This window comes from Panthera tigris, chromosome F2 (assembly GCF_018350195.1).
Source record: "Panthera tigris isolate Pti1 chromosome F2, P.tigris_Pti1_mat1.1, whole genome shotgun sequence".
Lineage (NCBI taxonomy): Eukaryota > Metazoa > Chordata > Mammalia > Carnivora > Felidae > Panthera > Panthera tigris.
Window position 1 is genome coordinate 82,074,651 of NC_056676.1, and position 100,939 is coordinate 82,175,589.

At 59.8% G+C, this 100,939-nt stretch overlaps 5 protein-coding genes and 2 long non-coding RNA genes across 13 annotated transcripts; 3 read left to right on the forward strand and 4 right to left on the reverse strand.

Annotated features, from left to right (window-relative positions):
- Nucleotides 1–17,696: 17,696 nt before the first annotated feature.
- Nucleotides 17,697–29,529, reverse strand: PARP10 (poly(ADP-ribose) polymerase family member 10). Its single transcript, XM_042972901.1, is given in 15 exon segments — nt 17,697–17,921; nt 18,057–18,245; nt 18,334–18,395; nt 18,510–18,708; nt 20,551–20,691; nt 20,841–20,997; nt 22,460–22,601; nt 23,432–23,626; nt 24,362–24,487; nt 24,490–24,757; nt 24,960–25,137; nt 25,139–25,284; nt 25,398–26,011; nt 26,707–27,816; nt 28,670–29,529. Coding segments are annotated over 14 exon segments (2,730 nt in total). The 5' UTR covers nt 26,795–27,816; nt 28,670–29,529.
- On the forward strand, nt 22,857–33,229 carry GRINA (glutamate ionotropic receptor NMDA type subunit associated protein 1). 2 transcript variants are annotated; one of them, XM_042973079.1, is made up of 7 exons: nt 22,857–22,878; nt 30,872–31,229; nt 31,314–31,426; nt 31,495–31,695; nt 31,811–31,939; nt 32,265–32,408; nt 32,508–33,229. In XM_042973079.1, the coding sequence occupies exons 2-7, from the start codon at nt 30,896–30,898 to the stop codon at nt 32,655–32,657; spliced, it is 1,071 nt and encodes a 356-aa protein (XP_042829013.1). In that variant the 5' UTR covers nt 22,857–22,878; nt 30,872–30,895; the 3' UTR covers nt 32,658–33,229. The 2 variants fall into 2 exon arrangements, with proteins under 2 accessions (XP_042829013.1, XP_042829012.1); XM_042973078.1 differs by lacking the exon at nt 22,857–22,878 and adding an exon at nt 29,735–29,893.
- A 13,584-nt stretch (nt 33,230–46,813) lies between these two features.
- SPATC1 (spermatogenesis and centriole associated 1) lies at nt 46,814–73,998 on the forward strand. The gene is made up of 9 exons (XM_042972678.1): nt 46,814–48,175; nt 48,563–48,773; nt 49,648–49,857; nt 50,719–50,816; nt 51,042–51,380; nt 65,280–66,008; nt 66,123–66,623; nt 66,741–66,880; nt 73,594–73,998. The coding sequence occupies exons 3-9, from the start codon at nt 49,769–49,771 to the stop codon at nt 73,921–73,923; spliced, it is 2,226 nt and encodes a 741-aa protein (XP_042828612.1). The 5' UTR covers nt 46,814–48,175; nt 48,563–48,773; nt 49,648–49,768; the 3' UTR covers nt 73,924–73,998.
- On the reverse strand, nt 52,772–56,491 carry LOC122234853. Its single transcript, XR_006212786.1, has 2 exons — nt 55,847–56,491; nt 52,772–54,968 (listed from the first exon to the last, which is right to left on the reverse strand). It is a non-coding gene; the product is annotated as an uncharacterized LOC122234853 (long non-coding RNA).
- Nucleotides 70,499–76,200, reverse strand: LOC122234852. 5 transcript variants are annotated; one of them, XR_006212783.1, is made up of 6 exons: nt 75,605–76,200; nt 73,722–74,592; nt 72,825–72,940; nt 71,589–71,644; nt 70,800–71,045; nt 70,499–70,655 (listed from the first exon to the last, which is right to left on the reverse strand). It is a non-coding gene; the product is annotated as an uncharacterized LOC122234852 (long non-coding RNA). The 5 variants fall into 5 exon arrangements; XR_006212784.1 differs by having other exon boundaries at nt 73,722–74,696; XR_006212782.1 differs by having other exon boundaries at nt 73,722–74,331; nt 74,499–76,200.
- LOC122234851 (sphingomyelin phosphodiesterase 5-like) lies at nt 76,103–78,762 on the forward strand. The gene is made up of 7 exons (XM_042972679.1): nt 76,103–77,152; nt 77,248–77,320; nt 77,479–77,619; nt 77,704–77,793; nt 77,884–77,947; nt 78,026–78,161; nt 78,234–78,762. The coding sequence occupies exons 1-7, from the start codon at nt 76,325–76,327 to the stop codon at nt 78,324–78,326; spliced, it is 1,425 nt and encodes a 474-aa protein (XP_042828613.1). The 5' UTR covers nt 76,103–76,324; the 3' UTR covers nt 78,327–78,762.
- OPLAH (5-oxoprolinase, ATP-hydrolysing) lies at nt 78,375–91,639 on the reverse strand. Of its 2 annotated transcripts, none has more exons than XM_042972676.1 (27): nt 91,327–91,639; nt 87,517–87,740; nt 87,248–87,439; nt 86,635–86,734; nt 86,435–86,558; nt 86,156–86,351; nt 85,912–86,077; nt 85,661–85,799; nt 85,499–85,566; nt 85,075–85,340; nt 84,826–84,938; nt 84,569–84,739; nt 84,244–84,381; nt 84,019–84,157; nt 83,786–83,898; nt 83,406–83,557; nt 82,589–82,749; nt 82,404–82,505; nt 82,147–82,321; nt 80,428–80,612; nt 80,156–80,302; nt 79,927–80,061; nt 79,638–79,787; nt 79,389–79,546; nt 79,130–79,290; nt 78,838–78,935; nt 78,375–78,582 (listed from the first exon to the last, which is right to left on the reverse strand). In XM_042972676.1, the coding sequence occupies exons 1-27, from the start codon at nt 91,559–91,561 to the stop codon at nt 78,436–78,438; spliced, it is 4,155 nt and encodes a 1,384-aa protein (XP_042828610.1). In that variant the 5' UTR covers nt 91,562–91,639; the 3' UTR covers nt 78,375–78,435. The 2 variants fall into 2 exon arrangements, with proteins under 2 accessions (XP_042828610.1, XP_042828611.1); XM_042972677.1 differs by lacking the exon at nt 91,327–91,639 and adding an exon at nt 88,251–88,312.
- Nucleotides 91,640–100,939: the final 9,300 nt, after the last annotated feature.

Sequence of the window (100,939 nt, forward strand, 5' to 3'; positions counted from 1 at the left end):
TAGGGGGTGCAGCGCCACACCAGAAGCCGGTCAGGGGCCCAAGTCAAAGGGGGACCAACAGCAGGGTCCAGGAGCTGCCCGGTGGGGCCTTGGAGCCGGATCCGGCCACACCCATCAGTCACTTCCAGGCTCCCACAGCTGAGGACCCAGCCGTGGATGTCCTGTGCCTCCCCGCATTCTTCCACGCCGTGCTGCCCCGACCCGCACCCAGCCACTCTCTCCCCTTCCCCCAAGCCGACACACCCATTCCCACCAAGCGCAGCTAACCCGGGAACTGATTATAAATAGGGCCAACAGGGCGGGGGTGGGGGATCCCGAGGTGGGAGGCGCCCGTGGGCAGGCGGCCAACTGGCAACGGGTGGGGGCGGGTTTATGGGGCGGTTGCCATGGCACCGCAGAGCCGGGTCCAAACAGCACCGCCCCCCCCCCACTCATGCACACATATACATTCACACATACATGCACACGCACACTCATTAGACACACACACGCGTGCGCCCAGTCTTGGCGGACGCGGCGGTGGAAACTGAAGACGCAGCCAACCGTCCGGTCCGCACGGCCCCGCCCGCCAGCTCACTGCGGCGCCCTCCCCCCTCCCCCCGCCATCCGCCAGTCCCCTGCAGCCAGCCGGGCAGGAAGCCGGCCAGCCCACACGGCGACGGGCTCCGGGAGGACGCACCGCTAGCGCGGCGGTGGACACGTCCACGCCCCTTCAGCCCAGGGGCGCCTGCGGGCCCTCGCGGCCACCCGGGCTGGGGCTTCGAGAACCAGCGGCAGCTGTGGTTCGGGACAGCAGTCCCCCAGCGCTCCCCCAGACCTGTGTGCGAAGAGCTCGTCCACTCTCCTGACCTGTCCCTCGGCCCTGCCCCCCAGACCTCCTGCTCTCCCCTGCCCGCCCATAGCCCCTCACTCACCTCCTGCTCTCCCCCCATGCCTACCCCATGTCACCTTCCTGGTTTGATTTCCCGACCTCATCCCCCCAAATCCCCAAGCCGCTCCCCAAGCCAACCCATGCCCCCCCTCCCAAAATGATTCCAAGCCACCCCAAGGCCTCCCAAGCACTTGGACCTAAGGTCTCTCCTCCTACACGGGCCTGCACGAGGTGCCAGCCACGTGGGGCTCCGCAGAAAGGGGGCGGGGCATGGTAGGGAATCCCCCTCCCTCCCAGCAGCCCGGGCGCCCCCAGCGGCCGAGGGGAGCAGCAGGTAGGAGCCTGGAGCAAGATGTTCGCGGCAGCTTCCGCTCCCCCCCGCCCCCCCGCTCGCCCCTCTCCGCGCCTGGGTGGGGGCGCCCCCCACAAAGTCCCAGGGCTGGAAGGATGCCCCCTTTCTGCCCCGCCCCCACCCTGCAGAACCGCAGCCGCAGCGGCTGATTCGGCGCCGGGAGGGCCAGCGCGGGTAGGCAGGGCGGCCTCCTCCCCTCGCACTCCGGGCCCTCCAGGTTTCCAGGGCAACCAGTCGGAGCCCTCCGGCAGCCCCCGGCCCCCCCACCCCGGAACAAAGAGCCGCAGTGTGGACTTGCCCGGGGCCAGCCCGCCTGGCGCCTCCCCGCAGTGATACCCACTGCCCTGGCCTGTCCCCTCGGACGCTGGGCTTGCAGGGCGGCAGCGGGGCGGGGGCTCCGCAGAGTCCGGGAGGAAAAGGGGCGGGCCCGCAGCGAAAGCCAGAGCTCACCTCCGACCCGCCCCCGCCGCTGCAGCAGCCCGCCCCGCCCCCCGACGCTCGCTGCAGGGCCGCAGGACTGCGACAAGAGTAGCCCCCGGCCGACCCCCGGCGGACCCCGACCAGCTGGAGCCCTGGCGGTGCACGGGCCTGGGGGCTCCTGCGGCCCCAGCTCCCTATCCCCAAGGCTACTCCAGGGGCAGCAGACCTTGACCGCGGCCCTGCGCGGGGCTGCACGCAGCTGGAGGTCACTGCCTGGTCCTCGCCCCCTGGCTCGGGCCCCGGCCCCGGCCCGCACCTTTGAGGGAGCTGATCTCCTGCTGGATGGCTCTCGAGGGGTCCATGTCTCCGTCGGGACTGAGGGCGGCGCGGCTGCCGCCACGCAGAGTCCAGCCCCGCAACGCACTGCCCCGGCCAGAGCCGCAGCCTGGGGGAGGAGCCGAGAGGCCCGGGGCGGGGCTTGCCAGTCAGGGGCGGGGCTTGGGCTGATCGATGCGCTTGGCACGGCAGCCCTGGCGCAAGCCCCCGCGGCGCGCCGCCCCCACCCTCCAGCCCCCACCTCGTGCGGCCAGACCCCGCTAACTCCAGCCAGACTGCCGGGCCCTAGGTGCGCTCCGACGGCCCACCCCCGGCCACCGCACAGTCCCTCACAGTGCCCTCCGGCTCGTTCGTGCATGGCCACTCACTCCTTGCAGGAGATACCCACAGGTCTGAGCCGCCCCGCGACCTCCTGGACCAGCACCCTGGTTGCGGCGGGTAGGCGGATCCCACCAGGGCAGGAGCCGGAGGCCTGCCGGCAGTGGTACCCCAGGACCCTAAATCAGCCCCTTCACCACCTTTCACGCCGCAGCGGCTCTGCCTCTGCCCACCCACCCCCCTCTCCCCGGGAGGCCAAGCCCTCCCCCCCACCCCATTCTCCTCTGGGCCACCTCGCTCAGTCCTATGACTCAAGATGTTCTCTCCACTCTGACTGCTAGGGTTTCATGTCCAGCAGGACTCCACACTGCACCCCAGCCTCCAGCTCTCCACTCAGCAGATCCCAATCAAGCTTGTCTTGGGATGCCCTCGTCCCCCCAGCTCCAGGTGCACCTCGATCCACCGTCCACAGTGCAGGCCACCCCCCTGGGGCTACTGTGCAAGCGCACGTCCCTGCATGGCCAGCCCCACAGGTCCTGGGGCTCTACCTTCCAGCCTGTCCACCACTGCCACCATCAGTCCAGGCCCCAGCACATCTCCCGGCTCCCCCCACCCCTACTGTCGCTGTCGCTGCTGAGGGGGTCAGTCTCCTAAGCCACAGCAGAAGACTGTCACTGCCAGCCTCTGGGGCAGAATGCGGGCATTGGCACTGGCAGGGTGGGGCCAGGGTGGAGTCTATATCGTCGCACCTCACAAAGCCATAAAGCGGGAGCCGTGCCCACACCTAAGATGTCAGCCCCAGGTGCACCCTGCCTTCCCACGCTGGTCGTGTCCTGTTGCCACAAGATGTGGCCAGCCTGCCTCAGTCTCCTTCCAGGCCGGGCCACCTCCTCCAAGCAGCCACCCTTATTGGCCTCAGGCCCGCTCGTCAGGTCAACCAGAGGAGTGTCCCAGACCTTTCACTGGTCCCCTCACATGGGGCTGCCCACCTGTAAGTGGCCACTGCAGTCCCCTGCGCTACGTGCAACTGGGGGCTCCCAGGAAAGTGGCGGCAGCCGGAAAATCCAGTGAAGAGGTGTCTTCAGCCTGCTGCTGCTGAATGTGCCTTAAACAGCAGCCGCAGTGTGGCCTCCCAAGTGGGGAGCAGCCACGCGGACCCTGGAAAGGCTCCACGGGACACACTGGGCCTGTTCTTTGGTCCCTTCTCAGAGCAGGCTTCCCAGAGGAAGGGGCAGTGACGTCAGAGCCAAAAGACAGGCTGCCTCTAGCAAGCAAAGGAAGACAGACCACTCATGCAAAGGCCCAGAGAAAGAGGAGAAGAGTCCGGTCAGCCCCAAAGACTAGAGACGGCCAGAGCAGGGAGAAAGGGGCTGGAAACAGCTGTCAGTGGGTTTCACCAAGCTAGGGAGGTCCCTCAAACTACCTTGGACAAGGGCCCCGGGGGCAAGAGATATGGGCAGTGAGGAGGAAAGGGCGCAGGTTATCCAGGTCCCGTGGGAGAGACGGGAAGGTTCTGGCCCCCCCTACATCCTCAGCCTTTACCGACCTCACTGCCCAGGAGCTCATCTCCAGGTCCTCAACAGGGCAGATGGCCTGACCCAGCAGCATGGCTCTCTCATGCCCAACTAGGGCCCTAGCAGGTCACCAGGGCCACAGACTCTCACCCCAAGCGAGGCCAAACCCTCTTGAAGCTTTCTGCAAATTCCAGGAGGCAGCACACGCCCTCGGGGTCCCTGGGACCTGAGCTGAGCCCTAACACCACAACCAGGTGCTCCCTCCTTCCCAGCACCCCCATCTCGAACAGAGCCCTCCTCACAAGTCGCGGAAGACGCTGACAGGCTGAGTCATGGGCCAGGGCCAAGGAAGGACCCTTGCCCCTGCCCCCACGCAACCTCATCTCCCATCTGGATAGTCCCACTGCTCCCAAGACCCCACCCGCCCTCAGCCTGGCACTCCTCCCTATGGTTCCCCAGTTTCAAACCTGCCCCCCACCGCCCCACGGCAGCCTGCGCTGCTGGGGCCCACAGCAGGGGATCCGGGCAGTCCCACACAGGTCCGCTTAGGGTCTCCGACAATCACCCGGCGAAGGCCTGGCCCAGTGAAACCCCACAGACTGTGCCCTGCAAGTGTGAGCACGGGGGCCGTCTCGCCCCACAGCCATGGCCCAGAGTCTGCCTACACCTCGGGAAGCTTCGGGCCGGGGCAGGAGCCAAACGTCCCGCCTGGGAAGCCGCCCCTTGCAGGATGATGACAGCAGGAAGCCAGCCAGGCCAGCCGCTCTGGGAGGCCCCGGGGAAGTCTAGGCCCACTGCAGCAGCAGGCTGGGTGCCCGCCAGGGCTCCCGGACACCCTGGCGAAGGCTTTCACCTTGGGCCCCGTCCAGCTGTCTCCGTGCAGCCCCGCTCAAGAACAGCATGGTTACCAGGCATCTGCCAGAGACTGCTGCGGGATGCCGGCTCCCACCCCCACGTCCCCCGCTCTGTCATTCTGCCCTCAAATATCTTCCAACGCCGTCCTCGTTCCCACCCCCAGCGCCTCCACCGCTGCACAGGGCCTGGTGAGCACCTCTCTCACCTCCTGGTGGCCCACGCTGTCCCACTTCCAGGACTCTGCCAGGTCCCTCCACAATCCTGCTGCCCACCCCCACCACCACCACCTGGGCACCTGGGCGGCTCAGTTGGTTAAGCGTCTGACTTTGGCCCAGGTCATGATCTCACGGCTGGTGGGTTCGAGCCCCGCGTCGGGCTCTGCTGACAGCTCGGAGCCCGGAGCCTGCTTTGGATTCTGTGTCTCCCTCTCTCTCTCTCTCTACCCCACTCTCACTCTGTCTCTGTCTCTCAAAAATGAATAAAAAACATTAAAAAAATTTTTTTTAATGTAATAGAAAAAAACCCTTCATTAGCAATGCTAGCTATAAACCCCTCTAGAATGAGACAAAAATCAGAACTGAAGTGCAGAAGGGCCCCCCAGGCATAAAAACTGGGGCCCACGAAGCGGGGACTCATGCTCCCCCAGCTCACCCCTGCATTCATGCTAACTCCAGCTCTCATCAGCCCTCCCGCTGGGACAGCCACCTCAGCCCCTCACTCACGGAGCAGCAAGGTTCCTGGTCTGCCTGAAGCCCTACGGTGGCTGCTGGGTGGGGGGAGGGAGGGGCTCTACCGTGGGTGCCGTGGGTGCCGTGGGTGCCGGGCAGGGAGAGGAGGGAGTCCCCAGGGACTGCAGCAGACTCAAGTGCAGGACCCAGCAAACATCTCAGAAACCCCTTAACCGCTGTGTGAGAACAGAAAACGCCCACCTGCCTCCAGCAGGGCAAGCACGTGAGAAGACTTCCTAGCTTGTCCCCTCCCACCCGCACGCAGCCTGGGAGTCACCGTTGCTGGCTTCCTGTTTATTCCTCTCCAGTTTCTTTATGGAAAATCAAGCAAATACAAGCACGATTCTTGATTTTTCTCCTTTTAACACAAAAAGTGACACCTCCCGTGTCCTGTCGGACCCTCGATTTTCCATCAGTCCCCCCACCCCACCCCCGGAGGCCTGTCACCCGGGAGGCCCCTCGGGAGCATGGTTCCCAGCGGTGCTTGATCTGATCAGATTGGATGGGATGTGCACCGTCACTGGCTTGGCTCCCACAGCTTCACCAATACAATCCAGAAATCCAAGTTTTTGGATTTTTGCCAATCTGATAGGTAAAAACCGGTATCTTGGTGCAGGCAAGCCTTACATTTTACACACCACTGACCCAGAAATTCTATTTCAAACGAATGTCACAGATACACCCGACAACCCAGCTCCAAAGCCACTCCTTGCAGCGAAAAGCAAAAAATTAAAACAACTGAAAAACCAAAAATAACCCGAATGTTCTCTTAGAGGGCATTAGTTTAAATAGGATGTGGTTACCACACAAAGGAATATTATGTTACGTGATATCATATTGTAAATAAATGTTATAGAAAGATGTTCCTGTTGTGACATTAAGTAGAAGAGAAGTTACATGTGTCTAAAAATACTCTATAATACCAAATTATAAAATTATAAACTAAACCGTACTACAAAATGCTATGCATGTTTGTTTGTTTGTTTTTTTAAACAACAAGCACGAAATAAAGAGATGTGAAAGTTTTACGATACATCAACCAACACTGGAGGGACACTTGGGGGGAGGGCTTGGAGTGGCGACCCCGAGAAAGGATCTTTTCACGTCTGAACCCCTGGTGCCTACAACCGACTGTGACCTTATTTGGAAATTGGGTCTTTGCAGATGTTACTAAGTGAAGGGTCTCAAGATGAGATCACCCTGGATCACGTGGGTGGGCCCTCAACCCAGTGGCAGGCGTCCTTAAGAGAGACAGAAGAGACCCTAGGAGGAAAAGCCACAGAAACCAGGCAATGCCAGCAGCCACCAGAAGCTGGAAGAGGTGAGGAAGTCCTCTAGAGCCTCCCAAGAAAGTGTGGCCAACACGCTGACTTTGGACTTCTAACCTCCAGAACAGAGTCGATACATTTCTGGTTCTTAGACCACGTGTTTGTGGCGATTTGCTACGGCAGACACAGGAGACCGGTCAAGGTTTTGTTACGGGGCACGGTGAGCAACACCTAAGAGTGTGGACGAGGCTTCGGAATCGGGCAGTGGGCTGAAGAACATGCCGGAAAAAGCCCGGGCTGCGGTGAACCGCTGGTGGAAACCCAGGTGCTGGAGGCGATGCTGGTGGGGACTCAGAAGGAGGAGAGGGACGCGCACTGGAAAGCGGACCAAGGAGACCCCTATGGAACAGCGGCAGGAAACGCGACTGGACGCTGTCCTGCTGCTAGGTGGAGGCCGAACTTGCGAGTGGTGAACTTGGACCTTTAGCCGAGGAGATTCCCGGGGGAAGCGGGAGGGGTGACCCACCTCCTCTTGCAGCGCATGGGAAAGATCAGAAAGATAGAGAGGAAAGACACAAGTTGTGGAAGGGGCTGTTACGCAAAAAGGGAACCGGCACTGATGACCCAGGAAGGTCACAACCTGTTCAGGTGGCAGAACGTGTACCTGGTGGGAAGGCGGGCCCTGGAGAGAGTGCCAAGGCCGCGACCACACAGCCCCCTGCCGACCAGCTTAGACGTCTGGCCCCCTGGTCCAGTCAACCGTCTCTGCAGAAGCCGGGAACGGAGAGGGGTCACCCAGAAAAGTCCCGTGGAGAACCCTCTTGTCCGGAGCCACGGATCCCCGTGACACACAAGGTCTGTGAGAATGTTGTAGGAGCAGAAACACCACCAGCTGGGACGGAAGGGGGCAGAGGCAGGATGCGAGGACGGGAGGTGGTTAGCATTCTCATGTGCTCACAGGTTAGCTCATGGGCTGCCCCGCAAGGACAAGGAGTAGGGGACCCCAGAGCAGAGGCCAGGGGCGGAGGCCGGACAGCAGAGCATCAAGCCAGAGAGGAGTTTTCTCAGGAATTTGCCCTGTGGGTTCAAACTTGCTGGGGACTGGTCAGCCCTCTATCCCTTTCTATTTCCCCCCTTTCGGAATGGGGGTGTCTATTCTATGCCAGTCCCACCACCGTCTTCTGGAAGCGTTAAGACTGGCTGGCTAGTTTCACAAATCCACAGACAGACAGGAGTTTTGCCCCAGGGACCATATCCAGACCCTCACCGATATCGGATCAGAGGAATGCAGCCTGTACGTGACAGACGTGGATTTAGGGGGGCGGGGGGCACTGGTTTCAATGGTGGTCCCCAAAACACATGTCTGCCTCCAAATCCCTAGAGCCCACGAATGTTATCTTACTTGGAAAAGGGGGGTCTTTGCGGTTATAATTAAGGATCTTGAAATAAGATCGTCCTGGATTGCTCAGGGAGGCCCCAAGTGCAAGGACACGTATGCTCACAAGAGGCAGAGGAAGGACACAGGGGGAGGCCACGTGGAAGACGGAGGCAGGTACTGGACAGAGGCCATCACAAGCCAGGGCACGCCAGCGGCCACCAGGGTCTGCCCCAGAGCCTCCGAGGGAGCACGGCCCTGCCGATACCTGGATTCTGGACCTGTGGCCTCCAAAGGGTGAGAGAGTAAAGTTCTGTTGTTTCGGGCCACCGGCCACCGGATGCTGGCAACTTACTCCAGCAGCCACAGGAACCTACCACAGGGCCGTCTGTCCTCGTCAGCAGGCGCGAGTTGCTAAGGAGACAACAGCAAAGCCCACCCACGTCCCTCAGGGCCACCTTGGTGCCTATTCTATAAGCTTTCCCTGCCGCCTTTCGCCTAAGAAGGAAGGGGGAAAGGATACGTTTCAAAAGTTCAAAATACACACTCACTTGAAAAACCAAAGAACGGAAAAAAGACATAAGAGACACCTCTTTCTGGTTTCCCACAGCTGCCTCACACCTGCAGTCCTGCACCCCGCACCCTCCGGGGGGTCTCCCCTAACCCCACCGTCCCGGCCACCAGCCCGTCTGAACCCAGACCCCAGACCAGCTACCGCAGACACCTTCTAGAGTCTTCCTTTCCTGCAGAATTGGTTCCGGATCTGTCCCCGGCCCTGGAGCCACAGCGGGCAGCAGAGCGTCCCCCCCATCCTGTCCTTGGCCCCACAACCCCTCTGCCTCACGACGGCAGTAAAGGTCCCTGCCGAGAGCTGACCACCTGGACAGGACAACCCTTCTGCAGCTAAGCCAGGCCCCAAGCCGTCCTGGTGCAGAAGAGGGGAGGAGAGGAGAGAGAGCAGGCCCCACAGCCTCCTGTTCCGCATCTTCTGAGTGGGCACCTTCCTCCCTGCTCACCCCACATGGCCCTCAATGGCAAGGGGTGATCACATTCAGCCCCACACGTGCGGACGGGCCCAGCACCCCACGGTGCCCACGACGCCGAAGGCCACAGATGCCCCTCCGGGCCGAGGCCTCCCCTGCCCCAGGGACCTCAGGCCAGTGCTCCGCCTGCCTCCTCTCTGTCCTGGAGGACGTCCTCCCTCCCACACCGCTTACAGCCCCACACGACCCTTCTTACCCCTCGGCACCTCCAGCCCGATGACATCCCCAAACGGATCTCACCAAGGCCCCCAGTGTCCCTTATCATCAAGTGTCGGGCACTCTTTGGGCCTCATCCTGCTTGAGACCCCTCGCCCAGGCAGCCTTCTCCTGGTTTGTCACCCCTTCCCCGGGGCCCCCAGTATAAGGCTCTGCCCCTGCCCCAGCCCCCGGCTCTGCTTGTCCAGCTGCCCCTGAGCTCGGAGCATGGGCCTCTTCTCCTCCTTGTGGGGGCCCCGGGGTGCTGTCCCCAGCCTGGCCTCCGCCTCCCAGGGTCCCCGCGTGCTCACTCACCTGCAGCCCGGACGCCCTCGTCCACGCTCCCGTTGTCCCGCCCTCTGGACCTCCGCCCACCAGCACCCCGCCTGCCGCCACCTCAGCACCTCCGCGCCTCTCCTCAGCCACTTGTCTGGGGGCACCCAGGAGTCACCATGCCACCAGGACCCCCACAGGGCTCCGGCTGGGGGCCCGCCTTTCCCTCCCCTCCGTCCCCTCACTTTTAAGCCACGCTTGTCACATAACACAGGTGCAGCAGGACACAGACCTGGCCCTCAGAAAGCTGTCTGGTGGGAAAGGAGATATTTAAAGTCCTCTTTGTCACCCACCAACCCAAGTCCGGACCCTGAGCGTGACACCCCAAGGCTCCAGCCCACCTCTCAGCCCAAAGCAAATGCCGACGGATTCAAGACGTTTCATTAGAAAGCAAAAACAGGGGGCTCCTGGGTGGCTCAGTCGGTTAAGCGGCCGACTTTGGCTCAGGTCATGATCTCGTGGTCCGTGAGCTCGAGCCCCACGTCGGGCTCTGTGCTGACAGCTCAGAGCCCGGAGCCTGTTTCAGATTCTGTGTCTCCCTCTCTCTGACACTCCCCCGTTCATGCTCTGTCTCTCTCTGTCTCAAAAATAAATAAATGTTAAAAAATAATTTTTTTAAATAAAAAAATTAAAAAAAAAGAAAACAAAAACAAGCATCAGAACTGGAAGAAACTCTCAACAAATGTTTATGGTTTGTTTGGTTTTTATTTTTTAGAGAGACAGAGCACAAGCAGGGGAGAGGTGCAGAGGGAGAGACAGAAGCCCAAGAAGGCTCCACGCTCAGGGCAGAGCCCGACATGGGGTCGATCCCACGACCCCGGGATCAGGACCTGAGCCAAATCAAGAGTTGGACTCTCAATCAATTGAGCCACCCAGAAACCCTCAGCAAATAGATACTTTTTAATGTTTATTTATCTTTGAGAGAGAGAAAGAGACAGAGTGTGTGTGTGTGGGGGGGGGGGGTGGGCGAGAGAGAGGGAGACACAGAATCGGAAGCAGGCTCCAGGCTCCGAGCTGTCAGCACAGGGCCCGACGCGGGGCTCGAACCCACGAACTGTGAGATCATGACCTGAGCCGAAGTCGGATGCTTAACCGACTGAGCTGCCCAGGCGCCCCAAGACTGGTGAGTTTTTAAAGCTGATACGGCTAAAGATACCACAGACAGGATTAAGTAACAATCAACTAAAAATGGGCATGGTGTGAGCTGTCAGGACAGCAACTGGGGGCACCAGGGGGACTTTTAAGAGGCTAACAAGTTGTTTTGTCATGTGCGTGCTGGTCACAAGGCAACTTTGAAATTTAAGTAAGCTTTGTGTGTAAAATTTGCTCGCTTTTCTGTAGGAATGTTACACTTCAATAAAAAGTTTACTTTAAAAACATAACAAACTGGTGAAAAGATTGAAATGTTTAAAAAAACAACGAAGTTAATATTCATAATGTGCGAACAGCTTTTATAATTCAAAAAGAAACATAAGATCTTACAGAGAAACGAACGATGCTCTTTTTTTCTTTTTTAAACCCTGGATCCCTACCTGCCTCCCTCCTAGATCTGAACAACGGTTTTGAATAGGTGAATAGGTGACTCGTAAAAGAAAAAAAGTGAAAATAGCCAGTAACTAGGAAACAAAACTCACTTTATTTAAGAATCAGAGAATGCAAATTAAAACAGTTAGGGGGCGCCTGGGTGGCTCAGTTGGATAAGCAGCCAACTTGGGCTCAGGTCATGATCTCGCGGTCAGTGAGTTCAAGCCCCGCGTCGGGCTCTGTGCTGACAGCTCAGAGTCTGGAGCCTGTTTCAGATTCTGTGTCTCCCTCTCTCTGACCCTCCCCCATTCATGCTCTCTCTCTGTCTCAAAAATAAATAAACGTTAAAAAAAATTTTTTTTTAAATAAATAAAACAGTTAGGATTTTCTCATCAATCAACTGGCAAGGAATCGGAGGACTAGTTTGTCTTATATCCTGCATTCACCTATGTCAGAGGGCAATCCAGAAATATGATTTTTAACGATGAGCCCAAATGTCCATGTAAAGGGACCCGGTAAATAAACTGTGGTATTTCCATGTAATGGAATATTTAGTATCCATTACGTTTTTTTAAAAGGGGGGTGGGGCGTTGGGATGGCTCAGTTGGTTAAACCTCCCACTCTTGATTTTGGCTTAGGTTGTCACGTCACGGTTGTTGAGATCGAGCCCCGAGTAGGACTCCTTCACTGAGCACAGAGCCTGCTTGGGATTGTCTCTCCCCCCACCCCCTGCCCATCCCTCACTCACTCTTGCCTGTGTGCTCTCTCTCTCTTGCTCTCTGTCACTCTCTCTCTCTCAAAAATAAACACTAAAAAAAGCAAGCAAGCAAGCAAGCAAGCAAGCATGAGGGGCCAAGACCATTCAATGGGAAAAGAGCAATCTTTTCAACAAATGGTGCTGGGACAACTGGAATCCACATGTAAAAGAACAAGGTTGGATCTTCACATCATGCCATACTCAAAAATTAATTCAAAACAGATCAAAGACCTAAATGTAAGGGCTAAAATGATAAAAATCTTGAAAGAAAACATAGGCATAAATCTTCATGACTTGGGAATACGCAAGAATTTCTTAGAAATGATACCAAAAACACAAGCGCTAAGAAAAAAATAGGTTAACTAGACTTGCCAGAATTAAAAACTTTTGTGCTTCAAAGGACAAGCACAGGAAAGTCAAAAGATAACCCATAGAATCACACAATTTTGCAAATCATCTATCTGGGAAGGGACATGTATGTAGAATACATAAAGAACACTTACAACTGAACAGTAAAAAGATAAAAATCCAATTTAAAAATGGACAAAGGATCTGGATAGACACGTCTCAAAAGAAGGGACACAAATCACCACTAAGCACATGAGAAGGGGCTCAACATTATTAGCCACCGGAAAATGTAAATCCCAACCACAACAAGATATCACTTCCACCCGCTAGGATCGAATGTCTATAATCTGAGAGGCAGATAATAGTAAGTGTTGGCGAGGACGTGAAGAAATTGGAGACCTCACACGCCGCTCAGGGGGACGCAGAAGGGTACAGCTGGGTGGAAAACAGTCTGGCAGCCCTTTTACCAGTTAAACATAGAATGACCACATGAGGAGCGCCTGGGTGGCTTGGTCGGTTAAGCGTCCGACTTCGGCTCAGGTCATGATCTCACGGTCCGTGAGTTCGAGCCCCGCGTCGGGCTCTGTGCTGACAGCTCAGAGCCTGGAGCCTGTTTCAGATTCTGTGTCTCCCTCTCTCTCTGCTCCTCCCCTGTTCATGCTCTGTCTCTCTCTGTCTCAAAAATAAATAAACGTTAAAAAAAAAATTAAAAAAAAAAAAGAATGACCACATGACCCAGCAAACTCACTCCTTGAGACCTACCCAAGGCAGGTGAAAGCATAGGCGTGCACCAACACTTGCACACAAGCGTTCAGGACAGCATCACTCATAATAACCGACGGTGGAAACAACCCAAACGTCCACCGACTGATGCACAGACAAACAAGGTCTGAGGGGTCCACGCCATTCGGTATTACTCCGCCGAAAAAGGAATGAAGTCCCGTGACATGCTACGACAGAGGCGAACCTTGAAAACATGAGGCTAAGTAAAAGAAGCCAGGTGCAAAATGGTTTGATTCCATTTATATGAAATGGCCAACAGAGGCCAATCCATAGATACGGCAGGTGGAGCAGGGTTTGCCAGGGGCTGAGGTGTGAATGTAAGTGTTCTGGAATTGACTATAGTGGTGGTTCCATGAGCCTATTAACACGCTACAAACCATTGATCTCTCTCTCTCTCTCTCTCTCTCTCTCTCTCTCTCTCACACACACACACACACACACACACACACACACACACAGTGAGACTGGGGCCAGACATGTGACTTTAACTGTTTCTCTGTGTACTTCCATAGTGCTTGCTTGTTTTCTTTTCTTTTCTTTCTTTTTCTTTCTTTTCTTTTTCTTTCTTTCTTTTCTTTCTTTCTTGTTTTCTTTTCTTTCTTTACTTTTGACAGTGAACACAGACCAAAAGTGCTCTCCAAAGCCCAAATAACTGCTAGCCTCCGCTCCCTCCAGCTGAGCTCTGGCCACCAAAGATGCCACCCCATGCTATCACCCCCTCACCCATCGAGCACCCTGCAAATGCTGGCTGAGGGCCCGGGGCTGGTGCCAGGGACACACATAACCCAGCTCAGAGTCCAGGACCGGAAAAGGTGAGACATGTGAGGAAGGTGCCGGGCATGACGGCAGCCCTGCCAGGGAGCTGGGGAAGCCCCTCCAGCTGAGTCTTAAGAAAGCAGAAGACAGGCGTTGGGCACGTGCCCCGTGGACACGATGACCCCCCCTCCCAGTGACCTTCCAGAGCCACCTTTTCCAACCCCCCGCCTGGAGGCCCTGCCGCCATACTACCCTACGCTCTCCACGCCCTGCCCCTCCCGGGACCGTCACAGCAGCTTTGTCGACACCCCAAGGCACCCCAAGCGCCACCCACGCTTGGACCCACGCTGACTCTGTTACCGCCCTGCCCCCAGCCTGATGGGACAAGCCTGAAGTCTCCACCCTGGCTACCCGGGCCCTCCTGGCTAGCCCCACTCCCCACTCCCTGCCCTGACCCCATGGCCCCCAACCCCCCCCCCCGCACACGCCACTACTGGGGGACTTGGGCCGCTCCTTTACAAACACCCTTACCCCAATCACCTGACCCACCTGGATTCTCCTGCACCCCAAACCCTTCCCACACCCAGCCTCTGAACTGCGGCAGGCCAGGCTGTGGGGAGCTGGGGGTCGGGACCCCTCCACACAGCCCCTCAGCACAGAAAGCTCTCCCATAGGGCCCCCAGAGCTTTCTGGCCACGGGCCCAGCCACTCCTGCCCCACATGGAATCTGCCTCGGACAGAAGGCAGGGAGGATGGGGAGGGGCGAGGGCTCAGGCGGACAGGAAATTGAGAATGTTCTGGGAGGGGCAGTGACCATGCAGGGTCACTGCCGGGGATTTCCAGGGAGAGAGCCCAGGAATGAGTGACACGTCCAGGGTAGCGCCTGGGGTGTTGTGGGACTGGGGAGGGAGACTATCCCTGGGGGGAGGGGCTGAGTGGCCACACTCTGGAGGGGCAGATGGGGAAGGAGCAGGGCAGGGGTGGAGCTGGGGAGTGAGTGCCAGCTTGGGGTAGAAATCGGGAGGCAGAAAGAAGCCAGAGCCCTCCGTGGGCCCAGCAGGGACCAGGAGTGCCCGGGCAGGGCTGGGTGGCAGTCCCCCAGGCAGAGACAGCTGGTGCTGTGCCAAGCCCCAGGAGAGGAGGGCTCTGGCCCCCGCCCCACCCACACGTTGGCTGACATCAGGCGCCATGCCTTCCTTCCCTCACTGGGGGAAGCCCTCCACCTCCAGGGACAGGATGGGCCTCAGTCCTCCGTGGTCCAAGGGGCTCACAATGGTCAGGCCTGCGGCCATGGCCCAGCCACCTCTGGCTTCCTCTAGGCTGCTCCTGGCCTTGGCGGTGGCCCTGGCCTGGCCACAGGCATCCCCCCCTCCCTCACCCAGAGGGGCTAAGGAGTCACAGGGGTGCCTCGTATGACGCAGAAGTTCTCCTGACTCCCAGACCTGCACGGATGCCCCCCCCCCGCCCCGCCTTGCTACCCTACTTTAGCAGTGCTCAGCCGCCAGAGCCACACGCGCCCAGGGAACTGCCCCATGGCACTGGCAGGTCTGCTTCGGGAAGGTGCCCCTGCGCCCACAGGCAACAGCCAGGCGAGAGTTGCCCTCTGCCCTCTTCACCTCTGTCCACCACATCCAGGATGCGGACACAGACTGAGACAGCCCAGTGTGTCTGACACCAAGCCTGGAGTCCAGGGAGCACGGGCGCTGAGATGGGACCCCCAGGGATCTGTCAGCGCTCACTCCACCCCAGGGAGCAGAGGGAACACGGCCACTCAGCCCAGGATGCCGCAGACTGATGCCTGGGACAGGCTCTGGAACCGCACGCACCTCTGCGACCTGATCATATCAAGGAAGGTTCTGGAACGGGCCACTATTTATTCTGTGTAGGCATCCTCACTGGAGTGTCCAGTTCATGAACAGTCTGTCCCAGGGTATGCCAGAGAGCTGTGGCCCACGCGGGCAGCTGCTTCCTTGCCCGGGACCTATCCAGGGGGACCCCCACCCCAGCCCAAGGCTAGGCCAGCTGTGGAAGGTGAGAGCAGCGGCCGGCCGGCCCTCTGGGTAACTACCCCCCTCCCTCAGGAGCCCCCTGTCACAGGATCACCTCTACCAGCACCAGGCAGACTAGCTGGAGAACCACACAGCACATCCACCTTGCCAGAGATCAAGCAAAGGCCGTGAGGGGAGGGTGGCCGGGCAGGGGTGAGCCCTAGGCCCTGTGAGACCTCTCTCCCTGCCTGGGTGAGGGCACTGGGTAGAGAGCGAGGCCCTAGCAGGACCTCTCTCCCTGAGCTGCCCTTGGGGTCAGAGCCAGCAAAACCAGCCACGTGGAGCTGGAAACAGCTCTGGTCAGCTCTGCCCACGGCCCCCACCTCGACCCTCTCCAGCCGCTCACTCTCAGGGCCCTAAGCCTCTGTGGGCCAGGAGCCAGGGCCACGTTGGTGCCTGCTAGAGCCCAGCGACCCAGGCAGCTGACGGCAGTGAGGCCCTGGGCAGGTCCAGAGACCCCGGGGAGGCGGGAGGGGGAGGGGGAGGGGTTCTGTCAAAGCCACAGAGCCAGTTTCTCTGAGGAGGAAGAGAGGGTTGCTCTGTCTTCCCCAGCCCCCAGCTGCCCCCCGCCCCAGGGGACCGAGAAGGGCTGTGAGGAGCTCCTTGCCAGGGGAGGGTGTCAGCCTAGGTGCTGGCCAGTTTGGGGAGGTGAGGAGAGGCCACAAGTATGTGACCCACTGCCAGGTGTAGCCGCCGCCCCCACCCCACGCGGGGGCGGCGCCCTGCCGAGGGGCAGCGGACAGCTCAGCCTGGCCCCACGTGTCTGCTGGCCTCAGACCGGGGACACTGGACACCGGCCCCGCGAGCCCCGGCCCCGGGCGCGGCCCACCCCACCGCCGCACCGCGAGATGCCCTATTAAGGGCATGACGGCGGGGGCTCCGCCGGGCGCCGCAGCCCGCGGGTGTCGGGCGGGCCGGGCTCCGGCTGGGCGGCGATCGGACCGGCGGCCGCGGACAAGGGGTCAGAGGCCGGAGGACCCGCCGGGGCCCCGGCCGGACAGCAGGTCGCCCGCGGGGCGCGCGGGGCCCTACCTTTGTACTTCTCCCGCACCTCCTCGTAGGCCTGGATGAAGTCCAGCTCGTCGGGCGGCGGGCCGGGCGGCAGCCGGGCGGCCATCCCCGGGCGCGGGACGCGGCGGCGCAGAGCGGCCTCCAGCCCCGGCGGCCACTGTCCCCGCGGCCGCGCGCCGCTCAAAGGGGCGGCCCCGCCCCGCCCCCGCACCCAGGATGCCCCACGGGCGGGGCGGGGCCGGGCGAGGGGCCCTGGGGCCGGGGCCGCGCCGGGCAGGCTCGGGGCCGCGGGGCCACGCGCGTCCCGGGGCGCACGCCCCTCCCCGCCCCCGGCCGGGTCCCAGGCCCCGCGGCCCCTCCCCGCCGGCGACCTCACCTGGCCGCCCCCCCCCCCCCTGGCGCGCCGCTCCCCTCCGCCCTCCCGCCGCGAGGCTGAGGACTCGGTGTCTTCGAGGTAAAAAGAGCCCCCAGGACGAAACATGTAAGTATGAAAAGGCTGAAATAGGCGATTTGCGGAGGAAAGAAAACAAAACGTTTGGTAAAAACAGAAGACAAATTCTTTCCCGCCCCTGAAATGGGCACAGACCCGGTCGCCCCGGGGGACAACGGTCCGGGTGGGGCGCCCCTGGCAGTACTGCACCCCAGCCTTCAGGGCTGCTACCCCGTGACCAGAATCGGTCATGGAATCCGTCCTAGCACAAAGGTCGTGCGCGAGGGTCGCGCCCTGCGGCCCTGACCGCAGCACAGCTCCTGGCAGGGACTGCTGAAGTCCCCCCCTCCCCCAGGGCAGGGGCTGACCCCGAGGAAGGTCCAGGCCTGAGAAGGACATCCACGATTTGCTCTCCAGTGGGTAAAAATCCTTCAAATCCGTATGTGACGCTTGAAGCCTGGCGGGTCCTGCGCCCGCACCCACTGTCCTGGGGCATCTCCCTGACCTCTGGCCTGTGTCTCCACCCACAACCCCTCACGGCCCCCAGTCCCGTCCTTGCCCCACAGCTGGCCTTCCAGGCCTGTCCCCACCGGCCTTAGGGTGCCCTCCGGGCCTCCTGCAGGGGCCAGCCGTCCCGTCCAGGTGCCCTCATCATTCTGTCCGCAGAGAGGAAGGGGGTCAGAACTGCAGCCACTGTCGGGGAGACCCTCAGCTGGCTCCTCCCTCTCCCAGCACATCCTGCCTGATGGCTGCCAGCCCTGGGTCACCCACTCCCCAGCCGTCCGCCCCACACTCTCAGGGGCCTCGACTGGGCCTTTCCCACCCGCCTGCCCGAGCAGCAGCTGCTGGAGGGCGAGGCAGGACCCCGAATCCCCCCGGAGGGCTGCAACGCTAGCCAACCGGGCGGCCCCTCCTCTCCCGCTCCTGTGTGCTTCCACGCACCGCCAGCGGTAGCAGACCAAGGGGCCCGGAAGATGGCTCTGCCCGCAGGAGCCCAAGAAGGTGTCAGGGCATCCGGGCCCTGGCTCCTTGCGAGGCCAATGATGGCACCCCTGCCGCGGTCGCCACCTCAGGCCCCCTGCAGCTGACAAGAGGGTGCCAGCAGGTGGCGCTGTGCTGCCTGCGATCACCTGCCACAGACCGGGGCCCTCGGACCAGCTCGCCCTCTCTCAGCGCCCGCAGACAGCTTAGTCAAAAGCCAGGGTTAATGTCCGAATCGGACAGACGAGGCCGCTCGGCGTTACCTGCAATGCGGATGACTGCCCGCTCAGCAGGGTCCAAGACACTCCCATTGCCCCCGGAGCCACCTCCACCTCGCCGGGTCCTCTGCGTTTTCCCCAGGTTCCAGGGCAGTGTGTCCCCGGGGCTGGGCGAGCTGCTGCTGCCTCCGCTGGCATCCTCGGCCACTGCCCGCACCTCGTGGTCCTCGGCCGACATGGCCTCCTGGAGAGGGAGCGGGAGGGGTCACCCTCTGTGTTTAGGCGGATACCGCACACTAACCAGCCGCTCCGTTAACCTAGACATTGACCGCACCCTTTCCACCCTCACTCCCCTTGTCCCGCTTCACCCACATACTGACCACCCCCCTCACACCTCCTCGTCCCGCTTCACCTACATACTGACCGCCCCCCTCATCCCAGACATTGACAACTCTGCTCCCACCCACAACTGGCCTCCGTCCGACCAGCTCACCTCTGGGACACCCACACAAAGACACCCCTCCTCCAACACTGACCTCACTCCCTTGTCTCTCACCAGGACACGGGCACCTACACACTGTCACCCAGGGGCTCATCCCACCACTCAGACACTAGCGTCCACTGGCTCCCACCCGAACCGGGACGTCCCCTCTACACCTCCGATCAGCAGGCAAGCCGGACCATCAGGACCGCACTCCCTTCCCTCTGCCAGCCGTCAGGGAAGGACCCCGGCCCCGGCCCCTGGTCGCTGGCGCTGTGCCTCCAAGCTCCGAGCCTCAGCCTCCAGCACCCCCGTCGTCCTTCCCCGCCCCCAGCCCCGTGCAGTCCCACCTCGGTCTCCGCAGTGAAAGCCTATAAATATCTGGAGCCGCAGCGGCGTGGGCCGCAGGAGCCCGGCCTCCCCTCCGGCAGCCCGCCCAGCGCCTCATGCACGCCCGCACCGCCGGCTGCCGGAGCACACGCACACCCACGCGTGCCCGCGGCTCTGCTCCCGGTCCCCGGAGCGCTGGCGTGCGGGAGGTGAATGGGGCTCTGTCCCGGAGGGTGGAGTGCAGCGGGGGCACAATGTGGGCTCTGTGCCTCCGCCCTTGGGCTCGGGGCTGGGGAGGAGGCAGCGGGCACCGAGCTGGGGGCCACCCGCCCCGCCCCCCACAGGCTGCTCTCCGGCACCTCTGCCGCTCCCCCCACCCCACCCCGCCGACCCGGCACCCCGCTGCCGGCCGCGCCTCCCCGGCAGCCTTTCCTGCCCACACTCGGGGCACCGCCCGTCCAGTTCCGCAGTCTGGGGCGCGCAGAGGTGGTGTCGTCCCGAGGGAGGATGGGCCGCGACGCAGCCCCAGTTCCGCGACGCCTTGCTCCCGCAGAGCACCCCCCCCCCCAATCCCACCCCGCAGCTCCCGCACCCTGCGCGCCTCTCCATCCCGGCCCCGGTCCTACGTGCCTGGTGGCTCAGCTCGGCTAGGCTCGGCCGCCGCAGCCCGACTGCTGGGCCAGGAGAGCCGCGGAGGCTGTGCGGGCGGGGCGAGCCCGGAGCCCCGCCCCGGTCCCTGCCGAGCGCCGCCCGTGCGGTGGCAGCGCCCGAGCGCGCTCGGGGCCGGGGCCTCACCGAGGCTGGGACGCGCGTCCGGCTCGGAGGGCAGCGCCGGAGCAGCGCTCGCCCCTCCCGCCAGGCGCAGCCCTCCCCGTGCGTACTGGGCGGGCCGGTCGGCAAGGAGACGTTGTTGGAGAGCGTGCGTGACACTAAGGCGACGTGGGGTCGCAGGGGTGCGCGCCGGGTCGCGCCTTGGCCCGTCGCCCAGGGCCGCCTCGAAGGAGCCACGGACGCTGCCCCTCGGCCCTCGCCTCCAGCCGCGCCGAGGTCCCTCGCCCCTCAAGCGGGGGGCGGGGGTGACCGGGAGCTCCCGAAGGCCCCGCCGCCTGGTTTCACAAACACGTTTATTCAAACAACGGAGTTGCGTTCGGGCTAGGTCGGGCCGGGGTGGGCGGTGTCGAGCTGGCCCACCCTCCTCCCGGGCTCTGCTGACCCCTGGCGGCTGGGCCGGCCCCAAGCGGGGACACAGCCCTGGCCCTCCGTGCCGGCACCCACCTGTCCACGCACAGCAGCCGGAGGCAGGGGCGCCCCCAGGGGCAGCGGAGGCAGCCGAGAGGCCAGCAGGGCTGTGCGCCGCGGGGAGCCGGGCGCCAGGGACTGCTGGGCCGAGCGAGGACCGGGTCTAGGGTTAGGTGGCTGGAGAGTGGCCCAAGAGCCCAGACGGGTCCCCTGGGGGAGCCTGGTGTGAAAGGTGACCAAGATCCCGGGCCGGTGGAGGCAGCCCAGGAGCAAGTGCCAGGGGCCCGCAGAGGGGGCACCCGCAGGCCTCAACGGCCTGTCGTCACCTGCCAGCACCAGTGCCCGAATACCACCTTGTGGCCGTCAGCGTTGGGGGGCCAGTAGCCGTCCTGAAGCGACAGGGAGGGGCACCCTGCTCCCCTGCCCAAAGAGCGTGCCTGTGAGAGGAGGGGGGGACAGCTGAGGGCCAGGGTCGCCAGGCATCAGCAGGGCCCGCGTCCCCGCTGCCCGGTCTCACCGTTGAGGCTGCAGTAGCTACAGCCTGAGCACAGATGTCAGCTCAAGGACTGCCCACGCCATGTGACAGGTACAGGACCTGCTCAACCGGCCGCCTCTCACAGACCGCCGCAGCGGGTGCCACACACGCTCCACCTGCTGGGAAGCCAGTCAGGGCCAGGCTCTCCGGAGAGCCTCCTGCCCTACGTGCTGGGCCACCGCAACAAAAGTTGAGAAATCAAGAGCCTTCTCTTGGTGGAGCCAGGGTCTAGGGAGACCTATCATGCTGTGTCCAGCTGCGGAGGCCAGGCAGACATTGGCTGCCCGGGTGGGGCCCCGAGGCCTGCGGGTGGGCAAACCCAAGCACCCACCAGAACTCCCCGCATCCAGCACCCGCATCCAGGCCCCCTGCAGAGAAAAGCTAGGCTAGGCGCCCACTGCTCACAGGATTTCCCTTGAAACACCGAGGCCTGTCCTGGACCCCTCGGCACTGGGAAGACCGCTGTCCGCCGTGGGGGGCCAGTTCAGGGGCCCAGACAGAGCTTCTGAAGAAATTCTGACTCACCTCTTCAGGGGGGTGCAAAGGAATATCACATCCGTGAAATAAGACTGACTTCTGTGAAAAGGAAATAGTCTGAAAACATGGAGAATGGAACGTCTGAGTTGAGTCCAGGGGGGAGACCGGGTGACCAGATCAGGAGGTGGAGTCAGGGGGCGTGACTCGGAGCCAGCGGTGGGGGCCCCGTGGGGACAGGGCGGCCCGCACAGGGGTCTAAGGCCTGCACAACCGGGCCTCTGCGAGAAAACGGGGCACAGGTGGCGGCCAGCAAGTGAGGGCATGCGGGGAGGAGTTTCCCTATGCTGAAGGCGGCGTCTGCCGATGGAGAGGATCCACGAAGGGCCGAGAAAGACACATCCCCGGCACCTACCTGCTGGGGAACCTTCAACTTTTTTTTTTTTTTTTTTGCAAGTCACACTTTGTCTTTTTTTTTTATGTTTATTTATTTTAGAGAGAGACAGAGTGCTAGTGGGGGAGGGGCAGAGAGAGAGAGAGAGAGAGAGAGAATCCGAAGGAGGCTCCAGGATCTGAGCTGTCAACACAGAGCCCGACGCGGGGCTCGATCTCACGAACCGTGAGATCATGACCTGAGCCAAAGTCGGACGCTTAACCGACTGAGTCACCCAGGCGCCCTGACTTTCAAAGCAAAAGAAAATTTCGCCAGTCTCCAGACACACACACACCCAAAGTCTACATGCAAACGGGACAAAAATCTTGGGAAAAAATCCACATGCTCGTCACAAAACTGCTTGATGCTAAGAGACCACAAGTGGATTTTTATTTAGCTTTCCAAACGACAAACTGTTTAAGAGCAAAGAAAAAGAGTGCTGTCTTTCAAAGATCTGAGGGAAAACACACTTTGGCCCTGAATGCCGTAGCCAGCGACGCTACAGACGGTGGGAGGAAACAAGCAGTTTTGGGTACACGAGAACTCGCGGCACATACTCAGCTTCACAGGAAGGTCTCGAACACCTGGCAACTGTCATTGGGGGGGGGGGAGTTATTCCAATATCAACTGATAGATGCAAATGACCTGTAATGGTAAAAGGCAAAATAGATTTAAGAGCCCAGGATATTTACTACCCACCCAAGGAGTTACCTCTACTAAGCAGGTGAAGAATCTGCAGGAAGGGAACAAGGGGGTGCCAGGCACCACCCAGCAGCCGAGCACAACCCAGAAAACAGGAAGAAAGTAAAAAAAAAAAAAAAAAAAAAAAGTGCCACGAGTCCTTGAGCCCTAGAGTATTCTTTCGTGCAACACAGCTGTAACAACTAGGATTTCAGTTCCCTGTTGCCTCTGCGGTTTAACGGTGAGTATTTTTTCATTATCGCTGTATGTCCATCACCGTACGGCCCAAACACGGAGCCTCGTGATAGCTGTAGACAGAAGATGACGTCGGTCGGCCTTGGTGACATGATGAAAGTAACGTACCTGACCAGATTGTGATGGCAGAGGCAAGGGGAGGCCCAGGAGGGGAAGGAAGCCCACTGTCCTCGTCCTCCGTGGAGGAAGTTCGAGTGTGCCGTGTAAAGTCACAGAGGCGCTCCCTGGCGGAGTCATGTGCGTGTGAGGAACTGAGCCCACAGAGGAGTAAGGGGTGAGGGCAGCGGGGCCTCCGCTTTTAGAGTGCTAAGTCCAGACCTGGCGGGAAAGCACTTCCCCCAGTTACAGTGCTCACCTGCAGGAGAGCGGTGGGGCCGGCGGTGGCGCGTGTCTGGGCCAGGTCGGGGGAAGGCCACAGCTTTGTGCCTCAGCGACGAGCCGGGCTCCACAGTCCCCTCCCGCGTGCCTGTCTGCGGGCCGTGAGCGCTCGCCCTGCCCTCCTTCCTAAGTGGCCAGCTCATCTTCAGACCTGCCCTCACCTTGCGGCCGCCCTTCGTCCTGCTGCTTGTCAGCTCGGGGTGCTGGTTCCCCACCGGTGGCTCCCGGTCTTTGAGGCACACCCATGCTCAGAGTTTCCACATCTAGGCAAGTAAAAATACTGCAGCGAGCCCTGTTTTTGCTGGGGCAGACGCTGTGGCAGGCAGAAGATCCCAGAACGGCACCGGGCACGTTGTCTGTGAAACGAGCAATCCTCACGGTAGCCGCGAGATGGCGTCACCACCCCATGCTTCAGACCAGGAACCCGGCTGGGAGAGGCCTGCCGGAATCGGCAAAATGGGTCCCCGGGCTCAGGCCTGTCAGATCCTGCCCCACCCCCCCCAGACTGTGAAAACCTTCTGGACAGGAACCAGGGCTCGGGAGCCCCATGCTGCCTCGTCCCCCAACCCCGACACAGGCAAGAGTGTCAGCCCGCAGGCTTTGCCAGGCTAAAGTGGTGGCCACGACCCAGGAGGTCACGAGGCCGGCCAGACGGAGCGTGGACCTGACCAGTCGATGCGCACCCTGCCATGAGCAGCATCCAGGGGGTCAGGGAAGACACTCCAGCCCGTCCAAGGGCCCCTTCAGCCTCTGCTGTGGCGCTGACGCCCGGAGAGGAAGGGGTTCCGGGCCACGGCTAGAGCACTGGACCCTGATGGCCGGCCCACCCCACCCTCCCCCATCCGGGGCACAGCCTCACGGCGGGGGGGGCACGAAGCTGCCAAGAGGAAGGCCAAACCCTGACTGCAGGCCAGCCCGCGGCGCCGTGTCCCAATACCATGGAGGACGGCGCGGTCACCGTCAAGGGCAGTACTCACACCACGGCACCGCTCCAGACGGGGTCTAGCTCTGCAGGCGACATGCCCCCCAGGACCCCGCCATCTCCTCCCGGAGGCATACCTCTAACGCCCCTAGTGCTCCCTCCGGCTTACCCCCATCCTGCTCAAAGGCCACACGCGCCACCAGCCAGGCCTGGCCACCAGTGCCCCCCACCTGGGAGCCCATCTTCTGCCTCCAACACAGGGGATCCAGCAAGGAGAGGGCCAGGGCTCACTGCGGCACACAGCGTCCTCCTGCTGGGCCGCCCGGCCTTGAAGCTCCAGGGACCGCTCGCGGCCAGCACGTCTCCGCTTGCAGCCGCCCAGGCCCCTCCCGGCCCTGGGTGCAGACTCCCCCTCAGGCTTCTCTGTCCCCGGCTCTGGAGGCGGCCAGCCCTCCCCATCGGGGTCCTCCAGGGTGGCCGTCGGCCCTCGGACCTCCTCTGGGTCAGTGGCCAAGCCCAGCCAGGGTGCGGCTGCAGGAAAGGATAATTCAAGTGAAAGGTGGAGAGAACGTTACGGGCGCAGGGCCACAAAATGGGTGCGGGTGTAGGGCAAGGTGGATGGTGAGGTCAACAAAGGGCCGTGGGATGTGCTGGGGTCCCCAGTGTCATGCTCCCCCAGTCACTGCCTGTACTGTCTGGGGCCACAGGGTGTGGGAGTGGCCAGAGAGGGCCTGGAAACTGGGTCCACCTTTCAGGAGGGAATGTCAGGGCCCAAAGGCACCCACCCCGCCCAGGCCCCTGAGCAAGAGTGGGGGAGACACCTGGGGCTGTGATGAGGGACAGGGGAGGGGCAGGGTGGCCTCCGTCTCTACCTCTTCAGGGTCTGTGTCCAGGGCAGCCCTGGCCAGATGCTCTGTCCCAAAGACACATTGGAACTGAGCCTCCGGCCTGGAAGCGCTGATCTGGGTCTGGGCCACCCAGGAGCCTGGCCCTGCTCTGGGCCTTCAGGCTCAGCACGTGACAGACAATGCCCCCTAGCGGACTTTGCAGAAACTACTCCGCCACCTGGCATGGGGCTAGGGCTCCCCAGAGCTGTAGGACCATGGTAGGAGGGGAGCGGTTTGCAGGCTCAGGGCACCAGAAAGGTATCCACAGCCTCCAGTGGGAGGAGAGCCAAAGGCGAGGAATGCTCCTGGGACACTCACCCAAAAGCCCATCAGATCTGGTCCTCCCACCGGGAAGACAGCAACATGTCCCAGGTCGGCAAGAAGGTCCTCGTGGTCAAGTTGTATGAAAGGCATCGTTCCTGGCTCCAGGGACAGCGCCATACCCACCGGGTGGCCCCGCAGTGGCCCCGCAGGCCCCAGGCTCACCCACCCCACATGCTCCAGAGACCCTGGGGCAATCTCCATGGGGCCCGCTGGGCCTGGAGACCCCACAGACCCCGGGCTCATCAGCCCTGCCTCCTCTGAAGAGCCCACTGGCCCCAGGCTCACCAGCCCCCATGTCCCAGTGACCCCACGAGCCCTAAGCTGACTGGCCCAGCCTTTCCAAGAGACCCTATAGGACCTGTCTGCAGAAAGGCTCCTTCCTACCTGTGCTGGTGCCTCCTCAGAGCCCAGGGTCACCGTCCCTGCACCCTTCAGTGCCCTTGCTGGCCCTCCAGCCTCCAGGACAGCATGCTCAGTGGCCCCAGGCTCCAACTCGACCGGGCAGTCCCCTCCACTGGTGTCCTTGGCAAAATTCTCAGGCTCATGGGGGAGGAGGCTCAGCTCTGATTCTTGCAGCCGGTGGTCCTGGTGTAGAACCGCTTGTGCCACTTGGGGGAAAGGCGAGGACAGAGGGCCATCGCAGTGTGAGGGATAGGGAGGGGTAGGCCACTCAGTCTACCTAGCCCCACTCCCCCTGCCAGTGCTGGAAGGAGACAGTGGTGTCCAGGAGCCCAGGCTGGCTGTGAAGGCCCTCCAGGGGCCCCTGCCACCGCAACACACACTTTCCAGGTACAGCTCCAGCAGCAGCAGGAGTGGGGAGGATGCCCCCTCACACACACGCAGCTCAGGCCTGGGGCACCCAGGCCAGGGACAGACACCTCAGCCCCCTAAGGCCTGGGGCCGGGCCAGGGCCTGTTCCCCCAGGACGCGGACCTCTATGGGGGAGGGTGCAAGTCGGCTCAGAGCATCTCCCCAACAGGCACCCCCGCCCCAGTCCTGCCTCTCACCCCCACCCCCCCAGAAGGGCAGGGGCAGTTGGGCCAGGACCCGGTCTGGTCCGGGGCTGTCCAGGGCATGGCGGGAATGCTCTGGGTGCCCCGTGGCACGCAGCAGGGTCTGGCTCTGCGGCTCCAGGCGCTGGGGTGCACAGCAGAGGGCAAGGGAACACGGCGGCACCATGGAGCATGCGCCCCTCCTAGGCCCGACCCTCGCTGCATCCTCGCTGGGGCGGAGAGGGGCGTCGGGCCGGCAGCCCGCAGCCGGCAGAGGGCGCTCAGGCTGCCCCTTCCACCCGCCCCCTCACCTGCCGGCTCCTGAAAAGTGCCAACGCCCCCTCGGCCGGGTCTCCGCCAGCTCCGCACAGGGGTCCCCCCGTCCCCCACCCCCAGCATCGGCTTCTCTAAGCAGAGCACGAGCGCCTCGTCCGCGATATCAGGGGGCAGCCCGCGGAGCTCCGCTGCTACCCGCCACCCTTCCCCCCCACACAACCCCTTCCCTGTGACCACCCCACAGGGTGGGGGGACCCCACCCCCGTCCCCGCATCCCTGGGGCCCGACCGGCGGGAAGGGTAGTGGCGCCACAGTCCCACCCTGCCCCTTCCAGCCCCTTCCAGGACCCTGGGCAGCATTGTCTGACGTGCCCCCGCCCCCTATCACGTCGTGTGTTTGAAGCGGGGATCTCACGCTCCCCAGCCCCCGAGCTGCCCCAGCCCCTGCCTTCAGACGGGACTCCTGGGTCTGCTCTGCAGGCAGAAGGCCTGGGGCAGGAAAACAAAAGTGAAACTGCAGGAGAGAAGGGAGAGGGGGCTGGGGACCACCTCCCAGGTGTTTCTCTTCCTCCAGGCAGGCCCCTCCTGTAGGACCCTTCCCCCCAGCTCCTGTGCCTGCAAAGAGCCCCTGGCTGACCGGGAGGTGGGGCCAGGTCTGACCCCTCAGCTCAGCCCACTAGCCCCGTCTGTCCCAACGCAGCTCACAGGCTGGTGGGGCGTGGGGAGTGGCCCCTGGGGGTCCTCTACTCCCACTGGCCTCTCCCTGTGAACCTCAAAATGGCCAATCGCTCTCCCTACTCAGTGCCACCGGGGGTCTTGAGTCATTGCCTCCCACTCAGGGACCTCAAGCTCGGTGTCACTTTCCCCTTGGGTGGCCAGGCCTGCTCCTGGCTGAGCCTGGCTGGCACCTCTCTCCAGAAATCTTCGCAGACCCCACTGCTCGGCCCTCACACCTAGCAGGTGACTAGGCCTCACGCCTCAGGAGCGAAGGCGAGCGGCTCCTGTCCTCGGCCTGCAAGTCCTCTGCCCCTCCCAGCACAGCCACGCTCTGCGTCCTCTGCTCGCCTTCCTGTGGCTCTCCCGTCTGTGCACCCACCGGTCCTCCCATCCGACTCCATCACTGCCCTCGTCGTCATCCTGGCTAACCTAGAAGGGGCAGGCACTTTGCTGACACGGCTGGCTGCAGGGGAAATGGAGGGACAGACAGGGCCCAAGGCAGGGCCGGGCCTCACCCAGGCCGCACCCTTAGATCCACACCCACTCTTGCCCCCACCCCCACCCCCGGCCCATCTGCTTTCGGCCTCTCAGAGTCGTTCCTCTGACTGCTCTCCATCTCCTACCTCCCGTCTACCCCTCAGCACCTGCTACTCCCCCAGGGGGCTGAGGACCTGCCCAGCCTGCACCTCAAGTTGCACACCGAGCGTCCCTGGCCTGTGCCTCCATCGTCGCTTCCCCAGATCCCTGCCCTAACCTCTTAATCTCCCTCTGCCACTCCTGCACACCCCACTATCCATCCCCGACAGAGAGGGCAGGGTGAGCCTCGTAAAGCGGTACAACAGCTGCCACAGCTTGAGTCACTCGCAGTAAAAGCCAAAGTCCAGGCTCTGCCTGACCAGGCCCCAGTGCCCTCTCTGTCCCCATCCCCCATCCTCTTCTTCCAAGGCAGCAGATCACTCCTACCTCAACACCCATGCACAGGCCCTACCCTCTGTCTGCATGGGCCTCTCCCACCCGACCCCCACCCCCATGACTCCCCTACCCTACCCTTATTGTTAGATTTAACCTGAACCTAAAGTCTCTAAGGACCTCTGACTTGCGTAGGCCCCATCCAAGGCCCTGACGTCAACTTCATATTTGTCATTTTTTAATTCTTTTTCTCAGATTGGGCCCCTCAAATTGTAGGAGCTTCTGGTTCTACAGAACCTGAACCTATCCCTGCCTGCTCTATATTTTTTCTTCTCGTAGAACTCATCACCTCCTAACGTACCACGTAACCTACCTAGTATACGAGTCCCTGACGAAGAGGGTCTGCCACTGGCAGCAACGTACTGGGGTAGCTCAGATCATTACGCTTTCAGGAATTCTTGTGAACAAGCTGTTAAACCGGTGGTAGCTTGGAATCGACTGTGATGGGTGTGTTTGTAACATTAGCACGTGCAGAAGTTTGAGATCAGGGCTTCCCCTGCTAGCTGCGGGTCTCAAACTGAACCAACACACTATGCGTACAGGAGAGAACATCTTCCGGGCCGTTGCGGGTCTGGGAGAGGCCAACCGTGGCACAGGAAGGTCCCCAGGCACTGCTGCAGAAATTGTCCATGGCTGTGGCAGTCAGCACATCGTCAAGAGGACCGCTGAAGCTAAGGGAAGACGCTGACTTGGCCTCCAGTCCTGGCAATGAAGCAGGGCTAAGAATGCCACCTTTACAACCTAAAGACGTGATGAAGACAGGAAGGATAAAGGCCCAGGACCCCGCTGGAAATAGTACTCAATGGTTGCTAGAGAGGATGGAGCAGTTAAGCCATCAGGCCTCTGGGTTTGGGATAGACTCGGATGAAAGGGCAAGGGAAAAGAGAAAGCGATGTTTTACGACCGAGGAGGCATAGAGAGTCCTTGGCAGACTCTGCATATGCCAGATTTAGGAAGCCATTTCCCAACTCCCTGAGCCGAATCGGCCAGACCAGGCCTTTGTCTGTAGGGTCTCAGCCCTCACGGCCCAAGCCTACCCTTAGGCGGGACGCAGGGCGCAGGCCTGGGGCCCGGAAAGGAGCCAGTGAGGCGGCCACAGTGGGTAGGATCCAACCGGGAAAAGCCCGGCCCTCCCTGCAGAGCGCCGCCCGCAGCCGGGTTCCACCGCCCCCAGGCCCCGCCCCGGCCTCAGGCCCCGCCCTGTCGCGAGGCCCCGAAGCACCTCCCGAGCCGCAGGCCCCGCCCCGCGCGCCCGGCCCCGCCCCGTCACAAAGCCCGGCGATCTTCCAAGCCGCAGGCCCCGCCCCGTCACAAGGCCCCGCAGCGTCTCCGGGCCGCAGGCTCCGCCCCGCACCCTCGGCCCCACCCCCGGCCCCGCCCCGTCACAAGGCCCCGCAGCGTCTCCCGAGTCGCAGGCGCAGGCCCAGCCGAGCCGGCCGCCGAGCGGGTGCTGGTGTGGGTGCGGGCGCAGCCGCCATCGACCGCGCGGTCGCGCACCGGACACCGTGCGCACCGTTCCGGAGGCGCCCCGCGAGTGGTGAGTCCCTGGCCCGAGCGCGGCAGCGTGGCTACCCTCTCGGCCGCCGGGCCGGCCGCCCCCGCGCGGGCCCTGCGCAGCCGAGCGGCGCCGCCGAGGGTCAGTCGGTAGGTCCCGCCGGGGCGCACGGCCCGCTCGGGCCGGGCGCGGCGGCGGCGGCGGCGGCGGGCGGCAGGGGGCGGGGGCGGCAGCGACGGGACCCCGCGTCCCGAGCGCACCCCCACCCCCGACCGGGCCGCCGGGCCCACCCGCCCTGGGTGCGGGCTCCGAGGCCGCCGCCCCCACCCGCCTCGCCGTCTCGCCTGCTTTGTTCCCCCGCACGCCCTCTGGTCGCTTCCATCCCCCACACACCCCCGCACCCCGCTGTTCCTGGCGTACCCTCCTGGCAGGCACCCCGGCAAGCGGATCCGGGCCTGCTGCCCCCACCTGGGGAGCGAGGGACGGTCGGGCCTGCCTTTGGACAAGGGTCAGGGCTCTCGCTGCTCACAGATGGCCTGGGGATTTCCTGGGATAGAAATAGCCGCCGGCTCTGGCCCCTTAAAGCTGCTTAAGGGGCGGGTTGCGAAGGGGAGGGTCCGGGCACACCCCCACACGTCCCTGACCGCGCCCCCAGCCCCGACCCGGGCTGAGCTCTGACCCAGGAGACGCGAGCAGCGGTGATAGACCTCCTCCAGTTGCTTCTAAGAAACAACCGAAGCCAAAAATCCCGAAGCTGACGAAGTCATCATTTTATCTGTCCCCTCCTCCACTTTTGGGGTCGTCTCAGAGCGGCCCCTTGTGAGGCCCCGCGCCCAGCTGCCCAGTCCCCACTGGCTCTCCAGATCCTTCTGCTCAGGCTGGGCTGCCAGTGCCCCTGGGGGCAAAAGTCATGAGTGCCCCCCTTTGTGTCCTGGTTCCCTGCAGCAGGTGGGGCGGGGCGGCGGTGGCTGGTTCCGGGGACTTGTCACCGCAGGGCTGACTTCTCTCTCTCTCCTCTAGGGGGAGACCACAGAACCTGAGGCCATGCCCCATGAAAAGAGTTTCTTGGTGTCTGGGGACAGCTATCCTCCCCCCAATCCTGGATATCCTGGGGGACCCCAGCCCTCCATGCCTCCCTACCCGGGGGCCCCTTACCCACAGCCCCCTTTCCAGCCTTCCCCGTATGGCCAGCCAGGGTATCCCCAGGGCCCCAGCCCCTACCCTCAAGGGGGCTACCCTCAGGGCCCCTACCCCCAAGGAGGCTACCCTCAGGGCCCCTACCCTCAAGGGGGCTACCCGCAGGGGCCATATCCGCAGAGCCCCTTTCCCCCCAACCCCTACGGACAACCACAGGCCTTCCCGGCACAGGACCCTGGCTGTGAGTAGTGGGGCGGAAGCAGGGGGGAGGCAGGGGCTCTAGGTGCCCTCCAGTGGCACTGACCCAGCCCATCCTGGTCCTCAGCACCTCAGCGTGGAAACTATCATGAAGAGGGTCCCCCGTCCTACTACGACAACCAGGACTTTCCTGCCACCAACTGGGATGACAAGAGCATCCGCCAGGCCTTCATCCGGAAGGTGGGCAGAAGAGGCCGGGGAGGGCGGGGGCCGCGCTGGGCGGGGCTCTGAGCTGGCTCCCTCCCCAGGTGTTCCTGGTGCTGACCCTGCAGCTGTCCGTGACGCTGTCCACTGTGGCCGTGTTCACCTTTGTCGGGGAGGTGAAGGGCTTCGTCCGGGAGAACGTGTGGACGTACTATGTGTCCTATGCAGTCTTCTTCGTCTCCCTCATCGTCCTCAGCTGCTGCGGAGACTTCCGGCGGAAGCACCCCTGGAACCTGGTTGCACTGGTAACCCCGCCCCTGCCCCGCCCCCACGTTCTGGGGGGGTGGGGCTCCCGCCACAGGAAGATGGGGGTGGGGGGCTGGAAGCGGCTCCCCAACCCAAGGCTCCCTCTCCCCACAGTCCATCCTGACCGTCAGCCTGTCCTACATGGTGGGGATGATCGCCAGCTTCTACAACACTGAGGCGGTCATCATGGCCGTGGGCATCACGACAACCGTCTGCTTCACGGTGGTCATCTTCTCCATGCAGGTGAGGGGCCCCCGAAGGCGGGGCTGCGGAGGGCCCAGAGGCCTCCCAGGGGCCCGGCACCCAGAGCCTCGCCCCCCACCCCACCCCGGCCCGCAGACCCGCTACTTCACCTCGTGCATGGGCGTCATGCATGGGCGTGCCCCCAGAGCCCCCCCCTCCCCCCTGCCCGCAGACGCTCTACGACTTCCCCTCGTGCATGGGCCGCGTGCATGGGCGTGCCCCCAGAGCCCCCTCTCCCCCCTGCCCGCAGACCCGCTACTTCACCTCGTGCATGGGCGTCGTGCATGGGCGTGCCCCCAGAGCCCCCTCTCCCCCCTGCCCGCAGACCCGCTACGACTTCACCTCGTGCATGGGTGTGCTCCTGGTGAGCATGGTGGTGCTGGTCATCTTTGCCATCCTCTGCATTTTCATCCGGAACCGCATCCTGGAGATCGTGTACGCCTCGCTGGGCGCCCTGCTCTTCACCTGCGTGAGTCGAGGCGGTGGGGGCCCTCCGGGAGGGGGGGCTGGGGGGGGTGCGCAGCGTGCCGGCCTGTCCCTCAACAGCACCCGTTGCCGTCGCCTGCAGTTCCTGGCAGTGGACACCCAGCTGCTGCTGGGGAACAAGCAGCTGTCCCTGAGCCCGGAGGAGTACGTGTTTGCCGCCCTGAACCTGTACACGGACATCATCAACATCTTCCTGTACATCCTCACCATCATCGGCCGCGCCAAGGAGTAGCCCGCGCCCGGGCCCCGCTCAGGTGGCCTGGATGGCCTGGACCCTGCCCCTGGTGTGGCAGTGCCATCATACCTCCCCTCTCTCTCTCTGGGCACCGCCTGGGAGTGAGGGGCCCCCCCTCCGACCCTCCTGTGTGTATACTGCAGATACTTCTGTCTGGACCCGCCGTGGCCAGCATGGCCCCTTCTAGCCCTCCGGCCCGCCACAGGGCAGCGGGGCCAGGTCTCCATGCCTCCTCCTGCCCACTCACTGTTGCATGAGCCCTGTCTGCCAGCCCACCCCAGGGTCTGGGGGCGACACCAGGTCCCAGGGGAGAGGGGTGAAGCCAGGAGGTGCGGGTGCACGTCTCCCCTCCGGTTCCAGCCCCCCCCCCCAATGCCTGGCATAGAGAACCCTCTCCCTCCCCTCCCCTCCCCCGCCCCGGAGCGCTGCCCTCTGGGGGCCTGAGGGCTGAGGATCTTGTCCCTGTGCTGAGCCCTGAGGGCAGAGAGATTGAGAGTATTTCAGGGGAGGAGGGCGCCTTCCTCTCGTCTTGCTGTCTTTAAAATTCCAATAAACGGGACCTTCTGCTCTCTGCCTTCCCGTCACTGGCACGGCCGCTTCTGTGGGTGGCAGAAGCTCTCAGCATCACCAGGTAGAGGGAGGAGCAGGTTGGCCTGCTGGGAGGGGAGGTCAAGGACAGAACAGCAGGTCAAGGACAGAACAGGCCTAAGACTCGGACGGGAAACCGGAGGCCTCTTGAGGTTAAGCATGGGGCCGGGGGATGGTGACTTTGCCCTGCCCTCCTGGGAACTGCACAACAGATGAAGGGCTTGCGAGACCCTTACCATCCTGCCCTGGGCCCGGGAGCAGCACAGGCCACTGACAGAGCAGGCCCATGGTGCCCCTCACAGTCCGGCTCTGCCAGGCCCCAGCGTGCCCACCAGTGCCTAGGCCTGCCTCAGTCAGAGGCCGTGCACCTCCCCATGCCGTCCCCGTGAGACACCTGCAGCCTGGAGCCCCTGGCAGAAAGCTGGACAAAGACTAGGGGCTTGGCCAGTGGGGTCCCTCGGCCTGCCTCTTGCACCTTCCTCTGGCCTTGCCTCAGTCCCAGCTTGTTCTGGATACCCCACCCCCACTCTTGCTCCCTCACTTCCGGGCCCTCACCCACCCTAGCTCCAGGCTGCGCATCCAGAGGCCAGCCAGCTGTCCCCGTCCTCACGCCCCAAAAGAGGGGCTCCTGCACGGCCCAGGGCCCAGCTCCCTCAGAGGAGCCCCCTGCCCTGAGATCACCACGGCCTTCCCCCTGCAGGGCCCTCCCATCCAGCCTGGCTTGAGAACCCTCTCCTGGGACCCCTCCGCCCGCCAGCCCCCCGCCCATTAACCCAATCCTTTAACCGGCCCAGCAGCCCAGCGTCTGTGAAGGGACTCCCGCACTGCAAGGTGTCTACAGGCACCTCGACTGGGGCCTGAACCGAGTACGTTCTCCCCGCCAACCTGCTGCTGTGTCGTCGTTGCCAATGGTCTCCACCCCGGCCACCCAGGCCAGAGCCACAGCTGCCCTCTGTCCTCTCCCTACTCACCTTCCCCTGCCAGGGAAGGCCTCCCCATGGAGGTGTTACCTGTGGGCTCACATCCACCAGCCCTCTGCCGGCCAGGTGTATTTCCAAAACCCCGATCGTACACCTGCCTGCTTGAAACCCTCTGATGGTCGCCAGTGGGATGAAGTGCCCCTCCTTGCCCAGCACACAGGCCCTGCCATCTGCCCGCTGGCTGCCCAGCTGGCCTCCCCCGTCCCCTCGCCGCTCAACCCCCAGGCCTGACCTTGCACAGCCTAAGCCCCAGGCAGGCCCCGCTTCCCCGGGGCAAGGCTGTGCACCACGGGGCCCCTCCTGGAGTCCACGGTGGCTTCGTGTGACACCGTGCTCCTCCGTCACTCTGCCAGGCAGGCAGCACGGCTCCCCTCTGTCGCCTCCCCTCGGCTGCAGGCTCCTTGAGCAGGTGCCCCGCCCTACCCGGGCCTCTAAGCATGCAGGAACCCTCTCAGTGCTCGCTCACAGACCCATCAGGGATTCGTGCCCAGGAAGAAACACAGGGTGCTCACGTGGTGAAGGAGAATATCGGTTGAGGTGAACGAAAGTCCGGAATAAGGGCCAAGCGTAACATTCAGGGACAGTGTTTTCTCAAGGAGCTGGAGGAGCACACGCCCGGCTCCCCCAGGACGGCCAGGGTTTGGAGGTGCGGGGCAGGGGCCGGACGAGGGCCAGCAGCAAGTCCCTGCTTCCTTACGCCCTCCCCACGTCACCCAGAAGGGCCAACCCCCCTCATAGGTCCTTTCTAGCACCACTCCTGTGACCCCGCGGCTCCCTGGGGTCTGAGGTCCCCTCGCCGCACTGAGCCATAAGCTGGGCCTGTGCACGTGCAGCCGTGTCCAGTGAGCTTCCACCCAAGGGCACGGTCATGGCCAACTATACTAAGGCCAAAGAAGGCTAATTTATTCTCCAACCGAAATGTCTATTTACGCAGGTCAGCGTTAAATCCATTCTCGTTCCAGAGATGAACGGACACAAAGTGCGCACCTCCATCACGCTCCTCGCCGAGCAACACGGCCAGTGGCCGTGCAGAGCCTCGCGGAGAGGCCGGCATAGGACCCCAGCTCTCTAACGCCCGGGGCCAGCACCCGGTGCAGGCCCAGGCACGGCACAGGCGTCAGCCTTAGGATGAATGCATGAACTTTACGTGGCGCTGGCTGCCCCAGGACCAGGGACGGAGACGGACTTGGCTTTCAGGACTTTGGCTCAGCTGCAGCGTCAGTGGGAAGGCTTTTCAGGAGGGCGGACGGCAAAACTGAAAGCCCGGGAGAGCGCACTGAGGCACATCTGGGACGGCCGCATGGAAGAAAGGGGGGAGCGTGCAGAGTCACGGGGGGTCAGGGCCAGGTGCGGACAACCGAGGAAAGGAGGCTCCGGAGTCTGGAGTCTACCCTGCGGGCAGCGAGGAAGCACTTCCTCCAGTGAAGGGGCCGGCAGCGGTTTGAGTGGAGGCAGGACGATGAGTGCGGGCCCGCGGGGAAGGCGCAGGGCGGGGGCGGAGGAGGCACTGAGGGGAGGCCCGGCCGAGAAGCTTGGCCTCTTCCGCCTGCAAAACATTCTGTCTCTTGACTGTTTTCGCTCGGTCTCAGGCGTGTGGGGCCCTGGAGACCTTCTAGCGTGTCCAAAATGCAGATCCCTCTCCCTACAACTTCTCAGCTCCCGTCTGCAGCACTGAAGGCGCCTCTTCCCCCAGGGGTCTTCACCCCTCCGACCCACTTTGCGACACCATCCACATCCTCCGAAATGGCAACCTCCACGCCCTTAGGTTCTCGTGTGGCAATGCCTCCTTCCAGTCTGTGCCCTCTGTGCTCCTTCATCCCGCCCTGGCCTGCGTTCCTGTGGCCCGGCCAGCTCCCGGTCCGGGGAGGACTCTAGCATGGGCTCAAAATCCTCTCCACCCTGGGGCGTCTGGGTGGCTCAGTCGGTTACGTGTCCGACTTTGGCTCAGGTCATGATCTCGTGGTTCGTGGGTTCGAGCCCTGCATCGGGCTCTGTGCTGGCAGCTCGGAGCCTGGAGCCTGCTTCGGATTCTGTCTCTCTCTCTCTCTCTCATAAATAAACATTAAAAAAAAATTAAAAAAAATCCTCTCTACCCCCATTGCTGTCAGGACCCTGTGGCATTTCTCCTATCTCCACCCTTCTCCCGAGTCGAGGCCACAACCCCGCCCGTCTTTAGCACTGCAGACCGTGATAAGCCCCCTTACATGCCTTCAAGGGACTTCCAGTCCAGATCTGGGGTCTCAACTCCCACTCTTAACACACAGGACTACTGGATAAAATACTTTTATAGTTTTAAGTACACATTGCTGAACAGCAATGCAAGAAACAAATGTGAGGAGAGACCACCTCAGCTGTGAGGGAAGAGTTACAGCCACGGGACTTGGAGAGGTCGTGCTAAAAAAAATAAGACTTAGCATCCAGGACCCACGAGGGAAAGAGGCTTGGTGAGACCCCAGGCTTTTGACTGAAAGCCTGGAGGGTTCCAGCTGGGGGACTAAAGCACAGACCCTTAACCAGAACCACACCCAGGCTGGATTCAGCTCTGTCCCTAGTGGTTGAAAGTAATCAGCTCCATTCTGTCTGCCTGGTAAGGAGATGACATCATCCGGAGCCTCTACAGGGTTTTTTTTTTTTTGTTTTTTTTTTTAACACACAAAGGCTGTCATTTAATTAAAAATTACTAGGCGTTTCAAAAGACCACATGACTATTTTTCCAAGAGGAAAAATAAGATACAGGAATAGACCTGGGGGTGACTCAAAGATTGGAGGTAGCAAAAAAAGGGGAGCTTTAAAATAAAGATGATTAATACGTTAAGAAAAATTGGAGGGGGCAGTAGAGAAACATGGATGAGAATATGGAGAATTCCCCGAGAGAGTTGGAATCTATGCAAAGAATCAAACTGAATGGAGGACTACAATTAGGTGAAACTAAAAATTCAACAGCTGCATTTAAGAACAGATTAGACAAGTCAGAAGAAAGGATTACTGAGCCCAGAGGTCAATAGAAGACATCCCAACTCACAAAGAGAGAGAAGGGACGGCCAGAGAAAACGTAGACATGTGCTTCCGGTATGGGGCAGGAGGCTGCAAGGTAGGTGCGGTTCTGGAAGGAAAAGAGAGAGCGGAAGAGGGGCGTCTGAAGAGATAATGCCTGAAAAACTTCCAAAACCAGTAATCCATCAACCTGCAATCTACCAAAACTGACACAAAAGCGTTATGCTGACCTCGTAAAGTTCCCCAGGTTTTGTTATGAGCCCATGATCATGCGCTGAAATGCGTCTTTCCAAAACTCACACGTTGAAGTCTAAGCCCGAGCGCTCGCTGTGTGTTCTTGTCTGGAAATTCCGTCACAGCAGGTGTAATGAGTTAGGACAAGGTCACACCGGAGTAAGGTGGGCCCCTAATCCAGTGTGTTTGCCGCCCTTATGAAAAGGGGAAACTTGGGCACAGGTGCCTTCTCCTTCTCTGGCCCCTGCCTGAGAGGAGCTGTCACGGTGTCTGCCCATCTGCCACAAGTGACAGCGGGACTGCCCCAGCTTCCTGACTGGGAGACACAGGCAGACGCTCAGTGCCGAACCCCAGAATCTGAAGGCCGAAACCCCTTGTGCTACAGGACTGTGAGCGTGGGGCCAGGGCCGATGGCCAAGGTGTCCTGGTGCTCGGGAGGCAGAGATCTAGCCAGCGGGGCCGTCCACCTCTCGCGTGCAGCCCACTGTCACAAGAATCCCGGGCCACCTCAGCAGCGGCTGGCACACAATCTACAAGTGTCACTCTGATTTGTGGTGGATGCCACCCCAGGGCCACCGCCACCCCAGAGCCGTCTCCACTCTGTGCAGCCAGAGGCCTGTGATGGTAAAGAGTTCCTGGCACCCCTACCCAAAACGATAAAGATGTCAGGTGACTTTTCTCAAAAACAAAAACAAAAACATCATACTGAAGGCTCTAGCAAGTACGATAAGGCAAGAAAAAAGGGCACGTTTATTCATTGCAGCATGACCATGTAAACAGGAAATCCTCTGAAATCTACCAACAAGACGACTAGAACCAACAAATGAGTTTGACGAGATCATAGTACACAAGGTCAACAATTAAAGTGTCACGCGGGGCTCCTGGGGGGCTCAGTCAGTGAAGCGTCTGACTCTTGATTTCGGCTGAGGTCAGGATCTCGCGGTTCGTGGGCTCTGTGCTGACAGTGTGGAGCCTGCTTGGGATTCTCTCTCTCCCTCTGTCTCTGCCTCTCTAAATCAATTAATTCAAAGTCATATACGTATTAGGACCACAAGTCAAGGGAGGCATGTGGCCTCCAGAACCAGCAAAGAGCAAGGAAACAAATTCTCCCGAGATCCTCTGAAAACAAACACGGTGCTACCTACACCTGGTTTTTAACCCATCGAGACTTATCAGACTTCTCGTCTACGGAACCGTAAGATAGTAAAGGTGTGTCGTATAAATAAATTCTCATATTGCTCAAAACATTATGTAATTGTTCACTGCTATGAACGTGAAATTTTAAAACTCTATATACGTACGTATTAACTATATATACATTTAAAAAAACCATCAAGTGCTTAGGGACTATGGCAGAGGCTCCCTAAGACCACGCTCAGGTTTGGTGATTCGCTAGGACTCACAGGACTTAGCGTCTACTCCAACTCACCATTAGGATTTATTAAAGAGAAGTAATACAAAGCAAAATCAGCAAGGAAAAGAACTCATGTGGCAAAATCTGAAGGAAATCAAGTGCAAGCTTTCAAGGGTCTCCTCCCTGTTCACAAGATGAACCCAATTCCTTGACCAAGGAGCTGTGATCACATGTGTGAAATGTTGTCGATCAAGGATGCTCACTGCAGACTCAGCGCCCAAGGTTTTTCTAGGGGCTGATCACATAGGCACCCTCTGCCCGTGTTCTGTAGCAACCCCCAGACTCTCAGAAGGAAACCAGACGCTCAGCAGAAGCCATGTCGTTTGAACGAACGGCTTAGGCAGAGTTCCTTCAGCCCATCAGTTCTGGGAATTGTGGGAATCCTCCTGAAATCAAGCTGCTAGATGAGAACCAAGGGCCAGCCTTGCAGAAAGACCTTTCTCAGGGGAGTGGTCTCAGGCCTTTTCTACACAGTAATACATTTAAAAAGATACGTGCAATCCACGTCCACTGAACACGACAAACATTTCTGAGAGGTATTTTTAACGACCTAAACAGAGAAATTTACATTCATAGATCAGAAGACTTAGGGTGTTAAAAGGTCAATTCTCTACAAATTGATATAGAAATCCAACACAATCAGGGGCGCCTGAGTGGCTCAGTCGGTTAAGCGTCCGACTTCAGCTCAGGTCACGATCTCGCGGTCCGCGAGTTCGAGCCCCGCGTCTGGCTCTGGGCTGATGGCTCGGAGCCTGGAGCTTGCTTCCGATTCTGTGTCTCCCTCTCTCTCTCTGCCCCTCCCCCGTTCATGCTGTGTCTCTCTCTGTCTCAAAAATAAATAAACTTTAAAAAAAAAGAAAAAAAAAAGAAATCCAACACAATCAAAATCCCAGGAGGTTTTATTGTAGAAATTGACAAACGTCTTAAGAGTTAAACGGAAATGCAAAAGATGCAGAAAAGTCAAAACAATTTTGAAAAAAGAACAAAGTTGGAGAAGCTATACCACCTGGTTTCGTGACTTACTGTGAAGTGACAATAATCATGAGGAGGACACGGGTGAGTGGAACAGAATAGAGGATCCAGAAAGAGACGTACACGTATTTTTTTAAACAAATGGTTCCATCTGATGGAACCAGCAGACGCCAGTAGGAAGGAATCTCAATCCTTACCTTACATCACACACAAAACTTAACTTGAAATGGATCGTAGACCCAAATATAAAAGCTAAATTTATATATTAAAAAAACCCTTCTAGATGAAAACACAGGTGAATCTCTTCACGACCCTAGAATAAGCAAATTTCTTAGATAAGACGCAAAAAGCATGAACCACTAAAAAAATCTTTGCTAAAAGCTTTTACTCTCCAAAAGACACTGCTGAGGAGGGGCACTGGGCGGCTCAGTCAGATAAACGTCCGACTTCGGCTCAGGTCATGATCTCGTGGTTCGTGGGTTCAAGCCCCGCGTCAGGCTCTGTGCCGACAGCTCAGGGCCTGGATCCTGCTTCGGATTCTGTGTCTCCCTCTCTCTCTGCCCCTCCCCTGCTCACGCTCTGTCTCTCTGTGTCTCTCAAAAATGAACAAATGTTAAAAAAAAATTGTAAAAGACACTGCTGAGGAAATGAAAAGACAAGCCACAACTTGGGAGAAAATATGTGCAATGCACGTGTTTGACAGAGGTTTATATCTAGACCACACAGGTGCTTCTGCAATTTCAGAATCAGAAGGCACGCAACCTAATTTTCAAAAATGGTCAAAAGACTTTAGGAACCTCATAAAAGAAGATACACAAAGGGCCAACAAACACACGCAAATATTTTCAACATCGTTAGGCATCAAGGAAATGCAAGTTAAGCCACAACGAGATACCGGTCCACACCGACCAGTACAGCGAAAACAGAAAGATTTACAATAACAAACATCGGCAACACGGAACAACGAGGGCTGTCACGTGCTGGTGGCAGAAACGTGGAAGGTACGACCACTTTGGAAAACAATTTGGCAGTTTCTTACCACGCTAAACAGCTATTTACCATACGATCTCGCAACGTCGCTCCTAGATTTTTATCCAAAGATGTATACACAAATGTTCATGGTGGGCTTCATCCATGAGAGCCAAACATGGAAATGACTGAAATGTCCATCAAAGGTGAGTGGATAAATTGTGACACAGTCATGTGATGAAATGCCACCGAGCCATAAAGAGCAGTGAGCCAGTAATGCCAACACAGCCCCGTGAGTGGATCTCAAGATCAGAACGCTGAGCAAGAGACGCCAGACGCCAAAAATTACGCACTGTCTGATTAAAAGACCGTTAGGGGGGCGCCTGGGTGGCTCAGTCGGTTGAGCGCCGACTTCGGCTCAGGTCACGATCTCGCGGTCCGTGATTTTGAGCCCCGCGTCGGGCCCCTGTGCTGACAGCTCAGAGCCTGGAGCCTGTTTCAGATTCTGTGTCTCCCTCTCTCTGACCCTCCCCCATTCATGCTCTGTCTCTCTCTGTCTCAAAAATAAATAAACATTAAAAAAAAAATTTTTTTTTTTTAAATTTTTTTTTTTTTCAACGTTTTTTATTTATTTTTGGGACAGAGAGAGACAGAGCATGAACGGGGGAGGGGCAGAGAGAGAGGGAGACACAGAATCGGAAACAGGCTCCAGGCTCCGAGCCATCAGTCCAGAGCCTGACGCGGGGCTCGAACTCACGGACCGCGAGATCGTGACCTGGCTGAAGTCGGACGCTTAACCGACTGCGCCACCCAGGCGCCCCAAAAAAAAAAATTTTTTTAATTAAAAAAAAAAAATAGGAACGTGGGGGCTCCTAGGTGGCTTAAGTCGGTTGAGCGTCCAACTCTCGGTCTTGGCTCAAGTCACGGTCCCAGGGTCACGGGATCGATCCCCCCCTTAAGATTCTCTCTCTCTCTCCCCCTGCCCCTCACTCGCCTGTTCTCTCCCTCTGTCTCTCAAATTAAAATATGAACGTGAAAAAAATAAAAAATAAAATGTGAATGTGGGCAAAAGATGAACAAAACTCCTCTTCTGCTTGACAATGTGACCTTCGGTGAACTCCCCGTGCACCCCCGGTAATCAGGTAAAGCTAGAAGGTTGGCGGTTTGACTCGCAGCACTGCTTATGGTAACGCTTTGCCCTACTGGTAAGCGGCCCGTGGGCCGGCAGCAAGTGGAGAGGAAGCAGCAATGGCCGAGGGAAGCCGTACTCTGAGCCCCCTGGGGGACAGTGGCTCCTGAATCAGGACCCCAGAAGCTCCGTCCGTGCAAGGGCCCAAGGCCCGACGACTGCCGTGAGGCGCAAGCTTTGGAGGCCAGGGCGGCTCTCGCCCTGCCCAACGTGGACCTCACCTCCTTGAGCGTGAGTTGGCACCTGTGGGTCCACGGAGGTGGACCTGTCGGCTCCGTGACCCCGTCAGAAAAAGAAGACGCGGCTGCGGTGCTGGCCGAGCTCCATTTCCTGCCCTGTGAGCAGCCGGATGCCAAGGGAGACCCCTGGTTACCTTGTGGCCGGGGCTGGGTATCCCGCAGACTGAGACCCCTTGGGGGACACTGCGACGGCTGTTTCACAGAAGAGCGACCACAAATGGCCACAACACGCACAGTGGCAGGTCCAACCTCATAAATCATCAGGGGAAGGCAAGCAATGGCGGGCACAGCGTATGCGCTCAACAGACACCCGCACGACCGAGGCCGCGACCACGACGAGATGCCAGTTAATGTCCACTCAGTCAGAAAAAAATGCACAAGCCCGGCAATGTCAGGCGTTGGAGAAGTCACGCAGCACCAGGAATCACTTTGTACGTTGGCGAGCAAGTCAGTCAGTAAGCCAATTTGGCATTATCTTGTCAGGTGGAAAACTTGCATTTCTGCCACCCGGAAATCTGCACGTGTGCCCAGGATAAACGTTTGCACGTGTTCGTCTGCAGACACGTGGGAACGTTCGCCGTGTCACCGTTTACACTAGCAGACCCCTGTAAGCGGCTAGACGTCTGCCGACGAGGTTACGGGCGTGTAAATCGTGGCGCGTGCACAGAATACCGGTTCCCCTGACCTTGTTCTCTGACCACAAGGCAGTGCAATTAGAAAATTAACCATAAGGGGACACCCCGTCGTCTGGGCAGAGTGCCCAGCGCAGCACAGGAGGGCACTGATATCCCAAGTCCTTGTGACGGCAGGAAAACCACCCCCCCACCCCCGCCCATGCTTCCGAATGCAGAGCCCCTGGTGAGAACCACAGCCGTCCGCCCTCGGGATGAAGTCACATTCTGATGTGACCTCAGGCCCCACGTGACATGCCTGTGCGGCCACCGCCCTCGCCTCCCACTCGCCCCCACCGTGCACGCGTCGGCCGCACCTGCTTCTGTGCGTTGGATGGTCCCCACCTCATCTTCCTTCAACCCGGGCGGCTCCTCCTTACGGATTAGATGTGAGAACCCGTCCCCCTGGAGCGCTCCCCTGACCCCCACCATCCGGGGCTTCACGCCCTTTGCCTCCGCTCCTCCAGCAGAACCCCTGCCCCCCGTGTGGCGGTTGCCCGTCCGCTGGCAGGTGCGTCCGACCTCACGTGACTCTCTAGTGGCCGCGGCACAACCACTGCTACCCCGATGCCTCGCGTGAGATGCGGCACCCGACCGGCGCTCGACGAATCTAGCCCTTGTGGAACTGCCTTGAGCGTTAGAGAGCGTGCCGCGTTCCTGGACTCCAGTGTGGAGGGGAAGGTGGGACGGGGACAGCCCTCGGAGGGTCTGGGACGCCGAGAAAATGAAGTAGCCCCGCCAGAGGTGATTCACCCGCCGATGCCGGTCTTCCGGGATCCGCCTCTTTCGCCCTGTACGAGGGCACGGGGCGGTTTTCTTCCCGTGCCCCCACCCACCCCACCCCCGTTCAACTCACGGTGCTTCGTGCCCCCACCCACCCCACCCCCGTTCAACTCACGGTGCTTTGGTCCTGCTTGAAGCCCACGTGGCCTCCCACCTGAACCCGGCAAGAGCCTCTCGAGCATCGGCCTCCCCACTTACAGTCTTGAACCGGACACACAGGTGAGGACCTCACTCCGGCTTAAAGGCCCCCCAAAAGCTACCGTTGCCTGTACGAATCTCAGCTGTGGCCCCTGCAGCCACAGTCCTACTGGGCCGGCGGGAGTCACGCCCTCCCTGGGCGCCCAGCCCCCTCGTCAGGCGTCTCACCTGCCCTCCTGGGCGCCCCGCTGCCAAGGTGTTGCATCCACACGACTCCTGAAACAGAATGCTACGGGCACCAGTGACAGTCACAACAAAGTTTATTACAATGAGAGGCAAGGCCGACCGATCGGGACCAACACTCTTGATAAGACTTTAGACTTAAGACTTTAAGACTTTCTGCCTCTAAGTTGCAGCCAGTGGATCTCCTTGACCCTGCCTCTGATGCTCTTTTCTTTGAACTTTTGCTTCCTTAATTGGTGAAGCCTAATTTACAAGAGTATCAGGCGTAATTTATAAGAGTAAAGCAAGGCTGTTATCTCTTAACCTTCAATGTCAACACAAAGCTGTTATTTTTCAAGCTAAGCATTAGCCCTACACTACAATTTAACCCTTACAAAGGCTGGCCGCTTTGTCCCCTGAAGACACCGAACTCGGGGCAGAAGCTCTCGTTTATTTTGTGTCCCCAGTTCTTCACATAAGAGCTGCTCGGCAGAAGGTGGTCGGCCCGAGGACCAGCCAGGAGGAGGCCCGGGGCACTGGGGGGGACCTACACTTGCTCCCGCCAGTGTCTGGCTTCCTCCTGGATGTGCCCTAACAGCATCTCTAGCGTCGTCCGTCTCCCCTCGGCCCTCTGTCCACCCGCCCCTCCAATGCTCCCCTTGGAAGGTCCCGATCGCGGAGCCTCAGGCCCCCTCCCCTCCTGTCGGTCCTGCCCACCCCCTTCCCACCCTGGCCGCCTCCTCTCACCCCTGCGGGCACGGCCCCCCAGGATTTCAACCTTCCCCAGGCGCCTCCTGCCTGCAGGCTCCCAAAGCAAGGCCCACTGAGGCTCCCCGTTATTAGCGCCAGCTGCAGATGACAGGCCCTGCACAAGGACTCTACCTTGGGGGCACTCCCCTCCCAGCCCTGGGCTCAAATCCACACCTCTTCCCCCTCCCCCCGCCCCGCCCAAGGCTCCAGTTGTCTTTCCTCCCCCAGGGTGCAGGCCTGCCCCACACTCCTTCTTAGTCCCCTCTGACAGGCCTTGCCCACCCTGTCCTGAGGCCGTCCCAGGGCGCGGTGGCCCGACGTCCTCCCTGTGGCCCCTCACGGACCTCAGCACTGCCCGCCGGCTTGCCCCACTCCCCTCACCACCTCCACCTCAATCGGCTCCCACAGGCAAACAGCAGCTGCTGCCTCTAGAGCACTTCCTAGGCCCTCACACGCCTGGTGTGGCACAGGCTCCAAACCACCCTGCCCTGCCCCCTGCCTACACCCCTGCGCTCCCACCGCAGCCTCCCTCGCTGACGGCGCCTCCTCGTCCCTGCCCACACCGTCCAGTCCCACAGTTCTCTCCCCGTCCCTCCGTGTGCTGTGCTGCTTCCTGCCTCAGGACCTTTGCTCTGCTTCCTCATCCCCCGCCCTCGGCGGCAACACCGCCTCCGAGGCCCTACGGCCCGCCCTGCCCATCTTTCCCCATCACCCCATTCCCCTGCACGACCCTCGCCCTCAGTGCCGGGCACCCCTCCAGTCTCGCCCACACCGTGTGCCTAGGGCTTCGAGCGCATGTGCACGCAGCTGGGACGCGTCGGACGCGGCTGCGAACGGACAGAGAAACAGCCCGGCCGGGGGTGGGGAGGGGGGGGGTGGCCGGAGCCAGACCACAGGGGACGAATCAATCAGTGGTCTGGCGCGGTCACCGGCCGCCCCCAGTCCCCACCCTCAGCGACAGGGGGCAGAAGCCCAGGAAAGACGGTGCCCCGGCGCACGAGTGCCGACGGCGAGGACACACAGACACCCCCACGACCGACCGGGGTGTTTACTGGAAGGCCCGCCCGCGGTGGGGGCGCGGGGGCGGGGCCTGCCGGTTATCGGGAAACCAGCTGGGAAGTTGCGACAGGCGGTCGGGCGTGGCCCGGCGGGTGTCTGGCACGCGTCTACGCGGCCAGGTCTGCTCGGCTGGGTGCAGCATTTGCTTTCCACTTCCACCTAACGTTTCTCGTGGGCAAAATGCACGCCAACGAACGGGACCGGCCGCGTGTACGGGCCGCACGGACACGATGCACGTTTGCAATAAGCACTGAAGCAAAACCCTCCGTGTTTGTGTCGGGTTCGCTCTGAGGACGAGACACCCCCACTCCCCTGCGGCCGGAAACGTGTAGCGCGCTATTCCCCAAACTGAGACTCAGGGACCCAGACAGGCTGAAGGGGGGGTGGGGGCCCTAGGGCCCCCGTCTGAGGGACATGGGCCTCAGGCTCCTTCCTCCGGCAGCACTGGGGCGTGGGGACCCCGAGCCTCCGAAGCCCGTAATCGGGGCCAGGTGTCGGGCGCCACGTGCAAGCCTGACCTCGCAGTGACCTTCACATAGCATCCAACCGGAAGACAAACTGGAGGGTGGGTGCCATCAGCCCAGCCTGCGGTGACCGCACATTCCCACGGCCACCGGCCCGCAGAGGGCGAGCTGGGCCTAAAACCAGGCCCTCTGTGGCTCACCACTTCCCTCTGTGCTCTTGGAGGTTCCTGATAAGAATTCCTTCGGAAAGGTCCGTTGCCAGTGTGCTAAGTGAGGGCTGGGCAAAGGCCGACTCCTCATCCCTCGCCCCCGCCGCCCCCACCAGGAGCGGGCGGGCCCTGGCTGTGGGGCCGGCAGAGGCACCACTCAGGCCGGGTCCCGGAGCAGGGGAGGCTCACGTGGCGCGTTGAGTGCACACAGCCCACAGGAGGCGGGTGAGGGGTGGGGAAGCTCTGGGGGAGGGGCCTAAAGCCCGCGGGGCGCCGTGGGGGGTGCAGGCGGTGGAGGTGCCCCCGACGAGGGCTGGCGGAGAGGCTGAACTTCTGGAGGCCGAGAGGGTGGGGGACGCAGCAGAGACAGGCGGGGCCCGGGCTCTGGCCGCCTGAGGGTTCGTGAGAGAAAGTGCCGGTGGTGGACTCAGTGACACGATACAGGCTGCTGCACCTTGGGGCTCACCGGGGTCTCGGAAGGGCAGTAGGGGGAAGAGAGGCATCGTTACCCCATTGGACAGAGGAAGGAGGAGAGGCGCAGGGAGGAGACACGGTGAAGCGGGAGGCAGAGCCTGCAAGAGGGGGGCGGCTCGCAAGCCGAGGTCTGAAGAAGGAGGAGGAATCGAGGAGGGTCAGGGCTGCGGGGGAGGCGGCTGGGAGGCCCACCCCTGGAGCCCAGGGCCCGGAACCCCGCCGCCCGCCTGCAGCGGCCCCGGCCCTGGGCGCCCCTAGCCTGCAGGCCGCCCGGGCTCTCCCCTCCTGGTGCCTTCCGAACAAAGCTTTGTAGCTAACGAGCTCCAGAGACCGACAGAGGCCTCCTGGTCTCCGCTGGCCCCTCGGCCCTTCCGGAGGAGCGACCGAATGGACCCGTGGGGTTGGTGACCAAGTGACACTCACAGAAGAAGACGCTGCCTCTAGCCAAGGCCTGGAGAGATCTTCCCCTGAGGCACCCTTTCCCAGCTCCGGCTGGTCGGGCCCTGCCCGGATGAGCGGGGCCATCGCAGTCCTAAGGGGACAACGTCAGGAGGGGACAACCGGTCCCTCAGAGACCTAGGGGCACATCCTCAGACACTCAGCAGGCCAGTTAGCGCCTGCCTTGTTTCTTCTGCCAGCATATCTTCTCCAGCTTCATGGGGAGAATGCTTCTAGGAAAAACAAAATTTAAGGGTTGAATAAAAACTGTATTCACACATTTGCTGAGCACCTACCATGTGCCGGGGCCTGTGCTGGACTCTAGAATGCAGACAGAGTGGAGACCGTACGCCGGGGCCTTTGTCCTCTCCTGGGACACCACCCTGGGTCTTCTCTCTGAATAGAACCGAGGTCCAGTGGGGGGTCAGAAAGACCCCCTCCCCTGGCAGCTGTGGGAGACACACACACACACACACACACACACACACACACACACACACGCTGCCTGAGTAGGGGTGAGGCTGGAGGCAGGAAGAGCAGGTCAAAGAGCAGGCTCCAAGACCTGCACCAAGCCCCAGCCCCAACCGCTGGGAAAGGTGGGAAGACCCGACTGGCCGTGGGGATCCGGGCGCCCCGGGAAGGTCTGGACCAGGCACCGGACATGGAGGGCTGTGCACCGGTGTCCCCACCTGGAGGCGGGAGACTGTTACAACACTGCCCGGCACACGGTAAGCACCCAAACCGAGCTGGGCACCGCCCTTTCGTTGTCTGAAGTGAAGGAGAGGGAAAGGGAGGGAGGAGTCGCGGCTGGCATCCAGGAGGGCACTGCACTCGAGTGCCAGCTGGATCTGTGGGAGCACAGACCGGGCAGATTCCTCCCAGGAGCTCCTTGTGGGCCACAGGGTGGGACCCCAAGGCTGTAAGGGGCACAGCAGGCAGCACGGAAATGATCACCCAGCCAGGATTGCTAGGACGCTAGGGCCACGGGCAGCACGGTTCCTTCCCTGGGACCGCCTCCCACAAGCCAAGAACGGCACGCCGTAGCCCGCCCGTGTGGATGGAGGTAGGAGGGGGTGTGGACGGAGGGCTCCGGGTTAAAGGTCCCTGTTCTGCAGCAACTTTTTGCCTCGAGAAGATGGCTTTTACAAGGAAACTGACAAAGAGTCCCAAGCCAAGAAGGGAGCAAAGATCCCCTGAGGCCTCGCCAAGCTGCTGTGCTGAGCGGAATCTCAGGAGGCAAATTTGAATGGGGACAAACTGTGCAAAGCCAGTGACCTGAGACCAGCAGTGGAGACGCCTGACTCAGCACCAGTGGGGACACTGGAGGTATGTGTGAAGTGAATTCCTAATGCGCCGTGAGGGATGCAGAGCAAACCCCGCGTGAAGCCGGGAAGCCGGGAAGCCGGGAGCTTCCTGCCAGTCCTTCGGGGAGAGTCAGGGAGAAGGCGGGGAGGGCCGCCCACTCCCTCTGGCTCCCGTCACGCCATCCAAGTTGCTGTGGGTAAAGCTTTGGCCGAAGTCCTCGCTCTTTGCGGACTTTTGCTACTTAGTCCCAAACTCAAGCCCGCTAGGTTTGGGCACAGAAGGACAGTTGTACACAGGACAGAACAACGACAAGATAAGCAAACTGGAAGGAAGGGAGATAAGAGTGGAGGGACAGAGACCAGGGAGGGGCCTGGGCTGTCCGCACGGGACGGGCCGCCGGCCGCGGCGCGGTGCCCGGAGACCCGGTGGGGGGGCCGCGGTCTGCCCTGTCCCCAGGCTGCACGATGGGAAGGGGAAGGATAATAGAACAATTCCGGTGTTATTTTAGCTCCAGGTGTACAATATAGTGATTCACTAAACCCCCAATTTCTAACACAATGCCCGCCACACAGTAGGTGCTCAATATACCGTTTTCGGAGGGAAAAAGCACTGTGTAAAGGGAAGTAGCAGTCGGATTCCTCAGATGTTAAGAGCTTTAAGGAATGGGCTCGTGCAGTTGTGGGGACTGGCAAGTCCCAAATCCGTAGAGGAGGCCAGCAGGCCGGAAACTCGGGCAGCCGTGTGAGAGAGCAGCGAGGCAGGAATCCTTCCTCCCTGGAAAACCTGGGCTCCTGAGGTTTTCTGCTCCTGAGGCCTTCAGCTGCTTAGATGAGGTCCTACCCACATCAAATCGACTGATTGTAGACGCCAGTCACTTTACAAGATATTTTCACAGCAATATCTACACCAGTGTTCGACCAAACACCTGGGCACCGTAGCTCAGCCCCACTGACCCGTCGACGGAACCACCCCAGCTGCGTCAGCCCAAGGAGAGGCCAACGGCCAGGCAAGACTGGATGGTAGAAGGCGAGGGGGAAAGCCACGAGAAGCTCACTTCCCCACACTGTGAACAGCAGAGCGGTGACGGCACCCCTCCCCCCACCAGGTGAAAGGGGCCACAGTGACGCAGCCGCGATGACTGTCCAGGGTGTGGGAGGAGGGTGGGGGCAGGCCCCCACTGTGAGGCCCAGGTAGAATGCTCAACTCAGGCTGACTCCGAACCGGTCCTCACCCCCACCTCCGGCTTAGACCTGGGCCTCACTGCCCTCTCCGCCTGGGTGGACACCCCAGGACACCGCCTCACTTGACTCCCAAGGTCAGACCCCCCAAGATTTCTGAGCAGACAGTTCTTAAAAAGGGAGCACGGGGGCGCCTGGGTGGCTCAGTCGGTTGAGCGTCCGACTTCGGCTCAGGTCACGATCTCACGGTCTGTGGGTTCGAGCCCCGCGTCGGGCTCTGTGCTGACAGCCCGGAGCCTGCTTCGGATTCTGTGTCTCCCTCTCTCTCTGACCCTCCCCCGTTCATGCTCTGTCTCTCTCTGTCTCAAAAATAAATAAACATTAAAAAAAATTAAAAAAAAAAAGAAAGGGAACATGACGGGGACTCCCAGGTCTGAATTCCTGAAACCCGACGACCTGCCGAAGGACACAGTCTTGGGTCTTGAACTCACGTGGGTGCCGTGGGGGGAAGGGTGGGGCCCCGAGTCACCAGAAGCGGAGACTCCAAGCTATAGGGAGCCAGGAGCGTGGACAAGGGAGCCCCCGGGCCAGCAGTCAGAGACAGGCTTTGAGCACCTGGGTTGGAAGAAAGTATGGCCACTGTCCAGGGGCCCAAGGTAGAATGTCCTGGAGAGAGGCCAACAGGCTAGCTCCAGGTGTGCCCAGCGTCCCAAGGAAAGGGTACCCTAGCCAGGAAGACGGGTGATGAGTTTCCATTCCACAGAAGATCACTGGTTACCCACCTGCAGTGCACCTAGGCCCTCTGCTGGGTGCTGGGGAGCTACAGCACGCCCACGTCACCGTAAAGTGAGCCCAACAGCACCAGCAGCCAAGTGCACAGAGCCAGGTAAGCGCTGTGATGGAGGCGCGGCTGCAGGGAAGCCTGGAGGGCAGAGATGAGCTCTCTGGGGTGACAGGACGCTTGAGGGAGCAGGCCCCTGCAGACACAGGAGGGGTCAGTGCATCCCAGCCGAGGCAGGACCTGTGCACAGGCCTGGAGCACGGAGGGCTGAGCCTGGCAGAGCAGAGAGGGCCGGGAGCGGGGCACAGCCTCTGACCTCACAATACCCAGGGCCCACTGGGCCAGCCTTGCCTCTGGCAAACCCTGGTGCCCTCCTCCCGCCCGGGCGAGGCCCGCGGCCCTGGGCAGTCTCCAGGTGCAGAGCCCCGACTCGGGCTGCACCCATCCCGTTGCCCCGGGGCATGTCTCTACTCGCCAATTATGAGGGGCTCCGGCATCAGATCGAGAGGCTGGTGAGGGAGAATGAGGAGCTAAAGAAGCTGGTGCGGCTCATTCGGGAGAATCACGAGCTCAAGTCGGCGATCAAGACGCAGGCGGGCGGCCTGGGCATCAGCGGCTTCAGCACCGGGTTCGGCCAGATGGCGGCCACTCCTCAACACCAGGGAAACTGTAAGAGACTGGGGCGGGGAGGGGGTCTCTGGGAGTCCTGGAGACAGGGCATGGATAGTAACGAGCGGGTGGGACGGTGGCCCCACCAGGGGAGGACACGGGACCATCGGGACGGAGGGCAGAGCTGGGCACCAATTCCTGCACCCTGATGGGAGGAGGCCCCGCTCACCCCCCTCCTCTAGGCTGACCGTCCAAGCAGCCCCAAAGGCTGCGAGTTTCCCAGCTGTGGGATCCAAATGTGCCGCGCTCCTGGGTCTAGTGTGTCGCTTGCCCTCCTTCCCCCGCCCCCCTCCCCCCGAGCACCCCCCAGGGCCCTCCGCCTAGAGATGGCCACTGACAGACAGCCCAGATCCAGGAGCCAGGGACAGAAACCAGGACCGAAGCTGAGGTCTGGGAGTCATTAGCGTGTGGCAGAGCCCTGGGGCTGGAGAAGATGTAGGGTGAGACGGAAGAGGCAAAGCACCAGCGGGCATTTGCAGAAAAAGTGGTGATCGGCAGGCAGGCAGGCTGGGGCCTCGGGAGCAGGGACTGAGCCAGGAGGGGGCTGGGAGGCCACGCGGCTGAGTGTGGTGATAGGGGCAGGGAGGGGCTGGGGACAGAAAGCTGTGGGCAGAAACTGGCTGGCACTGAAGATAACGGAGGGGGAATTTCTGGGGGTGGCAAGGCCCCAGGGTGAGGCGATAGGAGTCGGTGGCTGGCAGTGTGCTGTGAAGGTTACACAGGGCGAGCCGGCGATAAAACCCTGCGGTGGTCACACCGCAGCCGTCCCCTCCCGACAAGGTCCTCCCTGTGCCAGAGAAGGCCCTGCGCCCCGCCCTCCCGCTGGCCCCTTCGTCCCCAGTCGGGCCCAGAATGGCCTTCCTCCCCGAGAGGAGGACTCTGCCCATCCTGGGGCCCCTGCAGCTCGGCCGTGGGCCACAACACTCAGCTGCTCCGGGAAGGTCACAGGTGGCTTCCTAAGTGCCACATCCTTCTAAACCTCTGCATGCAATTTGGGACCGATGACCCCCCTCTTTCTGGGTTTACCCTCGGCAGCATCACCCACCCCCTGCTCCAGGCCAGCCCGGGCCCCGCGCTCCACCGCCAGCCAGCCCAGCTCGGGCCCCCATCCTCCACGGGGCTGGAGGCCCCTGCAGACAGTCGTGCAGGCCCAGCAACTCCCTGGCACTCGGCTCACTCCCAACCACACGTTTCTGATTGAGAACTTGGCCTTTCCACTGGGATGCTAAACCCTCCCATGTCTGTGCTCCTGCCCTGAGGGTCCCACGCCAGGCCCTTACTCTTGGAAGCTGCCTCCCTCTGGTCCCCACACACCGGCTTCCCTGCTCTTGAACCACACTGTTCATCCGCGCGGCCTTCACCCCCTCACTGGCCACAAGAGCACAGGCCTCTCCTCGGAAAGGCTTTATTGTAACGACCGAGACAATGCGTCGTCGGCAAAAATAAAGACGCGGGGAGATACAAAATAAAAGAAATCTCAAAGCTTCACAAAAAAGTAAGTCTTCTCCTTTTGGGCTTGATTCTTAACAGAATCCTTGGGCCACGTTGGTTCTTCCCCCTCCTGAGGGGCCCAGCTTAGGGGGTTAGGAAAGGCTTTCCGGAGGGGGTGAGCCCACGGTGGTGGGAAGGCATTAGCGGGCGAGCAGCAGCTCCTGCAAACGCCGGGACCAGGGGGCAGCAGGGACGCGGGACCCGTCAGTGAGGCTGACGCCCAGGCTGTGTGTGGGTGAGCGTACTGGGTGCGTGTGTGGGGGGGGGGGGCGGCTAAGTGTGTTTGTACTGTGTGAGAATCGTGTGATTGTATCTGTGAGTGTCCTGTGAGTGTCCATGTGGTTGTATCTGTGTGTGTGAAGTCCGTGTGGTTGTATCCGTGACTGTGTGGGGTGTTATCAGGGCCAGTGACACTGAGCAGTACTGCTAAAGAGGTCAGCAGAGGTCAGATCAGCGGGGACACAGGCCGGTTCCTAAGGGCAGAGAGCAGGGCCGGGTGGTTGTGGCGGAGTGAGCGAGCTCCTGCTGCGGAAGGGTCCCTCCAGCTGCTGTGGGGACGGGATTCGGAGGAGACGAGAGAGCGAGGCCGGGCCGGCTGACGCTGAGGCCCTTGCAGCCCTGCGGGTGGCAGACCGCGGCCCGAACTAGGGGCGGAGAGAAACTGACTCAAGCTAACTGCTTGGATGAGCAGGACGGACAAGGGAGTCCAGAAGGTGTCTCTGTTCGGGCAGAGGTGGTGGGGTGCCTGGCAGCGTGACCTCCTGAGACTGCAGAACTCTCCGTCCCCGCGCCCAGCCAAGGAGGATCCCTGTGGTGGCCTCGGAGGAACTTTCTCTTTCTCAGGCCACTTCCTGCTTCTGCCTGCTCCTTGTGACTCACCTTCCTCGTGGAGTCAGGCTTTTACTCTTGATTTCCTCTTGTGAACTCAACCTCCAGTTCCTCTTTCCGGGCTCGCCCTTGCACTCTGGGTACGCTCAGGCCCGCGGTGCGGGGCTCAGGCCCATCCCCGCGGGAGAGGCAGCCCGGGCTGTGCCTGCGCTCGAGCGGCGCAGGGCTACCCCCGGCTGGGAGGACACCTGCGTGGAGCCACCAGGCAGCAGCGGCGACACAGTCCTGAAGCTCCGGCAGACGTCAGGGCTGGAGGGAGAAGGTTCAGGAGTATTGACCACTGAAGCCGCAGGAGGGATGAGGCCACCTGAGAGGGGCGAGCACAGCCAGTGCATGAGAGAAGCGGGGAGACGAGGGAAACCTCCGAGTGTGATGTCACAGAAGCCAAGGCACAGCTTCGAGGGGGCAGAGCGTCAACAGAATAAAGGCTGAAGAGTCCAGGGCCTCTGCTGACCTGGTGTGAACGAGCTCGGTTAGACTTGACCTCCACCACAGGTGCTAGCGGCCCAGGCTGTGAGGTGAAGAGTGAGGAGTGACGGAGAAAACGGCACAGTAGGCGGCTGACGCTCCGTTCCCGAAGCGCGGCTGGAGGCTGGCAGGAGCTGCTCGGACGCAGCCAGGCTCCTCAAGATGGCCGAGACCTGACCTTGTCCCTCTGCGGCGGGAAGGAGCCAGGAGAGGCGCTGGGAGGTGCCCCTACGGAGGGGAGGGAGGGCAGGAGGCTGAGGAAACCAGAACCATGGCTTCCATTCTCCCTGGAAAAATGACACCGTGGGAGCCGAAGATGAGGAAGGTGTGACACCGTGGACGCGGCGGGAGCTGAGAGCGGGACTGGGGGGGCCCGTCTGGCTGTGCAGGGAGCTCGGATGGTGCCACCCGCCTTGGACCCCTTGGACCCGTTGGACCGTAACCAACTTGCTCAGCAGCGTTTGTTTGGGGCTCTGGAGGCGGGGGAGGCGGCAGGGACGCAGGCAGGCGGAGCAAGGACGGGTTTGGGCACCTCACAGAGGGAAACGGAGGCCAGCTGAGCTGTGGGACGCGGAGGCAACGAAGACGCCCGTGTGCTGGAGATCCAGAGAGGCTCCAAGCCAGGGGCCAAGTGTTCTGAGCGGGGCAGAAGGCACTCCTGCACGCTCAGTGTGGGTAACCAGAGCAGGTGGAAGGAACTTCACAGGGAAAAACAGGTGCCACGAGGTTCAGGCCTTGGCCCTGGAAGCATGGCAGGTGGGAGGTGGAGTCAGGATGGGATTTGGGCTCCAGGAGCCCTGCCCTGGGATGTCCCAGCAGATGGAAGACGGATGGGAAATCAGGGCTGTTGGAGTAGGGAGGAAATGAGGGCCAAACTGAGTGCACAAGGGACCACAACAGTGGCTGTCAGGACAAGTCAGCTGGGGGGGCAGAGCTCCACTGCTCTTTGTGCCGGGACCTCCCCCACCCGGACTCCTTCTCTACCCAGGCCCACTCTGTTCCCAGCCCCTGCTGCCCTCTGTCTATCCTTTGGGAGCTTCAGGCAGGTGGAAGTTTTCTGCCGCGGGGTGCGGCCTACTTCCTTTTTACCACCCCTGCTCCCCACCACCTCCCCCACCCCTTTGCTGCCCGCAAACCAGGGGCTTCCCTCCCCTCCAAGTCTGTCCATCCTCTCCGGGCCTTCTCCATACTCCCCACCTCCCCAGGACCCATCCCTCCTGCATCAGAATCCCAGCCACCCTCCTCAATTTTCTCACACCCCTCAGGATCAGGATCACCTCCCCCTCAGGACCATGTTCTCCGGGATACAAACTCCCACCTGTCTCCTAACCCTACCCTGACACCCCCCCCCCCCACCTCCCATCCCAGGATCTGACTCTAAGCACCCTAGGCCTATCCTCCCAGGACCCACCCCCCCGGGGACCGTCCTCCTCTTAGGATCCGTCCTCCTCCTGGACACCCCTACCGGCCATTGAGACACATGCCCCCACCAGGCCCCCAGGACTAGACCCCCACTCAGGGCCAGCCCTCTCTCCCAGGCCCTGTCATCATCCCCTTTGGCTCTTTCCCCCCTTCCTGTCGCCCCAGCACTCTTGGAACCCTCAGCTAAAGCCACTGACCACTCTCCCCTCTGTGGCCCAGCTTCCCTCTCCATTTTCCGGGTCAAACACTGCAGCTGTGGTGCTCTGGCCCCGCCTCCACGCAGATCCTCCTCCCAGTGCTCTGGACCCGCCTCGTGTCGGCCCCGCCCAGGGCCCTGGCCCCGCCTCGTGACGGCCCCGCCCCATGAGGGCTCCGCCCAGTGTTCTGGCTCCACCTCACGACGGCTCCGCCCCTTTCGGGTCCTGCCCGGTGAGGGCCGGCCCAGTGCTCTAGCCCCGCCTCGTGACGGCCCCGCCCAGTGCTCTGGCCCCGCCTCGTGACGGCCCCGCCCCATGAGGGCCCTCGGGCATCGCCTCCTGATGGCCCCGTGAAGATCTCGCTCCTGTGAGGGCCTGCCCGGTGCTCTGAACCCCAGTGAGGTCCCCGTCCCCTGCCGTGGGAGAACCCGGTTTTTGTGGAGACCGGCGGCTGCCTCCCTCAGGGGGGCGAGGTGGAGGCCAGAGGACCCTGGGCGGGATGCCAGGCCAGGGTCTACCCCCGGGCCTTGCTGACCTGGGGACCCCAATGGGGCCTCGGAGGGAAGCGAGGGACTGCCTTAGAGGAGCAGGTTGGGGGGATCAGAGTTCGGTCAAGCAACTAATTTATTTAAAAAATTTTTTGAGTTGGGGCGCCTGGGTGGCTCAGTTGGCTAAGCGGCTGACTTCGGCTCAGGTCACGATCTCGCGGTCCGCGAGTTCGAGCCCCGCGTCGGGCTCTGGGCTGATGGCTCAGAGCCTGGAGCCTGCTTCCGATTCTGTGTCTCCCTCTCTCTCTGCCCCTCCCCATTCATGCTCTGTCTCTCTCTGTCCCAAAAATAAATAAACGTTAAAAAAAATTTAAAAAAAAAAAATTTTTTTTTTGAGTTTATTTACTTTTGAGAAAGAAAGACAGTTTTTTGGGGGGGTGGGGCACAGAGAGAATCTCCAGCAGACTCCTCACTTTAAGGCAGAGCCCAACTCAGGGCTCAAGCCCGTGAACTGTGAGGTCATGACCTGAGCTGAAATCAAGAGCCCAAAGCTTAAGGGACTGAGCCACCCAGGTGTCCCAGTTAAGCACTTTAAAACGTTGTAAGCTGCATTTGCAAATCTAAGACATTTGCTTATCGTTTTAACATTAATCTTCCGATGTAACGAGCAAACCTTCTTAGACCCTAGGTAATTCTTACGTATAAAATAAACTATAAACACAGTGAATCTAAAACTCTTTGAGGCTCTAATACTGTACCTAAGCCTAGGAAGATTTCAACTTGCAAATCTAAATCAATTAAATACAAATTAGGAAAAGATTAAAACAATCACAAGTACATTTTGCATCAGAATGCGAAGCTACGGGACCGAAATCTAAGTTTTTATGTAGATTCCAGGCAGCCCCTGCTGTGCGATCCGAGCGCCAGGTGTACGCCACGTGATCAACCCTCCCACGCACCACCTGGTGCTCATCCCCACCTGCGACCCTTCACCCCCCACCCCTCCCCTCCCGCAGCGGTGGGTTCTCTGTACTGAAGAGTCTGTTTCTTGGTTTGCCTCTGTCCCTTGTTTTTTGACGCTTTCATCTTTTCGTTTCTTAAATTCCATATGTGAGTGAAATCTTTCTCTGATTTATTTCGCTGACACTAATACCCTCTAGCTCCATCCGCGTCCTTGCAAACGGCAAGATTTCCTTCCTCTTCGTGGCTGAGTAATGTTCCCTTGTGTATTTACATCTTTTTTCCTCAGATCCAGGATTAGGGTTTGGTTTAGGGCCACAATAAGGGGTAGGGTGGGTGGTTGTTTGTTTGTTTGTTTGTTGTTTCAGGGCCAGGGTGAGGGTGTGGGCCTGTTTTCCTGCAGTTTAGAGACCTCTCCAGAGAATAAAACCGCAGACTTCTGTGGGGGTGAGAATAAACAAGGCAGTCATCCACCAAGCTGCGGTGAAGAGGGGATTTGTTGCTCTCTAAGTGGATATTCTATCGGTCCTTCTCTTTTTAGCTCTATCTCCACACCCATCTTCAGAAATACTATACATTCTTTTTTGTTGTTGGTTTTGATTTGCACTCCCGTCAGTTAACACGGCGGGTCGGATCAGCTTCAGGTGTAGGATATAACGACTCAGCACCTCCATACGCTGCCCAGTGCACCCAGAGCACCCAGTGCTGATCCCAAGTGCACTGCTTCACCCATCCCCCACCCCTCTGGTTGCCAGCAATATAACAACTTTTTTGAGATACAATTCACATACCACACAATTTACCCACTTAAAAGTGTGTGATCCAGCAGATGTTTGTATACTCAAGGTGTACACAAAGCACCACAATTTGAGAACGCTTCCGTCAGCCCAAGAAGAAACCTGTCAGCTAGCTGCTACCGCCTACCCCTTCACACCTCTCAGCAACCATTTATCTACTTTCTGTTGTTCTGAATTTGCCTATTCTGGATTTTTTTTTTAAGTTTTTTTAATGTTTATTTATTTTTGAGACAGAGAGAGACAGAGCATGAGTGGGGGAGGGGCAGAGACAGGGGGAGACACAGAATCCAAAGCAGGCTCCAGGCTCTGAGCTGTCAGCACAGAGCCCGACGCGGGGCTCGAACCCACAGACCGCGAGATCATGACCTGAGCCGAAGTCGGCCGCCCAACCGACTGAGCCACCCAGGCACCCCATGGATTATTATTATTTTTTTTTAAGTAGGCTTCACGCCCAGCGTGGAGCCCAGAGTGGGCCTTGAACTCGTGACCCTGAGATCAAGACCTGAGCGGAGATCAAGAGTTGGGCGCTTAACCAACTGAGCCGCCCAGGTGCCCCACTGGATATTTCTTATAAATGAATCACACATATGTGGCTTTTGGGTCAGGTTTCTCTCACTGAGCATAATGTTTTCAAGGTTTATCCATGTTGTGGCATAAATCAGTACTTTCCGTTGGGATTGCGTTTTTTTTGTTGTTTCAGGGATGAATAATATTAATGGCTACACAACATTTTGTTTATTCGTCAGTTGATGGACTTTTGGATTGTTTCCTCTTTTGGGGTACCATGGATCACACTGCTGGAAACATCCATATATGAGTTTTTGTGTGGATTTATGTTTCCATTTCTCTGGGGTATATATCTAAGAGTAGAATTGCTCGGTCATATGGTAACTCTATGTTTAACTGTTCGAGAAACTGCCAGATCGTCTCCCAAAGTGGCTGCACTATTTTTCATTCGCACCAGCAATGTATGAGCGTTCCAATTTCTCTATATCCTTGCCAATACTTATTATCTGATTTTTTAATTATAGCCATCCTAGAGTGTGAAGTGGTTTTGATTTGCATTTCCCTGGTGCATAATAATGCTGAACATCTTTTCTGTGCTTATTGGCCATTTGTATATCATCTTTGAGAAATGTCTGTTCATGTCCTTTGCCCGTTTTTAAGTTGGGCCATTTATCTTTTTATTACTGAGTTGTAAGAGTTCTTTCTAAACCCAAGTCCCTTACCACATATGTGACCTGCAAGTATTTTCTCCCATTCCGTGGTTGCCTTTCTTACCTTCTCGAAGGTGTCTTTTGAAGCAGAAGCTTTTAATTTGGATGACGTCCATCTCATCTATTGTTTCTTTCGTTGCTCACGCTTTTGGGATCACCTCTAAGACTCCATGGCCAAATCCAAGGTCATGGAAATTTACCCCATGTCTTCTTTTTTTTTTTAAGTGTATTTATTTTGTTTTGAGAGAGGGAGAGAGCACGGGTGGGGGAGGGTCAGAGAGAGAGGAAAGAGCGAGAATCCCAAGCAGGCTCCCCACTGAGAGTGCAGAAACCAATGTGGGGCTCGAACCCACAAACCACGAGGTCGTGACCTGAAGTTGGATGTTCAACCAGCTGAGCCGCCCAAGCACTCCTGCCCCTGTGTTTCCTTCTAAGAATTTTACAGTTTTAGCTCTTACAGTGAAGCCTTGATCCATTTAACTTTTGTATATGATAGGAGGTAAGCGTCCAACTTCATTTTTCACACGTGGATTCCAGTTGTCCCAGCCCCATTTTTTGAAAAGATTAGTCTTTCCCTATTGAATTGTTTTGGCCTCTTCATCAAAAACGAGACCACAGATACATGGGTTTATTTCTGGACTCCCTATTCTATTCCATTTATCTATATGTCCTTCCTTATGCCAGAGTCACAGAATCTTGATTACTGTAGTAAGTTTTGAAATCTGAAACTGAGTCCTCAACTAACTTGCTTCCTTCCTTCCTTCCTTCACTTCTTTCTTCTCTCTCTGTTTTTTTTTTTTTTTTGTTTTGTTTTTTTTTTTAAGGTAGTGTAAGAGAGTGAAGTGCAGGCTAAGCAGTGATTGTAACAATGAGTTCTCTTTTTTAAAATGTGGCTTTGGCCGTTCTGGGTCCCTCGCAATTCCTTGTGAATTTAAGGTTCAGCTCGGCAGTCTCTACAAAGAAGTCAGTTTGCATCCTGACAGAGATTGCACTGAATCTGCAGATAAACATGGAGAGTACTGCTAGCAACAATATTAATATTGTTACTTCCAATATAAATTAATATAAATTGGCTTCCAATTTGTGAACGTGGGGCGTTTTTCTGTTTATTTAGATCTTCTTTAATTTCTTTCAAAAATGTTTGTAGTTTGGGGTGTCTGGGGGCTCAGTCATTTAAGCGTCCTACTTCACCTCAGGTCACGATCTCACAGTTCATGGGTTCAAACCCCGCATCGGGCTCTGTGCTGACAGCTCGGAGCCTGGAGCCCGCTTCCGATTCTGTGTCTCCCTCTCTCTCTGCCCCTCCCCTACTTGTGCTCTCTCTCTCTCAAAAAAACAATAAATTTTTTTTAAAAATGTAGTTTTCAGACAATATGCTTTGCATTTCTTTTTTTTTCCTTTATTCATTTTTGAGAAACAGACAGAGTGCGAGTGGCGGGGGGGGGGGGGGGGCAGAGAGAGAGGGAGATACAGAATCCGAAGCAGGCTCCGGGCTCTGAGCTGTCAGCACAGAGCCCGACTCAGGGCTCGAACCCACAGACTGTGAGATCATGACCTGAGCCGAAGTCAGACGCTTAACCGACTGAGCCACCCAGGGGCCCTACATTTCTTTTGTTAAATTTATTTCTAAATATTTTATTCTTTTGATGCTGTTTTTTACTTTTGAAATATTCATTGTCAATGTTTGGAAATACAGTTGACTTTGTAGACCCTGATGAATCTGGCACTCTCTGTATCCTGAGGACCACACAGCCCTTGTTCAGATAGTGACATGCTATCTGATTGAATTTTGGATCTTGTATGGCTCTCTCAGTGGCCACAGTTTCTATGGTCATTCTACGGACACTTCCTTCTGTGGTCAGATTAAGCTCTCGGTGGTTGAAGGCACAGACAGATCTCAGTTCCTATCCTGACCAATTTCTTTTTCATCACCAAGTTTCATCTCCACTCGCATACACATCATTTTCTTCTTCTTTATGGAACACTTGCTGTGGCCCATGCACTGTTCTAGGAGGAGGGACACAGTGGCCCACAGACCCACCCCTGCCCTTACGAGGCGTCCGTTGCAATGGGGGGAGACGGGTCAAACCGTAAGTCAGTGTAGAGCATCCACAGCCTCTCAGGAGGAAATAGCGCAGGAGAAGGGAACGGGACGGCTGGGGTGAGGGGACTGGTGATTTCGGGTGGAGGACCTCACCGAGGAGGTCACGAATGACGAATGGCGAATGACGGCATGGGTGGAGCGCGGGGCCGCCACGCAGCGGGCAGAGCGCTCCAGGCCGAGGGAGCAGTCAGCGCACAGACGGAGGCCTGCGTGTGCCCGGAGCGCTCACGGAGCAGAAAGGAGCCCCAGGGGCAGAAGCAGAGTGTGCAAGGAGTGTGCAAGGGGGAGACGGGGAGAACTGAGGTCAGAGAGGTGACGGGCCAGATCATGGAGGGCCCCGAATGATCTAGCACTAAAAACAAGATGGTGAGCTGACGGGCACTTTAACTGGTACACACTGGCAGACGTTGGAGGGGGAAAGCTGGCATCAGGAGACCAGCCGGGAGGTTCCTGCGACGGTCTGGCCGGGCACCATCGGTATGGACCAGGGCGAGGCCGTGCAGGGGTGCACGTGCACGTCTCAGGGCCCACGAGCAGGTGCGGCAAGCAGGCCGGAGGCGGGGCGTGCCTGATGACGAGTGTTGGGGCTGACTGCACCGTCTGGGGTCCAGCCTGAGGAGCCAGCGGGGCATGGAGCCGGTCCCCGGTGCCCACGACACACGGGCGCGCCGAGGACGAGCAGACTCGGGGAGCCTGAGGCGCCCCCGGGAAGGCAGATGAGGCGGGGCCGGCAGCACCTGGAGGAAACCAGGTCGCCGGGAGCCTGATGCCAAACCAAGACGGGGTTTCACGGAGGAGGAGCGCTCCGCTGTGTGAGCACCACCCACGAGGACGGTGGGGCCTGAAAACCGGCGGCGGGTTCTGCAGTGTGGGGCCGCCGCTGCCCTCAGTGAGTGTCCGGGTGGAAGGAGGGAGAAAGCCTGGCCGGAGAGGGTGTAGGAGGAAGAGGAGAAAATGGAGGGAGATGACGAGTGGGGACGTCTTAGAGGGACACGGAGGAGAGACGTGGGGGGCCAGCCACGTGGGAACCTGGTCCCCAGGTCTGGGGGGGGCCTGGTTGCTCTGGGGGGGGCACCACCGGACGCTCCTGCGGTTCTCGACTGTGCGGCTCCTCTCCCACATCATCCGGACCCTCAGAGGAGACAGCCCAGCAGGACAGACGCCCCGGGTCCCACCTTCGTCCCTACTTCCTCCCGCCGTCCTCGGCTCCTTGAGGCCCTCCCCTAACCTGCGCCCCGCTGCCCTTCCCTTTCGGGCTCTTCCTCCCCACGGCTCCTTCTCTTTGGCCCACACTTTCATTGTCTCTTTGATCCTAAAGCAAAAATCTCCAAAAAGCCAAAACCAGAAATCATGAAAGAACCAACCGACTGGTTGACTTGATCGTGCAATTTTAATGTATTCGTTTGGAAAACACAAGCAACAAAACTCGACACAAAAGTAAAGTGACCGGACCTTTTGCCACACGGTCCCTGGGCAGACGTCTGGGCAACGGCCCAGGGACTTCCGGGGGGAATGCCACAATGTTTCTGAGGGGTCTTAAAGAAGGTAGATTTAGCAGTGTGCATTAAGGACCTCTAGGATGTCTACTTTCAGGGCGAAGAATCGATAAGAAGGACTTTTGTAGTATAACCTCAGCATCACTCACCGTCAGGGAAGTGCCCAGACCACAAGGAGCCATCGCCTCACACCTGTCCGAACGAAATCAACGACACCAGAAGCCACAGGCCTGGGCGAGGATGTGGAGGAAGCGGAATCCTTTCGCCCTGCTGGTGGGAATGCAAACTGGTGCAGCCGCTCTGGAGATCGGCATGGGGGGGGGGGTCCTCAAAACGCTGAAAACAGAGCTACTCTTCAATCCAGCAATTGCACTACCAGGTATTTACCCAAAGGATACGAAAATACAGATTCGGTGCCCCAGTGTTTGTGACAGCACTTTCAACAATAGCCAAGTTATGGAAAGAGCCCAAGTGTCCGTCGACTGATGAATGGATAAAGAAGACGTGTATATACACACGACGGGCTATTACTCGGCCATGAACAGAACGAAATCTCGCCACTTGCAATAACATGGACGAAGCTAGAGAGTATTGTTCTAAGCAAGATAAGTCTGTCAGAGAAAGACGATGTGATTTCACTCACATGTGGCATTTAAGAAACAGACCAAACGAGCAAATGGGGGGGAAGAAAGAGAGAGAGAAACAGGCAAAGCGAGAAACAGACTCTGAACTCCAGAGAACACACTGCAGGTCACCAGAGGGGAGGGGAGTGGGGGGCGGGTGAGCTAGGTGTGGTGGGGGTGAGCTAGGTGGGGGGGGGGGTGGGCAAACTGGGTGGTGGGGGGCAGGTGAGCTAGTGGGGGGGGGATGAAGGGGTGCACTTGTGATGTATGGAAGGGACGGTTTTCTATGTTATTTTCCAAAATCTAATATTACACTGTTTGTTAAGTGACTGGAATTGAAATTGAAAACTTAATAAAAAAAAGATTTAGGTAGTAGAATTAGTTGTCATTGGGAAAAGTGAAGTCAATTTGATGCCCATCAGTCGAGGAGGCTCCACGTGGTGGCAGGTGGGGGAGCTGGGAACCGCAGCGGCCACGAGCAGCGTCCTGAGAAGGGTGCTGCTGGAAGGCCGCGTGGGGGCCCGGCCGGACGACAAGTGGGCGGAAGGACACGGGCGACAGAGAAGGCCCAGGAGCAAAGAACGGCGTTGACGGTTTTAAGTGATTGAAGGAGAATCAAGGGAATACTATTTCTGGACATGCGGAAAGTACCCAACACTCAAACATCAGCGTCTCTGAATAAAGTTTTATTGGTACAGACCCACCGTATTAGTTTCCGTGACGTCTGGGGCCACGCTGGTACCACAGCCCCCAAGGTGATCGGTCACAAGAGAGACGGGACGCAAAACTGGCCGTATTCACCACCAGCCCTTAATAGACAAGGTCCGTCTACCCCTGATCTAGAAACTCACGGAGAGAGTCTTCAAGGCAACACGGAGCTTTTCATCACGCCTAACGGCAGGATGACAGGACTACGACGGTTTCTAATCTTTCTTTGGGCTTTTCCGTAGCTCCATTCTTTCTCTGTAGTGAGCGAGCGCGTGACGCCTAACGACAACCGCCTAACTGGCAGTTTTCACACTGCGCCCTCCCCCAGCTTCCGTGCCCCCAGGGGTCTTCTCCCCCAAAACGGTGGTCATTCAAGGGCTCGCTCCTCAGGAACCCAAGGGAAATGGGCTGTCTGCCCCCCGCCCCCCGCCCAGGGATCCAGGAGTATGAAGCAGCCGTGTCTGGGCCAGCCCGCCCTCTTGAACCTGCATTCGCTATTCCCGGGGACACTGCGGGCAGGCAGGGACGAGCCACCATCGGTGCCGCTGAGGCTCTGTGCCTGTCCCAGCTCTGGCCTCCCTGAGGGTCCCACACCTGGTGCAGCTCTGCTGTCCCCACAAGGACAGTGGTCAGGAGGCCCGGGGCCCACTGCTCCCCACCAGGGAATGGATGGGTCCACTTGGCCACCTGGGGGACCACCGCCAGGAGACCCTCCTCAGTGAGGGGTCAGTAGCTCGGTGCAGTGGGCACATGGAGGGCTGGGCAGCTGTGGAAGGTCCCTGTGACTTGGCGGGGGGGCAGGTGTGCAGAGAAGTGAGCCCAGGGGGACAAGGCTGCCTCAGAGGACGGAGAAGAAGAGGGCCAGACCCTCCGGTGGGATCTGCCGAGTCGCCCCACAGACCCCGTCAGCGGGGGAGGGTCATTGTCCGGCCACCCAAGAGACAGGTGCAGAGCTGGTCAGCTGGTGAGAGGCAGGCAAGCACCCGGGCCCTCCCCCACTGGGCCTGCCGGGGTCTCAGTGCTTTCTCTGTGTCCCCCAGGTGTCTTCCTGCCCCCGTCCCCGGCAGCAGCACACGAGCCCGTCCTGGAAGAAGTGGGCGTTGTGGCTCTGGCACCCCTGGCCGACATGCTAAACAGCCCGCAGCCCGGCCCCACGGCAGGCCCCATCGTGAGCCCCCTGACGGGCCCCCTCAGCACCTTGCTGCCCAGTCCAGGGCCCATGTCACAGAGCGGCCTGTTCTCCAGCATCCTGACCGGCCCCCTGACTCCGAGCAGCCCCCTGGCCAGGCCCCTGGCAGTGGCCCCAGGAGGCACACTGGGCAGCTCCATGGGCACGGTCTCCACCGGCCCTCTGACTCCGAGCAGCACCCTGGCCGGCCTCATGGCAGTGTCCCCAAGAGGCACACTGGGAAGCTCCATGGGCCTGCCCTCCACCGGCCCCCCGACTCCGAGCAGCCCCCTGGCCGGGCCCCTGGCAGTGGCCCCAGGAGGCATACTGGGCAGCTCCATGGGCACGGCCTCCACCGGCCCCCTGACCCCAAGCAGCCCCCTGATGGCACCGACGACAGGCACAGTGGCCATCTCTCTGAGCAGCCCTCTGCTCACCTCCACAGCGGCCCCTCTAGGTGTTTCTCAGAACCTTGTGGCCAACCCCGTGAGCAATCTGGTGCTGCCGGGGGCGCAGAGGGTGCGGCTGACAGAGCCGTTCCGAGGATGCCCATCTGGACCCCATCCCTCCGCTGGAGCAGGGCCTGCCGGCACCACCAAAGGTACCCGGTGCAGGGGGAGGGACAGGAGGGCACCCCCAGCCCCCGCCAGGCCGGTCCTGGGTCCTGACTTGCTCTGACCCTCCTTCTCTCCTCTCTGCCCCACAACGTCACTAGTCCCAATGTCCGCTGAGCACCCACAGCCGACCCAGGACCTGGAGCCTCTCGGCGTGACATTTGTGGGCGTGCCCTTGCACACCTCTACCCCCATGGAGACCAAGGGCGCAGCTGGCCCCGGGACGGCCTTCTCCTTCAGCACCTCGGACGCCCGGGCCCAGCCCGGTGCCCCCCAGGGACAAGCAGTTCCTGCCCCTGCCCCTGTCGCCCCTACTGCCGCCCCCCAAGCTACCACCGACTACGCCTCCCCCGGCACCACCCACGTTGCCCAGTGCCCACCCCCGTCCCCCACGCGGGCACACCACCCCCCCACCCAGCCCTCATCCACCCCCCACTCCCCTCCTCGAAATCCCCATTCCCCACCTCGAACCTCGTCCTCCCCGGCGTCAGTCAACGACCCCCGGGGTCCACGCGGCACACAAACATCTCGGAAAAGCATGGTGGAGTTGGAACGGAAGCTGGCCCACCGGAAGATCAGCAAGTTTCCGGACAGCCCCCGAGGTCTGTGACACAACTGCAGCAGCGCCAGTTGTTCGGGGTCTCCCCCGCTGCCCCCGTGGCCCTCCCCGGCCCCGGCCTGGGCCGCGGACCACTCCCTCCACCCCCTGTTGTCCTCAGAGTCGAGGCAGCTGGCCTGGGAGCGGCTGGTGGGGGAGATCGCCTTCCAGCTGGACCGCAGGATCCTGTCCAGTATCTTCCCCGAGCGCGTGCGCCTGTACGGCTTCACCGTCTCCAACATCCCAGAGAAGATCATCCAGGTGCCCGGTGCCCGGTTCCCCCTCACCACCAGAGGCCCTGTCCCTGTCACCCGTTAGGGTTGGGGGGGGGGTGCGGGCCTTGGAGGAGCCGCTGGGGGGCCCTGCGCGCCAGCCTGGCCAAGCCCATCAGAGTCCACGGGCACCCTGTGGTGGAGGAGGCGTGGCGTCCAGCCCCAGTGGCCAAAAGGTGTCCAGGGCGCCTGGCAGCAGGAGCCTGTGGGCCTAGCCACGTGGCCTCCCCAGGGGACAGTGCAGGGCAGGGTCCTGAGCACGGTCACGTCTGCACTGCCCCCCTTTGCCACTGCAGTGGCTTCCAGATGGCCAGCCTTCATTCCCAGGGGCCCTCCCCCCACTAACAGAGCTGATGCCTACCCCTCCCACCTCCCCACCGCTGCTGGTGCCCTCTAGGGTCACTGAGGTGGCACAGGGTAGACAGGTCCCAGAACCTCCGAGCAGCTGGTGGCCTCATGACCAGGGACCTCAGGCTCGGGCTCATTCCAGTACATTCTTAGCACGCCATCCACTGAGCCTGCGTCCTGTGAGGGACACGGCACACAGGGCTTCTCTGGGCACGCCTACCTTGCCACCGAGTGCGGGAAGCTTGGTGTTCAGCCCCAGTGGCCAAAAGGCGTCCAGGGCACTGGGAGCCTTGGAAGACACTGGGAGGAGAGCCGTCACGGGTTGTGGGCTGTGCCTGGCTGGATGCCCAGAGGAGGCTGTCCAGAACGATCGATCGCCTGTGCCTCCTCTCCCACCAGCGTGCCAACTCTGGCTGGGCCCCCACGCCGGGGGACGGGAGAGGCGAGCCTTTGGGGATTTCCTTGGGAAATAGGCCTCTGTTCCTGGCCACCTTCTCTCCAGCGTTTTTATCTGTAGACTATAGACCTGGTGTGTGATCGGCAGGAATAGCTCAGGGCTACCGTGGGCTCATCTGAGTCCCGGTTTGAGCTCGCCTTTTCCTTTGGTCAGTGTGTCCTTTGGTTCGGTTTTTAATTTTAATGTGGTCAGAATGATCTACCTTTCCCTTTGTTTGTACTTTTCATGACTCCCTTAAAGCTAGAGCGGTAGAGGGCTGGGACCAGCCCTGAATCCATCCCGCTACCCCCCCCCCCCCCAGCCCCATGTGTGTGGGCTCTCCAGCCGCCGCTCTGACTGTCCCCAGCCCATGCTGTCCTCCTTGGTGCATTGACAGAGCCCGGCACCTCTCTTCTTCCAGATTGTTTCAGCTCCTCTGGGCCTCTCGCTCAGTGTGAATTTTAGGAGCACCCGTCAAGCTCCAGGAAAAACCTCATTCAAGTATTTGGTTTTGCATCACTTCCCAGATTGAACAGGGGGACGTTTCACGTCTTTACGGCGTCGGTTGTTCTGATACCCCTGCCATTTCTGCTGCCCATGTCAGTGGGGCCCACCGTGGTCACGTTTGGTCTGAGGGTCCTTGATGCACAGCCAGGACCCCCGCCGCCAAGGCTGGGTCTCAAGTGCAGATTGGCCATGGCTATTTAGAAACTGGCAAACAACACGGGCGTAAGCACAATATTTACGTCTCTACAATGTTGCAGCTGATATCCAGGTGGCGAAGACGACATTGGATTACAATGTCTGGTTTAAAGTGTGGTAGGGCTTTCCCGCTGTTTGAAACCCACCTTTAGACGGAAGGTGATAAAGACATATCACCGCTGACACGGGACTCTGCCATGAGTCCGCTGTGCGAGCCCTCTGGTCCCCGCCCCTCTCCACTTGGCGGGAGCCAGTAGTTCTGCCCAGGACTCCACAGTCACAGCACCAGCCGGTAACTCCTAGAGGAGAGGCAGGAAGATGAGGGCGGGATGTACCGAAGGCACTTTTCTCCGGCGTCTGAGGAAGTCAAGGAGCTCGGTGCCCCCTGGGCCAGTGCTTGTGGGGGAGGGGCTGTGGCTGGCACCAAACACTCATTCCGTCCCCAGTCCCAGAGCCATTGGCCCCATTCACCTTCCGTCAGCAATGACCAGTGCTGCCAGGGTCCTACACTTGTGCCCAAGCTCCCGAGAAGCGCCCTGCCGAGCCCACCCGCACAGACGTTGTCTTCGGGGTCTGACACCCCCCCAGCTGGCCCGCCGCAGGGTGACCATGTCTGGTTCCACCCGAGGAGCACGAACGCTCTCAAGGCCATCCATCCTGCCTGCTGGCCTGGCCCGTTTGTTGATTCCTATCAGGATCCAATTCCGCTTTGCCTAGACTTTTAGTTCCTTTCCTGAAAACATCTTGTTTTTCTGCGCGTTGAACCCCAGTGTTGGTCGTTGTCAGAATCCCTAAATTCTATCCAGACCCACCACCCCTGGTCAAACCTGGTGTCCGAACCTGGCTCGTTTGCTTCGCGAATGCTGGATAGTTTGACGACTGACAAGTTTCAATAGAGCCCCGTTGCCGAACGAGGACTTGTTGACTGTTTTCAATGAATCTGGTCATCTTTTTTATAAGTTCACAGTCAGCTGTGCCGTCTTTTAAACTCAACTAAAAGTTGTTCCGACCTGTCACCTCTTCTCCCCAGCTGCAAACATCTTCTGCTCCAGGTGGGGGTGGGGTGCTCTGAGTACCTCCCTTTCAGCTTGCAATCACAGCAGACCTGAGCCCAGCACCCGTGTGAGGGTCACGGAGGCACCTCATGGCTGTGTCCAGCTGGGTCCTGGGCCCCCTAGTGCCCTCTGGAGCCCCACGCACTGGCCTGCTGACAACAGTTGTGGTGTTTGCACAATGGTTTGTTTCCAGTTACCATGCCAAACTCTTGTTCTGGTTCTAATAGCCTGTATATCATCTTGGCTTTTCTATGTAGACGGTCATATTGTACAGTGTTTACAAGAAGTAGATAATACAGCAACCTCATCCTGTTTCTGGCTTGACTGCAAACACACACGTCAAGTCTGCCCATTAAGTACAATGTGTGTCCAGGCTTTTTGCCGAATCTTCTTCAGTCACAGTTCTTGGTTGCAGATAACAGAATCAACACTAGCTGATGTAAACAGAAAGAGGTTTATTGTACATGTTTAGGTGAGGACACAAGACTGGGCACAGAAGTTGGTATGGCTGCCCCTGAAGAACCAGGGTCATAGCCACTGCACTCTCGGGGACCCCTGCTCCTCCTGGGCACCACTGTCTCCCGGCATCCGCATCCGCCTGCAAGTTCCACTCACGGGCCCTGCTGGGCAGAAGCCCAGGTCGCAGAGGTCCCTAAGCCACAGGCGAGTCTGGAAAAGGCTTTCAGCTTCCGAAAAGCACTAGAAACACTAGGACGGAAGCCTGATGAGGCAGCTTCAGCACCTGCCACATCAGGTTAAGTTTTTCCTCTTCCTCATTCATTGACACCTTTGGGGGGGTTTCTTAATCATGAATACTTTTATGAATGTATTTTCTGCCTTTCATTGAAAAGATCACACGAGTTTTCCCTCCCTCCCTTTTACCATTTCGGAAGGACACATGAGAAGGTATGCTGATCATAAACCGCACTGTATCCTGGTGTTTTTGTTTTTGAGAGAGGGGGAGAAAGAGGGCGCGCGATCAGGTGTGGGAGGGGCAGCGGGGGTGGGTGGGGGGGACACAGAATCCAAAACAGGATCCAGGCTCTGAGCTAACGTGGGGCTTGAACTCATGAGCCGTGAGATCATGACCTGAGCCGAAGTCCCACGCTTAACCAGCTGAGCCCCCCAGGCGCCCCACCCTCGTGTTTTTAACGCCTCCAGATGCCGTTTGCGGTTATTTACGACTTCTGCAGCTTCGCTACTTATCTCGCGAACACGCCGAGCTGCCGTGACAGAAAGAAGGGGCGTCAGGAAGCCGCGTGTCCCTGTCCCCGTGGGGCCGCGGCCGCTGCCCACCCCCTGGCGCGCGTCTGGGCCCCGGGTCCGGGACTCCGCCCAGGGGGCGGGGCTGACGGTCCCAGTCTCACCCCATTGGCCCGGTCTCGGTGACGTCAGGCCTTGCTGCCGTCGCGGACGCGGGGTCGCAGGCGGGAGTTTCCCTCCGCAGGGGAAGGCGGGGCTTCGGTGCGCTCGCGGGGTTTTCTTGCTGATCCTCTGTTGATCCTTAGGATTCTGTTTCCTCGGATCAGCTCTTTCTTTCCTTCTGCTTCCTTTTGGTTTGCTTTATTCCTCCTTCTTGGGCTGAGCACTTAAGTCATTTTATTTTACACAGCCTGTGTTTGGGAATACGTGTGGGGCAAGGCAGTTCGCTCTATATTTAACCAGTGGTGCAGCAGGTGGACCCGCCCGGCCCGGTGGCCTCCCACCCACGGGCGGGGGCTTCTCAGGTGTAAGGATTTCACAAACTGCTTTGGATTTTCTCTCTAACCCAAGAGTCAGGATGCACGCTCCAGTCTCCGCCCTCTGAGGGACGTGCGGCCGCCTCTTGAGCGTTGCTTTCTAACGGGAACAAGGGCTGAACCTTTGCCGCCGTTTCCCTTAGCACTGAACACGTGGTCGGCGTCCTTTCCAGAATGGAAAGACTGGGTGGTGAACACATGTGCTCAGTTTCTTGCAGGTGCGTGCGTATTTGGTAGCACCTGTTCTCTCCTCCACATCTGGTCCAGCACCAGATCCTCTGCTGAGTCTCCCTCTAAAGATGTTTCCCATGTATACGCCTGCGTCTACATTCACCTAGGCCCTGGACTAAACTGCTGGCACCTTACTATCCTTCCCCTCCATCTCTTCACTCCTATTATGGAGCATTCAGTGCATACCAAGTTTATATCAGACGGTCTCTGCGCTCCAGGAGCTCGCCCACTCGTGGGGAGGCCTTCAATAAATAAGAAAAGCCATAAATATGTATGCTGCAGGTCCAGGGGGTGACACATGCTACGGGGGGCAGGAGAGTTGAGGCTGGGAGCTAGGCACTGAGATGGCTTTGCTGCCTCCTCCCCGCCTGTATATACCCTGGCCTCATCCTGGCCAACCATGTCACCCCTCCTCCATTCCTTTGAAACACAATTCTGCTCAACGTGAGAGCCCACTGATGTGTCCCCTGGAGCTGGGACCGCCTCAAGGGGGTGCACACCGGTACAGATGCTGTGCTCAGCACCCCCTAGAGACATTTCCTTTACTCTTCAAAGCAGCTGTCAGGTGGTTTGCTTGCCTCCGTGTCAGAGCAGAGGAGGCTCAGACCCAGTGTGGGGACAGAAGCGGTCCCTGAACCCGGCCCTCCCTGTGGGCCCCTCTCCTTGCTCTGTGCTCTGCCTCCTGGTACCTTCCAAGCCATGCATGCTGTTCCTTGTCCTGGAAGTTTCTTTCCTCCTGAGATCCTCGTCCCTCAGACCTCAGCCCAGCACCCTCTCCCCACCAGAGTCCCCTCCCCACGGCAACACTCACAGTAGCGTCCCTCTCCTTGGTGCTGTCATCACCATAAACTCAGAGGGCTTTGCTCACACTTGAATCCCATCACCTGGTATGGTGCCCTGCACAGGGGAGGGCTGCGAATTATCTGCAGGACAGAGCCCTCCCCCTCTCTTGCTTCGGTGCCCGCTGCTGCCTCGGTTCTGTGGAGTGCTTGTCCTGCTTGTCCCCCCTCACTTGCCTCACCTGTGCTCCACTCTCAAGAGGTCACCTCCTCGGGCAGCCACAGCCTTGCGTCTCAGTGTAAGTGTGCCCACACTGCTCTTCCCCATCCAGTACCCTGGCAGGGTGGGCGCAGGGTGCCCACCCCTGACTTCTGCTCCTGTCTGTAGCTCCACGCGCCGCGTCTGGCACACAGCAGGAGCTCAGCCACAGCCCCGGAGTGAGCATATAATGGGTTCTGATGTCCTCGGGGGCTGAGGCTTAAAGCTACCCACTCACTGTGCTCTGAGCCGTCCAGCGGCCCCACTTGTCACCCACAGATGGTGGCTGAACTCCTGCAGCCTGCCTGACGGCACAGGAGCAGGTGAAAGGAGGGAGAAGGCTCAGGGGCCGGGAGGAGCCTAGAGGCAGGGAGATGAGCTTACTCTAGTGACCGTGCAGCGGGGGTGCTGAGCACAGGGCTCCAGGTACGTCTGCCAGTGGTCAGGCGTCACTTTGGCTGAGCCGAACCAGGAGTCCAGTGCTCTATTCACAAGACCACCTGGGGAGGAAAGGACAGGGGACATTCTCGGAGAAAGTGACGCCTCAGCAGCTCGTTCTAGCAGGTTAGGAACCAGCAGGTGGGCATCCAGGAACGGTTGGAAGGGGATGAGCAGGGCCAGAGTGGGGACCTTGCAGGTCAGGCCTGGCCCCAAGAGGTGGGACGTGTAGGAGGGCCTCAGGCAAGAGACCCCATCTACTTCAGACCTGACATTCTGTGGGCCTGGGGGCAGCTGCACGTGTGACAGAGATGTAATGTGCAGGGCTCGGTGAAAATGAACATACAGGGCTCTCTGTTCAAAACCTATAAAGAACTCCAAGATGGCTACGGCAGGACATTAAGCTGAGTGTGGCCCTTCTGAGCCGGCGCCCTGAGTGAATGTCCAGGTCACGTGCCCGAGAGGCAACGGCAGGAGTGGGGAGGAGGGGCCGCTCTCCTGGCGAGATGCCGCGGGATGCAGTCACTGCCCGGTTGGAAGGCACAGGCAGTAAAGAAGCGGGTGGAGACCCACCGGGTTGCTGCCAGTCCCCAGACCTCTCTCCCAGGGCCTCCAGGACACCTCCCTCCAGCACATCGCCACAGCCGCACCTGCCCCTCTCTTGCCTTTGTGGCGGTGGGAGCAGGAGGGGCCCTGACGGCCGCTCTCCCCTCAGGCCTCCCTGAACCCCAGCGACCACAAGCTGGATGAAGAGCTGTGCCAGACACTCACGCAGCGCTACGTAAGCATCATGAACCGGCTGCAGAGCCTGGGCTACGACGGGCGGGTGCACCCGGCGCTCACCGAGCAGCTGGTGAACGCCTACGGGATCCTGCGTGAGAGGCCAGAGCTGGCCGCGTCCGAGGGCGGCTCCTACACCGTGGACTTCCTGCAGCGCGTGCTGGTGGAGACCGTGCACCCCAGCATGCTCACCGACGCCCTGCTGCTGCTCTCCTGCCTCAACCAGCTGGCGCATGACGACGGCAAGCCTATGTTCATCTGGTGATGCCGGCTCCTGCCAGCCAGGCCCGCTCTGGCCCGCTCCCCGGTGCCAGGCCATTAAAGCTTCCCACACACGCTAGCCGCTGGGCCCCAGGCCAGAACTCCTGGGGGTGCTGCCTCCGCCGGGGTGGCCCACCAGCACCTCCTCCCCCCGCACCCCTTCAATCCTGCTTGCCCTGGGGCTCCAGGCCCACCCCGGGGTCCTTGGAGAGAGCCCCAAGACCAAAGCTGGGCAGCTGTCTGCTGAGGAGGGTGGTGTTCAAAGGTCCCCAGCTGCCGCCGGCCTGCGGGTGAGAGCAGCAGGGGCCCCTGAGACTCGGAGGGGGAAGAGCAGGAAGCAAGGAGGAGCCGACCTGGCAGGGAAGGGCCGTGGCTGTGCCAGCAGCATTCGCGCTGTACAGAGAGCTAAAGCCTGGGTGCAGAGTGGAAGGCAGAAGACAAGGATGTGGACGTGGGGACCCTTCCCTCTGTCCTAGGCCAGGAAGAGGGCGGCGGGAGAGGGGGCAGGGAGGGCTCCTGGAGCCTCACTAAGGGCAAGAGGACATTAGATGGACGGGACCCCGGAGAAAGTAGACTCACCCAAATCCTAGCGAGGGGCAGCCCAGGGAGATGTGGCCGATTCCTAAGGCTCCACAGGGTTCCGAGCCTCAGAGCTGGAGCCGGCAGAACCCACCTGCGGCAGGGGCAGGGGCAGAGCGCAGGCAGAATGGGAAAGCCCAAGGGAGCAGCAGAGGCCGGGGCGTGTAAAATGGGACTCCACCAGGGGTAACCTGCAGACTAAGGGGAGGGGCCTGTGGATAGTGCAGGAAACTGAGGACTGGAGGCCAGGATGGGGGTCCTTGCCAGGGTGTGCATGAGAGATGGGCAGTGGGGTAAAGCCCACAGAGTGGCCTCTGGCCCACGAGAGGTAAAGGAGAGGACCTGCCCGAGGAAGGGAAGGAGGCTGGAGCTGCGATAGGAGGCAAAGGGTGGGCTGAGGAGGTGGGAGTGAGGACCCCAGGCGAGGAGGCTCCTGGAACACCGGTGCTTGCCAGCCAGAGCGCTCTGAGGGAACAGAAGAGTCCCAGGGTTCAACCAGAGGCATCATATCAGCAACCAGCAAGGAAGGCAGGGAGGGAGAGCATTGTGGGGTGTGCTAGGGCCTTCTGGCCCGGGAGCTCCCTGCGCTCTCCACTCCCAGGCCTGCTACTTCAGGGGACCCAGCCAGACCCCCGCGGAAAGGCAGGGAAGGACTCCACATAGAGCGGTGTGAGATCTAGAGACGGAAATCTCCTAGTTCTGTCTGCCGACAAGGCCTAGCGGCAAGACACAACTGTCGCGGTGAACACGCCCAGCACCAGATCTTGGTTTCTAAAGGGGATCAGGGATTCCTGGAGAATTGGGGGTGGGGGTGGGGGGCAGAAGTCCCTCCTCCTCCCTGGCAGCAGTCGTGAATGGCTGCCCAGATCCAAACTCCTGGGCAATTTAAGACCCAACCAGGAGAGCGGTGGGCTGTGGTTCACGGCTCAAATGATTCAGATGCGGGCTCAAGCAGGGCCCGGCAGCACCTGACAGAGAGCGGGGCAGCAGGGTCCTGGGAACCAAGGAAGCAGGTACGAGAGGGCCCCCGGATGGGGAGCTGATTTCCATGTGGCTCACGTGTCCTGAGGTTGCGGCGGCGCAAATCCGCACCAACGGCCCCTCACCTCCCGATTGGAAGCTCCTCGGGGTAGGGTCACGGAGCGGTCTGTCACCACGGGGGACAGGCCTCTTAGGGCAGCTCTGCGGGGCTCTCACTGGGTGGCAGATTAGGGCGTTCTGAGTCCGTCCCTCCTCTGGAGCTGTGTCTCTGAACTCAGTTGCGGCACACCTGGACCCCGGGAGGCGGGTGGGGCTGGGGTAGACCCCGAAGTCAGGGCCGCTGGAGGGCGCCGGCAATTCCGCGCGGACTTGCGGGCCGGCGGAGGGAGCTGGACGCAGCACGCACCGCACTGCCTCCACCGGCGCTGCGCCCGCCTGCACTAAACAGGGTCGCTCTCCATTTGCTGTAGGCTGCACCCCAATCCCCGCTCGCGTCGGGCAGGTCTGGGGGCTCTCCCGGTGGCGCACAGGGGAGGGCGGGGCAGAGTGGGGCGAGGAGGATCTGGGGGCGGGGCTGCGAAGCCAGGGTCTCTTTCGCTTTCCCTTTTGTTCCCTCCAACGGCCGCCCAGACTCCGCGCGGGAGAGGAGAGCGCGGCTTCCCGGGCGCGCCGGTTGCCGCCTGCGCCCGCGCCCCAGCGATCCCGGGGCACAGCACCTACGCCGTTCCGCGCACAGGTGGCGCCACGTAACCTTGACCCCCGTGACACCCCCGCAGCTCCCGCGGACGCACGCTGGCAGCGACTGGGTCGCAGGGGCGCCGCGAGGCGGAGGAGTCCCGCACATCATGCAGACCCTTCCGGACTGGCCCCCAGCGTCCGGTGCCCCACGGCCCTCTCCCTTCCCGCACCCGGGACTGCACGCCCTCCACCGCCTGGCTCGAGCCCTGCTCTTCCCGGCTTACTGGGCCCTGGACCGGCTGCTGGGCTGCTGCGCGCCGACCGCGCGCCCGAGCGGCCTGCGGCGGCTGAAAGCCGCTGCGGAAGCTGGGGCCGCGCTGCTGCTGCTGCTGCTGGTCGGCCTGCCCCTGGCCCTGCTCGGGCTGCCGCTCTGGCTGCTCCTGCAGACCTGGCGCCGCCCCTTCTGCTACCAGCCCCCGCCGCAGTGCTGGGAGCCCCCGGCGCCCTGGCGCCCCCCGGCCGAGCCCGCGCGCTGCTTCAGCTTCCTCAGCGCCAACGTGTGCCTGCTCCCCGACGGGCTGGCGCGCTTCAGCAACTTGAAGCACAGCCAGCGGCGGGCCGAGGCTGTGGGCGCCGCGCTGCTCGCCGGCCTGCGGCCCTCGCGCTATGGGGCCACTGGCAGCAGTCCGCCGGGGCCGGGGGCGCCCTGCGGAGTGCTGACAGCCGAGGTGCCGGCAGGTCTGGAATTCGTGTGCCTGCAGGAGGTGTTCGACCTGCGCTCGGCGCACCGCCTCGTGAGCCGCCTAGCGCCCAGTCTGGGCCCGGTGCTGCACGACGTGGGCTCGTGTGGCCTGCAGCCCGGGCCGCACCTCAAGCTGCTCGGCAGCGGGCTGCTGCTGGCCTCGCGCTACCCGCTGCTGCGCGCCGCCTTCCGGTCCTTCCCCCACGCACGTCGCGAGGACGCGCTGGCCTCCAAGGGACTGCTTTCCGCACAGGTACCTGCCCAACCGCCGCGGCGCCTCCTGGCGGGGAGAGGGCTGGCGTGGGCTCGAACTGGCGACGGTTGCTGGGGCCCTCCGTGGTGTTGCAGGCGCAGGTGGGCATCCTGGACGGGCGCCGCGTCGTGGGCTTCCTGCACTGCACGCACTTGCATGCGCCGAGTGGTGAGCCCGAGGACGGGATCGTCGGCGCGTGGGCAGGCCGTCTGGCCTCTCCGCGCCCCCGACCGTTGGTTCACTGCCCGCGGCACCGCGAGCCCCGGGGAGGGTGGGGGGGGGCGGGGAGCGCGGCCCCGCTGAGCCTTCCGTTCCCGCCCTCGCAGAGGACGGGCCCTTGCGCTGTAAACAGCTGACGCTACTACTGGACTGGATCGAGCAGTTTGAAGCCGAGAGCCGCGAGAGTGGCGAGGCCGTGGCCTTCAGCGTGCTCCTGGGCGACCTAAACTTCGACAACTGCTCCTCAGGTGAGGGCAGGCTGCGGCGGGGCGGGGGCGGGGCGGCCTGGCCTCGCCCCGCCCCGCCCACCACGCGCTGGCCTCGCCCCGCAGACCACGCGCAGGAGCAGGAGCACCAGCTCTTCAGCCACTTCCGGGACCCCTGCCGGCTGGGCACGCGCCGGGATCAGCCCTGGGCTCTGGGTACGGGGGCAACCGGGTGGGGAGCCGACCTGGGTGCGGTTCGAGGCCCGCGGCTGCCGCTGACACCGCCCTCCGCCCGCCCCCCCCCAGGCACAATACTGAGCACCTCCACCCTCCGCCACTCGGTGGCCTGCTCCCCGGAGATGTTAAGGAGGTGAGTGGCGACCTGGGGGGTCAGACGCCGCCCAGAACGCTGGGGAGGCCTGGTCTTAGTGACACCGCCCCTCCTCAGGGCCCTGGAGCAGGAGGAAGGGCGCCGCCGCTACCTGGCGGGCCCTCTGGGCGGAGGCCGCCGGGCTGAGCCCTGGCGGGGCCGGCGCCTGGACTACATCATGTACCGGGGAGCGGTCGGAGGCCCGCTGAGCCCAGTAAGTGCCAGAATTCAGGGCGCTGGGCCGGCTGCAGCTAGGGCGACTCCTCAGTCTGACTCCCGCCCCCAGGAGGTGGAACAGGTGACGTTCAGCACGGCCCTGGCGGGGCTCACAGACCACCTGGCCGTGGGACTTCGCCTCCGAGTTTCCGTGCCCTCCTGACGCAGGCTCGCAGGCGACAGTTGGAAAGACGGACGCGGACGCAGAGCGTGAGCCTGGCCGGCTGCCGCGGGAACGCGGTGACTTCGCTGTTTATTGTGGGGGCCCTCCCTCACACCGCCTCCTGGGCTCTGCGGTACTCGTAGACGCTGCCGCGCTCAGAGAAGGCTGGGGGCTGCGGGGGCGACCCCGGCGGTGGGGCGGGGTCCTCCGGGTCCCCGTAGCCGCCCCCGCCTGGTGTGTGGAGGCAGAACACGTCCTGTGGAGCAGAGGGACAGGCTCACTGCGGGCATGGACGCCCCCAACCCTGCCTCTCGCTGCAGTCCCATCCCCACCGGGGCAGCGCATTCATGGCGGCCGGCCTGGCCCACGGAGGCCCAGGGCGCGCCCTCTCTCCTTCGGAAACCAAATTAAATTCAGACGCTGGTTATTTTTGCAACTCTGCTCACCCTCTGTGGAAAGGGGGCCGCTGGAGGGCGGGCGGGAATGAGGAAGGACAGATGTCAACCCTTACCCCGGGGAACACGGGCACCGACGTCTTTCCGCCCAGATTCACCGTCCGGCCGTCCTTGCGAATCAGCAGGTTTAGGCCCCGGGCTCCGGGCTCGCCCCCTTCGGGAAGAGGCAAAGTGAGGCTGGCCCGGAAGGCAAGGAAGGGAGGGGCAGAGGCGGCGGGCGGGCAGAGGGAAGGACTCCGTGCAAGAGGCAAGGAAGGGAGAGAGGAGGAGGGCGGGCAGAGGGGAGGACACCGTGCAGGAGTGGGTGGGTGGGGTGGGAGTCGGGGATCCAGGGACGCTGCCGCTCACCGTGGAGGCCGTATGGCCGGAAGGCGCGACGCTCGGTCAGCACGGACAGCAGCGCCTCCTCGCGGAAGAGCAGCTCGCGGACGACGCCGTCGCCGCCTCGGAAGCGCCCGCGGCCCCCGGACCCCTGCCTCAGCTCGAAGCGGCGCAGGATGACTGGGTACCTGCGCGGGCCAGGGGGTTCAGAACGGTCCACCCGGGCTCGGGCTCCTGCTCCCCGCCCCGGCCCCGGCCCCGCCCCGGCCGCGCCCGCACCACTCACCTGCTCTCCAGGATCTCGGGGTCGGTGATGCGCGTGTTGGTCATGTGGCTGTGCACGCCGCTGCGCCCGTGCCAGCCGGGGCCCGCGCCCGCGCCGCCCGCCACCGTCTCGTAGTAGCCCATGTGGGCGTTGCCCAGGGTCACGTTGTTCATGCAGCCCTGGCAGGGGCGAACGGCATTTGCGCTAGGCTGGAGGCATCCGAGACCCTCCCCGCCCGCGGCCCCAAGCGTGCCCCCCCACCCGCCATACCTGGGAGGCGGCGCAGGCCCCAAAGGCCCCCAGGATGACGTCCACCACGCGCTGCGACGTGAGCACGTTGCCACCCACCACGGCCGCTTCGGGGGACGGATCCAGAATGCAGCCTCTGGGAATCACGACGCGCACTGGCGCCAGGCAGCCCTGAGGTGGGGGACGGGGGAGGGCAGCTCTCAGGGCGATTGGGAAATAAACGTCGCCCTACCCCCGCACTCCTAGACCAGTCCGGTGTTGGGCCGACCCGCCCCCAGGCTCGCTCAGGGACACCGCACGCGCCGCGCACCTGGTTGAGCGGGATGTCGCGGCCCACCAGGCACCGCAGGCAGTAGATGAGGGCGGACAGCGTGATGGCCCGCGGAGCGTTGAGGTTGCCGAACACCTCAGGCCCCGTGCCGCTGAAGTCAAACACTGCGCTGCCCTGCCCACGGGGTGGGGGTGGGGGGGAGAGGTGGGTCAGCAGCAGCCCCGCGGCCACGCGTCGGGTGCCCACGGCCCCGTTGCTGCGGCCTGACCTGACTCAGGTTGATCTGCACGCGGAGCCGGATGGGGGAACCATCGTCCATGTGGTCCTCTGCTGACACCTCCAGGGGCAGGCCTCGGGCCTGCCGGGAGGTTCCGAAGGCCCGCAGCATATCTCGCACAGCCAGCTCCGCGTTCGCCTGGCAGACAGGACGTTCAGCGGCAGCCACGCTGCCTTCCAGGTGGCCGGGGGCTGCCCACCTCCCCGCCTGGCCGCCAGGGGGCAGGTACAGAGCTGCCCCCTGCTCCTGCGCCCTAGGCCCACCTGAATGTGGCCCATGTAGGCCTGCACCACATCCAGGCCGTACTGCCCGATGAGCTCTCCCACCAGCTGGATGCCCTTCTGGTTGGCGGCCACCTGGGCGCGGAGGTCTGACAGGTTGTCGTGCAAGTTCCTCGTGCCGCTGCAGCCGGGAATCTTGCCTGGGGCCTGCAGGGCCTCAGTTACCGCTGCACGGATGGGGTCACCGCTGAGCCACCCTCCACCCGGTCGGATGGGGGGCTGCGCTGCCCAGTGCCCTGATCCGTACCTACTCCTCCTCTGCTGGGCACTATGGGGAGTTCCCCATGTTGGCCCTTCCCTGGCCCCCCACAACCCTGCTGACACCCACCCCCGGCACCCCCAAAGCCACAGCCTCCTGCCATCTGCTCAACCTTCTTCCCAAAGCCCAGCCCCCCAGGGCACCCTAGGCTTTTCCTGTGACCTCACAGGAACTGGAGGTGCCTGAGGAGAAGCAGGGGGGTCCTCTTACCTTTAACTCCTTCTGCCCCACTCCCTCCTGCCTTTTCTGGGCTTCCCTCCCCACTCCCAGGAGAAGAAACACTTCCCCTCACCCGCCCCAACTCATACTGCCCTCAGTCCGATGGCCCTCACTGGCCCCCTCTCAACCACTTTGCAAGAGCATCAGCTAGCTCTCTGGGTCTCCTGCCCCACCTCCAAACAAATTTGAACCAGACCTCCGCCCCCTGGCGAGCCCCAGAGACCCAGGCAAGGACTCTCTCCCTAACCTAGGTTACAGTATTCTCTGAGGCTCCCTGGCCACTGCATCTTCTGTCACGTGCCTGCACATATCCCTCCCATGATCCCTGCCCCCTGCCCTCTGCCCCCACCACACACACTGACCAAGGGAATGACCAGGCCTGGGTCACTCTCTTTGTGTCCTCCACCCACGGCAGCCTGTGGCTCTGTCACCACCCCCCACCCCCGCCCATGCTGCCTCCTCTCACTCCCAGATGCCTGCCTGGGCTCCTAGACACCTGCAGCCTCAGACCAGCTCTGTTTTCACTGCCCCTGTCCCTGGGCTTCTGTCCCAACTTCACTGCTCTGTGCCGACTCAGTGACACAGCCTCCCTCCACCTTCCGGCTGTCTGAACTTGACCTCTCATCCTCATCCCTAGATCCCATCAAATACCAACCTTGATCTCCAAAACAGGTGTCCCTACCTACCCCCACTTCTGCCCTGCTTGAGGGTCAGTATCACTCAGCACAGCTGCAGCCGCCCCCTACCCCACTCCCCACTCCAAGCCTTCAACCCCCCATCTACTCTGCACATGGGCTGGGGGCTTTCATGGTGTAGGGCAGACCGGTGCAGGCCCAGGAAAGTTCTCCGCGAGTCTGCAGGCCCTGGCCCCCGTCCTCACTGCTCTGTAGCCCACAGACCCAGTGCAAACACAAGGCAGACACCACCGTGAGCAGCTGCTGACCTTGAAACAGCCCCTCTCCCTCCTGTGCCCAGTCCTGTGACTGTCCTGGCCAGCTCCCCACCCCCAAAACCATTGAGCCTTCCTGGGCCCAGAAGGAGTTCACCTCAGTGCCTCCGATCACCTCTGAAAGATGATCTGCTACCACTCCGGGGTCGCTACCCGGCTCCCCCAGCCTCAAGGCAGGCCTCCGCCACTCACTCGCTGCCACAGCGCCCCAATCGGCCTGGTCCACTGAGCCCTCCCCCGACCTCGAGGTCACTCCAAGCCCACTCCCACTCACCCTCCTCTTGGAAGACTCCTCCCTGGACGAGTTTGAAAGACAGAAAGACGGCGCCCTCCTGCTGCAGTGTGGTGGAGTGGGGAGGCATGGAGCCTGGCGTGATGCCCCCAATGTCCGCATGGTGCCCACGGCTTGCCACGTAGAACACAGGCCGAGTCTGACCCGGCCAAAACACCTGGGGGTGGAGAGCGACAGTGAGCTGTGCTAGCAGCCCGCGCCACCCCCACCCCCGGAGACACCCAGGCTGCGGCCTTCACCGGGGTGATGACGGTCAGGTCTGGCAGGTGGCTGCCCCCAGCGCTCGGGTGGTTGCTCAGCAGCACGTCACCAGGGTGGAGGTCGGCCCCCAGGTGCTGGATCTGAGACCAGAAGACACTTGTGGAGGCGGCAGGGGCGGAGGCGAGGGGTGGGGTCAGGGAGGCCGAGAGGTGGGCCGCCGAACCTGGAACTGTACGGTCTCCTGCATGGCGCCCAGGTGCACGGGGATGTGGGGGGCGTTGGATACCAGCCCCCCATCGGGCCCGAAGAGGGCACAGGAGAAGTCCAGACGCTCCTTGATGTTGGTGGAGATGGCTGTGCGCTGCAGGATGCGGCCCATCTGCTCTGGGGGCACAGAATGAGCGGGCACCCGCTGGCCCCGCCCCGCCCGCGGCACGGCCCCGCCCCGCCCGCGGCACGGCCCCGCCCCGCCCGCCCACCGGCGCGGCACACCCCTAGAGGAAAAAGAGGCAGGACTGCTGCCTTCAAGGCCTCTGACACCCAGACCCAGGACCCGAAGGCGGTGGTGGCCCGGCGGACACAGCCAGACTGCAGGCGGGCCCCGTGTGTTGCCTGTGTGAGAGGTGCCCCCCCTTCCTCTCCATCCCTGTTCAGGGCCTCACCAAGAACCCGGTACCCCACCTCAACTCTCCACCTTGCCTAGCACAGCAAGAAATCGGTGCTGAGGCACAGGATTCGGGGCGAGCAAGCCCCAGCCGACCCCACGTAGAAGGGCTCACCGGGAAGAGCCTCTTTCCGTCCACAGACAGGATGGCGATCTCAGGCCCCATGACTGCTGGCGGGAGTTAGGTGCTCCCACTGCCCAAGGCCGGCTGGTGCGGCGGGGCTGGCCGTCCCAGGGCGGCCCTGTCGCCAGCGGGGACTCCACTTCTGCCCCTTCCCTGGGTCACACTTTGTCTCCCTCTGCACGGCCTGCCAGCCACGTGCCTGCACTACCTCTGCCCAGGGAGCAGGGCCATGGGGACCCGGCAGCCACTCACCAGCAATGCTCATGAAGCGGTGAGAGAAGATGGACAGGTGGATGGGGTCAAGCTGGGCGCCCACCAGGCTCGGGACTTCAGCCCCCACAGAGATGCGGATGTCCCCGGTATCAGTCACCTCTGCCTGGCAGCCTGGCTCCACCAGGATGGTGCTGAAGGCAGGGGCACAAGAGGCTGGGGGCGCCGAGCCAGACCCCCCCCCCCCGTCCCAAATAGGGACCCCACATCCCCAGGCTGGGGGACACCCAACCATAATGGGACCCAGAGTCCTTTCTGTTCCTGTAGCCTCGGGCCAGAGAGTCCCTGACAGGGCCCCTGAGCTCACCAGGCCCCGGCAACTGTACCCACCATGGCCCCACCCTGGCCAGGCTTCAGCCCACCTGTTGCTGTCGATGATGAGGCAGGGCCCCTGAAGCTTGTGCCCATAGGCCAGCTCTCCCAGCAGGTACACAGGGGTCTCCTGGTAGCCCCCCTCAAAGTAGCACTGGGTCACCTGAGGAGGGTGTGGGATGAGTGAGGTTCCTAGGTGCAGCCCCTCCCTGCCCCTCCCCCTCCACACCCGTCCCCTTGTCCCTGCAGGTGCGGGTGGGCAGGCCAAGGCAGAGCCACCCACCTTGTCTATGCGGGGAGGCCCGGTCTGAGCTCTGGGAACATCCTCGAGGCGAAGGCCGCTGCGACCAGTGCCCCTCACACGCACGTCGTCCACCACCACCGGCCGCTCAGGGATGACGAAGCCAAACTCTCTCATGTACCTGCACGTCCGCCGGCCCCGAGAAAACGATCAGGGCCAGGCCGGTAGGCCACCCGCCAGGGCTCCCGGGAGGCAGAGCTCGCATACCTCTCCACAAAGGCGGCCCCAAAGTCGCCAGCACGGGGCGAGCGGGCAGTGGCCGGGTGCTGGTGGGCAGACACCATGAGGGCGCAGTCTGTGCCCTGGTAGCGCAGATGCAGGAAGCCCTCGGTGCTGACCTGGGACCTGCAGCAGCGGGGCGGGCGGGCCACTCGCACACGGTGCCCCGGGGACTCCCGTCCCGCGTCCGCCAGCCCTCCCGGACCGCGCCACCTGGCACATCGGGCAGGAAAGCCAACCAGGGGGTGGCTGGGATGCTGCCAGCCCTCTGCCTGGCCCAGCTCCCCCCTCCACTGCCCCCGGTGAGCCCCACCTGGGAAAGCCCTGGGCCCGCAGGGCGTCCACACACTGCTCCTCCAGGCGGCTCAGCCTCTGGTCCAGCTGCACAAAGGTCTCAGGCGCGTAGGGCAAGGAACACGGCTCCTGTGCCTCGTGCACCACGTCCGCCAGGGCCAGCCCCAGCGCTGACAGCAGCCCGCTGTGCCTACGTAGACGGGGGCCTCGGCTATGTGGGGGTGCCTCCCAAAGCCAGCCCCCCACCCCCGACAGGCGCACCACTCCCAGACGTACCTGTGAATGTGCACAGTGTCCATGCCCAGGGCCCGGGCGATGGCGCACGCGTGCTGCCCGCCGGCTCCCCCAAAGCAAGCCAGCACGTGGGCCGAGGGGTCGTGGCCTCTTGCCTGGGAAGCCAGAGGGGGTCGGTGGCGCGCCCTGCCCTGTCTGGCCCCCCACCCCTCACCCTGATGGGGTTGCCTGAGTGGGAGGTGAGGGGGTGGGGGGCAGGGCAGGCGAAGGCGAGGGCGAAGGCGGGCATACCTGCGTGAGTGCGCGGATGGGCCGGCACATGGCCTCGTTGGCCACACGCACGAACCCCATGGCTACCTCCTCCAGGCTCAGCGGGGAGGCCGGGCAAGGCCCGTTGGTCAGGAAGCTGTTGACCTCAGCGGCCACAGCCTCCAGGGCCTTTCGGGAGGCCTCAGAGGACAGTGGCTGGTCCTCTCCCGGCCCGAAAATGCAGGGGAAGGAGGCAGGCAGTAGGCGACCCAGAACCAGATTAGCATCCGTCACTGTCACGGGGCCCCCTGGGAGGTGTGCAGGGTGTGGGGGTTGGGGGCTGGAGATGGGGTCCAGGACTGGGCAGCAGGGTCAGGGCTGAAGGGCGGTGGGGTGGGGGTGGGGGGGCGGAGGTAGGCCTGGGCAGCGTGGGAAGGGGCCTGGCGGGGCAGGTACCAGCTCTTACCTTTGCGGTAGCAGGCGGGGCCAGGATGGGCTCCTGCAGACTCAGGGCCCACCACAAAGAGGCCGGACCTTTGGGGCAGGGAGGACGGGACTTAGAGGTGGGTTGGGAGGCAGGGCTGGGGCGGGGGACAGGGGAGTGCCCAACCCAGGTGCAGGGGCTGACCTGAAGAAGAGGCGGGAGCCCCCACCAGCTGCCACTGTGTTGATGTCCAGCTGAGGGGCCTGGAGGGTGACACCAGCCGTGCTGGCCTCAAAGACATGCTCAAACTCCCCAGCGTAGCGGCTCACGTCGGTGGATGTGCCTGGAGGAGAGAGAGGTGGGAGGAGTCACCGCACAGACCCGTCGCCCAGCATTGCTCAGCCCCGGGGCCGCGGTAGAGACTCCTCCTGACCCCACCCTTCCGGCCTCCGTACCTCCCATGTCAAAGCCGATGACGGGCTGGCCGCCTTCCACCCGGTAGGTGGTGGCTGAGTAGCCAACCACACCCCCAGCAGGGCCAGAGAGCACAGCCCGGGAGCCGCTGAAGGACTCCATGGGCGCCAGGCCACCATCGGAGCGCATGAACAGCACCTGCACGTCCTGTGGGAGAGCGGCAGCCAGTAAGGGGCCGGGCAGGCAGGGGTGGGGCGGGCGGAGCAGGCCGGCAGGGGGCCTCACCTTGAGCTGGCCCTGGAAGCCACGGCGGAAACCCTGCACGTAACGCTGGATGGTGGGGGTAAGGTAGGCGTCGGCACAGGCCGTGTGCCCCCGAGGCACGATGCGCACCATGGGCATGGTGTCCGAGGACAGTGACACGTGGGTGAAGCCCAGCTCCCGGGCCAGTGCGCCCACCTGCTGCTCATGCTGGGCCCACCTGTAATGACGACCCCACGGCGCTCCGCCTCTTGCCCACGGCCTCCAGCCCACCGCCCAGAGCCCCGGCCAAGCCACGCTCACGTGTAGGAGTGCATGAGCACCACGGCCAGGCTGCGGACGCCTCGGGACAGGAGTCCCTCCAGCTTCCCACGCAGAGCCCCAAGGTCCACAGGCTGCTGCACCTCCAGCAGGTCCCCCGTGCGGCCTGCCAGGAGGCCCGTTACCATCCGTCAAAGGCCCACCCTGCTGCCCCCGTGGCCCCAGCCCTGAGGCACCCGCACCTTTGACAGGTGTCCCTGCACCTGGCTCCCCGCGATACAGCACCACACGCTCGTCCACCTCCAGCACCTCTTCGTACAGCACCTCAGGCATGGGCACAGCCTGGGGACAGGCAGAGGCTCAGAGGACACCCAGGCCCGAGGGTCCTTGCTGGGGTCCTGCGCTGGTGGGGCAGTGCGGGCGAGGGGATGTGTCCCGGCAGTCCAGTCCATAGGCCCAGGAGACACAGACGGGGCCAGCCCCAGCAAGGCCTCCCAAGGAGTGGCTCTCTGCCCCCAGGCACCTGAGTGCAGCCAACTGCCACCCCCCGCAAGGGCAGCTCCCTGGAGGAGCCCAGCAGTAGGGGTGAGGGTAGGGGGGTGGGAGAGTGGGGGTGGCTCCTACCCCTCACCCCGAACAGTATAGTGACAGACAGGAACAAGACATTGTGACCACTCTGAGGGCTTGGGGGACAGAGTGCCTGCTAGGAGTGTCTGGAACCTTCTCTCCGCCTATAAGCTGCTAGCCTGGGGCCAACACTGACCCTTCCAAGGGCTGCCCTCCCGAGGGGCCACGGCATCCCTGGGAAACCATGAGCTGCACGACGCAGCCACCAGCTGGAGTGGGTGCGCTCACCAGGTCAAAGAGGTCCTCTCGGGCCTGGGTGCCCACGTGCAGCAGGTCTCGGAAGCCACGTGTCACCAGCAGCGCCACCCGCTCCCCCCGCCGCTCCAGCAACGCGTTGGTGGCCACCGTGGTGCCCATGCGGATGCTGGCAATGCGGCTGGTGTCCAGCGGCTGGTCCCGCGGCAACAGCACGCCTCCTTCCTGGGAACCACAGGGTCAGTGTCAGGCCCCGGTCCCAGGTCCCTCCCCAGCCCGCCCCTCTGCCCTGCCCTGGCCACCTGCTCCAGGATGCGGCGGATGCCCTCAGTAGGGGCGTCTGCATAGTTGGCGGGGTCCTCTGAGAGCAGCTTCAAGACCCTCACTTGCCCCCCGGGGCACTGGGCAAAGACATCTGTGAAGGTGCCTCCACGGTCGATGGCGAAATGGAAACGCCCCTCGGGGCTGCCCATGGTGACAGGGCTGGAGTCCAGCACTGACTCTTCAGCCGGCAGTCCTGGGAGAACTGGACGGACACAGCAGATCAGGCGACAGGCCCGGGGGGTCACCCGCGGCTTGGTAGCCTTGGGCAGAGCCGGGCTGAGGAGAGCAAGGGGTGGGGGGGCGGTCGGAGGAGGCGCCCTGGGCCGAGCCCGGGGCTGCAGGCCGAGCTCAGAGCGCCGCCTGAGGCGCGGCCGCAGCCGGGCAGGTGGGGACGCCACACCTAACGCTCCTCGTTACCCGGTTCTCAGGGCCCCGGCTTGCGGCGCAAATCCCCGGACCCGCCAGAGGCGGAGGCGCCCCGGAGAGCCCACGGGCTGGTGGGTCTGGGCTCCTTTAGCACGAGGAGGCACGGGGGCTGGGGGCAGGTGACTTCCCCAGTCGCTCGACCTTGGGGCCCAGGCCGAGTGGGACAGGGGGCACGGGGCGGGGCCTGCGCCAGGGAGGCGGCAGGGCCCGCGATCGGGGCGGGGAGCGGGGCGGGGGGGGGGGCGGGGAGAAGCGGGGCGCTGGAGGGTCCGGGTGCGGGGCCCACCTGGCACGTCGGCTCCGAGGCGCTCGCGGTCCGCTCGGGCCGCGCTCCCTCCCGGCCCTGCCCGCCGCACCCCCCCTCCCCCCGCCCGGAAGCGGGGCCCGCCCCCCGCCCGACCGGTCCCACCGCGCACGGCCCTCCGGGTTGCGTCAGGCTCGGCTCGCCGGGAGCCGCCTCCCTCCTCCGCCGGGAGCCACGCCGGGGGACCGCGGGGCGCGGGGCCGAGCTGGGCCAGGGGCGGCTCCGTGCTGGCGCGTCCCCGGCCGCCGGCCACCTCGGTTCAGCCGGCCACTTGAGGTGCCCCGGGGAAGGCGGAGCAGGCCACCCTCCAAAGAAGTAAGAGCCCAGACGAGCTCGGACTGCACCCTGGCGCGGGGCAGTCACGCCGTGAGGGACGGGGCTGGGGAGGGGGGTCGTGGAGGGGCCTCGGGCAAGGGCCCCTCCGCAGCCGTTAACCCCGCTGCTGCCCGCCCAGGGCCAGCCTTGCCACAGCCCAGGCTGGGCGCCCCGGGACCCTCACAACATCAGGGCTGATGTCCCCAGAAGCCGTGGCCGGTGCCCTGACGATGAGACAAAGCGTGCCCCACCCTGGCCTGTCTCCCCCACGGGCAGAAAGTGTCCAGGCTTGGAGTGGACACCAACCGTGCAGGGCCTGGAGCAGGCCGTTTAGAGCTCCCAGGGGGCAATAGTGGGGATGGGGCGAGGGAGGAGACCCAAGCAGAGGGAACAGCGGGTGAAGGGGGCTTCACCCGAGGTGCCAGGCCAGATGGCCAGACAGGCAGGGGCACCCACCCACGCGCCCCAGACTTCCCCCTCCCCTGGGAGCCTTGCTGGCGCTGGAGGCCTGCTTGGTCCCTGGAGGAACGAGCGAGGTGGGGCCACACCCCGGGCAGCAGCGGGGGCTCCCTTCTGACCAGCGCCTCTGCAGTCTCTGTGCACGTGGTGGGGGGTGAGGGGTTTGGAAAGAACTGCACCAAGAGAGACACAAGAGACTCAGCGACTCAGGGCAGTGGCAGTGTCTGTGGCCTCCGACCCCACCTCACGCCTTCTGACGGTGGCCGGTGGCCTCTCCCACCAGCGCAGGCTCCCGTGGGTCTCTCCCCACCTCCAGCCCTGCTTGGACCTAGGACTTGAGCTGCCCTGCGCGCGCGCCGCGGGGGATGGGCTGTGACCGTGCCCAGATGACTGTGCCCGCGGCGGCAGGTGCCAGCCAAGGTACTGACCCCAGACCCCCACCCCCTTGACCTCCCTGTCACCTTCCCCATCCCTCACGTCCAGCTGGATGCCTAGACCGTCACTGTGGCCACCGTACAGGAGCTTCTACCCTCACCGGCTCTGAGCTAACCACGAGATGGCGGTCGACGGCCCCACTCCAGGCAGGACCCCCGCCTGCAGCCCCCACCGTGTCTCCATTCACGCCTCCACAGCAGGTGCATCCAGCCCACTCTCCCCCATCACCGGGTGACTGTCCCACCTGCCCGTCTCCGCCAACTCCCCCACGTGGCGTCTTCGTCCTGATGCTCAGCTGAGAGTCCATCCGGAGAGGCTTCCAACAACCCAGCCACACCACCACCCCTGGGGTGCCGTACTCAGCCAGGCTGCCTGCGGTCTCAGCCAGGCCTCCTCACCGCATCAGCCCGGCCGCCCCCACGCCCGTCTCCAGCCCGCGGCTGGTGACCCTCAGCGCCCAACCGCGTCTTCTAGAGGCCCCGCCCCCACGCCCCTCCAGCAGCACCCCAAGCGCTCTGCTCCTCAGGGTGCACGTCCGTGGAAAGGCCCCCTGCCACCTCCACAAGCCTCCAGGCTCACAAATCACATCAGGCAAGACCAGAGAAGCCCCCTGAGCCGCCCCAGTGCCCAGGCCTCTGGCCTCCCTGTGCGTCCACCCGCTCCCCACTTCTGTCTCTGGGAAGCCCCTCCTGCATGGGGTCCTGACCCGCCTCGCCGACTCCCTCCTGCCAGCCTCCTTTACCGCGTCTTCTTGACGCGTGTGTCCTGAGAAGTTCCCCTCTGCTCTGCCCTGAACTGTGTCCTGCCTAACTTCCTGTACTGAAGCCTACCAGACCTTAGGGAGGTGACAAAGTCATGAGGATGGGCCCCAATGATGGCATTAGTGCCCTTGTAACAAGAGACGGAAGGGGTTGTCTCCAGAATGTGAGGACACAGCCGGACAGTGGCCAACTCTCCGCCAGCAAGAGAGCCTCGCCGAGAACCGTGCCGGCGCCCTGGTCTCCGACTTCCAGCCTCCAGAACTGTGGGGAGTGGATTGTTGAAGTGGTCCAGCCTGTGGTGTTTTGACGGAGCAGCCCACACTCCCTGAACCCTCCCCAGAGACCGTTCTCTGCCTGTTAACATCTCCGGGCCCTCAGAAGCAGGGACGGGACACTGTGCCAGGACTGACGTGGCCCACACGCTCCCTGGCCACTTGTATCTCCCGGTGGATCTGCACAGCCAGAGGCTTCCGGGAAGCGTGGTGCCTGTCCCCATGAGAGCTGGGGTCCCCTCAGCCTGCCCGTGCCAGGGGGAGCGCCCCAGTTGCACTGCTCAAACCCTAGGAACTGCCTTCAAGTGCCACTTTCCCACCAGCACGCCCAACCCGCCCAAGTATATCCAGAGCCCCCGGCACTGTTCACTCCCCCTTCTAGCCAAGCCTGTGATTTCTCACCAGGAGAACGACCCCGACCTAGAAGACCCTCCTGGTCCTCATCTGCTCTCCACTCCACCAACGCTGGCCTCAGCACTGTGCCTCAACACACTCGACCCGCTGCCACCTCAGGGCCTTTGCACAGACCATTCCCTCAGCTCTACCCCAGCCTTGTGGCTCCTTCACTTTGGTGCAGTCCTGCTTCAATGTCACTTTCTCGGAGACGTTACTTTCTCCCCGCTGCCTTCCTAAAGAGGCCCCGGCCCCCGTATCACTCCTCAGCACCTTCCGCACCTGACGAGCCATCGCCCCACGGGAGCGGGGACCGCCCGCCCCCCGTGCCCCCGCCGCTTTCCCCTGTCTTGGCACAAGCTTGAATGAGTGAAGCCTCGCGGGCATCTGAGAAGAGCCCCCGCGGGCCCTGGCGCTCCTCACCTCTTTCGGCATCCTTGAACTTGATGGTTCTGCGCCGGGGCAGCCGGGGGCTGGTGGCCACCTCGGCCAGGAGCCCGGAGCCACAGAAGCCCAGGCCTCTGCCCCGGGTCTGGAGCACCAGCTTCAGCTCCTGGTTCTCCTGGATGAGCTGCACAAGCCGTCGCAACTCTTCATTCTCCTGGGCCAGCCGCTGGATCTCCCGCCGCAGACCCTCGTAGCTGCTGAGGGGGGACATGCCCGGCAGCAGGGGGGGCAGCTGCCAGCAGCTGTCGCCTGGCCAGGAGTAGCGGACCCCGTCATTGTGAGGTCAGTGGCCGCCCCTGCCCCCGGGCCTCAGCCGCATTCCGGGTGTCAGAGCCAAGGCCCCTTGAGCAGGGCACACCTGACCTCTGACCTCTGGTCCCTGAGGGCCAAATGACTAGAGGAGCCCAGACCTGCCGAGAGCCTGGAGTCCTTCTGGGATGCCCCTCTTGGAGGACGGAAGCTTCTTTATGCCAGCCTGGCACGGAGGTGCTGCAGGGAGTGGGAGTAAAAGACCCAGGCCTCCCCATCCCCCATCTGGCTGCCCACTGGCCCCCAGCTGCAGCATCCCCCCCTGCCCGTGCCAGCTCACGGGGCTGGGCGACGGCTCGGTCCCCGAGGTGGTCACACAGCCAGCAGGACATCTCAAGGGGCCAGGACAGTGGCTGTTTGAGCTGCCCCGCGGGAGGGGCGCCTCTGGCCTAGAAATAGCAGGAGCTGCACAGCGAGGGGGTGGGGTGGTGGGTCAGGGTCCAGGGGACGCGGCTGAGTCGGCAAGTGCATCAGGACGGGGTTGGAGGCACAGAGATGGGGCAGGGATGGCAGGGGGCAGCTGTGGCACGTGGAGGGCAGGCCGGGCGGAAAGTATGCTATACCCCGCAGGCCCCACGGCACGCTCCCCCACCTGCAGGCCCCAAGGCACGCCCCCGCCGCAGGGGAACCACCCCAAAGAGCATATGAAGGACTTCTTACATTTTATTTTATTTTATTATTATTATTTTTTTTTTAGGACTTCTTACATTTAGAGCATATGAAGGACTTCCTTCTTTCATGCGATGTGCCCTCTACCGGCACAGCTCTCTGCCTCCGCTGTCATCGTCTGTCCTTTCCTTGTATTATGATTGGCGTTTACTTCGCCATCATCTCCTGCCTGCTGACCCCCTCAGCACAGTTGCCACTTGTAGACCCAAAGTCCTCCTGGGATTTGCATGCCCTTCCCTGGCTGCTTCAGTGTGGCCTGGCCAGCTCCGGGGGTCTTCACAGAGTAGACTGCAGGGGAGGCTGACAGCAGTGCCCCAGGGGAGGGGGTGGGACCCGTGCTCAATCTCAAAGGAAATGGTGACAATTTTAATAATTCCTATAACTAGGAAGTGTCCTGATTGTGACCATGATGGAGTAGAGTATTTCCGAAAGGACTAGAGATCTTACCTCAAGGGCGTGACAGGCTCAGGGCAGTCGCGGCCGGGACTGGTCCTTGAGCAGAATACTAAGGCCCCCGAGGTCACGGGCCCTGCATAATCCCAGAATAAAATGGATTTTACCCCATGATTCGGTTATTTATGCGGCACAGCTGAGGAGTAAAGGGAGATTACCTTGGATGAGACTCACTGAATCAGGTGGGTCCTTAAAAGAATAGGTCTCTTCCTGGTGAAGGAGATTCCACGCCCGGGAGAGTCCCCACTGCTGAGGGGGCCGCGTGGCAAGGAGTGCGGGTGGCCTCTAGGAGCTGGCATATCACAGTCACAACACTAAAAGACCGAGAGAAAACCTCCAAAGTCACGGGATAAAAATGACTCCTCACAGACGAAAACAACAATAAGATGAACACCCAACTCCCCATCAGAAACAACGGAGGCAGGAAACCAGACGACATACTCCAAGTTCCGGAAAGAATGACTCAAGCAAGAATCCTAGATTCTGGAAAAGGACCTTTTGGAAATTAAGGTAAAATAGAGACAGTCCAAGATAAACAAAGACGGAGAATTTGCTGCTAGAAGACCTATCTTACGAGGAATACGAAAGAAAGTTCTTCACAACGTGGACATGTGGAAGGTCCTGAAGTCATCTCCTTCAAGGACACAACAAATTGACAAGTACACGTGGAGAAATGTCTTCTGAAAAAGCCCTGGAAACTGGATGAACAAAGCCTCCACAGCAAAGGATTAAATGGCAGCACTGAAACAGGTAGAGGAGGGGCACCTGGGTGGCTCAGTCGGTTAAGCATCTGACTCTTGCTATTGGCTCAGGTCATGATCTCGCGGTTCTTGGGTTTGAGTCCCCTGTTGGGCTCTGTGCTGACAGCTCAGAGCCTAGAGCCTGCTTCAGATTCTGTGTCTCCCTCTCTCTCTCTGCCCCTTCCCTACTCACACTTTGTCTCTCTGTGTCTCTCAAAAATAAACGTTGAAAAAAATGGAAAAAAAAAAAAAAAACCTCACACACAGACTGACTCACCCCAGGACCCAGTGCAAAAACACCAGCCTGAAAAGCATGTAGACCATATATGAATGAGACCCATTTACTAATCCTAAATTTTTTTTCAGAGAGGAAGGAACTTGTTTGTTGAGACTCTGTCCAGAGACAGAGCTACCACAGGCACCATTTTTGTGATCTGATTCTAACTCATTAGCACCAGAGAGCACAGATGGCTGAGGGTCCTGCCCACCCACCACCACCATGACCACCCCACAGCTGGGCCAGGTGAGAGCCCCGCCCACCTCTAAGCCACAGTGTGACCCCACCATAGCAGGTGGGCTCCTGTCACTCACAGACAGGACACTGCTTGAGCACCTGGCTCTGGTGGCCAGAGGGGATAGTGTTTCTGAATCCCACAGGACATCTTCTACACAAAGCCACTCCTTCAAGACCGGGGAAGGCAGCTGATTTGCCTAATACATGGAAACAAACACAGAGAGTCAAGTAAAATGAGGAGACAGAGGAATATGTTCCCAATGAGTGAACAAAGCAAAACCTTATCTGTTAAATGAAACAGATAAGCAATCTGATTTCAAAGTAATGGTCACAAAGATGCTCAGCAAACTCAGGAGAAGAATGGGTGAGACAGCGCAAACTTCAACAAAAAGATAAAAAATACAATAAAGTACAAAAGAGAAGTCACAGAAAGAAGAATACAACAACTAAACTGAAAAATATACTAGAGGGGCTCAACAGAAGACTGTATGAAGCAGAAGAACGGAACAGTGAGCCGGAAGATAAAACAATGGAACCCAGACACAGCAGCAAAAAGAAAAAAGATTTTTAGAAAGTGATGATAACTTGAGGGAACTTTGGGACAACACCAAGCAAAATAACATTTGTGTTATGAGGATCCCAGAAGAAGAGAAAGAGAGATCCAGGAAACTTATCTGAAGAAATAAGAAATAATAATCTCAAACCTTCCCCAACCTGGGGAAGGAAACAGACATCCAGGCCTAGGAATCCCAGAAAGTTCCAAATAAGGTGAACCTGAAGAGATCCACACCAAGGCACACTATAATCACAGTGGTAGAGGTTAAAGAGGGAATCTTAAAAGCAGCAAGAAAAAGCAACTTGTTATTTATAAGGGAAACCCCATAAGGCTCTCAGCAGATTTTTCAGCAAAAACATTGCAGGTCAGAAGGGAGTGACATGACATATTCAAAGTGCTGAAAGGAGAGAACGCCCAGCCAAGCATTCTCTCTCCAGCAAGGTTATCGTTCAGAATTGAAGGGACGAGTAAGAGTTTTTCAGATAAGGGGCACCTGGGTGGCTCAGTCGGTTAAGCATCAGACTCTTGATTTGGGCTCCGGTCATGATCTCACAGTTTGTGAAATGGACCCCACATTGGCCTCTGAGCTGACAGCGTGGAGCCTGCTTGGGGTTCTCTCTGTTCCTCTCTCTCTGCCTCTCCCCTGCTTGTGCTCTCTCTCTCTCTCTCTCAAAATAAATAAACTTTAAGAAAAGAGTTTCCCAGATAAGGAAAAACTAAGGGAGTTCATCACCACTAAACTGGACTTATGATAATCTTTTTAAGTTTATTTATTTATTTTGAGAGAAAGAGAGGGGGAGGGGGTGGAGAGAGAGAATCTCCAGCAGGCTCTGCACTGTCAGCACAGAGCCCGATATGGGGCTTGAACCCAGAACCATGAAATCATGACCTGAGTTGAAAACATGAGTCGGATGCTCAACTGACTGAGCCACCCGTGAGCCCCTAGACTTATGATAAATGTTAAAGGGACTGCTTAAAACTGAAAAGAAATAGCACTAATTAGTAATAAGAAAACATATGAAAGTAAAAATCTCACTGGAAATGTACATATACAGTAAAGATACTGGATCAATCACTTATAAAGCAAGTACGAAGGTTAAAAGACGAAAGTAATACGGAATAAAACTACAATAATTAGTTAAGGGATACAAAAAATAGAGAAGATGTAAAATGTGACATCAAAAATACAAAACATGGGGGCACCTGGCTGGTTCAGTCCATGGAGCATGTGACTCTTGATTTTGGGGTTGTAAGTTCAAGCCCCATGTTGGGTATAGAGATTACTTAAAAATAAAACTTGGGGGCACCTGGGTGGCTCAGCTGGTTGAGCATCCAAGTTCGGCTCAGGCCATGATCTCATGGTTTGTGGGTTTGAGCCCCACATCTGGCTTTTTCCTGACAGCACAGAGCCTGCTTTAGATTCTCTGTCTTCCTCTCTCTCTGCCCCTTCGCCACTCGCATGTTCTCTCTCTCTGTCTCTCAAAAATAAAAATAAACATTAAAAATGTTTAAAAATAGGGACACCTGGGTGGCAACTCTCAATCTTGGGGTTATAAGTTTGAGCCCCACATTGGGTCTAGAGATTACTGAAAATCTTTTTTAAAAATCAAACAACATGCAACTGAACAACCAATGGGTCATCAAATAAGTCAATGAAGATATAAAAAAAAACACCTAGAGACAAATGAAAACAGAGATGTAACATGTCAGAGGCCCATGGGTGGCTCAGTCAGTTAAGCATCTGACTTCGGCTCAGGTCATCATCTCACATTTTGTGGGTTCGAGCCCCGCATTGGGCTCCATGCTGACAGTGTGCAGCCTGCTTGGGATTCTCTCTCCCTCCCTCTCTCTCTCTGCCCCTCCCTAACTCGCACTTTCTCTCTCTCTCAAAATAAATAAACTTTAAAAAAAATGTAACATGCCAAAAATCTATGGATACAGCAAAATCAGTTCTAAGAGGGAAGTTCATAGCAGTACAGGCCTACCTCAAGAAGAAAAATCTCAAACAAACAATCTAACTTTACACCTAAAAGAACTAGAAAAAGAACAAGCAAAGCCTGAAGTTAGTTGAAGGAAGGAAATAATAAAGATAAGAGCAGAAATAAATAAAGACTAAAAAGATAATAGAAAAGATTAATGGTTCTTTGAAAAGATAAAAACCTACAAACCTTTAGCTAGACTAACCAAGAAAAAAAAAAGATAGAGGGATCAAATAAAGACAGGCAGAAAGAGAAGTTACAATTGATACCACAGAAATACAAAGAATCGTAAGAAACTGCTATGAACAATTAAATGTCAACAAATTGGACAACCTAGAAGAAATAGATAAACTCTTAGAAACATACAATTTTCTAAGACTGAATCAGGAAGAAATAGAAAATCTGAATATACTTATTTCTAGTAAGGAGATTGAATCAGTAATCAGAAACCTCCCAACAAACAAAAAAGTCCAAGACTAGATCTTTTTGCTGGTGAATTCTTCCACACCACGCCCCCAACTGGTGAATTCTATCAAACATACAAAAAAAAAATTTAATACCTATCCTTCTCAAACTCTTCCAAAGAATTGAAGAAGAGAGAACACTTTGAAACTCCTTTTACAAGGCTAGCATTACCCTGATACCAAAAACAGACAAGGACACAACAACAACAACAACAACAAAGAAAATTACAGGCCAATATTTTTTTTATAATCATAGATACAATAATCCTCAACAAAATATCAACAAACTGAATTAAACAATCCATTACAAGGATCATACACCATGATTAAGTAGGATTTGTTTATTTGTTCAACATCCACAAATCAATCAACATGATACACTACATTGACAAAAGGAAGAAGAAAATTCATATGATCATCTCAATAGATGTGAAAAATGCATTTGGCAAAATTCAACATCCACTTATGATCAAAATTCTCAACAAATTGGGTATAGTGGGAACATCAACATAATAAAGGTCATATGTGAAAAGCCCATGGCTAACATCATACTCACCCGTGAAAAACTGAAAGCCTTCCCTCTAAGATCAGGAACAAGACAAGAATGTCCACTCTTACCACATTTATTCAATACAGTATTGGAAATCCCAGCCATAACAATAAGGCAGGATAAGTAAATAAAAAGCATCTAAATTGGAAATAAAGAGGTAAAAATGTCATTATTTGAAGATGATGTAATACTATATAGAAAACTCTAAATTCTCCACCAAAAACCTATTAGAACTAATCAACACATTCAATAAGGTTGTAGGATACAAACTCAATTTACAGAAATCTGTGACATTTCTTTTTTGTGTGTGGTATTTCTATATACCAATAATTACCTATAAAAATGTAAATTAAGAAAGCAATCCTACTTACAATAGCATCAAAAAGAATAAAATACCTAGAAATAAGTTTAACCAAGGAAGTGAAATCTGAACACTGAAGACTATGAGACATTGATGACAGATAATTGAAAACAACACAAAGAAGTGGAAAGATATCCCATGATCATGGATTGGAAGAATTACTATTGTTAAAATGTCCATACTATCCAAAGCAATCTATAGATTCAATGTAATCTCTATCAAAATTCCAATGACATTTTTCAAAGAACTAGAATAAATAATTCTAAAATTTGTAGAAACCACCAAAAAAATCCCAAATAGCCAAAACAATCCTGAAAAAGAACAAAGCCAAAGGTATCATGCTTTCTGACTTCAAACTATACTACAAAGCTATAGTAATCAAAACAGTATGGTATTGGAATAAAAACAGACACACAGATCAATGAAAAACTGAGAGCCCAGAAATAAACCCACACACATATAAACAATTAATTTAATATGAAGAAGCCAAGAACATACAATGGAGAAAGGACGATCTCTTCAATAAATGGTGCTGGGAAAACTGGACAGCCGCATGCAAAGGAATGAAACTTGACTACTATCTTACACTATACACAAAATTAACTCAAAATGAACTAAAGGCTTGAGTATAAGACCTGAAACCATAAAATTCCTAGGCGAAAACATAGGCAGTCACTCCCTGACACTGGTCTTAGCAATATATTTGTGGATCTGACTCCAAAGAAAGGGAAACAAAAAGCAAACATAAACAAATGGGAAACTAAAAAGCTTCTGCACCGCAAAGGAAACCAGAACCAGAAAGAAAAGGTAGCGACTGAACAGAAGATACTTGCAGGTCCTACATCTAATAAGGGCTTAATATTCAAAATATATAAAGAACTCATAAAAAGTAAGGAACTCATACAACTCAACAATTTAAAAAACAACCTGATTTAACAATGGGCAGAGGATCTGAATAGATATTTTTCCAAAGACAAACAGGTGGCCGACGGACACATGAAAAGATGTCCGACATCGCTAATTATTAGGGAAGTGCAAACCAAAACCACGATGAGACGGGCACCGCCTCTCACCTGTTAGAATGGCTACAAATCACAAGTGTTGGCCGGGATGTGGGGAAAAAGACAACCCTCGCGCACTGTTGGTGGGAGTGGAAATTGGTGCAGACACTGTGGAAAACAGTATGGAAGTTCCTCAAAAAATTAAGAGTAGAATTGCCGCGTGACCCAGCCATTCCACTTCTGGACGCTTTTCTGAAGAGAACAAAAACAATAATTCAAAAAAGATATCTGCACCCTTATGTTCATAGCAGGATTACTTACAGTCATCAAGATATAGAAACAACCCGAGTGTCCGTCAGTGGATGAATGGATAAAAAGGATGTTATACACACACACACACACACACACACCCCACAGAATATTACTCAGCCAGAAAAAAAAGAATAAAATCTTGCTATTTTTTGATAACATGGATGGACTCGAGGGTATTATGCCACATGACGTAAGTTGGGCAGAGAAAGACAAATATATGATTTTACTCCTGTGGAATCGGAACGAACAAAGCAAAACATAAACAAATTCATAGATACAGAGAACAGACTGATGGTTGGGGGGGGGGCAAAATGTGTGAACGGATCGATTGTATGGTGATATTGGTAGTCTTCTGGTGGTGATCACTTTGTAGTGCATACAGATGTCGAATATATAAAATCGTATGCCTGAAATTTCTGTGTAATGTTATCTATCCATTTTACCTCAAACTTAACAAAAAGACAATTCTTCAAGCTGAAAGGAAGTCACATCAGATGGTCATTGAAGTCCAGTGTCTCGATGCGACCGCTGTGCCAAGACTCCTGGCTTAGAGAGCTATGAATTAACACACTGATGTTGTGCCCAGCCGTTGCACTTGAGGCAACGGCAAAGGCGCACGGCCTCCTCCCGGTGGAGGGACTCCAGGACCTGTGGCCCAGGCGGGGCTGACGCACACTCTCCTCCGACAGACAGACCGGGCCCCTCTGGCGCAGAAGTAGCCCCTCCCACCTACCGGAGGAGCCCGGGGGTGTCCGCACCCGGGGGTAGATGGCGAAACACGGGCTGCCACGGGAGGTACACACACCGCCCTCCCTGGAACAAACGAGATCCGGTTATCAGCCCCTGGAGTCTGCACTGGCCCTTGGGCCTTATTTTGCCCAGAAGAATGCGGTAGAAGTGCCCTTGACCTTGAGAGGCCTGGCAGGGGCAGGACTTCCAGGAGGGCTGTGGGACCCGCTTACTCCGGATTTTGACCAAAGGGCAGACGGCATTTATCGTAGGAGGTCTCCTAAGTCTTGGTGAGAAGAGCAGAACGTGTGGCATTTGAGCCAGAACCTCCTCCCTCCCAAGCCCTGTTCCCAATCATGAAAGTTCCATCCTGACAGGGTTTAGCCAAGAACGTGGGGACTCCCCTCCCCCCGGCGCCCAGCCCTACGTGAGAGGGTCCACACTGGGCAGGAAAAGCTGAGGCTACCATCCCCCTAACACACGCTTGTAGACCAGGGTCATTTCCTCTGTCCCGCCCCCAGTTCCCCCAGACCCCGCCCGGGACTGACTTTCTTTGGGTGTTGAGTGTGGGGCCGTAGGAGTCAATGTTGAGATCTTCGCGCTGAAAAGTTACGAAAAGGCTCCAGCAAATGACCACAAACTCGAAGGCTTAAAACAACACACATTTATTCTCTTACAGGTCTGGAGGCCAGAAGCTTAAGACGAGTGCTATGGGTTAAAATCGAGGTGCTGGCGGGAATGGTTCCTTCTGGAGGGCCCCAGGGGGGAATTCGTTCCATGCGGCGCGCTTGGGGCTGCATCGCTCCAGTCTCTGTCTCCACATTTTGCCTTCTCTTCTTTGGTGACCAGACTAAAGGGGATACTCGCGATGACACTGAGGGCCCGCCTGGATAATCCCCGACAATCTTCCCATCTCAGGATCCTCAACTTAATCTCACCTGCAAGGTTCCTT

What these genes read in the sequence shown, in the direction of transcription:
- SPATC1 (XM_042972678.1), top strand. Translation starts at nt 49,769, where the DNA reads ATGGTAGAAGGCGAGGGGGAAAGCCACGAGAAGCTCACTTCCCCACAC. An exon ending in GCCTGCCGGCACCACCAAAG is followed by an intron (nt 66,009 to 66,122) that starts GTACCCGGTGCA and finishes CAACGTCACTAG; the next exon opens with TCCCAATGTCCGCTGAGCAC. An exon ending in GTTTCCGGACAGCCCCCGAG is followed by an intron (nt 66,624 to 66,740) that starts GTCTGTGACACA and finishes TGTTGTCCTCAG; the next exon opens with AGTCGAGGCAGCTGGCCTGG.
- GRINA (XM_042973079.1), top strand. Translation starts at nt 30,896, where the DNA reads ATGCCCCATGAAAAGAGTTTCTTGGTGTCTGGGGACAGCTATCCTCCC. An exon ending in GCCAGGCCTTCATCCGGAAG is followed by an intron (nt 31,427 to 31,494) that starts GTGGGCAGAAGA and finishes CTCCCTCCCCAG; the next exon opens with GTGTTCCTGGTGCTGACCCT. An exon ending in GCGCCCTGCTCTTCACCTGC is followed by an intron (nt 32,409 to 32,507) that starts GTGAGTCGAGGC and finishes CGTCGCCTGCAG; the next exon opens with TTCCTGGCAGTGGACACCCA.
- OPLAH (XM_042972676.1), bottom strand. Translation starts at nt 91,561, where the DNA reads ATGTCCCCCCTCAGCAGCTACGAGGGTCTGCGGCGGGAGATCCAGCGG. An exon ending in AGGAGACCGTACAGTTCCAG is followed by an intron (nt 82,506 to 82,588) that starts GTTCGGCGGCCC and finishes TTCTGGTCTCAG; the next exon opens with ATCCAGCACCTGGGGGCCGA. An exon ending in ACCTGACCGTCATCACCCCG is followed by an intron (nt 82,322 to 82,403) that starts GTGAAGGCCGCA and finishes CTCCACCCCCAG; the next exon opens with GTGTTTTGGCCGGGTCAGAC.
- LOC122234851 (XM_042972679.1), top strand. Translation starts at nt 76,325, where the DNA reads ATGCAGACCCTTCCGGACTGGCCCCCAGCGTCCGGTGCCCCACGGCCC. An exon ending in TCCCCGGAGATGTTAAGGAG is followed by an intron (nt 77,948 to 78,025) that starts GTGAGTGGCGAC and finishes GCCCCTCCTCAG; the next exon opens with GGCCCTGGAGCAGGAGGAAG. An exon ending in TCGGAGGCCCGCTGAGCCCA is followed by an intron (nt 78,162 to 78,233) that starts GTAAGTGCCAGA and finishes TCCCGCCCCCAG; the next exon opens with GAGGTGGAACAGGTGACGTT.